Source organism: Acomys minous (assembly GCF_964271855.1).
Source record: "Acomys minous genome assembly, chromosome: 12".
NCBI lineage: Eukaryota > Metazoa > Chordata > Mammalia > Rodentia > Muridae > Acomys > Acomys minous.
In genome coordinates this window covers 33632595-33776773 of record NC_140493.1, presented here as the reverse complement: position 1 = coordinate 33776773, position 144179 = coordinate 33632595, and the positions used below count along the sequence as shown (strand labels likewise).

The following is a 144179-nucleotide window of genomic DNA, read 5'->3' as shown; positions in this document are numbered from 1 at the left end:
AGACAAATATGAAAATATAGATGTCAAGCCTCTTGCTTAATTTTAGTTATCCATCAATTATCATTGGGTCCAGAATGAGGCAGTGTTGTTAGGAAAAGTGGCCTTCAAGTTGCTGCAAAGTGAGGTAACTGACTGCTGTAGTGACAATGTTGGAGTTTTGGGTTCTCTGAAAAACACAGAAATAGTATAACAATATGTTTTGTTTTGTTTTGTTTTTTAATCCCAGGTGTAGGCATGTGGGGGTGCTTTGGACCAACCACAGCAGCTGACTATGATTTGCCTCCTGCTCTGGCAGAGTCATGATTTTGCCATCTGCACATAGTTTCTGCAATTATGTGACGTTTGGAATTCTGGGAACATTCCAGAGGGTGCTAGGGCCCTGAGAGATAGATTGTTGTTGTTGTTGTTGTTGGGTTGTTGGTTGCAAAAAAGAAACAAGAAGAAGAAGAAGAAGAAGAAGAAGAAGAAGAAGAAGAAGAAGAAGAAGAAGAAGAAGAAGAAGAAGAAGAAGAAGAAGAAGAAGAAATTCGGTATCTTAGGTATCTTGATGGTGAAGATTGAACTTGCCCCCAAGGAACTCAACACCCCTAATCAGCAGGAAGTAGTCTAAACAATAAAGCCTCCTTTCAGACCCCGACTTCATTCAGGATCTTCTGCTTTTTCTCTCTATCCTTTTTTCTCTCTTATCCAGTGTTACGGGGTTAGAAAGGTGGAAGGAAAGGGGTGGAGAAAGGTGAAAGAAAGGAGAACCCACAAAGTAGCAGAAGACTGGCCACAGACGTAACTGTAACCCACATGTCGGACTTGGGGGTGGGAAGGTAACATACTGCACAGCTGTGCGACCTCCCAAAATAGGGATTAAAAAAAAAATCAAATAAGAACATGCAGCTGGGGGTGGCACGCTTGTGATCCCAGCATTCTGGGAGGCAGAGGCAGGCAGATCTCTGTGAGTTCGAGGCCAGCCTGGTCTACAAAGTGAGTCCAGGACAGCCAAGGCTACATGGAGAAACCCTGTCTCAAACTCTGTCTGCCCCACCCCCAGAAAACACGCAAGACTAGTGGGCTTACATTACATATGTTTTTGTCTAGTAACAATTCACTATTGACTTTGTCATTTGTGTGGCCTTTTCAGCACCTGCTCATATCAGCTTGGTTTGGTCATAAGAAGCCTCTAGTCTGTACACACCCTGGCCTCCTGGTTTTATGCAGCATTTTATAATGAAACTGTTGAAGAGAATACAAGGACACACATACTACGCTTTGACTTGGGTTCTTTTGACTATACCAGGCAGTCCCATTGCTTCCCTCCCTCTTCTGTTCCAGAAGGAACCATCACATGACCTCCAGTTAGAAGCCAGATTGCCCATATGCCACAATGCAAAACCTAGTCAGAGACGTTCAGCAAACACAGCCAGCAATCCTAAAGGATTATTGTTCAAGTCAATAAGCTCTGGGATGTTCTGTCATTTAGGAATAATGTAATTGACTTGTTTGAGCCATTGTCTTTATGGCTCTCTATTGTTGGGAACTGAAAGAAATTCTAAGTAATGCAGATACAAAGGCATAATAACGCAAGCTTTAAGCTCTGTGGGAGAGGGCTATCAAAATAGAAAAATAGAAGACAAGGTAATTTCATTAGAAACGCCTTTTTAAAGGTCCTGTAAAAACTGGATATCTCTAAGAAGAAAGCAATCAAACTTTACCCCTAATTTGCTCACTACACAAACACTAACTTTATATACATCATAGACATAAATTGTAAAACCCAAAACATCAAGGTTCTATTTCCTAGCTCAATTATGCTGAGCATCCACAATGCATTGCTTTAATAAAAATAATTCATGTAGGTGACTAAGCATTTATGTGCCAGACACTGAAATGACATATTTACATGAGTTGTTTTATTCATCCTCAGAGTAGCTCAATAACACGGGTGTGTGTGGAGAATAGCTGTGTGTTTGCTTAATGGAGTATTGCCAAAATTGTCTCTACATTTCCTCAGGAGGTCTTCCAATCCTCGCGCTTGATGGTTCTGGGTTGTCTGAGACAGGCCTCATACTCTGGATGTGGAGCTGACACTTAACCTGAACCTCAAAAGGAGTGTGACAGATACCCAGATTGATCTAATTCCCCAACTCAGGTTCTTTGGTGCTACACTAAATTTTCCAGCCAGGCTATCCACTGAAAATACCTGGAGAATATTAATTTAAGCAAGTGCTTAGACCTCGCTCTCAGTTAAAGGCAGGTAACTTTCACTTGGGCATGCGTTTGGTTTCCCATGAGTTTATTTGCACAGTCCGGGCTGGATGTATTTTGCTCACTGTTCTCCTTCCGTGGCCAATTATAAGGGTGGTTCAAACATTTACCAGTCTCACCATCAATACGTTTTAACAAGAAAGAGGCTTTTACTCATATGCTGGGGCCAGGTCTTTACCAGGGTCTTGGGATTTCCAAATTAGTCAGGAGTTTGTAATGACAAAGAATTCAAAGTCACACTCTGTTCTGGTGCAAGCAGAAGGTTCTCTCTGCAGAACTAGCTTTTGTTTACAGAAGCAGAAACAGTGGTTGGTCTTATGACCTACTTATTACCTTGCACAAACAACAGTTCTGTTAAAATTGTATTAAACCATGCAGGTACAAAAATCAATCCTTAACAGGCCTTACCATTTGTTTGTTTGCTTTGAAATAGGGTTTCTCTGTGTAGCCCTGGCTGTCCTGAACTCCCTTTGTGGAGGCTGGCCTCCAAGTCAAAGATCTGCCTGCCTCTGCCTCCCGAGTTCTGGGATTGAAGGCGTGCACCATCTTGCCCAGTTAGCCCTTAACATTTGGAAGTCCAGTTTTGCCTTATGGCTTTCATAAACAGAAATTTTAAACTTTTAAACATAAAATTAGCCATCAACACGACATCACCCAACTCAGTATGGTTTCTGACTTTCTTTTTCCTTGTCCAAGTTTACTTATTTCCTCATCTTCCCTTTTTCTACTTCACATCCTCCCTAAAAAAAAAAAAAATCCTCAGAAGGTTCTGAACATAATAGGGATAAAAGTGACAGTACTTTCTGTTTGGACTGCTGTCATCTCAACAGGACAGAGGAGGTACATGACAGAGAAAAAGATAATGATGCATCAAGAAAGATAACAATCAGATGCTGGCAGCAAGAAGGTGGAGGAGGAGGAGAAAGAGGAGGAGAAGAAGAAGAAAAGAAGGAGGAGGAGAGGAGGAAGAGAGGAGGAGGAGGAGGAGGAGGAGGAGGAGGAGGAGGAGGAGATCCTGACACCAGCCAAATTGCCTGGAAGAAACAGAAGCAAGCAGGGCTACCTGCAAGAGGTTTAGACAAAATGAAGCAACTGGAAAGGAGCCTCTTCACCCTGTTGAACTTTCTGTAGGCTGTGCAGTATGTTCTAGGCTTCCAGCTTTTGTGAGCTGTCACCCTTGCTGGGGTGGACTTTGGTGACGCTGCTGACTGAGTCATTTCTGCTCCTGTAAGTAACCCCTTACCCATATTCCTGTAACTGTAGTGAAACTCATTGGTTCATCATATTGGACTATGTGGTGTCTGTTGTGCGCTTCCTATTTGGGGTGGATAGATGTGTATTTTATGTGTCCCGAAGAAAAGTCTTGTCACACAACAGATGAAGTACACACACACACACACACACACACACACACACACACACACACCTCTCACTCAGTCATGTATAAGGCAAAGTAGTGAGAAAGAGTAACTTTTAGAGTTACACACAGGAATATTTCAGTTAGCAGGGAGAAGGGGAAGGGAACAAGGGAAAGGGAGGCAGGATATATGTCTCGGAGATTGGGGGGACAAAGGACAGCCTCTAGATAGAAAGGAGACAGATGGTGGCCCATAGGAAGACGGTGGTTTATAAAGGTAAAAGGAGAAACCTCATGTTAGGATGAGGTGTTTAATTTTAATTGAGCATGTTAATTAGGTGATCCAAAGGGGGCTTTTGATTGCTGGACTTCAATACTTTGTTGGCTGGATCTTCCTAATCAGCCTCTAGAGGAAGAAGTGGCCCAATAAGGGAATGGACCTTGATGACCAGCTTTAGGAATGTGATCTAATGGTTTTTAGCAAGACAGAGGGATTGGAGGAGAAGGGCAAGGCTGTCAGAGCCATGACTGCCTAGAGCCCCTTCACTGAGTACAACTTCCTTCACACCAAGATGTAAATTTATTTTTCTTTTCTTTTTTTTTTTTTTTTTTTTTTTTTTGGTTTTGACTTTTGGTTTTTTGAGACAGGGTTTCTCTGTATAACAGCTCTGGCTGTCCTGGAACTTCCTCTGTACTCTGGCCTCGAACTCACAGAGATCCACCTGCCTCTGCCGCCTGAGTGCTGGGATTAAAGGCGTGAGCTGCCACCACTCGGTCTTCCTTCCTTCCTTCCTTCCTTCCTTCCTTCCTTCCTTCCTTCCTTCCTTTTCTCTGAGACAGGGTTTCTCTGAGTAGCCTTGGCTGTCCTGAAACTCGCTCTGTAGACCAGGCTGTCCTCAAACTCAGAGAGATTCACCGGCATCTGCCTCCTGAGTGCAGGAATTAAAGGCGTGTGCCACCAACCAATGTAAATTTTTTGGTTTTTGTTTTTTGAGACAGGGTTTCTCTTTTAGTCCTGGCTGTCCTGGACTCACTTTGTAGACCTGGCTGGCCTTGAACTCACAGATGTAAATTTTTATAACTTCCTTTTGTGTTGCTTGAGAATTTCATAAACCTATGTCTTGATCAAGTCCCTCCCCCTTTCCATCCCTCTGATTCCTTTACTACCCTCCTCGAATGTGCTCTACTTTTAGACCCACTGAATCCATTTAGTGTACTCTTTTTTAAATTGTTGGCTATTTCCAAATGTCAATGAGTCTTGGGGAAGGCACATGCTCTCTTTCTCATTCTCCTGCTTGCCTTTTCACCTTCGCAAATAGGAGGGCTTTTAAAGGGAAGAAAAAGCTGAGAGAGTAGTTACAACTTGTAAGGATAGCAGTGTCAGATGGGCTTTCACCTGACCACCTTTAAATGTCTCTGCATTGGTAACTCCCTTTTCATTTGTTTAGTCAACTGTCCCCTATCCAGTCTGACTTTATATAATTTAGGGGAAATGATCACTTTACCCAAGCTCCAGAAAGCAGCAGGATTGGCCAGTTAGAACTTCTGCATTAGCTCAAGAGGAAATAAAATAATAAAAATCAAAGCACTTATGTAGATAGAGAAAATTAAAGAGATGCTAATTACATATAGTCAATGACTGTTAATTAGAATTTTCCTCACTGTGGCAAATACATGAGAGAAATAATTTTAGAAAGGAAAAGTTTGCATATCCCTGCTGTTTTTTTTTTTTAATCTTTCATTGGATTGCTCTTTTGCAACTATTTGTATTAAGAGCTTGCTGCTTTACCATGATGAACATGGTAGATTCTATTATTATTATTTTATCACTTTACAACTTGATCCTAGCCCCCAACCTCCCAGTCCTGCCTTCATGTCCTGCTCCCCCCACCTCCCCTCTCCTAAGGGTACCAACCCCCCCCACACCTCAAGTTACAGCAGATTGTATGAATGTGCGCGCGCGCATGTGTGTGTGTGTGTGTGTGTGTGTGTGTTGCAAGAGATGAATTCTTTTCTCACGATGCTGAGTAAGAATTGTACCACCAAGTATCTTCCTAGTTCTGGCCTTGTTCATATATTCTAGTAAACCACAGAACCTTTTAAAGAGTAAAGTTAGGCCAGGTGGTTGTGGTGGCGGTGCATGCCTTTAAACCCAGCACTTGGGAGGCAGAGGCAGGCGGATCTCCGTGAGTTCAAGGCCAACCTGGACTAAAGGGAGTTCCAGGACAGCCAGAGCTGTTACAGAGAGAAACCCTGTCTCAAAAAACAAAACAAACAAACAAAAGAGTAAATTTGGTACCTAAATTCTATGGTTTGCACACAGTACTTACTCAAGAAATAATTAGAGTACAGCAATGTATAGATCTAACCTAAGCTGATATATAATACTGATGTAAGACATCCTGGCCACAGGCATCTTTTCCAAATGGCAGGTTGACCAGTTGTATAGAAAAAAACAGTAAGATCTTTACATAGGGAAGTACAAATGTCTCATGAATAACTTGGCACAGACTCTTCAACCATTAGCTTCGCATTTTTGGTGGGTACTGGTAGTCAGTAATTTCTAACCCTCATACCAAAAACTTCCCATTCCTATAATGAAGTAGTACTTGGGCGGCAGTATTTTAAAGTGATCTAAGTTAACTTTACATGCTGGGCACTCTGCAACCACACCGAGATGTATTGCAATTAGCACCATGCTCAGGAGAAAACACAGGCACACTGGAGGACATCAGTAGAACCCAGCCAAATATTTCATGAGGAAAATGACTTGGCACTATAGGATAAGTGGAACTATATGGAACGTCGGGCTGTGGGGGCCTTTGCCTTGTCACTGGGCAATGCAGAAGACAAGTCCAGTGCCATTAGTTTCAGGAACAGCAACTAATACAACAATGTAGGCACACCACATGTCACTTCGTTCAACAATGCTGGAAATGACTGTGTGACAGAAATACTACATTTATATATTAGAAAAATGGAAGGTGTATAATCATACTTTCTAGTCGATTGAGAGCAGAAGGTAGAATTATATTGTATAATTTGGAGATAGAAGTAAAAACAGTTGAACATGGAAGGTTTCTCAAAGTGCCCAAGAAACTTTTACCTTAAGCCTTTTAAAACTTTTATTGTTGGGGCTGGGCATTGTGGCGCAAAGCTTTAATCCCAGCACAAGGGAGGCAGAGGCAGGCAGATCGCTGTGAGTTCAAGGCCAGCCTGGTCTATAAAGTGAGTTCAGGATAGCAAAGGCTGCACAGAAAAACCCTGTCTCGAAAAACCAAAAACCAAAACACTTTTATTGTTATATATTACCTGTACAAAACAATGGGATGATTTAGGCCCCTTTCCCCTTATAACTCACTTTTGCAAATTTGGTATTTTTGCATGTACAGGTGTGGAGGTTAGAACTTTGGGAAGTCAGTTCCCTCCTTCTACCATGTGGTCTCAGGGATCAGCTTCAATCATCAAAGTAGGCAGCAAGCATCTTTACCCACTGAACCTTCTCACTGCTGATTTTTAAAATGTATACATATGGTTCTGGGGACATGGTTGAGTTTGTAACAAACCTGCTGCAGCAGTATGAGGAGCTGAGTTAAGATCCTGTGACCCATACAAAAAGCCACGTTTATCCATGCATGCTGCCACTCCCTGCATAAGAGGAGACAGGAGGGTCTCTGCGGCCTAATGGCCAGCCGGTTGTCATTTAACTGGGAAGTTAGTGGCTCACTAAGAGACCCTGTCTCAACAATAAAGGTAAAGAGTGATAGAGTGATTGACCTCTGGCCTCTTTATGCATGCACGCACGCACACAAGCACGCATGCACGCACGCACGCACGCTCACACACAATCACAAGCACATACTCCAATGCATACACCACATATATACCACTTGGGAGGTAAGAGTAGGGAGAAAGCGGATACAATAATTTTATAATAAAAAAAGCATTGCCCAAAGTAAGCAACAGAGGATGGACTCTGACATGACAAAGAAACCCAACCACTCTTTAATTTTAGGCAAAAGTGTATGTGCCAGTACTGATTTATAAAAATAAGCTTAGTCCTTTGCTATAAATACTTTCACAGCGTCTTCCAGTGTCACAGCACTTGTCACCCTTCCGCACCCTGCTGCTCAGAACGTACTTTCTGCATGGATCTGTTCCGAACTCTTTTCCTTTTCCTTTTCTTTTCTGAAGCAGGTGACTTTGTGTCCTGTGCTTTCTTCTTTTTCTTCAGGCAGCTGAGAGGATTGGGGCCGCCCACCTTCTTCTTCCTCCTCCTCCTCCTCCGCTCAGGGGTCCTTACTAAGCCTTGTTCCTCCTTGAGTTGCTTGATACTTTGTTTCTCGTGCACTGAGACCAGCTGGCCCGACTCCACAGCCTTCACGAAGGCCACTGTCCTGGGAGAAGGCTTGTCCAAGACTATAGTGTTCTGAATAATGAACATGAGAGGAATTCCAGGATTTTTCTTGACTTTCACAGATAAATTCTGATCCTATTAAAAAGAAAAGGAATTTAGTTTCTCAATCAAAATGTCAGTACCTAAAATTCAGTTTCTAAGAGTTTAAATAAGGCTATATGTGGGGGGATGGGGGAAGAGACTACAGATTTTACTTCTCTGATAAATATGTTCCATTAATCAAGCCATATCTTATGAAAGAGGACAGAAAACATAAAAACTAAGCTGAAGCAAGATGGACAACAGCAGTTTGGGTTGGACCAGTCAATACTCGGGGGCCATGAATTATCAACTAATGCAAAAGTAAATACATTAGGAAGTTTTTCTTTTTTCTTTTCTAAGATATGATTTCTGAACATCAGCATGGGAAGAGGTTGAAACGGAGTAATAAGCTGACTCCAAAATCATTCTGAAAGTGTAGTTGAGCATGTGAGTGTTTTAACAGCAATCTGAACAGTCTCTCCATTTGTCTCCCAGTCTTTAAACGCCCTCAACATTCTATGTTGTTGCTAGTGTCTCTCTTTTAAGGATTATTTATTTCTACGTGTATAGACGTTTTCCTGTGTATATATCAGTGTGCCACATGTGTGCCTGGTGGCCTTGAAGCCAACAGAGGGTGTTGGATTCCTTGAGACTATAGTTACAGATGGTTGTGAGCAGCTGTGTGGGTGTTGGGAATCGAATGCCAGTCCTCTAAAAGAGCAGCCAGCGCTCTTAACCATTGAGCCAGCTCTCCAACCACCTGGTGCTAGTCTTAAGGGAGATGCACCATGACACTTTGAGAAAGAGTGTGACTTCAGGAACATGAAAAGCAGCTATGAATACAGATGCAGAGACTTTGCCCTACTCTTCCCCCCTTGAAGAACACTGAAGCATCAACACACTACTGCAACAACTCCTTATCCTCTAAAATGAAACTTCTGGAAGAAAAAAATGTCCATGTACTTAAGATTTCTCATATGCTCCAGTAACTGCCTAGTCATTGACTCCATTTTTTAAAATCTGCATTTGTAAAAGTCCAAACAATGAAACACGGATTACAGATCAGCAACAGAATCCTTGTCTAACATACCACGATAAGTAAATAAATAAAACTCTGAACACTACATAATCTCTCCCACTTCCTTTTTCCTAATTACAAACAGCTCTCCGTGAATATATATAGAAGTGGTTCAATTGCCTTACAGTGTTAGAAGTAACATTACCTGTGTTGCCACAAAATAATGGTGCGGATTCCCTTCATCCACCATGGACAGAAGACATTCTGATCCACTCACTGCACTCTTGAAGTGAGGACAGTTTCGAACCTGGCATTTCTGTGCAATCAGTTTTGCTCCATATAATTCCTTTCCCAGGGTTTCTAACTCCTTTAACACACATCTGGGGGGAGGGGGGGAAGGGGAAAGTCATTAGAGGCCCAGAATCACAACTGATACATTCTTTTGTTTATACAAAGGAAGCATAAACATCATATGCAAGCTTTGAAAATGAAAAACTATGCCATAAGAATTTGAATTTATAGTATGGTTGTCCTTTTCTTAAGTGAAATTCGAGTTCAAGCAGAAATAATGCCAATGCCGGGATAAACTGAGCACCTCTGTAGGGAAGCATGCAAGTTGCTCTTCCCATGTATTATTGCTTAACCTCAAATGACTCCTGAAGCTGGGTGATAAATTAATTTCTAGCTTATCCTCAAATCTGTACCTCTTATAGAGGTCAGATACAGTGAGCCTTCCAGATGATTGAAGGGAACCCGAGGTCACTATCAACTTCAAGAAAATACTAACACAGAATAAAAAACAACTTGTGTTATCTTGTTTGAATCCTGACTTTAAAAAAAAAAGTTCTTTATAATTATAGGAGCCAGAGGATCCGAGGACACCAGGAGACCATGGCCCACAGAATCAACTGAGCAGGGCTCATATGAGCTCACAGAGACGGAAGCAGATATCAGAGAGCTTGCGTGGGTCTGTGTCTCTGACTCTTCTGCCTGCTCATGGGACCCTTTTCCTCCTTCTGGATTGATTTACCCAGCCCTGATATGCATGTTTGAGTGTAGTCTTATTGTAACCTCATATGCTGTGTTTGGTTCAGATCTCCTGGGAGGCCTGTTTTTTTCTGAAGGGAAATAGAGAAGCAGTAGATCTGGGGGAGAGGCAAGGTGGGGGAAGGGGCTGGTAAGGGAGGAGGGAGGGGAAACTACAGTTGGTATGTAACATATGAGAGAAGAAACAACATGGTTCTTCATGAACAGCAAAGAATTAAGAAGAGATGGTCTAACTCTAGAGTAAGGAGGTAGGGAAGAGATGCGGTCAACAAGAATGAGCATTCTCCTACCAGCAAACGCTTGGTACCAATGCTTCCTGCATCACTCTAATTTTGTGGCGTTTGAAAAATCCCCAAAGTAACCAGGTGCACAAGCTTTTAGTCCCAGCACTTAGGAGGCAGAGGCAGGCAGATCTCTAAATCCAAGGCCAACCTGGTTTAGAGTGAGTTCTCTCTTCCTTCCTTTTTTTGGAGACAGTCCCTTGCTATGCATATGGCTTCAACCTTGAGGATGGCTTCCACCTCATAGTAATTCTCCTGACTCAGCCTCCCAGGGTATTTATATTACAAGTGTAACCTACCTCAACTGGCTCAAAAGTTAAATTCTTTAGAGAAAATGCTAGAGGGTATGTATCCATGTAGTACTTCTCAACCACTTTGCATCCTCGCACTGTACTACGGATGGTTGTATGGCTCACAGAAGTAAACAAACTACTGATGTTCAGAAGCGACCAATTCAGAAAAGGTAGAAGCAATTGTCAAGGCTACAGGGATCAACACTTTTTTGACTATGGGACCCATAAAATATTTAAAAATTTGTATGTGTTGGGCTGGGCGGTCGGGGGTTAAAGGTGGTGGTGGTGCATGTCTTTAACCCCACCACTTGGGAGGCAGAGGCAGGTGGATCGCTGAGTTTAAGGCTACAGCCTAGTCTACAGAGCAAGTGTCAGGACAGCCAGGGCTACCCAGATAAACTCTGTCTTGAAAAAAATGAAAAAAAAAAACCAAAATAAAACAAAACAAAAAACCAAGCCAACAATTGTATGTATATGTGAGTGGGTGCAGAGGCCAGAGGCCAAAAGAGGATGTTGGATTTCCTGGAGCTGGAGCTATAAGCAGTGTGAGACCCCTGACATGGATGATGGGAACCCATCTTAGGTCTTCTGGAAGAGCAGGAAGCATATTTAACACTGAGCCATCTTTCCAGCCTAGGATTAAAAATGTGAGGGTACCTGTAATCTAGAAAGAGCATTATTTGAGAAATTCTGAATAAGCAAGGGTGTTCACTACAAGGGAAAATATTTGAACATTTATTGAGCACACAGCACAGCTTGGTTTGGATGAATATATAAAGAGCACTCTAACTGGCTATTTCTGAGCTGCAGTAGTGTAACTCCTTTTAATGTATTTGCTTAAGTAAATATTTTTTCTTAATTTTTTTTCTTTCTTTCTTTCTTTCTTTCTCTTTTTTTTTTTTGGTTTTTCAAGACAGGGTTTCTCTGTGTAGCCTTGACTGTCCTGGGCTCATTTTGTAGACCAGGCTGGCTTTGAACTCACTGAGATCCACCTGCCTCTGCCTCCCAAGTGCTGGGATTAAAGGCGTGGACCACACCACGCCCAGATAAAGTAAATATTCTACAATGCAAAGACCACTAAAATTTTTACGATTTGTTCGTAGTCTAGCTTTGATTTGCCTTTTCCTTACTTTCATGTTCCACATTAGACACAACCTCTTTTTCAGGCATCAGCCAACTCTATTTGTGCAAAAGTTCTCTCAAACAATATCGTCTGTTGTTTATGTCATTCAAAACAGACTTTCTCCCTTCAGGCCTGAAAAAAACCTTGGGACTCAAACATCGACTCTATGAAACATTTTAAAATGACGCCAACCCTCCTGTTCCCACAGTGTTGTAGCCTAGGTGTGCTCACTTACACGGAGCGAGAAGGCACAAATGTGAACCAAAAACAGCCATGGGGAGTTGGCTTTACAACCCATTGAAGGCAGGGCCTTTGTTCTGCCCACTAGGGTGGGTATTCTAGGTGTCTGGACCAGCACTTGCCATTTGGTTGGTACTTTTCTGTTTGTCTGAGACAAGGTTTCTCTGTGTCGCCTTGGTTGTCCTGGACTCACTTTGTAGACCAGGCTGGTCTTAAACTCAGAGATCCGCCTACCTCTGCCTCCCAGAGCCCTGATTCAATCTCCAGTCTTGACTTCTTTTCCTAGAAATTGATGATTTCTCATTGGCAGTAAGAAGGCTTGAAAAGTTTTGAGTTAAACTTAAAAAGTAACAACCACCATAGAAAGGGGGTTAGCTTCTGGATACTGAAAAATGTCCTTATGTACACTACACCCCATCTGACATTATTACCAAGGCTGAAGAAGTTATGCTGTCTACGTTACATCTAAATGTTGTTTTTTTTTTTTTTAATCCTAGCACTTGGAAGACAGAGGCAAGAGGATCTCTGAGTTCGAGGCCAGCCTGGTTCACAAACACAGCTGGATTTGACTGGGACCAGGAGTCAAAAACCAAGCCTACCTTCTACAGAATCCCTGCTCCGATTATAACAGGGAATATTCACAGGGCACAGTACCATCCGCCTAACTTATCTGTTGTCTGTTTGCACCTCCTGACTTCTGGACCACACCCGCGACCCCGCCCCGCAGGCCCACCTCGTGGTGCACAACTGGGTCTCCCCCATAAGGTAGCGGGGCAGCTGGTCCCGCAGCTGGATGCGACCCCGCAGCGCCGCTTGGCAGAAAGTGCCATCCAGAAGGATCTGGTAGGGCTCCCGGACTCCAAAATTGTTGCGGAAGAAGCCAAGATGCTTCTTGGCGTGCTTCTGCCTGGTGATCTTCATGCTCGCATTGGAACCAGCGGCGCAAGCCTCACTTCCGCACTCCTAGACGCTCGTAGCCCCCGGAAGCGAAACACTCTCGAGCCGGAAGTATATGCCTGTACGTCAGCGGCCCGCCTCCCTATTTATGTCATTCTCAAAGGAGCGCTCACTCCCACCTCCGGGCGCAAGCTTTAGGGGCGGAGCTTCCGCCTGTGCAGAGAAGCTGCTGAGTACTCAAATTCGCTCAGGTTCGCACATGCGCAGTCGTTAGCTGGCCTAAAATTGTTCTTGCCTTCTGAAGCTTTCTTGCCTGGCACGTAGCAAGTCTCTAAAAGGATAATAATATGAAAATAACCAATGATGATAACATTGATCCGGGCACTCAGTAATTTGCCATTTACCATGTATCATTCCCATGAATGTTTTTAATTTCCAAGTGAGGAAAATGAGCCAATGTTGGACAGCCATAACTTGGGAGGTTTTTCTGGCTGCTAGTGTTTAAGGAAGCAAAGCAGTTTTTCTAAGGAAAGTCTGTTACCAAACACAGGGACACAATCTCTTACTCCATAAACCCATCCTGGAGAACCTAGTTGAAGTAGCCAAATTTGTTTTTATGCTGGCCCACACGCCTCCAGGAGGCAGAGGCAGACAGATCTCTGTCAGTTTGAGGCCACCTGGCCTACTTAATGAGTTCCAGAACAGCCAGAGCTGCATAGTGAGACCCTGTCTCAGAAAAAAAAAAACAAAGCTGTAGAAGCTGTTAGGATTATGCTTCAGTCTGCCTACCTGTGATGTCATTGCCTACTTGCTCGGGGTTGTGCCCATGCCCAGGGATATATAAAAAGACAATCCTACCTCGCCCCTCCCTTCTCTTCTTACCTCCTTACTCCTTTTCTTCTTCTGTCTCTATCTCTCTTTCTGGGGTACCCCTCCTCTTCCCCCCCCCCCCATGCTCATGTAATAAGCTTCATATACTATCTGCTGCCCGGCACTTTATTATCTTATTGCCTTATATCTTATATTAAACCATAAAAGAAGAATTTTAATTCAGAACGTGGCTGCTCTGGCAAGATCACATCCAAAGACCTTCTACGTCTGTGTGATACAGCTGGGATGCCGACATGCTGGTGGTGAAGGCCCACCCCTTTAAATACCAGGAGACAGGCAAGCAGATCTCTGAGTTCAAGGCCAGCCTATTATAGAGCAAATTTCAGGCAACAGCGTGCTTAGGTCCAAATCTCTGAGGTCCTAAAGTGAAGTTAATGTATACATAGGTAGCCAGGGATATGAATGTCTAATCCAGTGGTTCTCAACCTTCCTAATACTATGACCCTTTAATATACTTCCTTAGGTTGTAGTCAGCCAAAACCATAAGATAATTTACATTGCTACTCCATAAAAATAAGTTTGCTACTGTTGTGAATTGTAAATAGATGTTTTCCAGCCAGGTGTTGGTGGTGCACACCTTTAATCCCAGCAGTTGGGAAACAGAGGCAGGTGAATCTTTTTGAGTTTGAGGCCAGCCTGGTCTACAGAGTGAGCTCCAGGACAGCCCAGGCTGCGTAGAGAAATCCTGTCTCGAAAACTAACCAACCAACCAACCAACTAAACAAACAAACAAGAAACGGTTTCCCAATGATCTTAAGGGATCCATGTGAAAGGGTTGGTTGATTCCACAGGGGTCCTGACCCTCAGGTTGAGAAACACTGAATTCTGACCCATCCTGATTAATTTGTGGTACTGCCCACCACTGACAAATCCTTTTCTGGGCTTCAAGGTCTTCTGTCCTGCAAGGTGTTCTAGCAAGGTGTTAGTACTAAAATCTCTTTCCAAGCAGACAAAGTAAGTTCACACTTGGTGCCAGCCTCTGAGCCTTTTCCTTCTCCCAGCATGAAGTTCCCATTTCTTGGGGTCAGTTGTTTTAATTGAGAGGCACAAAAGAATATTTTCATCTCTGCCAGCGCCATTATTTGTATCTCCTCATCCTAAAGCCAATGCCCCAGAGTCTCACTTTCCGAGTGTCTGTGAGTTGGAGGCTTGAACCTACCACTGACCTGAGTCGTTTGAGCTCGGCGATGCTCCAAGGCAGCTGTGGCCAGCTTCCTTTTCCAACCAATGTAAAGGTTGATTCAATTTTATAACCATTTTCTGTCTGTAGTTTCTAACATCAGAAAAATACATACTGGTTTAAAAATAGAAAGACACACACCTAATTTAAATAATTTAGAAGTTACTTAGTCAATTTGGTTAAGCGAAGAGAGTGAACCAGAAGTTTGAGAACTTGATTAACGGCAAAGGTTATCCATTTTAAGGTAAAATTATCAAAGAATGGAGAGTATGGATCTTGCATTTTTTTGTCTCTGCCTGGAATCTGTCCCAGATCCAGCTGTGGACAAAGATCGGGAGAACCATTTCCCCCCAAATGACTTGTAATGTGATTGAAATGCATTGCTTGCATTTGGCACTTTATTTCAATTTATAAATTTATGGAACTGAACTAAGGTATTCTGTAAGGTTAGCCCAGGCCCGAATCCCAGCACTACCCTGAGATGGCTGCTTTCCTTTAGCTGAAAATCAAGTTAGGAATTTGAAGTCATGAGGATCTGTGTAGGCATGGCTGGAGTCCTGCTCTTTTGTTTTGTTTTATTCAAGACAGGGTTTCTCTGTGTAACCTTAGCTATCCTGGACTCGATTTGTAGACCCAGATGGCCTCGAATTTACAATGATCTGCCTGTCTCTGCCTCCCTAGTGCTGGGATTAAAGGTGTACACCACCACGCCGGGCTGGAGTCCTCGTCTTTAAGGGTAATTGCTCTGTTTTCTACTTTAATCCTCCCTTTACTCCTGTATGCACCGCTCTGTGTCCTAAAGGTAGTCTTATCACAAAGAAGTAGTATCCCAACCTTGTAAAAGAATTAAAAGCTTAAGGAAAAAAAAGAGAAGTTCACATCTTTCCACCTAGATCTGACTTCTAGCCACTTTTTAGTCCTAAAAACAAATAGGCATAGTGGTGCACGCCTTAACCCCAGCAGAGGCAGAGGCAGGCAGATCGTTGTGAGTTTGAGGCCAGCTGGGTCTACAAAGCAACTCCAGGACAACCAAGGCTACACAGAAAAAAACCTGTTCAGAAAAACCAAAAAGAAAAAGAAAGAAAGAAAGAAAGAAAGAAAGAAAGAAAGAAAGAAATGTGACACCACTAAGACTTTAAATCAATCATATTCTAGGGTTTTTTTTTTAGGGGGGCGGAGCTTGTTTTTTGTTTTGTTTTGTTTTTTTAATTTACTGAACTACAGCACAATCGTTTTCAAGTTCTATGTTTGCCTGCCAGTTTGCATACCGATTCTTCTTACAAAAGTACAAGAGAACCTTATAATAGTGATTATCAGGTCTGGAATAATTTTCTATTGCTTTTGTTTTTGTTTTTAAACACGCTCCCCGGATATTCAGAAAAAGCCGTAATGTGCTTAAGAGAGCCGTTTCTCGTTCAGAACATGTTTTGCTAGAGAGATTCTCCAGCAGCTTAAGTTCTTAGAAGTGCCTCCACTTCCCCCCCCCCCCACCAGCCCCCTCCCCTCCCCTTTCCCCGCCCAGGTGGCACCTGCGGTGTGGATAGCAGTGAAGTCTACATAGACTGTGTCTCTTCTAATAGAGACTGGCCTATGATAAATTTTAACTCATAACCTCATCACAGTAGGAAACTGGCAACAACAATAAAATTAGAGCGGTAAATACTGCAGTAAAACATATGTGGAGTTCTCCTGTGTGTGTCTCTGTGTAAGATCTGATTTTTGGTTTCAACTTCTACCCACCTACCAAGTAACTAAGAGGCTGGTAGTATATCTAGCATTCAGACAGAAGAGGCACATTTCTTATGAAAATGTCTTCAAGTCATCGCTACGCTCATTAGTGTTCCTGACTGACCCTTCACAGTAAAGCACTACTGTTTATCCACTATGATATTTTCATTAAGCGGTCTACCAAAAAGCATCTCTGCCCACATGCCAAATGGCCCAGGATTAATGGCAAGTCAATATTTGGTTGTAGCCAGGGCAGACGCTCGACATCGCCATTACTCAATAAACTACTGGTGTATAAGTTTCAATTTAAGAAAACTGATTAGTTATTTTGAAAAGATATTGTAATATCATTTTGAAAACTACAGTAGTCTTTGGGGGAAAAAATGATCTTACGGTGGCAAAAGCAGTGCTACCAAAAAAAAAAAAAAAAAGTAGTGCTTCCTTACCACTGCTGTCCATTAGCTTTGCCTCGGGTTGCCACACTGGGTACTTTTTATGCCAGACATTTATATTCAGCTGAGGTGGGTGGAAAATTAGTTTATTTTTCTTTACTTTTAAAATACTCTTAATATTCATTATTGTGTCTGGAGCAAATATAATTTATAATGTGAGGTTATTGTGCATGGTCTTGGAGGTTTTTTTTCCTTCGTGAAAGTTTGATGAAACCAAGGTGACATGAGAATGATTTATTCTTGGAAGGTGTGACTAATACCCAAATCGGACTATTTCATGAAAGATTCATGATCTAAGTGGAATTAAATAGGTAAACATTAAGCTCAGTTCATAAAGGTTATTTTGTTTCACTCATGAATGTTGGTATAATTTTTATTTAATTTCATGGACATCAAGGGATGCATGTAATGTATCTACTGTGATATTATCTCCCTGGTATTCATATTTAAATATTTATAAACATTTGTTAACATGGCACTAACTCAAAAAGAGTATTGCTTTCCTCCTAAATTATACCTAACATGCTCTCTACATAAACAATTTAGCTAAATAAATTGCACTTTAGAACAAGTTACATAAACTACTCTATAGTAAGGTCCTGGTAAGCTCTTTGCTATATAGGGAGATAGATAAATGTAAGTATATTTCATTCTGTGGGATAGAGTCTACGTTGGCTACCTAACTGTAGAATTTCCTACTTGTCTTAAGGTGTTATTAAGATTAATTATAGAGGAGCTGGATGCAGTGGCCCACACCAGTAATCCCAGCACTTGGGGAGGCAGGGGCAGGGGCAGGGGCAGGGGCAGGGGCAGGGGCAGGGGCAGGGGCAGGGGCAGGGGCAGGGACAGGGGCAGGGGCAGGGGCAAGGGCAGGGACAGGGGCAAGCAGATCTCTGTGAATTTGAGGTCAGCCTGGTCTATAAAATCAGATAGTATAGTAGATGTAGCATAGGCTGACTTTCCACCTAGTACCTCTTCTCTTTTTACAGACTTTTAAAACTTATATTTATTTTATGTGCAGTGGTGGTTTGCCTGTATGCATGTCTGTGTGAGGGTGTCCTGGAATTACACACAGTTGTAAACTGCCATGTGAGTGTTGGGAACGGCACCCTGGGTCCTCTGGAAAAGCAGTCAGTGCTCTCAACTACTGAGCCCTTCTCCAGACCCTCTTCTTCATAGTTATAGAATTCTAATTTTACTTTAGACAGTAACATGGCAGAAAAGAGAATTTATTACCAGCCTGTTGTACAGCTAGGGATGGATTTAACTAAAGATACACAAGAGTCCAGTGTTGAAAGGATGGGTGAGAAGACCGATAAAAAGAAATTGATATGGCTTGGTAATAAACTCCTAAGTTTCCCCCTCCTTTCTACGGATGTTAGATGTGATGGATGCCACTCCAGCAGCCTAAGTGAAGCCATGAGGTCACCACCAAGATAGAAGGCAGAAACAATGCCGGCAAAGCAAAGAGAGGAGGCTCACGTAGCTCGTAGTAATGGAACCAATGTCTGCACTTGGACTTCCTAGGATTAGTTATCAAATGACTCTTGTCTGATGACTATAAAATTAGATGAGGAAGTTTATTTGAACAAAATCATACAAGATTACTGCGCACTTGACTAAACGGAAGGAAATGCAGTATTCCACTATGGTTTGGATAGTGCTCACCGTTGGAATTTCACCACAGAACCTTTATTTTTACTCTATAAAGAGGTGTGTTGGGTAAGGGGAACTAGAGGAGAAGATGAGAAGTTCAGAAGCAGCATCCATTTTTAATTTTTGCCGTTTAAAAACGAAACAGCTGCAATAAGGAAAATGTCTCGCCTTGGTGAAACCACATTGGCCTTTGAAATTTAATTACATCAAAATAAAAAGGGTCAAGAAGTTCAGACTGTATGTGAGCTACTATTTTAAACCATCAAAGCACATTATAGATTAATGGATCCTTAATAAATTACTCTAGGTAAGCAAATATTAGTGCTATTACTTAAATGAGCTTAAAGATTGAAAATTATCTCGGATTACAACTTTCTAAGGATTTTCCAGCACCCCTATTTATTTATATAGAGCAAAATGTTGGAGACAGCCTTTTCACTCATGGTTCATGTGTATATTTTTAAGCAGCAGGAAGACTTTGGAGTAGAACCTGAACTCCTGGAGGCAAGAAAAATAAATGTGCTTTATTAATCCAGTAGAATATTATTACAAAGTCTAGTAATTATAATTGGATTACACCAATATGAGGTATTAATTACATATTATACAAAATAAGCTCACTCTTAGAATCTTTGATATTTTCTCAATTCAAGCTCAATTTGTTTTAATACTAGTCAGTAAGTCATAAATCAACATACTGGGGAAAAGGGTCGAAAGTCATTTTAAGAGTTATTAGTTTAACAAACTTATAGAAAATGGCCACATGCTGAGTCTCATGAAAGTGTGTATTATTTTATTTTTAATGATTCTTACTTTACCGTACCTATTGCCCCTTCTATAACATTGAAAAGAATCACTTACCTCTTCAAAACATAGTCTCCCATGGTGTTGCACATAGGACAAAAAAGGAGGTACATGGGTTAAATTGATGCCAAGCAGAGAGAAGCAAAAGATTTTTCCTGTGGTTATTGTTGTCCTTTGAATATGAAATGTTCCCATAGGCTCAAGAGCTTGAACACTTAGTCTCCAGCTGGTGATGCTTTCTGGAATGTTCTGGAACCTTTAGATGGTGGACCTGAAGGAAACAGGTCACCGCTGAGACCTTTGAGGGTTTTTGAGTCTGGCCTCACTGCTTGTCAACTTTCTCTTTCACGGATATGTAAGAGACTGAGGAATCCAGATTGTGCTCCTACCACCATGGAAGTGCCAGCCAGCACGCCTTCTATTGCAGATGGGCCATGTTCCATCTCTGTGAGCCAAAGTCAAGTCTTTCACCCTTGGAGAGACACTTTATCATTTTATGCTCTTATATTGTTAAAGATATTTTTAGGGCTGGGATTGTGTGTGTGTGTGTGTTTGTGTGTGTGTGTTGTTTCTTTTTGTTTTGTTTTTGAGACAGGGTCTCACTGTGTAGCCCTGGCTAACCTGTAACTCACTTTGTAGATCAAGCTAGCCTTCAACTCACCAAGACCTGCCTGCCTCTGCCTTTTGGGTGGCAGAATTAAAGGCCTGAGCCATCATACCCAGCCTCTTTCTTTCTCTTATACTGACTGAAGTATTTTGTAAAAGTGACTGAAGTCTGGCCAACATAGTATCTTTTGACTTTGTTTTTCTGTTTTTCATATCTTACACTTAGCTCATCAGTTGTGATGAGCCTGCACTAACTATCTCTTGGGGAGGAGGGGTTAGAAGTTACCAGGCTTTCGTCCCATTTACGAGAAGAGAGGCTTACTGAATCTTCTCCCACACAGTGTTGGACGGTGAGCTGGCTGCATCCTCCTCTACTTTGTTCCTGTGACTCCCTGAAGGAGTGGGTTCAGCTGAAGCTTCGGTAGATGAGTACACATGGCACAAAAATAGACCATATGCAAAGGGAAATTATAAACTATTGCTTTTTGTTCATCTCGAAAATAAAAGAGAGGGTCGGGCGTGGTGGCAATCCCAGCACTCAGGAGGCAGAGGCAGGTGGATCACTGTGACTTCAAGGCCAGCCAGGTCTGCAGAGAGAGAGTTCTAGGACAGCCAGGCCTATTACACAGAGAAACCCAGTCTTGAAAAAACAAAAATAAAATAAAATATAAGCAAATAAATAATTTTAAAGCCAGAGAAGAGATGTTTGTGCCACCCCCCCGCAGCATGATCGACACAGACAAGAAACTAATATGAAACCCTAAGATAATATCTTGTTAAACGTTTCATTGTTAGAAACAGTGCTTCTTCACGCTAAATTGTAATTGGCAGTATAGAAACACTCCACCTCAGGACTATGACAGGAAAGCAGCCACAACCATAAAGGAAGAAAAACTCATGTTAAATAAAAGTCCCCAGGGATTAAATAACATGAGTGATGCTTAAAAAGCATGATTTGGCCCATCTTCTGTGTTTCTAGTCTTTGATTTTATTGGTTTGAAAGGGGTTTCAGTTAAGTCTTAGCCAAAGAAGAGAAAGCAAGTTGGACCAAAAGGCTGCCTGGCGCTCAGGGGGTTGTGCTTTCCCACTGGCTAGAGTTGTTCCGCAAAACCAGTCAGCCTAGCTGGTTTTGTTGTTGTTGTTTGCTTGTTTGTTTGTTTTTTGAGACGGGGTTTCTCTGTGTAGCCTTGATTGTCCTGGACTAACTTTGTAGACTAAGCTGCCCCTGAACTCACAGCGATCCACTAGCCTCTGCCTCCCATGCACCATGATGCTCAGCTTACATCTGATTTTCTAACCTGGGCATTAAACTACAACTTTCCTCTCAGCACTAATATATTCCACAAATATTAATATTTTATATATCCTATATTTATCTAAGTGTGTGTGTGTCTTTATGCCGGAGGGAAACCTCAGGTATTATTCCTCAGGTATCACCTGCCTCTTTAAGAGAAATTTAAAATGATACTCATTTATTTATTGCGGGAGAGTATATGTCTGTGAGCATGTGAGTGTCATGGTGCATGTTTGGAGGTCAAAGGACAACTTGCAGTAAATTCTCTGCTTGCACCATGTGGATTTGGGGGATTGAACTCAGGATGTTTGCATTGGCAACAGGTGCCTTTACCTACTGATCCATCTCACAGGCCCCACTTTTCTCTGACACTGGGCGAATAGGTCAGGCTAGTCTGGCTTGTCCAGCAGGCCTCAGGAATACATCTGCCTGTGTTTCCCTAATGTTAGGATTACAAATAAGTCCACTGCACCCCACCTTTTTATGTGGGATTTGGGGATCAAACTCATGCCTTCACGCTTGCATCATAAGCACTTTATGGGTTGTCTCTCCAAGGCCCCTTTTAACTTCCAGCTTCTTTATATCTCTGTGTCTGATGTGAGTTTCTTCTGGTCACTTATGCTTCTGCTCTGTTTATATCTGTCTCTTTGTCTTATAATTGATGTATCAAGAACATTTATATTATTGTGGCTACAGAAACATTTGGTCTTACATCTGCCATTTATTTATTTCTAATTTATTGTCTCCATTTTATTTATTTCTTATTCTTGTGGGTTTTTTTCTTCCCTTTTGCATTCTTGGGGGTTATTTAAATTTTTTTGTCTTGTTTTGTTTTGTTTTGTTTTTTTTGAGACAGGGTCTCTCTGTGTAGCCTTGGCTGTCCTGGACTTGCTTTGTAGACCAGGCTGGCCTCGAACTCACAGCGATCCACCAGCCTTTGCCTCCTGAGTGCTGGGATTATAGGCATGTGCCACCACACCTGGCCCTATTTAAATATTTTTGAGGCATTTTTTGAGATATTGTCTCACTGTGTAAGACATCCTGATGTGCCCAGAACTCCTCATCTTGCCTTAGTTTCCCTAGTTCTAGACTTCAGGTTTGCACAAGCATATCTGATTCTGTTAGTATTCATATTAATTATCTATTGAATTTTGGCATTTTTCTTTGTAAAGCTTTTTTAGTCCCTCCTCTAGGTGTTATAACTTATTACAGCTTAATAAAGGTAACTGGCTTAAATATTTGTAATATACATTTTAACTGTTATCAGCAATTTAAAAAATTTTGTTTTAACCTTTAAAATATTTTAGAAATTTCAAAAAAAAAAAAAAGTCAGGCGGTGGTGGTGCATCCCTTTAATCCCAGCACTTGGGAATCAAGGCTACACAGAGAAACCCTGTCTCAAAAAACAAAAAAAAAAAAAAAAAAAAAAGAAAGAAAGAAAAGTCTAGTTTTATTTTTCCATGTTTTCAATTATCATGCTTTTCCCCCCTTCATCAAAGTCCAAAATTATTTTTTTCTCCTTTTTAAAGAGGTAACTTCTTTGATCATTCTTTTAAAATTGGTGATGAGCAGGGGAGATGGGTGTTGAGGGACAGCCAGAAAGACAGCTAAATTGAGGCATATTTGAGGGGTGCTGTGGAAACCCAAAGCAGTGAAAATGCCCTAAAATGTATGAAGGAAGGACTAATGAAATCTCCAAATAATAAGGGAAACGCAGTCCCAACTGGTCATCTCTTGTCAACAGATGAATTTTCTAGTTCAAGGACTGGGTTACATCCAATTGAGTTGCTGCTCAAAGGGGTCCCATGGCAATCCCCTAATCCATCCAGGCTGTTGACAAGACAGTAGTAGGTTGCTCTCCACAACTGACAGCAGAACCCCATCACAGAAGACAATACCCACACTGTTGTTATGTGTCCAGGTGCTGTTTGTGTCCAGATGGGAACAGAGAGACCTCAACATCAAAGGTTCTATTTCCCTCTTAGGAGTGGAGTAGAGCCCTCAGCTCTAGGAGAGGCCGGTGTGCTAGGTGAGAGGGGTGAGGTGTGGTGTGGTGTGATGGGGTGTTGGGAGGGATTGGGGCGAGCAGGGATGGAAATGAGTTTTTCACTGGGTGTTACAGTTAGTTCTCTTAAAATGACGTAGATCCCTCCTCTCTCTCCCTTGTTCCCTTCCCCTTCTTCCTCATCCTCTAACTCCTGTCTCATTTATTCCCTGCCCTCTGTCTGTCTGGCTCCTATGTGCTGTGAACTTGATCTTTGGGGTCCTGAGCTGATACCGATCACTTCAGTCTCTACTAGTCTTCTGAGGGGGTACAGTCACGACATGTGTTAATGCTGGGACTCTTGTGGCTTTCAGGAGGATGGGCAGTTCCTTGTTAGGCTATAGAGATAGGCCTTTCAGTACTCCCTAAGCATTCAGTGGTGTAGCCTCTGCCAGGAAGAAGAGTCTCAAGCCTGCTCTACATCCCAACTTTATTGCTATCGAATCCTGTGTGTTATGTTATCTCCTTTTGGCTGTGTGAAAAAAATCTTCATTGTCCTCTAGGCCACCTCTGATGTCATCCTATCTGAGGGTGGCACTCTCATGAGACTGGAGGTCCTTTTTTCTCATAAGGTCTCCACCAGCACCGTGCAGGGAACAGGTTTCTGTTGGCAATGTGTTTTTTGGTTGCTATTTGCTTGTTTTCTCCTTTTTTTTTTTTTTTAAATCTGTGCCTGTAGCTATTTTCAGTTCACTGAACTTTAGCTCATGTTTGAGGTTCGCAAGAAATTGACAACCTGAGAAATAAAAACCATGCTGTTCTTTGGCTGTCAAAGTCAAAGCCAGGGCACTGGTCTCATTCTCATCTGTATCGCCTCATTTTATCTTTAGTGTACAATGTTCTTAGGTTAATTGAACTTAACGGGATGAATTGGGGAAACACATCTCTAGCTTCCTAGAAGTAGAAATCTAAGGTCGGAATGCATGTTTTTGATGGAGCTTATAACACTTTATGATAGAAAGGGACAAGGCATAAGATAAAGAGTTGAGGTGTTACCAAGGGTTTTGCTTCTGTTAACAAAGCATGGAGCTGTCATCAAATTTCTTGGAGAACAGTAGGAAGACTGTTTTGTATGGGGTGGTATTTATGAATCTGCTTTGAACGGCTGAGTGGCAGGGGATAGGCAAATGGACAGTGTGATGTGGATAGTGCAGAATTACCTAAGGAATATAAAGTTGGGAACATCAGCGTATATTCCACATTTAAGATCATTGAGAATGGACGATAACACCATGACAAGGAATAAATATAAAGAAAAGTAAACATTGAATGCCTGGACTGAGTCCTTTTCAGTAATTACAGATTGAAGAAAGGTAGAGAAACTAACATGGAGTGTGAGAAGCTGGGCCACGGAATGAAAAGTAGGAACGCACATGAAGAAATGGACCTTGCAGCTGGGCGTGGTGGTGCACGCCTTTAATCCCAGCGCTTGGGAGGCAGAGGCAGGAGGATCATTGTGAGTTCGAGGCCAGTCTGGTCGACAAAGCGAGTCCAGGACAGCCAAGGCTACACAGAGAAACTCTGTCTCAAAAAATCATAGAATTAAAAAAAAAAAAAAAGCGTCATTGGGTTTTTAACAGTGACTGTTTCCCCCCTCTCCCCGAACACAAGACGCGCGTGCGCACATGATGCCAGCGACGCAGCAAAAGGGGAAACACTGTGGAGGCGTGGCCCTACCCTGGGGGCACTTCCAGACTCCGCCCCTCACTACTACAACGTCACGAAATTCGTAATTCCGCTTCCGGTGTCTCACGCTTCTCTTTCTTCCTGTCTGGCTGGAAACATGGCGTCGCGCAAGGAAGGCACCGGCTCCACCGCCACCTCCTCCAGCTCCGCTGGCGGCACGGTCGGGAAGAGCAAAGGCAAAGGCGGCTCTGGAGACTCGGCCGTGAAGCAGGTGCAGATCGACGGCCTGGTGAGTACGGGTCACGGTCGCAGGACCACGCGGGGCGCTGATCTCTGCCGGGCGCGCTTCCTGCCGCTTTCCCCATGAGCACTCTGATCGCGCTGTCTCCCCTTACGGTCATAATTCATCTCAACTTTTGATCGAAAGATACCACAACCTTCCTTGTTCTCCGATGAGAGAGCCGGGGGCTGAGGAAAGGAACGGGAATAGGAGTATGTGACAGATTCTCGCGGTCTTGGTTTTAGATGCCCAGGAAAGAGAGAAAAAGGAATGGTTACAACTAAGTGACAGTTGTGATAAGAAGGATTTAGGGCCCTCTTTAGGGCTGTAGGAAGGGAATAGAGAGGAAAGGAAACGCCTTGGTTTCCTGGATAGGCTTTTGACAAGTGTCAAGGCTTTTTTTTGCTGTCGTTCACCACTTTACCTGGAATTGCAGAACTGAGGTAAACTCTTAGACAGTGTTCAGGCTGAACCACAAAAGGCCACAGAAATAACAAGTGTATTTCTGGTTACGATTCATGATCTAGGGCATCTGTGGAAGCTCGGGGTAAGGAAATGGATGGAACAGAAAAGATGCGAATCTGAAATGATGTGTGCTTCTAAGCATTAGCAGCATCTCTCCTTCAGGGTGTGATTGATGGTAGGTCTTCACGTAGCACTGGAGAGGCACGGGCAGACAGAGCTCCAGGCGTTTGGGGCTATTTGATGCTGAGATCCTGTCTCAAAACGAAAAGCACCAAGAAAAGAATTTGTAGGGGAATTTTAATTCAGACCTTGGCTGTTCTGTCAAGAGAGCACATCCAAAAACCTAGGTCTGTGTGATGCACTGGAATACAGATGCTCCTTTAATCCCAGGAGACAGAGGCAAGCAGATCCCTGAGTTCAAGGCCAGCCAGGTACAGGTAAAGAAAAACTTAGGTCCGGTCCAGACCTCCTGCCCCCCCAGACCGGGTTTCTCTGTGTAGCCTTGGCTAACCCTGGACTTGCTTTGTAGACCAGGCTGGCCTTGAACTCACAGCGATCTGCCTGCCTCTGCCTCCAGAGTGTTAGGATTAAAGGTGTGCACCACGAAGTCCGGCCTAGGTCCTGACCTTTAATCCCGCACAGGAGACAGAGGCATACAGATCTCTGACTTCTAGTCATTTCTGTTCAGTCAGTTTGCTTGAGTCAGTGAATTGAGAGGCAGTGCAGGAGAGTTGAGTTCGTGGAATTCAGAGGCAGGTTTACCGGGAGAGGTTTACAGAGACAGGTTGAAGAGAGAATAAGCTAGTCACAGGCAAAGACAGATTGAGCCAGAGAATAGGAGACAGAAGATTAGAACATACTGCCCAAGTTATATGAGGCCAAGGAGAACAATTCAGTCAGAGGCTGAGAAAGAATTCAGATTGAGAGCGGAGTGGTGGTGGCACACTCCTTTAATCCCAGCATTTTGGAGGCAGAGGCAGGCAGATCTCTGAGTTCGAGGCCAGTCTGGTCTACAGGGCGAGTTCCAGGACAGCTAGAGCTGTTACCTAGAGAAACCGTGCCTTGAAAAACAAAACAAACAACAAAACAAAAACAAAAAAATTCAGATTGAATCAGTCAGCTAAGAGCGGAGTTCGAGCCAGAACAGCTGAGTTGAACCAGTTAGCTAGAATTCAGAAAGAGCTAGAAAGGGTAAGCTTATTCAGCTGTAAGTCTCAGATTTGAAAACATTTCTAGATCTAGGTTAGATTGTGGGGAGGCTAGAAGCTACCAGGACTAGGCCTAGGTTAGCAGATGGAGACAGTAAGCCTCTGAGATGACAGTTATATTAGGCGAATAATAGTTATATTTACAGGCATTCTTCCTGATTTTTTTCCCCAAAAGCACACTTTTCTCTCAAGCCAGTTCTCTAGGTATTTTCCATTAGCTAAGATACTTGTAGTAGGGGTTTTTTTTAATTAGGTTTTTTTTTTTTTTTTTAAAAGACAGGGTCTATCTGTGTAGCCTTGGCTGTCCTGGACTCATTTTGTAGGACAGGCTGGCCCCGAACTCACATCAATCCGTCAGCCTCTGCCTCCCAAGTGCTGGGATTAAAGGCGTGCGCCACCACACCCGGCCTGTAGTAGGGGTTTATAACTCGGTGTAAAAATTGTGACTTCAACAGGCAGTACTTGAGTGAACATTACTAGTAATTTCACATGAGAATGTAGTTGAATTTGTTAGGTTGTCATGAGTTTTTTTGTTTTTTCTTTGTTTTTTAAATATAACCTGATGTTAAAGGCCTTTTTAGTCTTTCTCAGTTCAGTTCTGCCATCTGCCAAGCCTGTGGCCTTGAGAAAGTTAGCCTTTATCAGTCTCAGTTATTTCGTGTTCAGATGGGAATGAGGTGTAGCTATGTCTTGCTATATGCTTGGATTATGGGAAAAACCTTTCTGTGGTGATCTAGAGTGAGTATGTGAGACTGTAAGCGGTGCATGCCTGTTGTTGGCTGAAATAACTGTGGATGTTAAGAGTTTGAAAGATGTAGGAAAAAGCGTAACTTTGTAAAGCTGTATCGCAACGTTTAAATGTCATTTTCATAATACTTTGAAAAAGCAATGCTATCTCTTTTATTTAGCTGACAGTTTAGCTTTCATTGGCTTTTTGAGGCAGGTGCCTTCAGGAATAAATAATACACTTTTAAAGATTGCAGATTAGTTCTTAGGTGGACTTATAGAAGTACCATTTCAATACTCAAAAAATATTTAAAATTTTTATTTTTTATTTTTTGGTTTTTCGAGACAGGGTTTCTTTATGCAGCCTTGTCTGTCCTGGACTCACTTTGTAGACCACACTAGCCTCGACTCACAGCGATCCGCCTGCCTCTGCCTCCCTGAGCACTGGGATTTGAAAGGTGTGTGTTACCACACTGGGCTGCGTTTTAAGTCTTAAGAACATACGTCTCATTGCATCTTCATGTTTTGAAACCACTCTCTGAGTTACTTAGTTTCTAGAGTTGTAAAAGGCAACAGGTAGGTGTTATAAATCTGTTTGGTGGATGTAATTATAAATAATGATTTTTGTCGGACTGGGGTTGGGCATGGTGGTGCATACCTGTAATCCCAGCACTCAGGAAGTGCAGCAGGATGCCAGGGAATTTTCTTATCAGCCTGAATACATAGTGAGACTGTCAAAAAAGACAAAATAAAACATACTTTTAGGGCAGTCTTGTAACTACCTGCTTAGCTGTATAACATAGGGCAGTGATACAACCTCAGCAGCAACAGTGTCAGGGTGCCTTAAGAAATTTGAAGCTGCTGGACGAGGTGGTGCATGCCTGTAATCTCAGCAATTGGGGAGGCAGGTGGATGTGGATCTCTGTGAGTTCCAGGACAGCCTGGTCTACATAAAGAAACCCTTTCTCTAACAGCCCCCCCCCCCCAAAAGGGGAAAATTGAAGCAGGAAGATTGTTGTTGTTGGGAACAGACAGGGTTATTTGAGTCCAGCAGGCAGTGGACCCAGTTCTCAATTTCTGGATTCATGTACCACTGGTGGGCTGATTACTACTCTTGACAAGAAATTGTGTTAAAAGTTGAGATGTTGGTAATTTACTATGAAGTTATTCTCTTTGGTGACAAAGCACTCATGTCTTCAATCAAGAGGGCCTTTTAAAATTATCAGGTATCCTGGCAAATCATATTGAGAAGTTGAAACTTAAGATTTCACAATGAGTCATAAAAAGGGGCACTCAAGCTGTTCAGCACCTTTACATGCTGAGCCATCATGCTGGCCCTTAGTTCAAATCTTGATACCACCCTTAAAAAATTTCTTATTTTTTTTCTCATTCACTTAAATGTTCAGATCCCTACTCCTCCCTTCAGTAGATGTTTCATGGGCTTTTTCAGTGAATTCTGGGCCCACCAAGGTGTAGGTTTTGCTTCTTGTGTTCTTGGTTTGTGTTCAGGCCCCCTCCTCCCCTTTTTAGAAGGTGTCTTTCAGTTACCTGTGACCAGTTAGCCATTCCCCCCTGACTGCTTCCTGCACTTGGTCTTCCTTTTGTCTATGGTGTTCCTCTTTCCCTCCTTGTCACTACAGTTTTAACAAATGTGGCGTAATAGAGCTCTGGTTTTAATCACTAGCTTAATTTGAATCTGTATGCTTTACACATGTTCTGCTCTTGATTCATTTCGTAAATTTATGGATTACCAATCTTTTTTTGTTTGCTTTTGTGTTTTTGAGACAGGATCTTTCTGTAGTTTTGGCTGTCCTGGAACTATGTAGACCAGGCTGGCCTTGAATGCAGAAAGATCCACCTGTCTCTGTCTCCCCTACCACATCCAGCCCAGCTATGGATTACCTGTCTTTAATAACAGCTGGTTCTCTTGGTGAGCTATGTAGAATGCTCCATTCCTACCACCATGACTATACTTAGCCATGCATAGGCATGGATGAGCTTAGATATTAGTTTCATACTGATTATGCTTGCTTCTGGCATATTGACAGTGGCTACAACCAGTTTGTATTATCCTTAGGAATATAAGTTCTTGATTCATGTTGGAGGAGAGTTCTCACTCACAGAGATCCTCCTTGCTTCTGCCTCTCAAGGGCTGGGATTAAAGCTTGTGCCACCACATCCGGATCAACGCAGCTTTTTTTTTTTAAATAATAAATGTTCTCTTTAATTTAGATGCCTTGAGTATTTATCTTTCTGTTTTGTTGTCTTTTTCTGTTGAGTTTACTTGCTTCTTAGCTTTTGCATTTCTAACTTCATTTTTTTGTGAATTAAAGACCATGTAAAGGGTCTTAATAAAACTGTTTCTAACCTTTTAGAGTAAGTATATCTGATCAAAGGTTAAGAATGCAATCTGATAGACTGCTTAGATGACTTTCTTCACCAAGACAAGATGTTATTGCTTGTAAGTATTAAAATTTTATAGTAGGAAAAAAGTGATTAGCATACAACATTATGCCTTGCTTACTCCAAGAGCTGATGGGTTTAATATTATCTAGGAGATTATCTATCTGTCTGTCTGTCTGTCTGTCTGTCTGTCTATGCGTTTCCCATTATATGCATATGAAGCTGGTAGCATTTCAAAGATATAAAGTAAATTATTTGAGTGTGAACTCAAGTCACATCTTGCCACCGTTCATTCTGTCTATTGTTACTACAGCTTCTACTTATGTGTTAAAGACTTCATTGGTGTGTCCCTTTTTATGTGGCAGGTGCTGGTGTAAGGGCTGTGTTTGTGTTTAGGGGGTGTGGGTAGACTAGAGCTCACCGTTGAACATCTTTCCTCAAGCATTCTTCACCTTAATATTTTTCTTTTTGAAAATTTCATATATGCATACAATAAGTATGATCCTATCTACCCTCCTTTTTTCTCTTCAACCTCAATCCACACCCCCCCACCAATGTACTCCCAACATCCCCAACTTTCAACTTAGTTTTTTTCCCCCTTTTCATTCTTTTGGAGGGTAATCCACTAAGTCCAGTTAGTACTGTGTATATGGGCATGGATGTGAGGTCATCTACTGGAGTCTTTTTGGAGTGGAAAGGAATGGTTCTCCTTTCCACAGAGACTACCACCGCCATTAGCTCCTTAGTAAGGTTGGGGATACCTATCCCATCTATGCCAGAATTTTGGCCAGCTTGATCTTATACAGGTTTTGTGTAAATAACTACAGCTTCTGTGTGTTCATTGTTGTCATAGCCATGACATGTCTAGAAGACACTGTTTTGCAACCCTCCATCCCATCATTTGTCTTTTACATTGTTTCTACCTTCCTCCTGTGTGGGGTTAGTTTGGCTGTCCCATTTAGAGCTGAACATTCAGTTTTGGAGTCTCACACTTAGAACAGTTATGCATCTCTTTATTGACTGCTGCCTACTACCCCCACCCTCTTCCCCTCGCCACAAAAAAAAGTAGCCTCAGCTACAAAGGTTGAGAGCATCTTGAGTCTGTGGGTATAAGCATAATATTAATTTTTCTTTTACCTTTTGTTTTTGAGACAGGGTCTTACCTTACTATAGAGCCCGTGGTTAGCCTGGAGCTCACTGTGTAGATCAGGCAGGCCTCCCGCTTATAGTGATGGGCCTATCTCTGTCTCCCAAGTGTTGGGATTAAAGGTGTGTACCATCATTCCTGGCTAAACACACATTTTTTAGAGGGCAAGTTGACCATGTGCATTCTGCTTTAGGCTTTTGATCAGGATTACAGGATTAGTCATTAAGTTTGTGCCTGTGGAGCTGGGGGTGGTGGCGCACGCCTTTAATCCCAGCACTTGGGAGGCAGAGGCAAGTGGATGTCTGTGAGTTCGAGGCCAGCCTGGTCTACAGAGTGAGTCCAGGACAGCCAAGGGTATACGGAGAAACCCTGTCTCAAAAAACAAAACAAAACAAGTTTGTGCCTGTGGAACAGGCCTGTAGTCAAGTCAGAAAACATTCAACCCATAGAAGTTATGCTGCTGTCTTACCAGTAGGCATGTCTTGTCTGTCAGGCTGATAGTGCAGCATGTGGGGGGCAGTGTAGGGTAAGCCTAGGTACTTGGACCTGGACTTAGTGATTAAGTTGGGCTGACTTTGACAGACCAGAGTTACAAGAGTCCAGCATTCTTTTCCTCTCTAGAACTAGAAAGTCTGACAGAGCACCAAGGCTGCCCTGTAGGTGAGTGCTGAAGCTTGAGTTCAGGTCCTCTTCAGCTGTGCGGCAAAACGCTTCAGCAAATGCACTAACTTCCCCAGCTTCTATTCTAAGTGGGCGATCCACATGCTCCTTAACAGTGCCGTTACTTCCCCATAAACCCATGGTAAATTGAGCCTATTGTAAATAGAATTGTATTTGGGCTGAGGAAGGTGACACCCATCTGTAATCCCAGCATTCGGCGTGCAGGTCGAAGGATCACGAGTTCAAAGTCATTTTTAGTTACATAGCAATTTGAAATCAGCTGGGTTACATGATTCCACCTTGCTTGCCTGTATGTAGGAATCGGGGCACATGCTGCTTGACTACTATTAGGAAGTATCTTACTGCAAGCCATTAACCCATGAGAAAACAAAGTTATTACAGGTTTGTTTTCAGACTGGTTTTCACACCATGGCAAGGAGAGAAGAATGGTAAGAATATGGTAAGGCCACCTCTATGATTAATGTCTTGAGTTGATTTGCTCTTAGGTGGGAGACGGAACTAAGGTGGAAACTATAGAAACAGTGGGCTTGGTGGTACAAGTTTGTCATCCCATTACTCGGGAAGCTGAGGCAGGGAAAAACCCGGTAGAGTCACTGAAGCTAAGTAGAAATCAAATAAATTCATCTCAGTCTCATGAAAGTAGTAGTCAGTGGCTTGTTAATATTAGTACTGACCTTTAGGGCAAGGCGAACACTTTGTTGGATTGAACAAAAAAAAAAAAAAAAAAAAAAAAAAAAAAAAAAAGCTCTGGGTGGCTCAGGCACTCCTTTGGTAACTATAGCAGTAAATGTTTCAACGTTGCACACACCTCTTAACAAGAACACTTCCTCAGCCTTCCCAGTAACCAATGATGTCTCAGGGTTTCCTATTTGATACCATTCACTGGACCTGCTTTGGGGGTCTGTAAATGCAGCATCAAGTAAATATTAGTGGAAGAAAAAGCTTCTAGGAGAACAGCATCCATACCACAGTTCACTAGTTCCCCACAATGGTGACCATGTGTGTTTACCGGCTCGAGGCAAGACCTGATACAAAGCTCACCTGATATTTCAACTGGATAGGCAAACCAACTAAAGCATTTAAGTTAGGCCAGTGAGTTACAGGCTCTGTGAATTCTTTCTCCCAAACAATACAGAGGCCCAGTGTGCTCTGGCAGCCCCAAAGGATGTCCATAAATATCTCCGATGTGAGGAAGGTCACATTTTTGATGCCTCCAACCCTACCTTGAGAGTGACAGTCATTGATCGTACAATTTGCTAAAGTTACAAGTTCCTTATTGAGTCTGTTTGTAATGACCCTGACATTATTGCAGAAAGCATAAAGATGGAGCAGCAGGAGATAGGTCAGTACTGGAGATTCACTGGTGCCGTGGGCCCAGGCAGTCAGCAAGCCTGAGACGGCCCCTGGTCTGGTACCACAGAGCTGGACAGGCAGAGCACCCCTGAGATCACCCCCATCTGGTGCCACATGGTACAGGCAGGCATAGCAATCCTGAGGTGATTCCAGCCACCAAGAGACCCTAGGAGCCATTAAGATGAACAGGTAAGTGGTACAGAGACGGAAGAGAGGAAGTGTGTACACAACGAAAAAAGGTCGAATTGGAGACTTGAGGGTAGTGAGGGATAGCCTGAAGCGAGTAGCCAGGGATGCCATGGTGAGTGGCATGTCTGGGTCTGTGGTCCTGTAGCAGTTGAGGGGGAGGGGGTGTCTTACCAAAGGACAGGCAGATTTTCCTGGTCTGCTGCCTGGGGCCATGCTGATGTCTAAGGGCAATGCAGAGATGGCCTCAACCCTCGCTGGTCATTGTGGGAGAGCTGGCCCTGAAGGCAGGACAGCAGGAGAGCTAGCCTGGCCTTTTGTCAGTTGGAGCATTCTGGACAACAGGCCCTGCACCTTGCCCAAGAAGCACAGTAGAGCTGGCCCTGGTTGCTGGGGTTGCTGGTGAGCTGGCCCTGAAGGGTGTGAGTGCAGGAGAACTGGCACTGCCACCTGTCTGCCGTGTGATGGTGTTATTCTCCCACCCTCCATGGCAGGCAGGAGAGCTGGCCCTGAGGGCAAGAGAGCAGGGAGCTGTCCCAACCCCTCGCTTACTGCAGTACTTGGGAGAGTGGGCCCTGCATCTTGCCTGGGCAGCACAGTAGAGCTGGCCCTGCTGGCATGGGTGCAGCTGAGCTGGAACTGAGGGCATGAGAGCAGGAGACTGAGCCTGCTCTTTGTCAGCTGTGTCGTTGGTTGAGCTACCCCCAGGGTAGTGCTGGAGAGCTTGCTGTGGTGTTGTGGGGGTACAGGAGAGCTGGCAGGCTGACCAGCTTAGCTACCACTGAGGCCCAGATCCAGTATCTACCCCATCTGTGAACTGCTGGGGTGTGTGAAGGGACTGGTCCTACAGATCTAAAGCTGCAGGATCTCCATGTCACAGGGCAACAACAGGACAGTATCCAAGAGGGGTCTGTGTGAGGATCGAGTATTGATACGGTAGCAAAAGCCTGAGGCCCCGAACCAAATCAGTCACTCATTGCAATGAACATTTTCAAGTAGAGAAGTGTGGACAGAGGGTTATACTGTGGGACTCACCATGACACACTTAACTTCACCTCTACATGTTTGTTTTAAATTAGCGAGGAGCTTGCAAGGGCTGAGAGAGGGTATAGAGGGACAGGGAGGAGATTCCTTAGCTCTCAGATAGAAATGAGAGTTGTCCTCATATAACTGAGGAGACTAAAACACGGGTAGATTATAGGTCTTGATGTATGCTGTGGTGGGGAACTAATTTCTGTTTAGAAAAGCGGTTATGAACAGATGGGGTAGAACCACATATACTAGAGTTGTATTAGTACTAAGCCCTGTGGTCCGTGGCCCCTTTGGGAGTTGAACAGCCCTTTCACAGGGTTCACCTAAAACCATCAGAAAACTTACGATTCATAACAGTAGCAAAATTACAGTTATGAAGTAGCAACAAAATAGTTTGATGGTTGGGGGTCACCAAAACATGAGGAACTGTATTAAAGGGTTCCAACATGAGGAAGGTTGAGAAGCACTCATTTAGAAATTATGTTCAGAATAATGTATTCCTTGTTCAGTTGTTAGGAAAGTTTCTAAAAATGTGGTCTCTTATATTTGTCTGACTTTTCAGACAAAACCCTGATTTTAGTAGTTATGTGAAATCTGATTGTGTTTGCTTTGTTCTCAAAATTAGTCCATAATTATTTTTGTACGCTGTTTAATCCATGGTGCTTGGATAAATCTCATTTGCCAAGGTATGTGGTAGCATATTTATTTAAAGACTTATTTCTGTGACCTGTAAAGTGGCCACATCCAGTGAAGGTGAAAGACCAGAGCGCAGTGTAGCTTACATGCCTATTTAACTGATGACATGTTTTATTTCTTTCAGTAAAACTAAAAAGTTGGAAAGGGATACTTACATATGCCAGAGTAGTATTAGTACCAAGGCCAAGCATAGAACAATTTATACTCAGAAAAATAGTGGTAATTCAGCTTAACATAGTCAAAATATAAAGCTTTTACCACTTGAGTTTGAATATCAGCTGCATAGTTATTTAAAAATTTTATGTTCTCCCCAGGAAAAGTATCCCTAGCACTCACTGGATCCTGACGATGTGTAAGGGTTTGTTCTGAGTCTCCTAGCCTTCTCTTATCCTAGTCTACAACTAGTCCATTATGTAAGTGACACATGCTTCCCTGTGACCCAGTCCATAAAATACGATTTTAAAGAAAACTTCCAACTGGGTGTGGTGGTGAGGTAGGTAGATCACTGAGGTCAAGGCCAGCTTGGCCTACAAAGAGAATCCAAGACAACCAAGGCCTGTCTTGAGAAAAGCTCATTCATTGTAAAGGAGGTTTGGAGAAATCACCAAGAAGAAAATTAATTTGGGTTGGCACACTCTTTAAAAATTGGGGACTATTTTTCTAGCGTGTTTTCTAGTGTTCTAAACAAATATATAGAATTGAAGTTAAGTGAGTTAAAGGAGATTTCCTGATTGTAAGGCTGAGCATCCTGCCACGCTGCTTTCCTCACTGCTGCTGTATATTCTCCCACATGCAGAGTATTCCAGTCTATTTATTGGCTCCATTGCCAACCAAATGTTACTATTCTTAAAAAATCTTTCTCGACTTTAAAAAAAATTAAGTGTTCCCATTAGCATGCTTGTTGCCTTCTGTTCCTGTTGGTTCCCTCTCTGCCTAAGTCACCCAAGCTTCTGGAACAGCTCTGATGATTCCTAGTGGGTTTCCTTGAAATTTCTGAACATCACTTCTTAGCTCTCTGCATTTCTAGCTCTCCTTTCCCATCTATTAGAAGAACCTCATGTAAATTGTCTTACAGGCTGTTTTGTGTTTGGCTATCCTAAGCAGTGCTGTTGAGTAAACTTCTTATGGGACGGTTGTAGCCCCAGAACTCAAAAGCTCTGTGGAAAATCACCATATATCCAAAGCAAACTCACTTCACTGTGTGATATTTAAATTCCTCTTTTCTTTTTGGAGAGAAGAAAGCCCTTACTTCACATTGTAGGTAGGCATATATAATCACCTCATTTAGAGGTACCCTGAGCAGGAAGATGTACAGCCAGCCACCTTATGAGCTTATTTACTATAGTATATTTTTCCTCCCTTGCGGAGACAGGGTCTGTTTGTGTAGCCTTGGCTGTCCTGGGACTCTCTTTGTGTACCAGGTTAGTCCCAAATGCAGATCTGCCTCCTGCCGCCTCCTGAGTGCTGGAATTAAAGGTGTGTGCCACCATGCCTGGTTTATAGTATATGTTTTAATGTTGTAGACAGAAGATTTGTATTTGTTTATCTGCACACCCATTGCATGGGGTAATTAATATATGCATATAGAATACAAATCTTGAGAAAAATGAGCAGGCAAAGAAACAGAACCGCCCTTGTTTCATCCATCTTTCCTAGGCAGCCATAATTAATTACTCTCTTTAATGGTCAGCTTACCCGCCCTGCTTCATGTGCCTACTTTAGCAAGTGCTGAAACCGTTGATAATCTGAGTGTCCACAAACTCCAGAATGGCTTTTTAAGTAGTCTCCAGTACATTGAATGTACTGCAGTACTTTAAGGAGTAGACATTTTGTTGTAGTTCTGGAATTTTATTTAACTTAACTGCTTTGTATGAGAGAAGAAATAAATACTGTTCTAGGTAAGCCTTTCTGTCACGGATTTTATTTTAGAATAATTACCTTCCAGTTACACCTGGGAAAAAATTACAGGCTAATAGTACATATGATATTGTAAAAACTTGAGTTAAGCATCCTCACAGTTAACGTTTTAATTTTGCTTGTACACTTGGACATTTGGTTGTACCATTGTGTTCCCTGTGACTAATTGTGGCAGGAAAGCTGTTACCCTTCAGAATGTCATAAAGTGCACTTCCGTTCTCTTTCACGGCAATTAGTTGATTTAACTTTAAAAATGTGAACCATCAGTGAGCATTAGATCCAAGAGAATAATCATGAAACATGGTCTTTTAAAATGAAATATTATAGAGGTGATGTTGATGAGCTATAGGGGAGCATTGTAACCAATCTCTTATGTGTCAGGGGCAAAATGACTACCCTCACGTTGAAGTTGCTTAGGTTTCATTCACATCAAAACTTAACAGCAATGATTTAAATCCCATTTATTCTTTGACTCAGCCAGTTGTGAAATGGAACTCCTATCCCACTTGAGCCATAAAATGTGTTAAATTTAAGACTAATGCAGCTTTCTGCTTTTTGAATTTACATTTTGGCAATAACTACTTCTTTGTTCAGTGTTAGAAAAAACGACTTAGGCTTAACCAAATAAGAAAACTGCCAAGTTCACAGATCTGGCAGTGAAAGAAGCCAGAATCAAACGAAAGTCTAGATATTGACTTTACAGAATATGCTAACGGGAGATTTTGTGACATTACACTTTCTTTGAGAATGAACTCCTCCTACAGTAATGGCCGGTCTTTGACAGAGATTGATGTGAGCCGTCCAGGCTGTGGGCCTGACCTCCCAGGAGGTTCAGAACCCAGTAAAGCCAGCGAGGAACTGTGGATCTTGCCTGCGCTCTTCAACTTGCTAGTGCCTCCTGCAGCTTGGGCCCTGCTGCCCTGCTTTGAACTTTTAAGGGGCTCTCAGAGTGGACATCACCATGGTTTGTAGCTAGGAAAAGTGAATGAGAATACATATAGCAAATACAGAATATTTTGAGTAAAGTAGCTTAACACTTTTCTCCCCTGAGACAGGATGTAATGGAGACGCTGGCTATCCTGTGATCCTTTTGCCTCCACTTCCCAAGATCTGCAATTGATGACCCACGCCCTCATTTCTGGCTTGGTAGTACTCTAAATTTTGAAATAAAGAGCCTTGCCCTGGACTTTGATGGTAATGGATATTATAAGCGTTCTCACAGACCACCCCTTCTCCTCAGTAGCGCTGCTTAAATTTGGCGTCAGGTACATGAAATGCGTTGTTGTTGCAGCAGACTGTAGCTCAGGTCCCAGCACACACTGGCTAGCTCACAGCTGGATGTAGCGCCAGCTCCAGAGGAGCCAACACTTCTGGCCTTAGGACAGCTGCACTCATTTGCGGGCTCTCTCTTTCTCTCTTAAAAAAATAAAAACAAAAAATTAGGACTGGTGCATGACCTTGTAATTGCAGCACTTGGGACGCAGAGGCAGGGTGAGGGTAGCTGGAATTATTTATATGGAGAAGACTGTCTCAAAAGCTCCATCCATAGTCAAATGGGAAGTGGATAAAATCTTACAGCCGCCGCCACTGTTCAGCTGTTGGGTGCTGCCTGTGTGCTGCCGTGCTTCCTGCAATGACAGTCATGGACCAAACCTCTGCAACTGTGAGCCAGCCCCAACTAAATAGTTTTTGTTTGTTTTTGAGACAGGGTTTCACTGTGCAATAGCCCTGGTTGTCTTGGGCTCACTTTATAGACCAGCCTGGCCTTGAACTTAGAGATCTACCTGCTTCTGCCTCCCAAGTGCTGGGATTTAAGGCATGAGCAACCACACCTGGACAATTAAACATTTTAAGAGTTGCTGTGGTCATGCTTACTCTTCACAACTATAGAAACCCAAATACAGAAATTTTTTTCTTTTTGGAGACAAGGTTTCTCTGTACAACAACAGGTTTGGGTGTCCTGGAACTGGCTCTGTAGACCAGGCTGACCTAGAACTCAGAGATCCACCTGCCTCTGCCTTCCAAGTGCTGGGATTAAAGAGGTGCAGCATCTAGCTACTAACAAACTCTTATTTACCTAATATTTTACTATCAGTAACTGGCTAATTTGATGTCAGCTTGACACAAGCTAGAAGGAACCTCAGTTGAGAAAATTTCCTACCATATTGGCCTGTAGACAAATCTATAGGGCATTTTCTTGATTGATGATTGATGTGGGAGAATCCTGCTCATGTGGATGGTGTATCACCTGGGCAGGTGGTCCTGGAAGGTGTAAGAAAACAGGCTGAGCAAGCCAGTAAGCAGCACTCCTTCATGGCTTCTGCGTCAGACCCTGCCTCCAGGTTCCTGCCTTGAGCCCACGCTGTGACTTTCCTGGATGACAGACTGTAAACTATGAGGCAGAATAAACCCCATCTTCCCCAAGTTGCTTTTGGTCATGGTCGTCATCACAGCAGTAGAGAGCTGTTGACACTTCAAAAATACTAGAGTGAAGATGTGCTGGGTCCATCTTAGTCTGTCGGCTCAGCACTGTCTACTAGGAAACTGAATTTGTTCTGTGAAGCTCCAAGCAACAGACTGCAGTGATTGTTGGATTTTAAAATCTTCTTCACTTTTCATATTTGGTATCATTTGAGTAGAAAACAAACTCATACTTATTATAATACAACTATCCTAAGAGGGTTTCGTATTTGTCAAAACACATAACTGCATTCACATTATAGGTTTTTTGTTTTGTTTGGTTTGGTTTTTAAATTTTTTCTGTTTTAGATGTTATCAGCGTTTTCTTTTGGGCGTTCAAGGGATCTCTAAGACCTTTTGGTGGTACGTTTTTGTTTATTTTTTTGTTTTGTGATACAGAGATTGAACATAGTTTCTTACATGCTAAGCAAGCCCCCTTGCCCTGGGCTAATAGCCCTATTGCTCTTTGCTTATTTATTTACGTATTTATTTGTGCTAGGGATTGAATCTTGGTACCCATTACTCACTCCCTCCCTCCCTCCCTCCCTCCCTCTCTCCCTCCCTCCCTCCCTCCCTCATTTATGCTAGGAATTGAACTTGGCCTAGGCAAGTGCTCTACCACTGAGGTGTATTTCCATTCATTTGCTTAATTTGATAGTCTCACTAAGTAGCTTAGGCTGGCCTCTATTCTGTGATCCTTGTGTTTCAGGTTCCAGAATATCTGGGATGTAGGCATTAAACTCCATTATCTCTAAGTGTTTTTAATGACCTTAAAATACTACTGGGGCTGGAGAGATGAGTATTGGTTGCTCTTACAGAGGACCCAGATTTGGTGTCTAGCACCCAAATGGCAGTTCACGGCCACCTGTAGCTCCAATCCAGGGGATTCAACACCTTCTTCTGATCTCCGTAAACCCCAAGCACATCTGTTGTGTACAGACATAGATGCAGGCAATTACTTGATACACATTTTTAAGAAATAAAAAAAAGACAACTTACATATTTTGTGAAAAGCAGATGTTGGCATTTTATTTAGAGTGTCCCAAGGATGCAGTTTTCATTGTCCTTTAAAAAAAACAAAAACGAAAAAACTTAGGTCCTTACTAGGTGATTGCTTTTTCAACTCTTATTTGCACCCCTCTAGTGAAGCCTACTGTCTTGTTCCTCATTATACCCCACCTCTTTTCTTTTCTTTTTCTCCCTTTCTTTCTCCCTCTCTTTTTCTTTGTGTTTCTTTGTACACATGGTTTCTCTGTGTAGCCTTGACTGTCCTGGACTCAATTTGTAGACCAGACTGGCCTCGAACTCACAGTGATCTGCCTGGCTCTGCCTCTTTTCCTTATAATCATTTTTCACAAACTGTAATCACGATCAGTTTTCATTATTGTCATTAGCATAGAAGATATTCTTTTGAAAGTCTCTAGGGTCAGTTTTTGTACTATATAAACTTTCTTTGCAAGCTTTTTTGTATTCTTTCAAGAGTGTTCAGTAGAGGTTCAGGTGCTCAGTGATAGGTGCTGCAATAAAAGATTGAATATAGAGGCAGACGTACTCCACTTGCTTTCTAGAGAAGTCTTTAAAGATGCATGAAAACGTCAAACAATCGGATTCTTCTGGTCGGAATAATTGTTTTTGTTTTTTTTGAGACAGGATTTTTCTGTGTAGTCCTGGCTGTCCTGAACTCACACTGTAGACTAGGCTGGCCTTGAACTCAAAGATCTGATTTCCTCTGCCTCCTGGATGCTGGAATTAAAAGCATATGCCATCATGCCCAGCCATGAATAAAATTTTTTTTTCTCCTGAGACAGGGTTTCTCTTTGTAGCCTTGGCTTTGTGGACCAGGCTGGCCTTGAACTCAAAGAGATCCGATTGTCTCTGCCTCCAAGAGCTGGGATTACAGCTGTGCCCCACTGGGCCCAGCTTGAATAAACTATTTTTTAAAATGAACATTCCCCCCCCCCCCAAATCTGAAAGTGCCATTTTTTTTGAATCCCAAATAAGTACTTTTGCTTTGGAAAAGTTATTTTTTGTAAGAATGCAGCTTAAGTTCATACACAGTACATTCATCATTGTTAAGAGAAATGTTAGAATTTCTCAATTTCAGGTTTTGAAATGAAATTATCAATACTGTAACTCTGGGGTCTCTTGATTTTAAGAGCAGAGTATTAAGTGTTTTGGGTCCTGAGTGTTTGGTTCTTGTTTCCAGTTTCTGTCCCAGAGCTTCTACAATTTGCAGGACTTTGAGAGACAGGATTGGCTTTTGTTCATGCACAACCCCTCTGATCACGTAGGAGTTTATGTTAATGAGATGATTTAGGGTGTGGCTGGAGATTGGAGTCTAGTCTACTAAAGATCAGTAAAAACAAGACAAACAAGCAAGTATACTGAAGATGTAAGGCTTGCTGAGTGTAGGAATCTCAGGAGCTGGAGCCCTGGGAGGTGGCAGGCTCAGAGCCAGAGCTCCTGCTTTCCTTCCCCTGCTCTGGTCAGTAACGTGTTCCCTGAGTTCTGTAAGCCCTTTAAACCAGGCTGCTAAACCAACAAAGATATGGTGGGAACCCCTGATTTATAGTCCATTGGTCAGAAGTACCTGAGGCCTGATGTGGTGGTGTGGGCTGGACCTTTTAATTGTTGGGATGTGATACTACAGGTAGAGTTGCCTTGAAATCAGACACACTTGGGGGGTGGTGGGAGAACTGGAGGACATGCTTGATATGGAAACCTCTCACACATTTGGGTGAGAACAAAGGGAAACTTTATTTGAGACTTGCCGTTCTAAAACTTGGAACCTCATGAAACTATAGGCCTTATTTATTTAACTTTATCCCAGGGTATGGGAGAGGAGACCTGTCTGTAGAAATAAAGCAGTAAATATCTGAGCAAATGAACTAGTGAGGGAATGAGACAAGAAGAAACTGGCAGAAGCCTGGTAAATCTGTGCAGATGATGCAAAAACCTTTTCTAGGTAATGTTCTTCAAAGCCCTGTATTTGAAAGAACACAGTTATTGTTGTAAAGCATTATCTGTATTTTGGTAAGATTTAAAGTGTTTCCTGTTAGGGCATTTAAAGGCCCCTTTATAGGCCCCCTCTCCCCTGACCTTTTTGTGTAGATGACCTGGAGTTTCCAGTATTCCACACCCTCTGGGAAAGCGTCTAATATATTTATAGGGAGGTCTTGGGGGAATCATGGAAAATTTTATTCATCCTTGTTAACTTTTAAAATTTAAGCATTACTGATTGCTAGTGTAATAACTTATTTGGCTGTTTTGGATTATATTTCTATTTCTCCCTATAGGTTTTAAACTTTTGTCTGCTTGTTTTTGTTTTTTGTTTCTACAAGGTTTTTTTTGTTGTTGTTCTGGCTGGTATGTAGACTAGCCTGGCATCAAACTTAGGAAGATCTGTCTGCTTCTGCTTCTCAAGTGCTGGGATTAAAGGCATGCACTACTAATGCCTGGCTTGTTTTAAACTTTTCTATTGAAAAATATTTTTTTGTACAATTTATTTTGATCATGTTTTCCCATTCCCCGACCTCCAGATCTTTCCTATCTCCCTACCCATCAAAAACTTTTTCTTTCTTTAAAAGAAAACAAAAACAAACACAAATAAAAAAGCAAACTTCAAAATACAGCACATGGAAATCAGAATAAATAAGCAAAAACCCAATAAGATAGAAAAGGCACAAACAAAGTAAAATGAAACCAAAAGTCCGTCAGAATACCATTGAGTTCACTTTTGCCACTCATGAAAACAGGGCTTGCACTAAATGTGGTTAATATAGGGGTACAGGGAGGCCCTGTGAGTTCAAATGTGCATCAGTCCTGTTGTGCCTGGAAGACGTCGTTTCCTTGGAGTCATCCGTTGCTTCTGGCTCTTACACTCTTTCCACTTCCTTGTAGATCCCTGAGCTTTGAGGGTCACTCCTATACTTTTGAGAATACTGCTATCTTATGTTACGTCATGTGTTGCTTTTAAACGTTGAATCAAAGATAGGTTGTATTTATTTGTTTTGCTTTCCTTTCTAAAGCCAGGCAACATGTTAAACAATCGATCGTCTTGTGTTCTGGAGATTAAGTAGTAGCCTGTTTTGTTTCTTCACAGTGTATATTAATGATCCAGAAAAAAAACGTTCCCTTTAGTGTGTCTGAGCAGACCTGGAGTCTGTTAGTATCTTGCTGGTGGGATTCCGTGCCTCGCTTTATGTCATGCAAACCTCAGAAATCTCCAAGATGGCTCAAGAGACAACTCACTATTTGGAGAGAGAACACTTGGACACTTGGAAGGCAGGGCACACTGAGTAGGTTAAACACCAGACCCAGAGCGTGGTGATATTTTAAAGTGTGGAAGGTTGTTTTGCAGTGTTCCCTCCAGTTTACTCCTATCCTGGGGCAGGGGTTGGAGCAGAACGTCCAGGACACTCTTATAGCATTCTAGTCAGCACTAGGTCTTGAGTCTTGTTCAGGTCATCGCCCTGAGCTTTACTGGATGAGAGAAAACTTGTGTGCTCCCTGGGGTCTCTGCTGTTCTCTTCCCTCTTCTGTACTGTAATGGTCTTCCGAGTAGAGCTAAGCTTCTTTATTAGGGATGAAATTTCTGCTTTTATAGATAGAATATTCATATTTGATCTGTTTTTCTCACTTTCTGCACCTTTTAGAAGCAATGAAATCTTTGAAGAAAGAAGAGGGCTCATGGCATTACAGTCTTTTGAGGAGTTAAACCAACAAAGACAAAGGAAAGCTGGATCATGTCCATTAAGAATTAGAATAGAAAGCCAGGCTCGGTGGCTCACTCCTGTAACCGCAGCACTCAGAGGCAGAGGCAGGCAGTCCTCTGAGTTCTTGGCCAGCCTGGTCTACAAAGCAAGTCCAGGACAGCCAAGGCTACACAGAGAAACTCTCTCAAAAAACAAAACAAACAAAAAACAAACCCCCAAAACAAAGTTAGGATGTGAGAGATTGTGTACTCACTAAGAGCACTTACTGCTATGCAGAGGGCCCAAGTTCAGTTCTCAGCACCAGGTGGCTCACAACCCCTGTAACGTCAGCCCTAGCAGATCCAGTGACTCCTTCTGGCTTTCACAGGCTCTTCTCATGGCCTAACACCCACAGAGGATACATATACCCACACATACATTAAATAATAATTAAAATAAATTAAAATTTAAGATATTAGAGTAAAGTAGAATGGTATAGTCACCTGGAAAATCTGAATGGAAAACTCCCCCAAAAGTATGCATCTAGCTGACGTCCGTTAACTGAATTCAGAGAATTAAGATTGGGCACAGGTATATTTTAGGGCTCCCTAGATGGCTTTTACTAGGTACCTAGTATGGGGCTGTATTTATTCTGATAACGTTTCTCCGATCATTTTGTTAAGCTGAGAAAAGTGATGTAGGGCTTGGGAGTGTGTGGGGTCATTTGTGACACATTAAAAACAAATTATATTGCGGAAGCCTTCTGGGCATCCTCTTTTGAAAGTAAGAACAGGGAGCCTGACATCAATAAGCAGAACGAATCTGTCAGCACTGTTTTATGGAAAGAAACACAGGTGGTTGGAGGGAAAGAAAGTGAGCAGGTGAGCATGGCTGGAAATAGGATTATTGTTCGTGGACATTCCCAGCTTGCAACTTGTAGTCATGAGACTGATGCGTGAAGATTAAAAGCTGCTTTGTATTTTGGAACAGCTGGATACTTTGGCTTTCAGTGACCAGGGCACAATCTGATCACCATCACCATTTTTCACGGCCTTCTCTTGCCTGACCTTGTAAGCTTGTCCTTCCTGCTTGAACCCCTTAGCGCATACCCACAGTCCCAGGGACACCTCTTACAGATGCTGACACTGCGTCAGTGTCTAGCCTTTGTTGTAAACATGGTTAGCACACCTATTCTTTCTCAGTTATTGTGAAGTGCCAAGGCTCTACCCGACTATAGTCATTTCATGTCAGCTTCCTTGTTTCTTAGAGAAGATAGGAAAACAGTATAGTTGACTAATAAAAAGGTATCTGTAAGGATTAAATCCTTCATTGCATGTAAGACATAGAGCAGTCATGAATTATTGATAATGATGGTGACGTTGAGAAGTGGAAACTTCTGTGGTAGGACTTACCTGGAGGAAATAATACCCGAGGGCTGCTCTGAGGGTACTTGTCACTGCTCTTTCATTGTCTCTATATTTCCTGCCACGGAGACATTAGCTCAGGCAACTCCACTATGCTGTCTGCATGATGCTTTGCCTCACCCTCTGCAGAACATAAGCTGGAACCCTGAAACTGAGCTAAAGTCACCTATCCTTCAAAGCTGTTTGTCTGGCAGCCTGGCACGGCAACACAAAACTAACATTGTGTGCAGGTGTGTTACTCTGCATTGCTCTGGCAAACATCAGAGAAAAACAACTGAAGAGGAAGCTTTAGTTTGGTTGATGGCTTCAGATGGCTCAGTTCATGGCTGCATGGCCCCATGTATCTAAGTAGAGCACCATCAGGGTGGCAGGAGTGCACGACAGAGGAGATTGCTCACCTCATGTGGACAGAGAAACACTGCAAGGAAGGGGTTGGGGACCAGGCATGAATTTTGAAACCATGTCCCCAGGGACCTCCATTTAGATGTAACCTCTTAGAGTTTCCAGAACCTCCAGAAACACTGTCACCAGCTGGGGCACAGCGCTAAACACCAGAGTCTAGGGTCCGTCCATTCATATTCATAGCACATCACAGCTGGATGAAAGCAGAAAGACAGCACAATTTCAAATCGTGAATGAAACTGCTCAGGTTTGAGAAGGATGTGGGTTTGTTTTGTTTTTGAATGCTTTATTTCATGACATTGAAATGGCAAGATCATTTATTATTTTGTTGATCTAGTTTTTCTTGATGGCTTTTTATTTTGGCCAGTTTTTTTTTTTTTTTTTTTCTTTTCTGTTTTTGGTTTTTCGAGACAGGGTTTCTCTGTGTCGCTTTGGGCTTCCTGGACTCGTTTTATAGACCAGGCTGGCTTCAAACTCACAGTGATCCACTTGCCTCTGCCTCTGTAATGCTGGGATTAAAGGCGTGTATTACCACACCTGGCTCTTTGGCCAGTTTTTGAATGCTGTAACTAATTTCTCCTTAAATTTGAAATGTTATTGGAGTGAGCACTAGTGACTCCCAGGTTTATCTTTCCACGTAGCACTAATGCTCTACTACCTGGCAATCCTTTGCTCTTTGACAGGCACTCTTGCGAGTGCTTTTCCAGACACACGAATTTATTGAACTCAGTCCTCATGGCAATGTTTTACGCTCGCTTTCCTATATTTACCTTTTCTTACTCATGTTTTTATCTGCTGTATTTATTTAGCAGATAATGAGATCAGTATGCATTTCCCATCTCATTTGGGTATGTTTAATGGACTGTTGTCCTTGGTCTTTATACGGAAATAAGTGGGCAGTGAGGAACGTTGGAGAGAGTGTAAGGTGGTCTTTCTCTGCACCGCTTGGACCTGCTTGTTTAAATACTCAAATAGCCCTCTTCAGCATTAATTTCTTTATGAAAGGGAATAAGGTTATTCTGACCTGGCTTCTTGGTGAAAATCTACTGGATTCTAGGCATTAACATCCCCATTTTCATATGTAGATACCTGCTTTTAAGGAATCCATTATAACTTTCTTCTGAAAAATCTACATTAACCTCACATGCCTTCTGATAATCTGCTTACTTTGTTTTAGCAAAGGTTTAGTGATCTCATTAATAGGGTTAAGTGTTCAAGAACCTCCTGTCAACCTTATTATTTATGTGAGGCTAAAGGGAATGGTTTGCAAGACAAAATGTCTTCAGTCCTAATACTTAACATTTGTGGTTTTACAAACTTACTGGTCCTTTTGTTTTTTTCTGTAGAAATAAGTAAAACATAAACTAGTATGTTTTTTAAGTTCTCTTATTGATTTTCTTTTAGGTAGTATTAAAGATAATCAAACATTACCAAGAAGAAGGCCAAGGCACTGAGGTTGTTCAAGGAGTGCTCCTGGGTCTGGTTGTAGAAGATCGGCTAGAAATAACCAACTGTTTCCCATTCCCCCAGCACACAGAGGATGACGCTGACTTTGATGAAGGTAAGGCTATGGACTATGGTCAAGTCTGTCTGCAAATAATGTGAGCTCAACTTCCAACCTAACCTTTTATCTGTTACTGGGAGTCTTATTGGTTTAACCTAAATCACTTGTTTTTTGGAAAAATTACACGGCAATGCAATGAGAATTTGTATGATAAAAAGTTCATTCCTTTGTCTTTTGGCCTCCATTGCCTTCTGTTGTGAAGGTATAAGAAGAGATAAGCATTGCTGGCTGCTTTAGGAAGATCTTCCTTGTAGTTAGAAGATTATACAAGACACAAGCTCCATCAAGATTAGTGTTTTAACTGGGGAGGCAGAGGCAGGTGGATCTCTGAGTTTGAGGACAGCCTGATCTAAAGAGTGAGTTCCAGGACAGCCAGGGCTACACAGAGCAACTTTGTCTTGAAAAACCAAAGAGAGAGGGAGAGAGGGAGAGAGAGAAAAGATTACTTTTTCAAAATCTAGTTAAATAACTTCACTTTTTTTAAACTTTAGGGCACTATCTATATGTATTTTTTAATTAAAAATTGTTGCTTAAAGCATATGGCAAAAATAACCTTAAAAAAAAAAACCAGGCATATGAAATATATGCTTGTCAGTAGACCTCTAGGAAGTTTTTTGTAGGAGTGAAACTATTGACACGTTTGTCTGTCACCTTTCAGTCACTGCTTTGTATTGCTTTCTGTTTGATGCCTTTTAGGTAACTGCTAAGTTTAATCATGCTGACTTTGAGGCAGTGCCTTCAAGTTTCATCCAGTTTTGTTTTTTTGTTTTTTGAGGGGGTTTCTCTTGTAGTCCTGGCTGTCCTGGACTTGCTTTGTAGACCAAGCTGTCCTCGAACTCACTGTGATCCGCCTGCCTCTGCCTCCTAGTGCTGAGATGAAAGGCGCGGGCCACCATGCCTGGCTGAGGTAAGACTGTTTTTATTTGAAAGATGTTTTTATGTGTATATATACGAGTTTGTATATCTATGTGGATGTGTTGGATCCCCTGGAGCTGGAGTAATAGTAGACGGTTGAGCCACCTGATGTAGGTTTGGAAACCAAACTCCAGTCCTGAGCCATCTCTCCAACCAAGAATATCTTTTATTTATCCCTTGACAATCTTGTACATGTATATAATGCATCTTGATCATACCTGCTCCCCATTCCCACTCTCCTACTCCTCACAACGCCTCCTAACACATCACCATCCCACCTTCACCTTCATGGCTATTGCATTATTTTATTTGTTTACCCTTTTCTTGGTGACCCCCTGGGTCCAGTTAATACTAACTACATCCTGGAAAGCTGACTGATATCATGCCAAGAAGACAGCATCTTCACAACACTCATCCTCCATCTCTAAGATTCGTTCTGCCTCCTCTTATATGTTCTCTCAACCTTGTGTGTGGGGGATGGGGTGGGATGGGGGTGATTTAGATGTCTTATTTAGGGCTGAGCACTGCCTTAACTTTTTCTTAGCACCTCACCAGTTAGGAGCCTCTGCATTGCTGCTTGCTTCAGAAAGAGGCTTTTCTGGCTAAAGCTGAGAGCAATGTTAATCTATGGGTATAGACATAAATATGTAGAACGTAGTTTGACAACATGTTCGGGTTTATTTTTGGTTTTGGTTTTTGAGACAGGGTTTCTTTGTGTAGCCTTGGCTGTCCTGGACTTTCTTTGTAGATCAGTCTGGCCTTGAACTCTTAGTGATCCACCTGCCTCTGTCTCCCAAGTGCTAGGATTGCAGGCATGCACCACCACACCCAGTGACAATATTTTCATTTAACAACAGTAGTAGGCTCCCACCTAGGTCTATGACCTTCAGAGCAGAGCCATGGTCTTTTGACGAGGTTTCTAGTCATGAATTCCCTTCTTTGGAGCAGGCCTCAGATCCAGTTTAAAGTTGTTGTTTCTCCCATAGCCTTTATTGCCACTGTTGCACCACTGTTGGTATCACAGAATTTGGGGTCTGGCCTTGGGTAGGATGCTTTCTCTCAGTGGCCTGCATAGCATCTCTTGATGAGCACTGATGTCATTTGAACCACTATTTGTATCTTACCATTCCTTGATTCCTATTAGGGATTGGTTTTAGGATGCCTTCCTAAATAAAAAATTTTTTGGATGCTCAATTCCTTTTATGTCAAACGGTATAGTATTTACATGTAACCTATGAACATCCTTCTATATACTTGAAATCATCACTTTATCCATTTGCCTAATACGTGAGTGATTGATAATAGTATATTACTGATAGAATAACAACAAGTCTATAAATGTTCAATACAGACACATGTTCTTTCTTGGAATGGTGGGAGGAAGAACAGGGTTTCTCTGTGTAGCCTTGGCTGTCCTGGACTTGCTTTGTAGACCAGGCTGGCCTCGAACTCCCAGAGCTCCATCTGCCTCTGCCTTCCAAGTGCTGGGATTATAGGTGTGTGCCACCATGCAGTCTCAGATGCAAATTCTTTCCCACATAGTTTTGCTCTGAGATTGATTAGGTTCCTGGTTGTGGGCCCTGTGGATATGGAGGGCCTAGTCTTGCTTGATGGTTTGAATAGCTTTTGGAGAAAGAATTATTTAAGCCCCCTTCCCATTTTATTGTTTTATTTTTTATTTTTGTTGTTGTTGTTTTGTTTTGTTTTTTCAAGACAGGGTTTCTCTGTGTTAGCCTTGGCTGTCCTAGACTTACTTTGTAGACCAGGCTGGCCTTGAACTCACAGAGATCTGCCTGCCTCTGCCTCCCTAGTGCTAGGATTAAAGGTGTGCGCCACCACACTGGGCTCCCCTTCCCATTTTAAAATTGAAAAATTTTCATCAGTTTGCACTTCTTTGTAGTTATTAATCTCCTACTGGATAATTGTTTGCAAAATATATTCTGCTCAGTGGAATGCCCTTTCATTCTGGTTTTTTTTTTTTTTTTACCCCCTTTACTCTACACTTGTAAAGTTTGATGGGATTTTGTTTTACTTTTGTTGTCTGTATATTTAGTTAAATTGAAGAGACAATTGACAATTTTAAAAAGAAGCTTTTTTTCCTGCTTTCTTCTAGGAGTATTTACAGCTTTAAATACTAAACTAAGGTACTTACATGATTTAGAGTTAGCTTTTGTATGTATAGTGACAGGGTCCAGATTCTCTAGCTTTGGAGAAGAGACTCACCCTTTTCTATGGAGTGGTCCTGATAGATAGCTCTGTTGATCCTTGACCATATATATGCTAGGGGTTGATTTCTAGACATTGTTCTGGTTCAGATGTCTGTTAATCCCACCGAATACCAATAAAAATTATTACCCAATTGTTTGGTCAAATTATGCGAGCTTTATTTTCTGTCAGACACTGCATCCTCCCTAAGTAGGTTTTTGAGAAAATAGCATTGAACACAGGAGTCATTGGGGTTTATATAGCTCCAAAACCTGTAAATTCCAGAAAATAGGTCAAGACCTGGTCAAATTCCAAGTTTTACAGAAAGCAGAAGTACACTTATTTTGACCTTTTATTTTGAATTTTTAATATTTATTTATTATTATGTATACAGCATTCTGCCTGCACATACACCTGCAGTCCAGAAGAGGGCATCAGATCACATTATAGATGTGAGTCACCATGTGGTTGCTGAGAATTGAACTCAGGACCTCTGGAAGAGCAGACAGTGCTCTTAACTGCTGAGCCATGTCTCAAGCCTCTATTTTGACCTTTTAACAAAATGGCTTTTAATCTTAAGATGGAGTCAAGCAGGACCATTAATACAAGAACACACCTTAGGTTACTTAGCTTTGTGATGTCTTTTGTTTTGTTTTGTTTTATTTGAGACAAGGTTTCTCTGTGTTGCCTTGGCTGTCCTTGAGCTCTGTCGACCAGCTGACCTTACCTCACAGCAATCTGCCTGCCTCTGCCTTCTGGGTGCTGGCTTAACAGGCCTGCGGCACTGTGCCTAAAACAGTAGAGTTTTGATAGGAGCTGCATTGAATATGTATGTAGGTCACTGAGTATTGATAAAACATCTTTTGTCTTCTTGGTTAAGTTTATTTCTAAATACTGTATCTATGATGATGTGAATTGGGTAGCTTTTTAGTTTCCTCCTCTGGATACTTTCAAATGAAACTTTAAAAAATTATTATTGTCAAGAAGCACGTATGTCACAGAATGTGTGTAGGGTAGAGGTCAGTTTTGCCTTCCCACCTCTGTGTGGCTTCTGGAGATGGAGCTCAGATCGTCAGTCTTGCATGATGAGTGTTTTCCCTACGGAGCAACCTTGTTGGTCCCTGGTGCTTTTTTATATAACTCTTAAATAATAATAATAATTTTGTTTTTTTTGTTTTGTTTTGTTTTCAAGACAGTTTCTCTGCATAGTCTTGGCTGTCCTTAAACGATTACTTCTAACCTAATAAAGTGCCACTATTTAGCCTCTTAGAAGCAACTTGAACATATACCTGTAAAGTATATTCCTGCAGAGGTTGAGTTCGTTGTACCATCATTCATCTGGAAATCAGTTTCCATTAACTTAATGTCTCTGGAAAATCACATACCTGCTTTTGTTTCAGACACTGAACTGCTTGTGTGTCATTTTTAAATTTCTGTGCAGAATGCATTTCCCCCCCTGTTTTAAACAGGCCGGTTTTCATCTGGATTAATGTAAACTTAAACACCTTTGATAGCATTCATGTTGGGATTTGTGTATAGTCTGTTAATAGCACTATCGGAGAGATGAATTTTTCTATTCAGCATTTCTGGAGACGCTTAATTGTAATTTAATGTTCACGTTTCCGGAATAGGGACGAGTGGTTGTTGATACAGTTGGTTTCTCTTACAAATGAAGAGCTTTAGAGGTTTATTGAAGCAGCATGGTTAGTGAGAGTAGAAACGCTCTCAGAATATATAATGCTGATACCTAATTTTGTTGGGTGGTTGTTGCTTTTTAAATAAGATTCCTTATGATTCCAATGAAATGGTCTTTAGTACAGTTGTGCTGTATAGCGTTATTAATTTTACAATTTGATCACTGGAAGTTAACCTCTTATGAGTTGACATGAATAGCTAGTGACCATATACTCTAAGGAGTTTAAGGTTTTAACAGCCTCAGGATAGGGAGAAACTTTATTTTGCATTTAGTAATACTGATTCTTAAATCCTGGGCGTATTCTGCTCAGTTTAAGATTTTTTTTTTTTATTAGCCATGTTTTCTGCATTAGGAAACAGAAGTGTGCATCACAGATTAAAATACATTGAATGCAAAACAGTGTAATTCCATAGCTGAAGTCTATTAAGCAAGCTTAAATCTCTTGGTTAACCTTTAAGAACTAATGAGGGACAGGAATGTGGCTCAGTCTGTTAAGAGCCTGCCACAGGAGCATTGAGAACCCGTTTAGATCCCCAGCACTCAGAACCCCCAAAACCCTAGGCCCTGTGGTTCATGTCTGTAACCCCACAGAGCGGGACAAGGTCGTGGGGCGGAAGAGGATCCCTGTAATTGATTGGCCAGCCAGTGAAGCAGAATTGAGCTTCAGGTTCAATGAGAGACTCCTCAAAATACAAGTGATTGGTGAAGACACCAGCCATTGTCTTTTGCTGTCTGTGTGTATGCAGCACACACGGATACACATGCAAATGTGTGCACACAGCAAAACACAAAACACTAATGAGATTCCTCACCTTATGAAAGTATAACATAACACTTTATTTCTTCATTGCCTTGAGTAGTTTCAGGTTCAGTTACCTAAGCCCATGTATTTTCGTAACAACCATCAGAATGTAGTGCCCTTTAGATTTTTTTTTTTCCATTATTCAGTGCCCTTGCAAATTTATTAAGAGGAAAGTCTTTTCTTTGGCCACCTACCTTATGAAACTAAGATACCAAGTATTTCATAGTTACGGTAATTATATGACTTGGGTTTCTTAAAGAGTTCTTGTTGGGACATGTTTTGTTTGTTTGTTTGTTTTTTGGGTTTTGGTTTTTTGTTTTGTTTTGTTTTGATGCCTTATGTAAAGTAAGGGATTTTAATCTGTGGTACAAATGAAATATCAGTGAACCTTAAAACTGGGTTTAGAAACTGATCCCTGTACCTGCTGTTGTAAATAAAGTTTTACTGGAAGGCTGTCCTTTTTATGTATTAGTAGCTGTATTCCTGCTATAGTGGTAACAATAATCAAATTGGTCTCTAGCCTAAAATGCTTATATTTTGGCTCTTTGCAAAGTTTTGACTGATAATACAACTTTCTTACTCGCCATCTTGTTTGGATAAAGAATAAGATGACAGTTTCTCTTTTAATTTTAAATATCTGTTTGGTGGTTGTTGCTCAATGCTTATTTCTTCTGTAGGTTGTACTTAGTATTACAGAAGTTCAAAATGTAGTGTGAGCACTAAAATAAAAGTTTAATACTATTGCATTTATTTCCCTGGCAACCCTGGGAAATATCACAGTCGGGAGCTGTGCCTTTCCTTTTAAAGAAAATAACACATACTGAGTTGCTGATGCTTAGGGGAGCTAACTGTAGGTAATAGGGTAGAGCTAGGTGTGACTGTAGGTGTCAGCTTGTGGCTGCATTGGGAACGGGTTCATCCTGGAGCTCCTGTGACATAAACAACCCACAAGCCAGTTTTTGTCAGCTTCTATAATGTCTTTGCAGCAGACACTGATTGCTCATTTAGGGAGTATGAGAAATGTGGTGACGACAGTCTCCTTGGGATAAAACTGCTCGCCTAGTTGTCTTCTTGGATAATGTGGTATAGGATACGGTAAAACCTAGAAACGTGTCTTTTATGTTTCTGGTATTCTCAGTGTTTTTTTGTTTGTTTTTTAAAATTTAACACAGGTTAACTCTTTGGCCCACTTTTGCTAAACCTATATTAGAGAATTTGCTTTTTGGTGAAAGTGAGGTAACCTACTTATTAGAGAATATTTTTAAAAATGTGAGTTAAAAAACCTTAAGTTAAAATTCCCATTAGGGGGCACTATTATCAAGCTTAGGAGAGCTGGAGCCTAATTTGTTTTCTCAGACATACATCCTGAGGCTTGGTAACAGAGAAAATATTTTCATCTGATAAGATTCAGATCCTGTTTTATACAACTGAATTCCTTAAATATGTTATAAAGTGCACTGAATTAAACACAGATTCAATAACTCACTGTCTTGTTTTTCAGCAGACTAAATCAATTTAATATTGCAGGTGTTATAAAGAGCTTACTCTTTCTGCATGAGAGCCAAATTCATAATTTTTGTATTTAAAACACACAACTTGTTAATTTTGCTTACCTCAGGTTAGTCATAGAGTGGTCATTGGCCTCCAGAATCTGTCTCCTTGAAAAGGAAGCAGGGAAATGTGGTAGGGAAATGATTTAGACGCTCCTACTTTGTGTACTCTGCAAATACAGCAAAGATAGCAAGTCTGCATGATGCAGGAGACTCTGAGCTTTTTTGGTTAATTTTTCATTGTGGTAAAATTGTTTCTTTTGTTACAAGTATAATGTTAATTTAAGAAATACTCGTACAAACTTCTCTACAGAATCATCTCAAAATGAAAGTCCAGACAGAAAGTGTTGCCAGGACTTAAAGAAATAAGACGCTTTCAGAGTACCTTTCATGGCTCAGGTGCTGTGTGTATCACTGGGCTAGTTAGGGAGAGTGAAATCTGTGATTGTGTGATTTTCAGTGTAAGACGGAAGAATCCACGCTAGATGGTGGAGACTGTCTTGGCTAATTAGTTGTTGCCTGCTCACCTTCCTTCCCTTAAGTGGACTGAAGCCCAAACACTGACCAGAATTGCTAGAAACCTACCCGAGGCTCCTCCTTTAAAGCTTGCTGTTCTCAGAACTCAAACCATGGTCAGGACAGGGAACAGGGCTCGTTAATTTTCAGCCACATGGAGACATTTTGCTGAAAGATGTGATGTTTGCTTACTATTTTGTTTCTTAGCCTATCTGTAGTTAGTAACCGCTATATCTGTTCAATATATTCATTCTAAAAAAAAAATCTGCTTATTTTTTTTTTTAACAAAACTTTTTTCTTTTTTCTTTTTGGTAGAAATACTAGAAAATTCGTTGTAGAACATTAGCACTGAAGTATTTGCTTGAAGCTTGTTGGGAAGTTAGGGGCAGTTTTAACTTAGTGACCTTGAATCTTAAAGTGCAAGGATGATAAAATGCTTCATGTATTGCAGGGGGAAAAGATTATCCACGGTAATTTATTTCAGCATTTATGCGGAAACGACATTGTACAGATAGTGAAAAAAGATAGGTAACAAATCCTAGTTATAGCCGTGAAAAGTTTTAAGTAGAAGAGACAAGTGTGCAAATAAAGTTTGAAGTGTGCTTGATACCTCTGGAATGACGTGCAGAGAGTGGTAGGAGGGGTCAGATGTCAGTGTGGTTTCTTGTTTGGTGTGACCTCACAAAAGTTTGATTTTTGTAGGGAGATGTCACTTGCATTATCCACATTTGTGGGACACAGTAAGTAGTGTAGGCATTTCATGAAATAAAGAGCAAACTGATGGGATTATTTGACGTGGAATTTATTCAGAATGAGTTACATTCCTTGACAGCGCTTGAGATGCAGTTGCTCCTGTAGTGTGTAGGACCCAAGGCTTCTGAGAACTGTGCTTGCTATAAGCAGCTCTGAGCATGCTAGTGTCAAGCATGTGGAGATTTCAGTCTGTACTACAGGTAGCTGTAGTTAATAAAATGCTTAATATATTCTACATATTAATAACTAGTTCACTTTACACATTGTCTAGGCAGCAAACCGTGAGACTATATATTAACATAATTCTCTTGAGTTCTGTTTTTTGTTTTTGTTGTCGTATTCATGGTAGTGTTTGAAATGCTAAAACTTAATGAAACATTTGATGATTTTCTGGTGACTGTTCATTATACCGTACCAAATTATTTTGATCACTCAGGGAGACTGTGAGTTAGACTTTAAAATGATATGTTTTGTTTTTGGTTTGTTAAGGTGATTAGGAACCGAGAAATACAATCTAAATGTGAAACTGAAATCTCAGTATATTCAGGTCTTTTATTGTTCTTGAGTTTTTCGGGAATAACTCTAAAAGTGTGGGCAAAATCTGGCTTCATTTTAAAACTTTCAAAAGTGTCATTATGTTTATTTCATGTTTTAAATTTCACTTTTAAAAAATTAGTTCAGAAACACCATTGCAGGGAAAATGCGCCGTTGAAGATTTGGTCCATGTGAAAGGTTTTTCTGCTTGAAGAAATGAAAGCGCTTTACCCCGTCCTCTCCCGAGGTCCCCAAAGTGTAAGTGCTATGGTTTGGGAAGAAGCCAAGGAAAACCTGTTTGAATTTTGTGCAGACTTAAAGTAATACTGTAAGATTTGAAAATTACAGGTGGATCTAGTACTTAAATAGTATTTAAAATTCCGAAGTTTCCCAAGTCTAAAAACATAATCCTTAAATTACCATTCCCAGTGGTTTAGATTTTAATTAAATAAAAGCTGTCTTACTTTTGGCCCACAACAACTCTAGGTAAGATATTTGAATTATTACTAAACTTCAAGCTGATAACCATTAAGAATGAACTATTTAACACTAATAAAAATGTCAAAAAGCCACAATTAGAGTATATAAGCAAAGGCCCTTTTTTCTGTTTTTCTATAAACCGTTTCCTAAGAAGCAAGTTTAAACTCGCTTTCTATTTTGCCCAGAAGTGTTGACTAATTTCAGTCTTCCAATTAAGTATATTATTAAATCTGTTAATGTGTACACACACACAGTGTGTGTGTATGAATTATAATTAGATTTGGTGTTTTTGATACTGATGTTGCATTTTCCAAAAACATGAAATCTGTGTGTTTTAAATTAATCTTTCTCTGCTGAAATTGTTATCATTCTGCATTCCCCTAACTGTTTGAGATCACTCTGAGTGAGCTTTTCATACCTTTTCCACTTCCTAACATGAGTATTCTTTATTACCTCTGTAAAAGCCAGTAACTTTCATTTGGTACATTTTATTTGTTTTCTGATGTAGTGAACACAAAGACAATGCATGTTTTGACCTAACATCATAGTATAGATTTAACACACCCTGAGCCACGTCCTGGCCATACCCTTCTGAGCATCCATTCACCCTTGTTTTCTTTACCATCTAACATCCAGACATCATTTAATATTCAGACAGCCTCAGCTTGAGTAGGGAGAGGGCTGCATGTTCATTTCAACAGTCTTCGCAGAAACACATCCACGTTCTTTCTGTTTGACAGAACTAGATAGGTGGTGATGCTGTGCAGGCTTGTTTGGTAGCAAGTCACTAAGCTTAGGGTTAGCAACCATGGCAGTAGGAGGACTCTCGCTGCAGAGCCTAGTGATTTGTGACCTGCCGTTAGCCTGAGCAGGCTGCAAGGATGACAGCACTAGCACCAGCTGGACCTCTGCCAGTTGTCCTTAGGCTTGATAGCTTCCAAACTCCATTTATATTCTTCACCCACCCCCCCATCTCATTAAATTGATTGATGTTTGAATGAAAAGTATATACCTGGCGCTTTTGATAGCCATGGCTTACCACATCTCTACTGTGGGGTTTCTCGGGAAGGGGAAGACTGGAGAGGCCTGTTATTTAAGGAACTTACCTATTCTAAGTAGCATTTTGCCTTGAAGCATGGGGAAGCCTAATAGATGATGGGAGTAAATCAGAGAAGTGCTGAGGGAAGACTGATCAAGTGACCATTCTAGATTCATTTTGTCTGTCTGTCTGTCTCTGTCTCTGTCTCTCCTTATCCTCTCTCTCTCAATCTATGAGAATGGCAAATACCTGCAACACGCTACATCAATTCTGTCATTTCAGATGATTCTATTTATAACAATTTATTCCTGAAAATTTGGAAATTGGATCATCCTTGCATTGTATTTTTAGACATATTGTATTTCTTCTTTTCACCTCATTTGGTAACAACTCCCAAAACTTTAAATGTACTTAGTGGGTTGTTGTTTTTTTCTGAGGCTGGCCTGGAAGTCTTAATGTGACCAAGGACCTCCTCAGACTCATCCTCCTCCTGTCTTTGCCTCCTGGGCGCTAGGATGCAAACTGGAAACGGAACCCCAGTTGTTCTCACTTAGTTTCAAAGAGTATGACTAAAGTTGCTGGCGGTGTGAATTCTTTCTCCTTAACATTTTATATTTTGATTTATCTTATTCTATCACCAGCTTATCTTTACCCCCAGACATTGCTAAAACAAAACATTAGCAAGGTTAGACTAGAACAGGGTAAAGGATTAGATGAAGACTACTGAAGTAGTGGCTTGACAGGCACTAACTAGTCTTTGTCCTGTGGTGATGAAATACGGGAAGGGCTAGTACAGACAGGGCGTGGCGCATGCAGATCTTAATGCGCACCCATGTGCCTCTCACTGCCTTAGCAGATACTGGCTGTGAGCGGCAGTGAGACTGCTGCTGTTTTCTCAGAGTCCAGCTTTGTGTTTATTTTCAGACTGTCTCCTACAGGACACTGATTAGAAGAAAGGTACTAGTAGCTGATTATAGGAGCTAGCACACACATGCTATTCCAGTTCTCACTTGGGAAGACTCTGAAGTTATGCATCTCGATTGTCGAGAGACAGGAAAGGAAGTCCAGACCGAACTTCCCAGTAGCTCTGGTCACAGTTCTAGGTTTGCCATCAACTGTCATTTTTTCCACAGCAAGTTTTCACATCGGCAATATAGAATCTTTAGCAAGTAGGGAACTGAGGAAACAGAAGCACATGGTTAAATTAGTGGTAAATGGAAGGATAGAAGCTCCAGCTAACATGCTTGTGCACTGAGATCTAGGTTGGGAGAGCTGGAGTGATCCTGCTGCTTTGTCTGTCGGTGAGTGGCGCCGGCCCTGAAAGCGGCTTAGAGGCAAGATGCGTTCACTTCAGGCACCGAGTGGTGTTATCAGTTACTGTTGGCACAGCTGAAGGCCAATGACTGTTAAATTTAACCTAGGTTTCAGAAAATTGAGTAAGTTTGTAGTGTGAACCATAGACATTTATCCAGGGCAGCTCTAAGCTTTACATGAACCATAAATTAGTGGTGGTTGAATCGTCAGCCCAGGCGTTCTGACTATAGCTCAGGCGTTCTGAATGGTCAGCTGTGGTTGAATGAAGTCAGCTCAGGCATTCTAAACACAGTTGCTGAAAGTCAGCACAGCCTTTAGTATTTGCTTCACGGAATGGAGAAACCGATTGAGCCGAGTAGGGCAAGTTCTTATTAAATGCCACAGACTGCATTTGCAAATAGCAAATAGCTCGAATAGATGGTTTTATTTAACTTAAGAAGTCAGTGCCTGCCTGATGGCACAGGCTTTCTAGAATACATTGCTTTGCAGATGACTTAAACAGACAGTACTGATAAAGCCTGTCATGTGAATTTCCTTCTTTACTGAGTACACAGTATGGTTAAGTGATATGTTGTGTAATGCTTCCAATCTGCTGCTTCTGCCATCTGGGCAAACAGAATGAAAGAAAAGAAAGCAGGGGAAGGAAACAGATCCCTCAGCTGTAGGGAATCTGTGTGAACACTGGGTGCCACTCACGGCACACTGAGCTGTGGCAACTGCCTTTGTAACCGGTATAAGTAGCTGTGGGTAAAATGGAGGCCTGTAACATGACCAGCCATCACAGCCCCTATTGGACGCTCTGGAACCTGTGGTTGAGACAGACCAGTCCAACAACAAAAGCATTCACATCCAGAGGAAAAGCTACCCATCACCTCATTCCTTCATGATTTCAGCCAGTCCTTCACCCGGGTCTAGCACTGCGTCCTCCTAATGATTTGCTTTTTACCAGTTCTTTCGGGGTGGAGTTGAGCTGGTGAAAGAAGGCCGATAAATTAAGCCCATTTCTTCCTTTTTAAAGTACAGCGCTGCTGCAGTCAGCAGCACAAATGTTGAGGTAGATGTGATAAGCACTTCCGCTTTAACTTCACCTTAGTGAAATCTTTTTGTAACCGAATTATGTTCTAAAGTAATTTCCCCAAGATATTGAATTTCCTTTTCAAAAGGCAGCAGTACCTACGGATGGGAAATTGCTTCACATCTCACAGGTTGTACCGACGGGGACCCTCTGCGCGATGTCGTTGGATGTAGAGTAAGGGTGCACCTTTGTCAGTGGAGCCATCTCTGACTTGAATCTTAAGGATTGTGAAGCAGGTTTTTGTGCTAATGCCTGCTTCTTATGGTGCTGCTTGCTATTATAATCATAGACTAAACTGGTCATCCGGTGCCTCCTTAGGAAGCGACACAGCCTTGAATACGTGGCTAACAGTACAAAGCCACTGTGGTTTCTGAGGCTTACCAACCACGGCTCCAGTTTTGAAACACTCAAAATGAGACCTGCTCTTTCTTCTTTCTTTCTTTCTTTCTTTCTTTCTTTCTTTCTTTCTTTCTTTCTTTCTTTCTTTCTTTCTTTCTTTTTTGAAAAAGAGTTGTCTTATCAGAAAACATGGTAGCTTAAGCAGATCCGCAACTGGGAGCACTTAATAACAGAAAGCGGTGGTTGACACCAGGAAGTAGGTAAATAAGGGCCATATATGATAAGGCCCAGCCACCTGGGTTTTATTAGAGTGCTTGATTCTTTGATCACAATATTATTTCAAGGCTTGTCTATTTAAATTGCTAAGGTTTCTTGTCACCATCATGATTTAGACCACAGTTTCTTTCATTGCAAAGAGACTTTTTTTTTTTTTAAAGAAAGATTCTGGCCAAGTCAAAATTTGGAGGAGGTGCAAGTTCAACAACCAGAGAACCTTAGAACAAGAAAACTATTACAGAGAGACTTGAAAGCCACTGGATCCCAGGTCCATCTGACCTCTCTGTAGTTTTTGCTTAGATCATAATTACACTTCATGTGGCAAGGAAAGCTATAAGGATGACTGGTATAATTCAATTAATTATTGTTTGATATAAATATACACATTTGAAACACGCATTTCATGTTTTGAGACGGTACTGCTCTCAGCTTTCCCTCCCAGCTGGTAAGTGGTTTTGATGAACATCTTCAAGAACTTATGGAATGATTTTCAACTGCTTCAGCCATAATGACTGAATTATACTAATCACAGAACTTAATTTGCTTGATAAATTGTCTTGCTTTGCCTTTGAACCTGAAATCTTTAAACTTCAGTTAGCTTAATGTCAGTAAATGAAATTTTTACTCATCAAAACCATCAGAATTTCCTCCCGCTAATTTTTTTTTTATCATAGAAATAGTCTTTCACTAATATTTAATGGCTTCTTTGTTATGTGTTAGAGCAAATGCTTTAGCTTGAAGAAACATTTTGAGTAGTGAGCGGAAGACAGGGAAGACTTTCTAATTTAAGATGCTGGTATTGGCTTAGAAATGGTAGTCACTGAGCAGTGTTCAGCATTTATACGTAATATGCTTTGTACATCCATCCTACTAATTATCATTGTTTTGATACTTGAGTACCCTGTTCCAGCTGCTATAATTTGACCTCAGTGTTTCCATTTTCCCATGTAACTTAAGTCTGGTTAAAAGCACTTAAAAATTTAAGTCTTCTTTGATTTGTCCTTGGTTGTAAAAGGAATATGTAAAATTGACATCCAGTATCATTTTTATTTTCCCTGATCAGATAAAAGGAGGAAAAAATAAAAATAGGTAAAAAGAGTGTTTACCAAGAGCTATGATAGTCTTGTTTTGAAAGGGCTGTATTTTAACTTGTGCACAACGTCATTGAACAGGAGAGATGAACTTGACTAGATGAGGGGCATACATGTGCTACAAGCACAGAATGGAAGATCTGCCTGTTGAAGCAGGGGATTACCTTAGTAATGGGCTGAATAAAATCATAGAGTCCGGTTCTGGAAGACTTAAAAATGAAGTGTAGTCTTGAAGTAGTCAGTTTGTGTCCTCTATCATAGGGGAGACATTGTGAAAACAGCATTTTGTGGCTTTGGGAAGGACATCAGAAGGAAAAGGAGAGCCTGGATGAAATAGCTAAAAGCAATAGGTGAAAACTAGAGAGGTGGAGAAAAAGGTAAAACTTGAGGCTTGTTACCAAGTAGCTCCAGTGCCCAGCATGTTCTAGGAGAATTGAAGTTTTGTTCATCATTCTCTCCTTTAAAAATAATTTCATAAAAAATACCGGGTCAGTGATAATGGTATGTGCAGATGGATGCAGTAACTGAAAGCTATTGGTGACAGGCCAGGATGTTTAAACATTTAGTCCTAGCTATCACCTTTACTGAAAGGAAGTTTCTAAAGTTGGTAACTGTAGAGCATTATTTTGGCCATTGAAAATATATAGAGAGTGTGGAATAGCCAGTGTGGTGCACATGTGAGCTGACTATTTTTAAGGTTGTCTTCTAGGAACATAATTATTAAACTTCAAACAGAGCTCAGATCTACTGAAAATAGAGAGGTTGTATTCCTAGGTTATGCCATCACAGATGCAGTTTTAGCAACTTGTTGACCTGATCCATTTGTTTAATCAATTTGTATTTACTAGTGCTATCTACCTCTGGACCTTTTTTTTTTTTTTTTTTTTTTTTTGGTGATGCTGAGGTGCTGAGGGATTCCACAGTCAAGTGGAAGGGAAGTGTTAGACTGTAAAATAACCACATTGTCCTAAGTGGAAGAAATAAACAAATGACTTGTGGACAGTGACACTGTGTGAAAGGTACAGTCAGTTGACACATGAGAAATAAAAAACAACTCAGCCAGCAGTGGTGGTTGCTGCCTGGGATTCCAACACTTAGGTAGCTGAGGCAGGGGGATCACTGTAAATTCAAGGCTGTGAGTACCAGGGGAGCCTGGACTACAGGACACGGGTCCTGTGTGAACAGATAGACAGGCAGAACCAAGTGTGTGCAGAGCCAAGAGGAGAGGAAGACCAGGTGCATTGGCCTCATGTTGCTGCGTAATAAAGCCCTTTTTGTCAGGAAGCCCTGGGGATTTCCACTCTCTGTAGTTCCGTGATGTACCTAAGACCTGCCTTTCTGGTCTTGTTATTTGATATTTGAAATGTTTATGGATACCCAGGAGATTGGTAATTGCATTTATTGGTGATAGTATTTATTGTAAAAAAAAAATTAATGCCTACTAAATAACCTTCACAAATTAGAATATTTGGAGTCTTTCCTAAAAAAAAAATTAAAATTTACTTTAATAATCTTACATTAAACTCTAGGTACACATGCAAATTTCACATTTTTTGCAACTATCTGTTGCTTTCCAGGGTCCAAGTGTGGGGTACACATTATAGTTAATTGCTATGTTTTGGGTTTTGTTGTAGTTTTTATAGTTCTCCTTGGTTTCTTATTCTGTCTCTATTTTCTCTTTAACGATTTGGGCAGCTTTGAGGAATATGATTAAGTATTTTATTTTTACTGTCTCTTATTTGATATGCCTCTCATTTAAAATTTTTGAATAATCATTAGAATTATAGATGTTTTGCTTTGAGATAGAGTCTCACTATGTTGCCTTGGTTGGTCTGGAACTTTGTATGTAGACCAAGCTGGGCTCAAATTTGTAGAGGCCAGCCTGGCTCTACTTCTCCAGTGCTGGGATGAAAAAAGCCTTTGCCATCACACCCATGGGACAATCTGCTTCTGTTGATTCTGAGGAGGATCATCGTACCTACATAGTCACTGCGGATGCTAGCCTTGTTCCTTGTGGTTTAAGGTCTCATCTGATGTCTGGGTCACACATTATCTCAGAAATCTTTATAACCCCGGGCAACATTAGGTTGTGAATGCTTCAATCAACAAGTTCACTTCTTTTGCATGAAATATCTCAATAACTCTTTCTTGTCCTGCTTATTGCTAATATCTAATATTGTGTCACAGACTGGCTCGGTTGGGGATAGGTCTTTGGAAATGGGGGTTTTTGAAGCGCAGGTGAACAGAAATAAGGCGATTGACAGAGACAAAACTCAAGATGGAGTTTGTATCTGAGTGTCATTACCTAGAGTCTTTTGAAATACTCTGTTTTTTTGTAGACCATAGCATAACATTAGCTAATGATTAATTTCTAGTCATGTTTCTTTTTAAAATTTTATTTAATTAATTTCTTTAGATTACATCTCAATTGTTATCCCATACTTTGTATCCTCCCTCCCTCCCGTTTTTATTCTATTCCCTTCCCCTATGTCTGTGACTGAGGGGGACCTCCTCCTCTCTATATGGTCATGGGCTATCAAGTCTCATCTTGGTAGCCTGCTTATTCTTTCTCAGGGTGCCACCAAACCTCCCCACCACAAGGAAGTGGTCAAATATGGAGTGGAAGTGAAGCAGAACTACTCTAGACCTGGACAGTCGTTGGCTGCAGTTTTGAGTCAGAGTCGTCTCCTAGCGGCCGTGGTTACACCTGAGAAGTCCTGATTTGGGAGTGAGGTAGACTTAGAAAGAACAGATTCCAGCATGATGAGAGAAAAGAACTGCGATTCAATTTCTCCTGGCAGAAGCATCAGCCCCAGTCCAGGAGACTCTCCCCTTTTTGGTGGTCATAGCCTCAGGCCTGTGTAGTATTTGTCACACAGACTCCACTGGAGGGGTCGTGACAATATTGGTAAATGTATATCTTTGCTATTATATCTTCATACAGATAGAAGCTTTGTTTATACACTGCCACATCCATCGTCATAATAGTATATACATTTCCATAGGTAGCATAGGGTGTGTCTTTGACAGCGTTTGAATTAGATGTTAGATAATATTCATTGTAGTCAACAGCACACCAGCATGGTCACTACTTGGTAACATTTCCAGACTGTTATTGGTGTAGTTGGTTCTGCTGCAAAGTGTCATTTATAGCAGGAGCCTCTATAGATTTACATTTGAGATAAACACATTTGGGCCACTGACATAAATTATCAATGTGAGAGCTGTATAAGAACATAAAATTTACAAGATTATCTAAATAATACTTAAAATGTTTTCCTTATAAAAGCCTTTTCTGTGTTTGTTTTTGCATGGGTAACTGAAACCTTCAGCCTGTTATCTCTCAGTTTAAAAATAGGGATGGAAATACTAAAGGTTTAGGATCACTCAGTTACCCCTTCCTGCAGCTGTTCTTCAATATTTGTTTTGATATTGGTTCCAGGGATCTTCTTATATTTGTTGATTAATCCTACTCTTCTGTGTGTGGAACAAACTAGCAACTACTAGTAGCCATGTTCACTGACAGCGATACCAAGGCTTTACCACCAGGATATTTTACCACTATTACCTACCTGTCAGTAAGAAGTCTTTTCCTCTTTCTCTTAAACTGGGATAGATCATTGAAAAGTAAAAGACCTGGCCCTAGAGGTTAGCTGTCGGACGGTAGTAATCTTTTTTGTTGTTCATTCTGATTAATGTATTGATAATGCTGATGTTCTAAGCAAAGTGGTAATTATTACCACTTTCTGAGTGTTTGGGATGCACCAGACATTCAGTTCAGAGCTTAACAAGTATCTGTTATGTGAAGCTTGGTTTCTGCTATTTTAGTCCATTTGTAGCAGTTAAGATTTAAATAGAAAAAAATAAAATAGACATGGCAGAAGACAGTACAGGCTGACCCTTATTTAAAAATGTGTAGGGCCAAAAGTACTCTGGATCTTGGAGGTATGTGTTTTGTTTTGTGTACAGACTGACTATCCCTACTGCCAAAATTCAGAATCTGAAATGTTCCAAAAGCATTTGATCACCCTTACGACACTCTTATCTTAGTACAGGTAGTGTTTGACCTATATGCATTTCAGTTCTGGGCTTGACCGCTAGCACAGCTACCACCTTTCGAGAGGTGGGGGCAGTATTCAAATGTTGTAGTAGTCCTGATGCTGGACTGTCAGAGTTGTGATGCTCTCAGAACATGGTTGTGACGAAATGACAGGTGAGACAACACTTGAGTAAAGGAGGTCCTTTCAGCAGGAGGTTGATGTGGTTGGTCTCCCTGGGGTTTGATTAAGTTGGGCCTCGCTTCCCTCCTTATTCTGCCAGCTGTACCGAAGCATGTGTTAAACATACAAGTCCAAAGTCTTACCTTGTTCCTAGAGAGTGATTTCCCTGTCCTCTCCTCACCCTAGCTAATTAACTCCTGCTTCTATTCCAGGACTCAGCTTAGGTATTATCCCTAGACCCCACACACATAGCCCTCAGGCAAGCCCTGGCTGCATGCTCTCACAGATTGTCCGCTTACCCACAGTGGTGCTTACCCGATTCTGTACATTGTATGTGTATAAAAGTCTTTATTCTGAAACTGTATTTACTGAGGCTGCAAAGATAGTATGTGCACTCCTGGCATACCCTTTATTTAGTCAGCATTTCTTAAATGTTCATATCTTTTTTCTCACGTGGAGATGTCCTTTATTTCTGACTCCCCTGGTTTAGAGATGGGGGGATTGGAGACAGTGTCTCATTGTCAAGTGAGGCTGGCCTCACTTGATATTTCTACCTGAATCTCCAAGAGTGCTAGATTGCAGGTAGAAATGGCTACCTCTAAAGGCCCATAGAGGGTCAGCTCCTATAATGACCCACTTATCATTGGGCCCCTTTGATATGGTCAGCAAATTAGCAGGTCATGTGCCTCCTTAACTAAGAAATTGTTGGTGCGTTACCAGAAACTAAACTATAGGTTATACTTAGATTTCTTCAGCTTTGTTTTTTTGGTCAGGTTTTCTCTGTCCTCCATCTGTTACGTAGTTCAGTCTAGGATCGGGAAGGCGTTGAGTTTTATCTCTCCCGTGTCCTTCAGTCTGTATTTTCTTCTTTTTCCTGAACTTGACACGTTTGAGGGAGTACTTGTCAGCAGTTTTGTATGTTCACCAGTTTGGGTTTGTCTGTTCCTCATGGTTATGATGAGATTTGGATTTGGTGGAGAAAGTGATGAAGTGCTCTTCCTCATTCTCTGCACACATCGGTGGGTATAGCCACCTGGTCTCATGGTTTTGGCTGTGACTGTTAGCTTTCTCCACCGGACAGTTAGTGTGTTTCTTTTCCCATACTTATCTAAATGCAGCCTGCATGCAAGACGCCGTTCAAATTCCATGTCTTTGTGGGAGGAATATCAAAGACCTGCAGATACATGAAAAGCGCTCCATAATTAATAAATATTATGAGGGCTGCCAGATGCTATCTTTGCAGTTATTACTCACTTCTGCTAGACCAGGTTCTCATGAACTCTTGGGCTGACACTTATTTATTGTTTCCCCTCTGTGTAGAACAGTAGAATGAACTAAATGCTGAGTAAAATATGTGCTGAGTGGAAAGGGCTGGCTTGTGAATCACACACATGCAAAGGTAGTGGATGTGCATACAAGCAGGGAGGTGGCAGGCTGGCTTGTGAATTACACACATGCAAAGGTAGCGGACGTGAATACAGGTAGGGAGGTGACAGGCTGGCTTGTGCATCTGCCCTCTGATGTGAATGTATTCCACCAATTTCCTTTATTTTACATTAATTTGAAATTAAGCAGTTTTTAAAAATTCTCTAATGAAGACATTTTTGTTTTGTTTTGTTTTCTCAAGATAAGGTTTCTCTGTGTAGCCCTGGTTGTTCTGGAACTTGCTCTGTAGACCATGTGAGCCCTGAACTCAGAGATTCATCCACTTCTTCCTCCCTAGTACTGGGATTAAAGGTATGCTCCACTGCCAGCCTAGTGTCTAATTTTAACGTAGTATGTTTTTTATTCTCACTTTTAAAGCTTTTTGACAATATAGGCTGAAAGTCTTAGGATTAAACATAGTTGGTTGAGTATTCTGAGTATACACCACATTTTAGAAGGGTAGATTTTACCTAGGAAAGTTTATAATTTCTAAGTAATTAGCAATGATAGAAAAGTTTCTCCCCTCTGCTAAAAACAAGGTGTTTAAGAGTACCACTGCTGCCTTTAACCCAGCTTTTGCAATATAAATGGATGCCCTGAGCCTCAGGCACACTAAACTTAGCCTCTGTAGTAGATGCCAGCTTTTCTTGTGGATGCTGTCTGGCTTCTTTTCAAGCTGCACATATCTTTTTAGTTTTCTTTCTTCCTCTTTTGGAGAAGCCTGGTGGTTGTCCCTCTAGGAACAGAAATAATAAGCCATACTTGCATGTAACTTAAAAAAAAAAAGTAAGTAGCAAGTAAAATGTAAAGAGAATTTTCCTTAAGACTTTGATGTGGGCTGGGTATGGTGAGGCACATGCTTAATTCCAGCACATGGGGGTAAGAGCCAGGTGACTATGAGTTTGAGGCCAGCTTGGTCTACACAGCTAGTTCCAGCACTACATAGTTTTTAAGACAAAACATATGAAAACTGCAGTGGCTGCAGTCCTGCTTCAGTGGCCATTGCTGTCGTTGTTGTGACAGACATCTTTTCCTATCTGCTGTTAAACTCTAGAGGGAGAGTCATCATCAGTGACCACTGAAGACCGGTCAGATACATTATCTTCTGTTTCATGTTTCATTGAAAAATTACCTGTTGTCATTTGACTTTAAACACCTTATCCTTAGAAGAGAATGTCCAGAGATCTGTATGTTTATTTAAAGTAGCTGCTATAATGTTGGGCATGGTCGTGCACACACCTGATGCCAGCACCCAGAGGCAGGCAGTGAATTGAAAGCCAGCCTGGTCTACACTGTAATTTCAGAACAGCCAAAGCTATGTAATGTCCTCACCCTCGACAAAACCAAACCAAACAAACACGTCAACAGCTGCTGTACAGAGATTTAAGGAAAAGGGTCAGTGTAGAGAGTTTAGTGTTTTACTGATGAGTTACTGAAAAATTGGCCATGCAATTAATGAACATGTAAATGAATTTCATCAAATAAATAACCCTGTAATTCATAAAATGACAGAGTGGCATGAATTTATAGAATGGTGAGTTGGGTCAGTGAGGAAGAACACAAACTGCAGGCTGCTCACAACTACCTACACCTCCAGCTCCAGGGGAAACTGGTGACCCTGGCCTCACAGCCACCTGCATGCTTATACACACAAATGGACACGCTCACACATACACATGATTTTAAAAAGATAGAACTATTTTAATAAAAGTCACTGGCTGGTTTTAAGTGTGTGTGTGTGTGTGTGTGTGTGTGTGTGTGTGAGAGAGAGAGAGAGAGAGAGAGAGAGAGAGAGAGAGAGAGAGAGAGAGAGAGAACAGACAGACTTCATTCTTAACTGTTTTGCCTCCCATCTCCTGCTGGGAATACACTGCTGCTTCTTTTGCATCCTAGGAGATAAAAACAAACAGTGAGACGGTAAGACCCAATGTAATACTAGGATTTCTTGGGGGAGAGGTATTGAAGTAGTGGCTGTTGCATGAGCAAAAGTTGCTTAGTGATTCAAGATATATTATTTAAAAACATTCAGCATTAAGTTTTCTCATTGGTAACACATAGTGTAGTATTTACAACACAGTGTGTGAAAGTTAGGATCATTTGTACCTCTGACAGTGGGTGGCTATGAAGGCCTTTGGTGTAATGGAAACGTTCAGATTTATATTAAGTACCACTGGATTTAGGCAGGTCAGTTAGATCATGAGTGGTGGCAGTGAAGATGGGGTGGATGTAAGAATGTGGTAGCTGTTGAGTAAGGGGCTAATTTGCATTGGTGATGCTGCAGATCACAGCTAAATTGACTTGTGAGCTAGGCTTTGAAGACTGGAAATTTTTAGGTGAAATGTATATGGTTTTCCTCCTTGAGTAATCAGAGTCAAATTTATATCAGTTTGATTAAAGACAGTGCAAAAATTGCTATTATAGTTACTTTAGCACCTGAAATCATAGCTCCCTAGTTCACTCAGATGCATTTAACTGTGATCTGAGTTTGATTGTAATATAATATGTGCTTTGGGTTGTGCTGGGCGTTAAGAAAGAATACAAGTAAACCACCGAGTCAGTGAGCGGTAGCTGCTGTTTTTTACACAGGAACTGGGCACATGTGCCTGGAGCCATTTGATTTGTATAGGCTATATCTTCCACTGGAGCATAATTTAACTGAATCAGTGGATATTGTACTTAACAGATCTCAGGCCCAAGACTTGCTGAGTAGATTAAGTTGCGTTACATTCTAAACTAATCAGAGCAAGCGGAGATTTAGGTTTTAAACAAGATAATAGTTTTTAGGAACAAATAAAGATTTTGGCCGCAAGAGAAGAAAAACAAGCCATTAACTAATACAGTGTGATGAAGCCAGGCAGGTCTAGAGGGTTCTTAGTGAAGGTTATGTAACGTCATCAGGGATTTTACATCCTTACAGTGGTTTGCCATATAGGGTAGACTAGGCCGCGAGCATCTACAATTACAATGTATTTTTGTAAATATGACTATACACACACACACACACACAGTGTGTACATGCGTGCATATGTGTGTGTGCACTCGTGTGTGTGTGTGTGTGTGTACATGTAAGCAGGTGCATGAATGTGTGTGATGGTACATGTGTTGAAGGTCAGAGAGAACATGCTGGAATTGCTTCTCTTCCACTGTGTGTTCTGGGGATTGAATTTGTGTCATCAGACTTGCTTGGGAAGTGTTACCTGCAGAGCCGTCTCACTGGCCCTTTATTTTATTTTAGGAATTTCAATTTAACTCGGAATTTGGCTGGTAAAAACAGTGGGTTCCTTTGCTCCTCTTGTCTTAGGGTGGTGTAGGTAGTACACTAGAGGAGAGCCCATGCTGACTGACCATATCTAGAAGCCAGGAGGGTCAAGGCAGCAGTGCTGTTGCATATTTTACTGGTACTTCATGATTAAACTCTTCTGTAATTAAGTGCGTTTTGAAATATCATTGTACCACCTAGGGGAAATGTTGTGGAATTAGTATCTGAGCGCATTGGCCTCTCATTTCCAAGTGCATGTCATGACGTGTGTTTTTGTGTGTCTCACGCACACATGCAGGCATACAGCCACTTAGGCACCCTTGGGGAGATGAGGAGTGCATTTAGCATTTGAAAGAAACCTATCAGAAACAGGCCACTAAGGAGCTTAGTGACATCTTAGTGCCACAGGACACTGAAGACAGCCATTAAGGGGAGGGATGTGTAGGCAGGCCTGTTGCCTCTGCTTGCTCACTAATCACCTCCCATCTTCCAGCTCTCTTCCCAGCATCTCGGTTGTCCTTCAGGGAGAGACATCTTGCATACATGCATGCACACAGTGAAAAGATTACAATTTAACATGTAATATAGTTTAACCATATTTTACTTTGACCTGTATCGTCAACATTATCATGGTATTTTTTTGGCAAGTAACTGCTTAGCATCTGTCTTCAACACTGACTTCCTCACTGTTGGTTGAACAGTGCCTTAGTCTTGGGAGGAGGATTTTAGAAGATGAAGCATTTTGTGTTAAACACACATCTACAAATTTCTGTTGACACGACAGCTAAGTCATGGCAGGGAAGATTTATCATTCTTGTGTTCAGATTGACTGTACTTTTCAGCATTTAGCATCGTGTGTGGTGCCATTGGGAAGTGTTTAAAACTTCATTTCTGGGGGAAGAACAGCTCCCAAGAAGTAACACTCTTGTCTGAGGGAGGGTTGTGCTAACCGTTTACTTACAGTCATGCCGAGGCAAGTTTTAAACTTTTACAGCATAAGAATGATTAAGGATTAAAAATACAGTTTTCTTCAAAGTAAGCATTATGGTTTTGGCTTTACCTTATCTGTATTTGATTATATAGCATAACCAAACTTAGTATTTTGATTTCCTTATTTATTACTCCATCACGGTCACAGAGGGTCCAGATACCTTAGTGTTCATGAGACAACATTTCTGTGTAATTGTGTGCTTTCTGGACACAAACCCTCGGGATTTAAAGATTTAAATCTTGAGAAATCTTCTCTACAAAGTTATTTGGACACATGGATCATCTCCATTTTATTCCCAAGCAGAAAAAAGGTACATAGGAAGTATTTTATCACCACACAGTTAAGTTTTATGTGAGATTGAAGAATTTCGATTTTATGAAGATAAATTCCCCATAGGTTATAAAGACCAGTTGAAGGCCTGATGTTCTCTTAGTCTCTTACAACTGATATTAAACTCTGCTGCCGGCCAAGAATTAAAACCCACCTGCTCCAGAGCACAGGCAGTTGTATTTATTTGGGCTGATGAGGATTGCATTCTGGGGCACCTCAGATTGCCACAGTGTGCTCCATGGATTTTTACATCCTGTGGTGATGCAAGTGTAAAGCTCCCCAGGTATGTGGTGGTCCGTGCACATTTACTCTGGGAGCTGGCAGAATCACGCTGTCTTAGAGGAAAAGGACTGCCTGGGTCTGGACTGCTTCAGTCTCTAGGTACCTAGAGAAGTGTGGGCTGTGATTGGGTCAGGAGAGCAGCCCTCAGCGCCTGAACCACTGACACCCCAATCTGATTTTCTTCCTCACACTGGTATTTTAGTTTAGAGAATGAATTCACTTAGTATAATTACATGAACACAGGCTTTTAAATACATATTTTAGTGCTAAGGTATGAGACGTAAATCTAATGAAGGGATGAGGAAGAAGTTTCCTTTTTCAAAGGACAGGTTGTATTTTTCCTGACTACTCCTTCATTGTTCTATGGAATCCGGCTTTCATTAAATCTTAGTGACTAATTCTGCCGAAACACTCTATGTGTGCCAAATTCTAGTTAGGTTAAACTATAGAACAATGTTTACTCTTTTTTTACTTAATAGGATAGGTGGTCTTTTCTTTGTATCAAAATTAATTGGTCTTTGCTATATTGTTTTCCACCCCTTTGGAATGATAAAGTTGTGAAACTATGCAGTTAGTAATCTTTTTATTCAAAGGACTCTTGGGGGAATTGTTAAGTAAGTGAATGGTTCTTTCCTCCTGATTTCATTTATTTCATGTTACTGGAACTGTGCTAAATTTTTACTGACTATAGAGGAGTTTGTATATAATATACACGATAATCTTGGAATCAGTAGGGTCGCCACAGACCCTACTGAATATCTGAAACCATGCATAGTATTGAATGTACACTTTTCTTAATGTCTGTGCCTGCGATGAACTATGACCAACAGTAAGCAGAGCAACCATCGCTCTACACTGTTAACAGTGATAGTCATTTGGTAACCTTGAAGGCTGACGTTCCCAGAAGAAAAGCAAGAAACATCTGTTTGAAGATTCTGCAAGGCTGATTGACCCACTGGGACATGACTGTAGAGTTGCAGTGTTACAGAGTCAGAGCCAAAGTGATCTTGGGCTGCCTTTGTTTCCCTTCAGAGCATTTGGTGCTTATACTAGGTACTTAATCTAATGCCACTGATGTCCACAGCCCCCAAGAATGCTGTCACATGGTCTCTGAAACCCATCATAGTCCTGTCTACTTAGCTGTAGCTCATCTGTCTGTCCCCTCGACTGTATCTGGAAAGGACAACCTTGTTCTGGAACTGTCAAATGTTTGTGTAAGGACTGCACAGTGACCAGTACTGAACTTGTTGTCTGTACCACGGTGAACCAGTATTTCTGGACCATAGTCACTCGTATTTGGCGCAGAATTTTCTTACCCCTTAGGTGAGAGCTATGTTTGGAGCTGATAGTGGTGGTTCTACATACCACCTGTGTCGGGATGATTCCTACACAGAAAGGCATGCAAATGAAAATGTGAATGATTTCTGGGCTTTTCTATTTAATATGTTGTACAGATAGGGAATTATTATAAGTCTTTGCTTGTACCATTGTCTGCTCTGTCCTGTACGCCAGCAGGTAAAGGGAGGTAGTACTAGGATGGAGTCTGAGGTTGTAGAAAGTAGGCTCTTATTTGCCAGATGACTATATGAAATCATGAGTCAAAAGAAGAGATTTTATAATAGTGTTTACCAGCTCTTAAAAGTGGGATTCCTCCAAGAGGGAATAATGTGCAAGGTCATTGTGGCTAATGTGTCAAGCCTTCAAATCAAAATAGAAACTGAAGCTGTTTTCTCTCTTCTCTTTTCTAAGAAGGCTATTGCTTTTGGAAGACTTTCCCTCTTTTTTTTTTTTAAATGACAGTTCTATTTATTGAAAATACAGCACGTGAGACAAAAAGATTAGCCTCTGTTAAAAGACCAAAAGAACAGACACTTAATCCTTACATTGGGGGTTTCTTGAAGTGTCTTTGGAGCTTTTCAAGAAGCCTCCATCCTCACAAATTCACATTCAGGGCTCAGGGGAGTGAATATAAACTAACAGGTGGCGCTTTGCGTGAGAGACGCTGAGATGCCACCACTGCTATCAGTATGAAGGTTGAGATCTCTGTTAACGGATGGACAGTATACAAATGGTTGTGTATGGGGAGACAAGGAAAAGTGATTCCTTTATCTGAGTGTAGCTGCTGGCTCTCCTTAGGAATCCCCTGCCCTTAAGATTGCAGCAGGGTGGAGATGCTGCTTAGATCATAAACAGCAGGACACAGTTAACCTGGGTGATCAGCATGAGGCAGACACACTGCCATCAACCATTTGCATGGGACTTTGTCTGAACTCAGGCATTGGCTATGGGATGCATTCACCTTGCTAATCAGACTCTTCCTCGTGTGGAGAGAAGTGGGCTTCTTACTCATTTACTTAATGTAACATTGTTAAATCATTTCCTACCTGTCTCTACTGCCTCTGTTTTATTTAAACTGATTACAGAGAACGGAACTAATCTTTGAATATTTGCTGTGTCTAATTATATTAGATGTTTTCCTATATACTGAGCCTATAAGAAAAATAGCTTATTAGCCTAGAAATGATAGTTAGGGTTCGAAGTAATGTTACAGCAACCTGGAAGGATGGATAAAACCACCTCCCCCTTTCTTAGGCTTTATTCCAGCAGAGCAGCCTTTTTAGAGCGCACCTCAGCCCAGAACTTTACATCTTCAAAAAGTTGCCCTAGTTTAATTCTGGGTGTTTGGGGTGGTAGTGGATAAAGGAATTAAGAGGGATGAAGGAAGGGATAAAGGTTTGAAGGGATAAAGGAAGAGTAGTTTTCCCTTTTAACTGCATAAACTCTTTATTTTCACTCTTGCATGTTGCATATTTTCAGTAACAGACCCTGTGATTTCTACAACAGCTGTTGGTGGTTCATCAGAGGTTTGTTCTACTTCAGCCCTTTCTCTTCATGCCAGGAAACAAAAGACTGAACAGGGGTCCATCGTGGGCTGGAGAGCTTCAAAGTCTAACGTTTCTTGCTGTGAATTTGCCTTTCTGTTGTGTCTGGGTAATCATATAGCATTGGTTCTAGTGTGTCTTGATTCTTTGATTTCATATAACATTTCCAAGGCTTGTCCAGTGGCCGCTTCTCAAAAGACCTCAGGTGCCTTATTATGACCAAGCAAGATTTCTTTTTTCTTTCTTTCTTTCTTGTTTTTGAGACAGGGTCTCTCTGTGTTAGCCTTGGCTGTCCTGGACTTGCTTTGTAGACCAGGCTGGCCTCAAACTCACATTGATCCGCCTGCCTCTGCCTCCCCAGTGCTGGGATTAAAGGCATGTGCCACCACGCTCGGCCTCAAGCAAGATTTCTTTATGTCTATGCTTTCTCTTGTTCACTCATTGTGTGGGACACTTGGCTGTTGTGAACAGTGCAGCCATAAACATTTGTTAGTATAAGGTTGTGTGGATATTTGCTTTCATTTCTCTTTAGTGTGTTCCTAGGATAAGATGGCTGGCTACACGGTGATAAGTACATGTAACTAAGGAGTTGCCAGGTTGTCTCCAAAAGCAACTACACCATTTACACACTGCTTTTTGAAACTGGAGATATACTTTTGTTCATTAGTTTTGAGATCTTTGTATCATTTAAAAATATCCCATTTAATAGCTGGGTGCAGTGGCGCACACCTCCCAGTACTTCGGGAGGCACAGGCAGGTGTAACTCTTTGAGTTCCAGGCTAGCCTGGTTTACAAAGTGAGTCCAGGACCGCCAGGGCTACACAGAGAAATCTGGTCTTGAAAACCAAAATAAAACAAAAATTCCATTTAAAAGCATTTTTATTGCAGAAGATATTTACAGGAGAAGCACACAAAACAAACGTAGAGCTTGGTGAATAACTAGAGAGCACACATCTATCTCCATAGCAATTACTTTGGTCAGGAAATAGAGCAGGCTGGTGCCATAGACTCTCCCTGGAGTGATCCTGCCTGTGATCTCAGTCTACCTTTCCCCACTAGAACTAACCAGCATTTTGACATCTGTGCTGTCTCATCTTTTTGGTTCTGCCAGCTGTGTTTATGTGCGTTGTGATTCTGAGTTTGTCTGGTTTGATTTTATACGTGGATATCTTTTCTATCTTGCTTCTTTTTCCTTGGCTTTAATGTTTGTTAGGACCATGGTTTCTGGTTAATTCATTTTCATTGCTATATCTGTTGATCTGTTTTGTATTTTCATTAGCTCCTCCGAGTACAGCAGGGTTGTTCCCACTTTTTATGTGGAATTTCAAAATTTTAAAAACGTACTGTGTGTTAAGGCACTTGTATGTCTCAAATGGCTTGTAATTTTACAGCCTTTGCCTTAGTTATGTGTGTCAGGGATTGTTAGGGGGATGATCTGATATATTTTGATGCCTTACTGCTTCTGTGACCAACCTTTTGCTTAATAAAAAGTCATCCCACCTGGGCAGGGCAAAGGAGATAGGTGGGGCTGAGAGAGACAGAGAGAGAGAGACAGAGAGAGAGGAGGGGGGGAGAGGGAGGGAGGGGGAGAGAGAGGGAGAGGAATTCTGGGAAGAAGAAGGACTGCCACCAGGAGAAGGAGATCTGAAGTGAAGAGAGGAAGGCCGCCATGGGTTAGCTGGAGGAGAAGGACGAGGCCTGCGGCGTGGATGGAGAATCTGGCACAAATGAAAAACATGAACAAGTATTTGGGATTATGGATGGGAGGTAGCTTGATAGAAGTTATTAGAAGCAGATGGCATGGGATTGAGGCAGGGATCCCATGCCTGCCTCACTATGGGAGGCAATTTAGAGTATTGAGATCTGCCCTGCCCCAGGTTATCTAAGGCTATCTTAAAATATAACAAATGTCTGTGTCTTGATTGATTGCTGACTGGGCCTACAGATAATACTTGTAATTTTAAAAACAATAAGAGGTGATTAGCATGTCTATTGCTCTGTGAGTTTGTTCTGTGGGAGATTCTTTACTCCAGCGTGTGCTCACTTTGTTAAGTAGATGCTTGTTGCAGACCTACTTGAATTTTCCCATCCAAAGCCTATAGGAATAGTATATAGATTAAAATGAGAGAATTATGAGATAAATTGCCCTATTAATGATGTTTGTGTGTTATATTTACACACACATGTATATATTTGCATTTTTTTCTTTTTGTTGTTGCTGTTTGTTTTGAGGACGAGGGTCTCTACACAGCCCTGGCTGTCCTTGGAGCTTAGTGTGTAGACCAAGGTGGCTTTGAACTCACAGAGATCCACCTGCTTTCCCCCTTTGAGTGCTGGGATTAGAGGTACATGCCACCACTCCCAGCTCTATTGTCTTGTACCTAAGCATGTACCAAAGGACATGTCCATTGACTTTCTAAAACTGTTAATTATCTTCAGCAAGCTTGTGTCATGAGCATATGCAAGCAATAACCAGAAGTTGGATCAGTTTAGAATGGTGTCTGGACCATTTTAAGTTCTTTGGGCTTGTTTTTCTTTCTTTGCGCATTTGTTTGTTTTTAGAGGCAGGATCTCACTTATGTTAGTCTGGTAGCCAAGGCTAACCTGGTACTGGGCATCTTACCCAGGCTGGCCTTGGCCTTCTGCCCCTTGTCCTGCCTCAGTGTATGGAATGGTAATATTACAGGTATAGTCCACCTTGGCTGCACATACTAGTCTCTTTTATGTGAATGAACAATCACCTTTGTGATTTTCTAAGTATCTTAAAAAGGAATCAGGTTGTACATAAATAACTTGACAAACCTCATTTTTATTATTTTTAACAGATTTGACATTATTCCAGAAATGAATGCACAAATGAGAAATACATTTTTGGAAACTATAGCTTTAAACCCTGTAAGAATGTCTTTCTAGCTTTCAAAAAGGATCAGGTGGAAAACAAAATATATAAAGCCGTTGGGTAATTTACTGTAATCATATGCTATCTTACATAACACACTGTAATTATAAATTATGAAGTTGCTTATGAGAATATTCGGGCTGTACTTGTGGCTTTTATGATGTCAACATGAGGTTGCAGTTCTGCTGGTGCCCCAGAGTTGAGGCAGGTAGGATGCAGACTTGCAGTCTCCTTGTGAATGAAGCTGTTCTGCAGCACATAATCCATTACTCTGCACTGTGCCTCAAGTGCCTTCTAGAATTCCCTGTATTTGTGATATCACTCATACATTTCTTTGACAAGCCCACATTATAAGTACATGTAAAGTTGTAGAGCCTCTTCAGTTGTCATGTTCATTCTTTTTAGTCTTTCTAAATTGCCTCAACAGTCATTGCTGTCTTTTTCCACACAATTTTCTCGTGCAAACCTCTTCTTTTTTGTCTCACCCTCCATTCCACTGCTGTGTCTAAAGTAAGTATCTGAGAATCTGCATAAAAAAGAAAAACACCAAAAACCAATGTTGTCAGTAGAGTCCTGGATTCCCTGGTCTTCAGTCTTTGAGATTGGTATAGAACCTCTGCTCTGCTTTATTTTTTGTTCTTTTGCAATGGACATAATGGAATATGAGAATATTGGTGGTCCCTAAAATCTTTATTCATGCCCTGTGCCTTTGCAGAAAGCTCAGTGGTGTCCTCTAGGAGAGGCTGGGATGCAGCTATGACTTTTTCTGCCTGGCTAACTTATTATCCACCCTTCCACTCCAGCACAGGTGACATTTTTTTCTGAAAAGCCTTCATCAATGCCTCCATTTCTGTAGTCCCTTTTGAATTGTTTTACATTGTGTATCAGTGTGTTGCTTTTTCTCCTGCCTTTTTTTTATGCATGTGCCTACTTGAAGGTAAAGATTGTCTCTTTATTGAAGTGTCTACAGGAATAGCTATTGAGGAAAAACTGGCTGGAATAATCTAGAAATTAATTATAAAGTAACTTTTTTGTTTTTGGAGACAGGGTCAGTCTGTGAAGTCTTATCTGTCCTGAAGCTAACTATGTAGACCAGGCTGTCTTGAACTTACGTCCTTCAAGGCCCGTGTTGCTACACCCAGGCTTAAAGTGACTTTGGATTTTATTTCACATCATCTTATTGTTCTTGTAAAGGATGATACAGTCTTAGTTGGTCACCCATCTTTTCCTTTTCATGATACATAGAGTGTATTGTTCTTGCTGATAACCAGATTATTTCTAAAACCACCAAGATAAGTCAGGTTCACTCTTTGTTTGCAGCCGAGAATAGCCTTGAACTCCCCATCCTCTTGACACTGTTCTGTAAGTGTTGGCTTTTAGTACACATAGTTCCTGTGGTGCTAGAGTCAAACCCAGAACCACATGCTTGCTAGGCAGGCAGCACTGCCAGCTGAGCTACATCCTGGCCCCAGCTTCCATGTTTTAGGTCACAATGTTTGGTTTCAGAAGCTGGATTCTAAAATACAATTCTTAAGTTCATATAGACTAAGCCCCACCCCACCCCCTAGCTCCAGTTGGTCCTTCTAGTGGAAGGGTAGCAGTGCTGTGCTAACGAATCACTGTCTTGGGCGATGGCTTCTCTTTTCTACTGCCAGTGAAGCTTGCTGTACTGAAATACAATCCCTGTCCTTCTCCTGAGCACTGATGGAAGTGGCTGATGCCTTGAGGTGATGGAAACCGTATTCTGAGTAGTTTCTAACCGTCACTCGTGGTCTTTGTTACTCTAGTAGACTGCTCCTTCACAGCTGTCTGGAAATCTTAAGTGGGTTCCTCTCCCGCTGTGCAGATCACTCCTTGTTGGGGAACCTTTCATGGCACAGTTGGGGCTCTTAAAAGTGTCAGAAATGTAAGGCAATTTAGACTGCAGCAAGCATAGATTTTTGTTGTTGCTGTTTATGGCACAAAATTGAAAGCTGGAGGTAAACGGAGAAGGGCTGCTGAGCGTGCTTGGCCTTCTGTGAGTTAGTAATGCCATCTCTTCTGGTCATCTGGACTTTCTCAGCTTTCCTTTACTGTTTTCCCCCTTCCCTCATCCCCGTCATCCCAAATTCAACCCTCCCCTGACAAATTCTTTTATTGCTAAGTTTCAGAACAAAACTGGCAAGATAGATTGAACCACAGACAAGAAATAGTGTACCTCCTGTCTTGATTGGTGCCTCGGTTCATATACATGGAGGAGGGATGTAATCAGCAGCCATGGAGTAGCAGCAGCGAGCACCTACACGGTTGGGAGGACTTCGCAGGAGCATTGCTCCAAGTTCTCTGTGACTCTCAGCTGTTAGCACATTGCCAAGAGAAAAGGAAAGTATGGCTGAAGAAATGCTTCCTCATACGCACTGTGTGCATTTAACTGTTTTGCATGGAGGTTGCAACTGTTTTGTTGGATCTCAGCTGCAGCAGATATAATCATGAGACATGTAAGGTGCCTCACCAGGTCCTCTGCTTGCCTTAATGTTACCTCCTGGCCAGTTGCTTATATCACACTGTTGAAAACACAGAATTTAAAATTTTTCAAACAGGTAAGAGGAATGGTATGATTTGACTGTGCTGCAGCCATGTCATGTAAATACCTTCCTGACATGCCTGTAATTTGCATGAAAGAGCTTGGGAAAATGTATTTCAGGAAGTGTCCCCAATAACTGTGTGACAAAATATGATTCGCATACCCTTCTCAAAAAGCAGATATTTCTTGTTCACTTAAATTGAGCAAAAAAAAATTTTTTTTTGCTTTTTCAATTTTTTTCAAATTGAACAGATTTTGGATTTGCTCAGTCACAGCATTTGCAGGTGTAGGTTTATAAACACTGTAAAGTGTGGTGTTGCTTTCATGCCCTGCATATTCCCCAATGTTTTGCTTACAGTTCAGAGGAGTTATTTTCTTATCGGTGTCCTCCAATCTTTGAATTTTAGCACTGATAATTCCGAGTCTGCAAAAGATTGAATGTATTACAAATTTCTGTTTTTCCTTCTATCAGGAATAGTGTAACCCTTTCTATTAAGGACTGTTGCTTTATGAAAAACAACCATGTAGCTAAGAAATGCAGAAGTACATCACTTTATTAGATATAATAGGAAAAGGTTAGCTAAAAGGTAATCTTAAAGTTCCTCCTGGAAACATTGCTTTAAAATTGTGTTTCTTCTAAGTCTCTCTTTCAGAGGGGTCCAGTAGGAACAGCCTGCTTGTGGATGCATTATAGATAATGACTCTGTTTCTTCTATTTCCAATCAAAGACTTTTTGGAAAAGGCCTATGTCTGTGCAACTTTCCATCTGGTGAGACCTTGATCCCATGCCTCCCTTGTTTCATCTTCGCCCCCTCAAGTGGTTGTACTGGAGCAGGTTCTCTTTGGAATTAAAATACAAGACGTAAATGACAAGATGGTTGAGCTAGTAAAAGATGGTTGCCGTCTAAACCTGGAGACCTTGTAAAGGTGGATGAGGAGAACCAAGCACATGGAGTTGTCTTCTCACTTTCACATGGGAAAGTGATGTGTGGACCGTGTCCCCCCACACTCACACGCTTGTGCACCCACAAAAATAATTTAAAAATAAACCTCACAGTACAAAGGACGGCCCCTCCCTTTGGTGGTAGTCAAGTGAAGGGCATTCTAGAAAGCCGAATTTGTTCACTTACACGAGTAGTTCTTCATCTTTTCTTCTGAAAAGTGTTGTCAGTAATTATTTCCCAGTCCTGGATCTGTTTGCAGGATCAGCATAAATACATGAGAAGTGCCTGATACTTTTACTGTCTTCTGACTAAACTAAGAGTAAATGTAGGGGATTGTTGACCATTCTGCATCTTTAAAAAGCACACAGTAAAGAAGGAATTGAACATCTCCAACTTGCCTTGGTTTTAGAAATCACTATGTGGAGATGTGACATTTAAAATTTATTGGGTGACCTCTTCATGATGAACAGAGATGGAGTTTTCACTTTGCCAGCTTATAATATTTCTAATATAGCCCTTTCTATGAATATTGATAATGCTATTTTATAGAAATTGGGGTGTAAATAAAATTCGATGATGTCAGTCACTCCATATACACATACATACCTTAGAAAAAAATGAAATTCAAGCTGTTGTAGGCTAAATGCTTGTGTTCTTAGCACTTACCCCCACAGTGTTGAACCCTAATATGCAATGTGATGGTCTGTGGAGATGGACTTTTGGAAAGTCATTAAAGTTACATGAGATTGTGATGGGCAACTATGGTCAGAAAGCATATTTGTAAGAAGAGACATCAGTAAGTTTTCTGACTTGTAGAACGTGGTGAGATGGCCTCCTTCTGTAAGCCAGAAAAGTCCTGCTCTAGACCTTTGTGCTTTCATCTTGAACTTTCTAGGATCCAGAACTGTGAGAACATAAACACTTGTTATTTAAGCCCCTCACCCCCCATCTATGGTAGTTTGACTTTAATAGCGCAAGAAGATTAATATGCCAGTAAAATTCAGAATTGGAGTAGATAGGTATACACTCAGCTATACTATATGATGAAATTAAATTTGTCCTATGAGACATTGCAATAACGAAAAGTCATTCTGCTCAGTGTGTGAGATATGGCTTTATTTACCACCATTCTTGATAGCACAGATGCTTGTTGAAGGTTTTGTTTTATGAAACCATCTGTAAAATGTTACTGTAGGTGGTAGATGCCCTAGATGTTTTGATCTTTAACTTTTGTATAACTTTAATTGATTTTCTCTGGATATGTACTGACTGTCCTAGTCATAACTTAGTGTCAGATGAGTATCTTCTAAGCAGAGTTATCTAGGAACAACATTATGGGCCACAGTCATAGCAAACCATGTATTACAACACTGCAGTATGTATGGTCTCTTGATTAGGACACTGGATAGGCATAAAATGTCGCTTGCTGTACCTAGAACTCACTGATGTGGCTAAGCTAGCTGGTGAATCTGGGTTACACGCATGTACCACCCAGCCTGGTTTTTCATGCTACCATATTTGTACAGCAGGCAATTTATGATCAAGGACATGCCCGCAGCCTCTGGGTTTTTGTTTGTTTGTCTTTGTTGTAAGTATTGTTGTTTTTACCTGGGGTTAAGATCAAGGCCTTGCTCTAGTAGTGGTGTCCTCTTCTGTTTATACAGGCAAAGCTTTTCATATCTGGATACAATGTAAAGGTCAACAAATTGTTGGGAGACCGGCCCCCATGGATATGTCTTCACCACTGCTCTTCCACCTGTGGCTCAGGGGACATTGTGGAAGAGGGGACAGAACAGTCCCAAGAGTTTGAGCACCAGGAAGTCCGCTGTGAAGCAGATTCTCCTAGAGATGGCTGCATAGACAAGATTGGGATGGCAGCACCAGTAGGCCTGTTAACATGGAAAGGGGTAAAGCTTACGGTCTCCCCCGACCCCTGGACAAAGAACTGTAGGCAGGTAGTGAGTGCTGTAAGGAGAATTGACCTCATCCAGAGATGGCCCCTTTATTGGTTGTTGAATAAAGTGGTCAGTATTGAAACCTCATGAGCACAGACAACAAAATGAGATATATCAGATTGTGTGTATGTATGTTGTTTATAATTTGTGCATACACATACATATGTGTGTATACATATATACATATAGGCACATGTATAATAAGTACAGCCAAAAAGAAACAACTTGTGAGTAGAGGAGCATAGAAGGGGTTCAAGGGAGGGTAGCTTGGAGGGAGGAAAGGGATGAGAGACAGAAAAAGAAGGAAGTATTTGTTAGTAAGGTCTCACTCTGTGGCTGGTTTGGCTGTGAGCTTGCAGTAAGTAATCTTGCCCATCTTCCTGAGGGCTGGCCTTGTACTTGTGTGACAACATGCCCAAATCAGAGTTAATTTTTTGATGACCATGGACATAGTTTTCTTTCCCTCAGATTTTGAGTCATAGCTTTAGTCTGTATCCCTATCAAAGGAATCATCACTGGATGTAAACATTATTATAGTGTAGTCTTGGCAGTTTGGAAACTCCAGCTTGAGTCGTAGTTGTTGGGTACTTACTGAATGGGGTAATTATTCTTGAGTCAATTGGAAAAAACAAATATCTACCTGTCTTACATAGGAAATTTGAAAAATATGTAACCGAATGAGATACAGGCACATAGTAAAGGGAACCTTTATTAGTGCCAACATTTTTCCTTTGAGCTTGTTGCTCTCAGTGTGTGGGAGTTCTACTTAACTGCACACATTTAGTTTTCCTTTAGTCAGATAAGTGCTAAACCCTGGGGTTAGGACCATGTGCTCCCTCCCGCCTTCCACACTGCACACCTTGGGGATGAGAATTATACTATGTTAGTTTAACTCCTTTTGAGGATAATGTTGGTGGTAGGTGATGCTGATGTGAGTAAGTCCAATGGGTCTGAATTCTGGATTTACACATACCTGAAACCTTAATTTTTCCAGTGTACTTTTCTGAAAAATATAGGTAAAAATGCCTTTATAATGCCTATTTCATCTGTTCTAAATCTAGAAACTTTCCTATATAGTGCTTATTGATCTGATATTTGTGAAAGTTTGAAGTCTTCCTAGCATTTTAGATTGTGCTCAGGAATTTGCCCTCTTTCCTTGGTAGTCTTACTCTTTCTGAGCAGGTAAAGACAGCTGCCCCAGCATTCACCTTCATCCTCTAGCACGCTCTTGATAAAGATCCACTGTTTGTGCTGACCGGCTACCTAGTGTTGAGGACACAGTAGTTTATTTGGAAAAATAGAGACGAAGCAGCAGTGAGACCGCTCCCCAAACAGAGCACGTGGAGCATGGGCTGTAGCAGTGGTACTTTTCCCCCAGAAAAGGAACTTCTCAAACAAAGACATAACTTCTCAAACAAAGACATAAAAGACAGAGGCTCATGCTAGCCTCTCAGCTGCCTGTGCACATGTCAGCACTGTCACATTTGTTCAGACTTGTGGTCTTCTGACCCCCATGCATTATTTGGAGATGCGATTAAAAAACAAAACCAAAACTGCTTCTACTTATGTACTTAATTGTCTTACCTTTTTATTCTGTTGTTGTGTTCATAGTTCCTTCACAAAAATGTATCACTGTGGATTGTTTAGGCATCAAAATAGTGACATGTTGTCTCAAAATAATGTGACACTTGAATGAAACTCCAATGCTTAAATTATTGCTCTCTGCACAACCTAGGAGTTCTTTCCCTGAGAAATTGGGCAGTTAGGAGACACTTTGATGGTTACAACTGGAGAAGTGTGTTCAGCTAATACCCCATCTGCCCTAAAAAGAATCACCCAAACAAAATGCCTATGTTATAAGACCTTGTCCAAAAAAAGTATGTGGATCTGCAGCTGCTGAGAATGAGGATATAGGTGTGTGACTGCAATTGAAAAAGTATGAACAGAAATTACAATGACACATGTCTGAAAACAGGTTTTATTGGCTCATTTAGCCATTTCCTCTTTCCCAGAGTTTTGGTCTAGTTGTAAAATGTCATTAAGGTGAGACATCATGCCATTAGAATGCTTATATGATTTAAAAGTAAGTTCTAATGACATTTGATACTTATAAATCAAGCAAGATTTTCTTAGATTTTTCTGAAGAATTATTCCCCAAATAATGAGTCTTCTCTTAATCTCGTCTGCCAAAACAGCATCAGAACAGGACTTCAGAACACACATGCCAAGTTATGGCAGACAGCAGTTTAAATTGGTCACAAAGTTATTGAAAATTATGTTTTGGGAGAAAGCATAGTAACCATGTCACTTCCTTTATAAACTAGTGATTGAATAATGTCTAATATGCAGAAAGCATTTGCTCATAACTACACACACACATGTACACACAGCCCACAGTCAAGCTGAGCACGTGCTGTTTCCACACAGAGCAGTGTTGGTTTCTTATGTTCATCACAGGAAACCTGTGATTTCAGAGAGTTCTTTCTATGTAATTATTAATGTGAGCTGTGAAGCATGGCTGGAGAAAAGTATGTTGGAGCCAGCATCCTACTTCCTGTCTGTGGAGCAGCTTCTGGGGTGCATTCTGATAGTCTCATGGTTCTGTGACAAAAATACCTGGCATAGCCTAAAACTGGTTCTCAACCTTCCTAATGCAATTTCTCATGTTGTGACCTCCAACAATAAAATGATTTTCTTGCTACTTTATTACTGCAATTTTACTGCTGTGATGAATTGTAATGCGCATATCTGATATGTGACTCCTGTAAAAGGGCCCCTTGGCCCCCAAAGTTATTGAGAACTGCTGGCTTAGAAGGAGGGAAGGTTTTGGATTCAGAATTGTTAGTCACAATAACTCCATTGTTTGTATATGGGGCGGCAGAGCGTTTTGAAGGAGGGTTATGGCAGAGTAGGGTGGTTTGTTGCCTGGGGTTGGGAAGCATAAACAGGAAGGGCCGGGACCTAGTTTGATTTCTAGTGCCTGCACCTACTTTCTTCACTGCCCGCCAGTGATAACCATATTATGAATCTCGCTAAGGAGCAAGGCTCCTGTTGTCACTGTCACAATGTAAAAGCATCAAACCAAATTATTCTTATCACATAAATTGAATATAGACGAGTTTTAAAACGATCTTAGGGAAAGCCTGGGCATTTGGACATTTTCTCCTACTGTGTTTACTGGCAGTGTTTACTTAGATTGCAGCTGCTTCCTTATGTTGTACTATAGGTCTGAGGCTGAGCGCTGACTTCTAAGCTTTACTCCCTGGTTGTTCCTGACAGTAACTTGTTCACTTTCATGGCCTGAAGAACTGTACACATTGTCCACTAGGCGTCTGAAGAGCCCTTCACTGCTGGCTGCCATCCTCTGTGCATGCTGGTCCCTTTCACTGACTGTGCCTGTGCCTTGGCTACTCTCTCTCCTCAGCACCTCCCGAGTCTCCACATCCAAGCTCAGGGTGAATACAGAAAGGAATGAATATATGGGTCGGGTTTTCTTTTTTTCTCCTCCCCTTACCCCTTTAATTCTGATCCCCACATATAAGGAGGCAGCCTAAGAGCCTCTTGATGGCTGAGCTGAGTCATCCTCAGGTGGGAAGACACCTGTCCTTTTAAGAAGAGGCTGCTTTGAGAAGAAGGCTTTGGTACACTGTGTCCTGTAGCCTGAGTCCTGTTCCTTCCTGCACTGCTTGTCCTGTATCTGGCATGTTTCCTCAGTGTGACTGGGATGAACTGCCCACTCTAACTGCGGGGAGAAAGAGCTCCACTGAATGGTTATTTGTGCTCTTTTGTGTGTATTTGTGGTTTTCAGCTTATTCCCGTCTTTGTAACTTAGAGGAGTAAATTCCGTTTTGAACATGAAGCAGGAGCACAGAACAGAGAGCTCTGTGGTCTGTTTTGTAGCTTCCAATGCATTCTTCTAGTCAACCTCTTTCTTTTCAGTAGCATTTGCTTCCCAACACGACTTTCCATAGAAAAGCATCCTTATATAAGCAGAACAGGAAGTAAACATTGGGGCTAGCCCAGTGGAGGCTTCACTCAACGATCCCATGATCCAGATGAGTAGTTCCCATGGTAGACAGGACAGAAGCAGCCACACCTCCTGCCAAGTGCTAAGAGCAGCGCTGGTACACAGCACTGCTGTAAAAGTCCACAGTGCTTCAGATTATATGAGGAGAGCTCATCAGAAAAGTCTCACTATTGACTTTCAGAAGTCTGTAAAAACGCTGCAGGGTTAATTAAGATCAGTGAGTTCTTGGAGAATGGTGTTTGGTTGTGAGACTGTAATGTTGCACTCTAAACACATTTGTGACAGTAGAGTAAGAAACACTGGCATTTCTGCTAGAGGTGGTGCTCTCCAAAATCGTGCCTGTGCAGCTTTCCCGCACATGCGGGCCCAGTCACAGCAGTGCTGTGTACCAGCGCTGGTCTTAACACTTGGCAGGAGGTGTGGGTGGGTGTTCCTTTCCTGTCTACCATGGGAACTACTCATGCGGATCAAGGGATAGTTGAGTGAAACCTCCATTGGGCTAGCCCCAGTGTTTACTTCTGTTCTTAGCCGGAGGAAGGTAAGAGCGTTGTTCTGGCGAGTCTCCTGCTGACCGCTGGTATTGTCTCAGAACTCCTAGCCTGTCTTTCTTGTCCTCCATAAAGGCATCTCTTTGGTGGGTGCTGATCTGTGCTACTCCACAGCTGTCCTCTCACTGAACTGACTCACACCTAGTGAGTGAACCTCACACCTAGGCTCCATCCTGCTTCCTGCCCCCACATAGGACTTCCTGAGAGCCTGGATTCTGTCAGCCTTGTTCTTAGTATCTGTTAACATCTCTTGGATCTTAAGCCTCTTTGCAAATTTGGTGAGAGCTTTAGTCAGTCTCAGTCTCTCTCTCTCAGAAGTCATGTGCATGTGATTTGGGGGAACTTGACCCTGAAATCCTGGACCAAGGCCCCCTAGGTTGGACACTGTCTACTAAAACAGTATCTGAACAGGAAATGAAATACGGCATTAAAAGTAAGCCATGCATTGCTGCCTTTGGGTTTGCCCTGAATGATCTCGTGTGGCCATTTTTCTCAGCATGAAACTATTCCACAAAAATGTTTGGAGGAAGCAGAGTGTGCGGGGAAGGCGGTGACAGATGAATAGTGGGGCATGTGATTGTGAAAACGGAAACATTTTTCCTTATTTAATGAACCCATGAGAAATTCATTTCTGTTTTCATAGTTTAACAATAATATAGTCTTTAGGTTGCAGTTGAGGATACCCATCAATACTTGTAGCCCGTAGACTTTTCTTCATACCTAGTCGGGCTTATTTGTTTGTTGGGTTGGGGTTTTTTGAGACAGGATTTCTCTGTGTAGCTGTCCTGGAACTCAGAGATCTGCCTGCCTCTGCTTCCTGAGTGCTAGAATTAAAGACATATATATATATATGCACCACGCCCGATGATAACTAGTATTTTTAATACTGGCTTTAAAATACAAAGCTTAATATTTGAGGGAACACTGAACTTACCTTTGGGCAGTTAAGGGTGTAGTAATGGACCATCTTCTTCAGCAAAACATGATTCGTTTTAAAGTTGATTGTGTTCTCTAGTTGAGTTAGTCATTAGAACATCAGTGTTCCCAAGTAGCTCCTGGCCAAGCCTCTGACAGGTTGCCTATGCCTGAGTGTGCTGGCACCACTTGTTTCTCCTCGTCAGTGGCTTTGTTTTAGTCACTTCTTGGGGAAAGGGTTTGTGTCCTCATTCTTAAAGACTTAAAATGGAACCAGGAGATAGAAACTGTATAGTACAATATAATTAGATTGTTACATGCACAGTAATAATAGAACACTCAAGATTACCTATTCCTGAAATCTAATTTCTGTAGCTTGTCTCTTTCGTTATTGAATCTGTTCTTTATTGTACGGAATATAATTAGCTTATAGTTTTAGTACCTAGAAGTAGTTTTCCTTTGCAGTCCTTCTCATGGTAGATTGTTTTTTGGCCACATTCATATTTATATGTGTACTTTTAGTTTCATGAGATGAATGTTAATGAAGTCATACTTCGTCTCTTGTGGTCTCCTTTGCCTTTCCATTTTCTGTATTCCCAGTGTAGAGGTGATAAATCAGGGCATTATCGAACACCTGGTCATCAAAGTAACTGGACCCAATTTTCCAAAACAATTGATTTTGAACCCAGGTAAGTGCCGTTTCCTTGAGATTCTTGATATTCCCAAGCACCACCAGGTGATAGTGACAAGCTCTTTATTTCTTCATGAAGTGATTTGTCATAGCAGGCTTAGTATTCATTATCCTATTTTACCCTCTTTTATTACTTTCAGAAGTAGAATATCCTAGTGCTGTTAATAGTACAACCAAAATAATCAAAGAAAAAATAGTAAAAATTATGGAAACAAAGCTTCTTTGATTTTTTCCCCCCCTCTTTTTGGGAGAGTTAGTAGCATTGCTGTTTTAGCCAATACTTTGTGGTGTTGCTTTTTAGGCAACAGACATAACGCCAAGTTGTTTCCATATTGATGTTTGTATCCTAACAGAGTCATATTCTGTGATGTTTCTCTTAGTGCTTCATGAATGAGTGTTTTCGATGCTGTTATTTCCCCCCCCAAGTGTTTAAATGATTTTAAGTGTGGAAAAAAATGAATTTTCACCCAAATGCGTTTGGCTGTGTAAGCTGAGTAAATGAGCAGTAGACTGACGGCATATAGTGTCCATGCCCTGGAGGAGGAGGAGCAGGAGGAATGGGAAGGAAGGAAGGAAGGAAGGAAGGAAGGAAGGAAGGAAGGAAGGAGCGAGCTGGAAGCAGCAGATTCCAGGGTGTGGGAGTGATGTTCACTGTGGACTACCTATGGTCTCCTCTGACGGTACTGCTTCAACAAAGGGCTGTTTGCACAGGAAGTTAGCCTCTGAAGTTGCTGTCCATGTTTTTGGAAGTTGAAATAATTTTCTAGTTGAAATTAAGATCCTGAAAGACGAGCATGCTATATGCTATCATCAGTTCGCTCACTGTTCGTCCGATTGAGGAGGACACTTTCCAACAGAGACTGTTAAAGCTCCCAGTTTGCACAGTGCTTGGTTAAGGGCTTGCAGTAATTAAAGTGGTTCTCTGTGTTACCTGCCACCAACCTTTGTAAACTGCAAGCAGTCCCAGGTCACCATTAGCCTTCTGTTTAAAAATTTAGTATGCTCAGCACTGTGTGTCCCACCCTGGCCTTTGCTTTGGTTTTAGAATTGGAGTTTGAAGTTGATGCACAAAGGATGAAACCTTTTTGATTCATTCTGACAGCCTCTCCCCCCTCAGGTTTGTCTCTTACCCTCAGTGTACTATCTTTGTTGTTGCTTTGAAAAGTACTCATGACCCCACTCTTTCCTTGTACATTAGAAAAAAAATTCCAAAGTTAAAGGAATGGCAAATCAGATGTTTTTTATTGCAGAAGTAAATGCCCGTTTCTTAAAACCCTGTTTTTTTGTTTTTTTGTTTTTAATTGAAGCTTTATGTGGAAACTGTTTAGAGCTAAGGACTAAGGGAAGTCTTGCCTACTTTGAGGTATATGGTATTTTTCTCTCCTCTTGGACAGTGTAAGTGATGGTATTTCCCTTCTTGGTTTGATAGCTGGCATGCCAAGAACCAAAAGTACCTGTGGTCTGGGTCACTCTGTTCCCGCCTAGGTCCTGCATCCTCTTCTAGTACATGCCTTTCCTGTCCTGATGCTATTGGTTAGTTTATATAATTTAGCACAAGCTCCTTGAGTACCTTCGTAGATGGGGGCAGAACATGAACACACACAGGCATTTTTCTGATAACTGTTACCTTTTTTAGTGTATTGTCAGCAGTTTTCGGCTTTCTATTCCCTCAGAATACTGTAGCATTAGTCTTATAATCACACTAAAGAAACCCCTCATAGACCTCTATAAATATGAAAGAGGAGTTTCTGCCTCCTGAAAGGGCTTTATGAAATATTTTTGTCCACACCTGATGGTCTCATTTACTGTGCTATATACTGTGCTGGTGTGGTCAAAAAGTCATTTTGTGACAGTTTTTCATTAGGGAAGAGTCTATTTCCCTGGTCCTGTGCAGGTAAATTAACTTTTTGTACGTAAATGTCAAATGGCACACTATTAACTTCCCAGTCATTTTCTTTCTGTCTTGTCTTGTCTTGTCTTGTCTTTTGATTTTGGAGACAGGGTTTTCTTGTGTAACAGCTCTGCCTGTCCTGGACTCACTTTGCAGACCAGGCTGGCCTTGAACTCACAATGGTCCTCCTGCCTCTGCCTCCCAAGTGCTGAGATTAAAGGCATTCACCACTGCGCCTGCCTGCCCCCGCCGCCCCGCGCCCCCCCCCTCCGCCCCAAGTCAGTTTCGTTTCTTTCTTTCTTTCTTTCCTTCCTTCCTTCCTTCCTTCCTTCCTTCCTTCCTTCCTTCAAGATTTATTTATTTTGTATACATTGCTCTACCTGTTTGTACCCCTGAAGGCCAGAGGAGGGCATCAGATCACATTATAAATGGTCATGAGCCACTATGTGGTCACTGGGAATTGAACTTAGGACTTATGGAAGAGCAGTCAGTGCTCTTAACCGCTGAGCCATCTCTCCAGCTCCCCAGCCAGTTTCTTGATTGTATTTTATGACGTGATTAAGAGGACATTGTGTATTACAGGGCAGAAATGTGGTTTTCTCTTACTTCTGTTTCATGAACAACTCCTTAAACTTACGAACACTCCCCCCCTCAGAAAGATGTTCCATTAATGGTCAAAGGCATAGTTTTAGAAGACAAAACAGAGTGACTTCTTCCCTACCTTACTTCTACTTCCTTGTCCCCAGCCTGACATTAAAAAGAAATGATTTTGCCAGAATTCATAATCAGTTTAAGGAGTCCATCTCTAGTCAGTCTGGGCAAAGGCAATGTTTTGTCATTTCTTTAAAATAGGACAGAGTAGTTTCTAGGTAAAAGAGACATATATTGGACACGTTATTATGAAAACTGGAACCATTACCAAAATTTGTAAGCCACCACAGGAGTGGCATTAATAACAGATGTGTTAATTGAAACAAGGGATGAGTACATGGTGCAGACGGGGTGAGGAGAATATTGAACTTTTGAGAAATCTGTGTATTCCGTAATTCTCTCCACCCAAAGGAGACTGTATTTAATTCTTTTTTTCAAATGCACATTCTGTTTGCTTAAATCTACATCTGCTACTAGCTTTGAACATTGCCTGGAACGTATGTGCGGCTTGGCAGAAAGTCACAATATGAGAAGGAAAGCACAGAATCAAGTTTGTCTTGCTAAATAGTCACAGCCCAAGTGCTCCTTGGCATCCCACGGTACTGCAGGGAAGGAGGCTTGTAATTGTTTTCTTCAAAGTCCTCTAGGCTGCAGTGCCTGAGCAGATAGGAGGTTTTTATGCGTTGCATGCACTTTTTCAATATGACGACTTTGTTGAAATCATTGGTGTGTTTCAGGACCGTTGTCTGGTTTCGCTTGGTTTTAAAGCCATTTGCATCGTCTGATTTAGTTTTTTCTTTGCTCCCTTGCTATGTCTACCTGCTTGATCTGAGCCGGTGTTTAATGACAGCTCAATCTTGACCCAAGTTTCAAATAGTAACAAAGTGTAATGTCTTGCGAGTCTTGATTTCACATTTACTTTGCCACCTAAAGGCCTTTGGTAGTAGTCTCAGCACTTAGCTGCTTACAGCTACCTCAAGCACGCAAAGCCACGGTGACTTCTCATAGTGGCTTCTGGTGCACGTCTGTTGTGCCTCATGAGCCAGGTGTTGTTACTCCACATTCCCCAGCAAGGTTCTGAGTGAGTGGCTGCCCAGGCTTTAGAGTCTAAAGGCGGATTGAAGTCAGAGCTGTGGTAGACAGTTTTCCTAAAAGCATCCCCCAAGTGTGACGAGCTCCTTAGAGTTAATGTGAGTTACATAGTGTGCAGGCCATTTGGGATGCTGGCCTAGTAAATGATCAGTAGGGCTGGTGCCTTTTTTCGTTCCTAAACTTGGGTTTATTTTGTATACAATTGTCATTAAGACAGCAGGTCTTTAAATAGTTTTTTAGTTTTTAAAATTCAGGTTAGTTTGGCCTTCAAGACTTCCCTAATAACACCCGTATAGAACCTCTTTCTCTCGGTTTACTGGACACACTTGAGTTGTGCTACAGCTTTATTTATGGTATCTAGCTCATCCCAGCATATTCAGCTGTTCCTGTTCAGGCGTGAGGAACTGTTTCAGTGTGAGGAACTGTTTCATGGTTCATATAAAGTAGCAAAAGAGAAGCTAACAAAGTGTTTCAGTGGGTAGAGAGGTGCTTCCTACCAAGCTTGATGACCTGAGGTTAGGGTCCAGGACCCCTGAGTGGTAGAGAGAGCCACCTCCTTGGCTTCCACATGCACACAGTAAACAGTTTTGAAAAATGGTATAAAACAGGTGGTATTGAAAATGAGAGTGAGGAATTGGAGGCGAAAGGAGGTGGTAATACTAGAGCTACAATGCTCCCTATGGTAGGCTGCCAGTGTAAGTCCAGACACAGTAGGTCAGAATAAGGTAACATCTTATCTTATTTTCAGGGATCTCTAGTGTAAGAAAGCCTTGGGAATATGGGGTGTTTATTTGTTTTTTAATCTTTTTATTTTTTGAGACAGGGTTTCTCTGTGTAGCCTTGGCTGTCCTGGGCTCACTTTGTAGACCAGGTTGGCCTCGAACTCACAGCGATCCACCTGCCTCTGCCTCCATTGAGTGCTGGGGTTAAATAAAAGTGTGTACCACCATGCCCAGGAATGTGGGTTTTTAAGGAGTAGTTACTGATGGACAGTCTGCCTCAGGGCAGTTGTAGCTCTGGGCTTGAGTTCTATTCTTGGAGAAAAGGTACCTAGAAAAGTGGAGATGAGTATACTGGGTGCCTGCTAGTGTTGCTGACAGACGCTCTGCTGCTTGGGAGGGCCGAGCTAGTTAAGATGATGGTAGAGGTTGCAGCTTCAATTCATACAATAACAAGTCTCCTCGATTCACGGCAACACCTCTCGTGTCTGAGTACACCTTTTGTATTAGTAATCTGAGCTGGCTTAGTGGTAACTACCAGTTTGTCTGCATCTTTTACTTGCTGCTTCTCAGTTGGTTAGGTGCTTGTCTTGCTTTGTAAAGGTTAATTACATTTTATTTATTGTGTGGAGGAGCTAGGTGTGTGTGAGTAGTGTGCATCTGTGGCCATCAGAGGACAGCTTGGGTGAGGCTGCTGGCTTTCCCTTTCCACCCTATGGGTCCTAGGGATAGAACTCAGGTGCCATCAAGCTTGGCAGATGGTGTCCTTACTGCTGAGCCAACCTCAGGTCTAAGCGTTTGTTTTCTAAGCTAAGAATACTTTAAAGGCCCTTTCCCAAACTTCTTGAAATGCAATTGTAAGCCCCTCGGTTGAACATTACTGCTGGTTTAGAAGTAGTTCTTCTTCAGAAAGACTTTCTCGTTGCCAATTTTCCTTGGGAAAGTCCCAGGAACCCTGAACACTAATTCAGAAGTGAATGGGCTAACTGCTTCCGTTTAGTAGGGAAAGTTTGCTCCCAAGATGGAAGTGTCTGACTCTGGACCCCTTTGAGAAGTTGCCAGCCTGTTGCTTCCCTGGCCTGTATTAGTGCAGCAATGGGGACTGGTAGTTCTCTATTTGGGGCCCCTTGTCTTTTCCTTTTGTTTCTTTGGACTTGGCTTTGTTCCTTCGGTTGTAAGCCACTCCCTACACAGAAATGGCCAGGTAGGAGGTGAATCTCAGTCGTGTTGCCTAGAGCTGTGGGCTCTAACTTGGCCTCATCTGTATGCCCAGAGGCTTCTCTGTTATTTGTGGCTTATAGCTGAATAGATTCTTTGCTTACCTTAACTGTCCACTGTTGATGGACTAGCAAGCACAGCCACAAAAACAGGGGTGTTAACCTAGCAATCAAAATCCAAAAATGGGCATTCTTGTTAACTATAAAACTTACTGTAATGGTCATATCGGCAGTTAGTGAGTTGCCTGATGGTGGTAGCTGCAAGGAGTGTTCCTCTGGTCCTCGGTTTAATGGCACCATCTGTCTGCTATTCGAGTTTTAGCGACAAGCTTTCTGAAAGTTTGGGCAGTCGGACCATACGTCTCTATCAACATTAGAACAAGGACAGTCCTTACACATCTGCAGAGATACCCAGTTCGTGGGGCTGTTGTGAGCTCTGTCTGCTTCCTTAGCTTGCACACAGTAGAAACATGACTTTCTAAGGTGGCTCCAAGGGCCCTCTCAGACAGCATATACTTTAGCATGGGCCTCTCTCGTCTTCACAGTAGAGCTGCAGCCTCACATTTAAAAACTAATCTTTATTCTTTCTGTGTTATACCTCCACAGCTTGTGACTTGTTTTTGAGCAGGGGCTCCCTTTGTAGCCCAGGTTGGCTACAATGAATTCTCAATTCTGAAAATTGGATGTTGAACTTATCAGGACAGATAATGGACTAACATTTTATACAAATGGGCTGGGCAGTTTTGTTGTATAGTAGTGAAATTCCAGTGTACTGGAATGTTTTATTTGTTCTCATAGTTTTTGGTTTTCTGTGTGAGTCTCCTGCTGGCCGGGAACTCACTCTGCAGTGGTCAGGGTGGTCTTCAACTCATGGCGATTGCTCCTCTTGTTTCTGCTTCCCAAATGCTGGGATCACAGGCACGCACCACCATATCTGGTCTACTTTGGGAGTTCTGAAAGCAGTTTTGTTGAGTCCCTTGTTTCTGGTCTTAGCCCTGTGATTTTTATATTCATTTAGGTAGGTGATTTGTGAAGGAGTATCTTTGTCATTCTCTGTGGCGGAGAAGAGGGGCTGCTGTCCCCTTTGTTCCTCCCCACGATAATCAGGTCTCTTACTCTTAGTTCCCAGATTTATTTATATATCCAGCAGGCTTGGGACTCGAGTCTCCGACTCTTCTTTGACAGAAGAGCATCATCTTCATTGGAGGCCTCATGGAGCGGGGAGCGGGGAGCTGGACATTGGAGTTTGCTACTCATCTTGGAATCTTTTTAACACACTCTGAGCTTTTCTGAAAATGCTTTTGTAAAATCCATTTTATTCAAGCTATTTGAGGAAAGTCTTAGCAAGCTTACAGACTCCCCCCTCCCCAATGTATTTTGATTTAAGTCCTACTGCATGCCTGCTTTAGCTAATAGACAAGTCATTGTCTGTAATTAGCATGTCCAGTGAACTATGTGAAGTCCTAGCATTTTGACTGGGATGAATTCTCAGATGTCTCTAAAAATGGAGAGAGAGAGACAGAGACAGAGACAGAGAGAGGAGAGCGAGCACGGCACCATCCCCACAGGGAAAATGTCAGCACTGGCAGGAGCATTCCCTCTCTTTTTCCTACTGTTCCCAGTTGGCAGATGGCACTGAAGCTTAGCTGCTCACTAGCAGATGTGTGGTAGGTGCTGGCTCTCTTACACCAAGCTCAGTCAGTCCCCAACACACGGTTTTCAAGTATTGTTTGTTTTTGATGGCATTCTGTCGATTGTTTGACAGTTTTTCCATCTCCTCTTCACTTTCATCTTAAAACAACCCAGCGAACTTAGTTTTAGCTTCCATTTTACCAATAATATTAGGGCTTTTATTTGTAAGTTAAATTTGGTTAAAAGTAATCAAATCAGTTTACATTAGCTAAAAGAGCATCGTAGCTAGAGACCAAAGGAATGATTTGGCTCTTAAGGGGAGAATTTGTTAAGTTTGCTGAAAGGAGTGAGTCAGTGGGACAGACAGAAAGAGATGGTGCTAAGAGAGAAATACTTAACATAAGATTATTGATTTTTTTTTTATGCTGACTTCTTCCTCCAGGGCATTGTTATATGTAAACTCGTTATCAGGTTGGTGGCGGCTTGCTTATTTACCTTTGTTAGGCTAAATAGGTGGGATTGAATTGAGGACCTTCCGTGTCCTAGGAAGGTGCTCTACCACTGCCTCCAGTGTGGTTGTGGTGTTTTTAACTCTGGTTTAGAATGTAAGATGGGTTATAAGGCTTTGTTTTCAGATGTTATTTATAAAGTTGGAAAAATAACAGGATTTATAAAACTGAACCGTGTTTGTATCACTCCTTTATAGTTTTTTCATTTTACATGTGTGTTTTTGAGTACATGCATGTATACGCCCCACTTGTGTGCCTGGTCCTCACAGAGGTCAGAAGAGGCCACCAGATGTCGTGGAAACGGAGTTATGAATGGTTGTAAACCACCTCATGGGTGCTGAACCCACATCCCCTGCAGGAGTAGCAACTACTCTGAACTGCTGAGTCAGCTCTCCAGCCTCTCCACCTGACCCTTAAAAAAGCAAACAAACAAAAGAAAGTAATGTAGCCACAGGGTAAGGAATGAGCGAGTCCACACTGGAAGGGTTATTTGCATTTGTGTGTACCTTGACAGCAGCACAGCACCCACTTCTTGCACAGTACTGTGGAATTGAAATGCGCTCTTCCAGACAGTGAGAGGAGTACTTTGGGTCTTTAGACATTTTTTTTAAGTAGGGGAAGAGTTTGCAATGATCTTCTAGTCCTTGAAATAAAATCTATAATTTCTTTGCCTAATAACAGATGTGATCTGAGTTTTGTTTGCTTTTTGAAGCCATAGTGCTGTGACCAAAGGAACAGCAGTAATAAAATTTTTGGTAAAACTTGATCAAGTTTTGAAAAACAAAGTTGTCGGATCCAGTTAAGCAGCTGGGGCTGCTCCATGCAGCCGTGTGTTTATTCTTCATTATAGAAATAGCTTGAGTAGTGAATTGACTATAAAACTCTCCTCTAATTTTATATTTGTTGTGCATTGTTAGGCTATGATGCTTCTTTTAATTTTTATTTTTATGTGTGTGTGTATGTTTGTCTGTATATATGTGTATGTTCCCTCAGAACCAATATGAGGGTAGCTCGTCTAGACATTTGATAGCTATCTGACGTGGATGCTGGGACCTGGACTCAGTTCTCTTATCTTTTGAGGCATTTCTTCAGCCCTATGTTGTTTCTTAATGTCATTTATCACTTTGAATTTGTAATCCTTTTTCTAATAACTGCTTTAAATGAATATGTATTATAGTCATTAATTCAACAAGAGAAATCATTAAACCTTACATTGTATGCATGGCGATTAAAATACAACCAGTCTAATAAAAAATCATCAATTAACACGAATGTGGAGAGAAGAGAATGCTTTAAAAAAACAGTCTATGCAGTAGGGGGCACTAGATGAAGGCAAAAATGAATTCTTAAGTTGAATCAGCTATAGCCTGGTTCATTTGTAAGTGATGTGATAATTGTTTCCCCTTAGTTTTCTTGGTGGATTTAGTTCTTAGTTCCAAAAGCTATGTGTAAAGGAGACAATGATAACTAATCTCTCCATTAACTCAGACAAAACTTACAAACAGTCTAATAATTGCACACCTTTTCCTTATACAGTTCCTATTTTTTGAGTTTTAGGAAAGAACACTATGAAGTACCATTAATGATTCCTTGTTTAGAACAAGTCGTTAACATTGTGCTTCTAATACCTTTTAATAACAAAATGGTTTTGTTTGGAGTGATTTGAAAACTGTTCTCTTTTTGCATAAAATGTATAATTTTAAATTTGGAAACCTATTACTCACAACTAATCAATAGCTAATGTTAGTGTCATCATTAAATGTGTGTTTTTGTTTTTGTTTTTTTAATTCCCCTCTGCTACATCATCTAGTCCAGTATCAGATGGAGATGATGCGCAGCCTTCGCCATGTAAACATTGATCACCTCCATGTGGGCTGGTATCAATCCACATACTATGGCTCATTCGTTACCCGGGCGCTTCTGGATTCTCAGTTCAGTTACCAGCACGCCATTGAAGAGTCCGTCGTTCTCATTTACGGTGAGTAGGAGGCTCCCTTGTTGCTCTTTGCCTCCCTGAATATTATTACTACTATTTTTGCTTTCTGTCTTTGTGCCTCTTGGAACAGCCTGGCAGGCCTCCTCAAGTAAACATCAGTGCCGTTCTGCAGCAGCCTCAGCAGCAGCTACGTCTAGACAGGGTTTCCTTCTTTCTGTTTATTTTTCTTGCTATCAGAGCCCTGATGTGTGCGTTTTGGAATGCTGGAGTAGCTGCTTCGTTTTTCCCCCCATCTCCCGCCCTCCTTGCAGGGGCTGGTGGAATGAGACCAGATGTTTAACAAACTCCGATGGCTGGAGTGTCTGGTTCTGTACGTGACTGACCAATCATAATGCAGCGTGCCAAGTTTTCCCTTTCTTTCTCTCTCTCTCTCTCTTTCCTTCCTTCTTTCTTTCTTTCTTTCTTTTTTTTTTTTTTAACCTCTGACAGCAGCGTACAGAACCTGGACTGTTTCTTAGCACAAAGATTTTTTTCTTTTCAGCCTATTTAATGGTGTTTCCTCAAGCTCTCCAGACCAGATGTTCTGTGCTGTATCAGGACCGTAGGCAATTTAACAGCTTTATAGCCTCCCCCTCCCCAAACACTCACAGTTTGCCATATCTGGCAGACTCACATATAGTTTCCAGCTGAGAAGTAAATGTAACGTCCTGAATATCTGTCAGAAAAAATACTAATGAATACGATCAATCTTACGAGCTGCCCTGAAATTGTTTCAGTGTGTTAGCAATTGGATTACAGAGAGAACAAGTTGTTAAAGTGCACTTATATTGGCTGGAAACATTGCGTCATCAGACCTTGATGAATTTTCCACTTGCTTCAATCTATTTTGGTTTTCATTTTATCACCTATTGCTAAAAGTTTCACTGTGTTGAGTTTCAGACAACATGAATGTTAACACAGGTTTTAGGCGAACGCTGGCACACCCGAGCCGTTATCATGCAGCAAGTGCTAAGCTCCGTTCCTTACGGAGTGTTTAAGCAGTCAGTTTTGACAAAACTTGTTTCTCTGAAACTGAAATGACACTTTGTGATAGCACTTTGACTTAGTGGTTTTCTTTTTACAATCTGGTTTAATGAAGAACTATGAACAGTATTCATTGGGATGGATATGTTTTTCCCAGGGCTATTTATTTTAAATTTATTGGCTAAGGGCAATAGAAGTACACATAGAGTTTGTTTTTTAATGTTTAATATGCATGAGTATTCTTTAATAATATTTATAGAAGATCTATAGAACTTCTCACATATATAATTTTTAGCAACTTTACTGTTCTGGTTGAGGGATGATTTGAGGGCATCCTAGCTAGATTTTTTTTACTTTTTTAGTCTTTGTTTTAAGGAGGAAGCTGTTCTGGTTTTAATCAGCTTCAAGTTATGTCTTGATTATTTATTTTGGTCTTCATATTTCAAAGCTCTTGTGATTAGTTGCAGTGTGCCCAGAACTAGTACTGTTTGAACATGAGTGGTGACAAAATTTTCAGTAACATTTTCTTTTTTCCTTTTTTGAGATCCCATAAAAACTGCCCAGGGGTCTCTCTCACTGAAGGCATACAGACTCACTCCTAAGCTGATGGAAGTGTGTAAAGAGAAGGACTTTTCCCCTGAAGCGTAAGTGTTCCAGGCCCATGAGGCATGTGGTAAAGGACTTGGTGTTTGCTTTTAGGATTTCGGTTTGCCACATGCGTTGAGTCCTTGGTTGGGCTAGAGTAATGCTATTCCGTGTGGGTGGTGGAAGTTTTCTGCATCGTGCAAGTGCCACTTAATTTCTCCCTCTCCGCGTTTAAGCTCTTCCGTATGGAAAGTCTCACCTGCTGTTTTCATTCTGGTGAATTCAGTCAGTGGGCGTTCACTAGCCACCGTATATGAAGCATTTCATAGGTGGTAGGATGAAGGAGCCTGAGAAGAGTGCTTAGCCAGGACCAGATGGAAGGTGGTAGCCTATCCTGCACCGCATGCCCTGTTTTGTGAGGAAGGGGAATACATACAAACATTTCTGGGATTCAGAGAAAAAGGTGGCTTATTGGAAATTTGGGGGGGGGGCGGGTAATTAACTGCCCTGTGATCCTGCTTCACAGCATGGAAATATATGTCTAGCATGAAGTTTCGTATAAAGTAAAAATCTTAACAGTAACAGTTCATCACTGGTTTCCCAGTTGGCTCCTAAAATGTGTAGGTCTGTAGAAAAGCTGAGTCATGAGGAGTTCTGAGTGTGGACCTGCAGCTAGCCCAGGAGAGGCTGTGTCCCGCCCAGGACGGAGTCCTGTGACTGCTGTGATCTTCTGAGGTGTAGAGAGCACTGCCCTTTTCTAGCTGTCTTAGGTGTACATTAGTTTGGGACTTACAGTAACATTTCACTTTCACTGAAAATGTAAGAATTCCTGATTACAAAGGATAACTAGGAGGATTCTGTTTTTGTTTTGTTTTGTTTTGTTTTTTTGCCAAGGACCTAATTTTCTGGGCTTACTGTTGGGATTATTTTCAAAGTTACTCAAGTCACTGGCCTTAGGTTTGGCAATCCCTCCCCACCCCCAAACCCTTGAAAGAACTAAGGAGACCAGGACTGGAGAGTGCCTGTACGCAGGTCAAAGGTCTGAGAGACTCAGGTCTGAGCACCGGCCTGAGGTATTTCTAACCTGCTTCCCAGACTGAAGAAGGCGAGCGTGACCTTTGAGCACATGTTTGAGGAGGTGCCCATCGTGATTAAGAACTCCCATCTGATCAATGTCCTCATGTGGGAGCTTGAGAAGAAGTCCGCTGTAGCAGACAAGCATGAGCTTCTCAGCCTCGCCAGCAGGTAAGGGACCTGCTTAACGAACGTTCTCCACCCTCTCTTCTGAAAAACCACTTTGCAAACAGTTCTCTAGCCTAGACTTTCCCTGTGAAGTAAGAGAAAACTACTGAAGAACACTTCGAGGTTCCTGAGGTCGGTGTAACAGCGTGCACTGTTTGTCAACCCCCGCCAAGCCCCTGTGAAAGCCATCAGGCCCATCCCTGCTGTAGGGTCCTCAGTTGCCTCCTTCACTAGGTGGACTTTGATGGGCCAGTGCCAGGGAGGAGTTGCTGAAATGTTGTTTGACCTTGTTTACTTACGCTTCTCTCTGCGTGCTTAGTGATGATCAGGAGCAGACAACGAGCTTTGTTTTCTGTGCTTACCCTTGTTCAAATAGAGATGGCCCAAGTCCTAAACTTTCAGTTATTAGAGTATTCGTCCAGAATTAGCATTTTGATCCTGACACTGGCTTTTCCTATCTTAGAAATTGCAGCAAAGCTGCATCTTCCTCTAGTGTGACTGTTTTAGCTGTCTAATTGGTGAGATAATATTTTTATTTTGCTATAATACTGATTGAGATGTCCCAGAACAAATTGTTGCCTTTCTCAAATTAACTATTTATCTCCCTGACTTCCCCCTCTTTTTGCCCTTTTATTTTTTGCAGTTGCAGGGATTGAGCCCAGGACCTCACACACGCTGCACATGTGACTGAGTGACTGCTTCAGTCCCGTCTTCCTCTCACTGGAAGTGTCAGTCACAAGCAGCTTCTCTTACGTGGCCTTTAGGCTTGGCCTGTGCTTTTCCTGTGTGGTGGAAGGAAGTGTCAGTGACGTGTACTATACAATGAACACAGTAGATGGTCAGCTGGCTGACACAGTTCCCCCTTGACGCTTATGTGTCCCGCTGTGTGGCTTAGGTGCTCGGATCCCTCTGCTCAGGACTTGTAGCTGCCGGGCTTGTGGATACACACCACCATTCCTAGCTAAGGTTTAGAGCCTGTCAGGTTACAATCTGATGTATTGGTATATAGTTGTGTAATAATTTTAAATCTGCTGCACAAAAACATTTCCTTATATAATTCATGTCTGTGCCTCTTTTTATATTGAACAGGCAAAACAACAGTGTTTGTGCAGCTTTCAGATCACCAGTGAGCCTGCCTGTAATTTCTGTTTGTCTTAGAGCAACAATTATAGTAGCCAGGAATATTATCCTAGTTTGCCCTATCACCAAAAAACTCCAAATACTATTTCATTATGATTTATTCTGTGTATTGTTGTGACTCTGAAAGAAAGGCCTGTACTCTGTTTTCCCTGTGAATTTGTTTAAATGGTAACTTAGTGTTAGGGGTGAGGGTAGTACCTGCCCTAACTATATCTGTGGACTGTTGTGTGGAGCCAACGTAACACTGCCTTAAAAAAGCAGGACGCACCTTTTGTACATCCTTCCTCACATTAATAGTATACCATCATGATACTTGGACTATGTGCCTTTTAAAAAGAGACCTCCTAATTAGATCCTTAGCTACTAGGTTTATTTTCACTGCTATGACCCATATGTGGGCATCAGCTCTTTTATTTACAATGAACTTGTTTTACACAGCCTAAAATACACAGTTCCTTTTGTTTAGAGTCTTAACTTTTTAAAAATATATTTTACTAAGTAGACATTCTAGGTCAGTCTTAGTTTTAGCATTTGTTGAGCACAGGTCTTAGCTTTTCACGTATGAAGAGCAACTCTATTTTCTTCGGGGTGAGCATCCTATACTAAGGATAATAAGCCTGAGCTGAAATACTGTGGCGAGAGCCGACTTCTCACTGTCTTGGTTCACATCTGTTTAAGTTATCTATTTTCAGTTCTTTGTTTCCCTGCCAATAAAAGGCGGCAGGGCTGTATTATAGGAACTCCTCACAGGAACCCTGTTTCCGTGTGCTAGCTGAATGAATTCTGAAAAGGTTTCCCTAGAAAGGTAATTTTTCTGTGAATGGTGTCTGGAATTGCTACGCACTGTTAATTCCTGATGCCCATACACTGTGTGTCTTCTGGAGTATTCCTGACTCCAGAATGGTTTCTAAAGACCGTTACTGTAGTATGCACATTGCAATATCTTTGTAGTCTGCATATCTGTGGTTACGGCAGTCTTCTTTTTCGATAATTGCATATGCTTTTTAGGGCATGATTTAACAGTCGAGAGGCATTAGTGGAAAGGAAGATTTAGGAATTTGGGAGGGTGATTTTTCTTTTCTTCCCTTCTTGTGTGTATGTGCATGTGTGTACACATGGGTGTATGTTCAGGATAAGGGTGTCAGTTCCCCCCGAACAGGAAACAGGTGGTAATGAACCACCCTAGATGTTTGCTGGGAACTGTTCTGTGCAAGTACAAGGTTACCCAGTAAGCTACCTCTCCAGCCCCAGAAAGGCCTATTTTAACTTTCTTGTTGCTAAAATGAGTAGCCCGTCTCCAAGACTGAAAATCCAACTACACATGACAGCTTCTGTGCACTTCGCAGTTCCTCTGCTGCTCGCTGTCGCCTCCCAGCTGGGACTGATGAGCTTTGCTTTCCCTGTCCTCTGCACTTGGGGGTGTAAGTATCCTACATAACAGCCAATCATTTGAGTGGTGTGTCTCATACTTGACAGAACTCTGTTCTTTCACTGTTAAAATGTTTGGTCCCCCATGTTATTCTACCCTGCCCCAACTTCTAAGACCTCACTGAGTGTCCATCTTTGTGGCGCCTGCGCCACCGTAGTACCGAGTTGAGGGCGAGGGACTGCGGATTTAACTCATGCACACACATGCGCGCACACACACACAATAACACAGCGGGTCCTTCGTGTTAAGAGAGCAGCAGCCGCAGCAGCAATTTATTCTTCCTTCCTTCCCAGAGTTCCAAAAAGCCTTCTTATAGGCAGCCAAATAGGAATCCTCCTCCCAGGTGAAATCCCTCAAGAGGTAATCGCACACAGGAGGAAAAGTCTCGAGGAGGGGAGGGGCGCGTTCTCAGAGCAGTAAACACGACTAGCTAACCAAGATAAACACAGACGTGGAAGCTGCTAGAAACAGGACATGAAACAGCAAGACAGGTAGGCAGCCCGGTCGGGCCTGGTTCCTCCACGTCTTCTGCAGGGATTCCCATACCGTATCATTGCTAGTTTAATGTCAGGGCCAGGCCTGCCCTGTTGCAGGAAGAATAGCCATGCCTTTAGCTACTATTCTCCAACTTTTCAGTTTCTTGGCAGGGCTTTCTGTCACTGTCTGTCTCCTCATATCCCACTGCCCCCGCAGTGCCACGCTCCATTTATTGCATGTTGTTGGTGCCCTCACCAAATTCTTAAAAATTTGCCTGTCACTATGGCCTTGGACTCATCCGGCACTGAGGACTGTTGTTAATTCTTCATTAGTGTCTTCCTTTGGGATTTATTAACGTAAGAGTTGGTTTTTACTCACAGTGAACTCTCGTGCTCGTCTCTCCATTTTCGGTGTTCGTCTGGGCCAGTCCTCCCCCTATGTACATTGAGGGGTGAGCCATCTTATTTGCCACTTTAAGCCAAAACTTTATTATCTCCTTTGCATTTCTTGGGGGGAGGTGCCTTAAAACTTTCTGCTTTAAAAAAAAAAATGATTTGTTTTAATTTTTTCTTATTTTTAATATCCTACTTCTAACCGTTACCTCTTTCTAAGTCTTTCTAAATAAATATAGACAGGATGCTCATGTTTATTGCTCCTTTTAAGCCTTTGTTGGGTCCCTTTGCAAAGATCTGTGGTGTGACTGTCATAGTGCTTGCCCAGAGGCCTTGGCAGAGTGGCTGCTGCCCACCTCTGCACTGTCATAGTGCTCACATTCCGTTCCGCTGAGCTGTTCACTGCTCCTTACCTGCATCTCCTTCACACTGGGGTTCCAGCACACTGCTTTTGTCTAGTATCTGTAATATGCCTTTCCACTCTCCTTGCCTGCCTGCCTGCCTGCCATCTTTTCAAAAGCCCCAAATTTAGTTGTCAGATAATCTGGGAGGGTCTCACAGTATCCTACCAGACCATCTTTTATAAGCATCTGCTGTGCATCTGTTACAGCACTTAACCACGCTTACGTTCGGATGTCTTTACTTTTCTTCTTGGTACAAGGTGTTAAGAGCAGTAATATCTTACTAATCCTTATTGTCTAAGGGAACGACTGGCAGTGACAGGATGGCCTCAGTTGATGATGGAAGAATGAGTGTGAGGAGAAGTATTGTTAAATTAATTCTCAAGTTACTTGGGATGCAATGTGAGTAATCAGTGGTTTTGGACCTTTGGCTATTAGGGAAAAAATCACTCTCACTCCTCGTCTTGCACCATATGCCCAAACACTTGAGTCTGGGTGTATTAAATTCAAACTATTAAGAGATTAGAAAACAGCAACAAATACCCAATTCTCAGAGAAGAAATCTTTATCAAGGTAAACAGTTTTAAATTTTTCAATGGAATACTATAAATATGAATTATTAGTATTAAAGCAGCACTTGAAGCCAGGTGTGCTGGCACATGCCCCAAATGCCAGCACTAGAGACAGAGGGGCAGAAAGAGGGGGGAGTTTGGTCAACATCAGCCTCAAGGACAGCAAGTTTGAGGGCAGCTTGGGCTCCATGACACCCTGTGGGAAAGAAGAAGAGGAGGAGGGGCGAGGGGGAGTAGAGATTAGGCAGGGGGACTTACTGAGTCTAAGAACTGCTGACTGGGCTTAAATTTATTCACACACATACCATTCACCCCAAATGTCTAATTTTTGATTACAGATGGAATCTATAATTTAGTTAGACTTACTTTGACTTGGTCCCAAGCCTCCCAGCTTATGCCTTCTTCATCTGGTTGGCTGCTCAAACCAGTAAACAGCCACCAGCTGCCTGCTCCTCTGAGGAGTCCCGTATGTGGAAAGGCAGCAGTTCTGCCCCCTGCTGCTGTTTTGGTCAGGTTAGCTGTCTTTCTCTTGGGAATAGCACACCACTGTTTGTGTATATAGATACACATTCAGTAATTTTATTTTGTGCTTGGTTTTCAAGATGGGGTTTCTCTGTGTAGTTCTGGCTGTCCTGGAACTTACTCTGTAGACCAGGCTGGCCTGAAACTTAGAGCTTTGTCTGCCTCTGCCTCCCGAGTGCTGGGGTTAAAGGTGTGCGCCAGCACATCCACTCACATTCAGTGTTTCAAAAATAGACATAATTTCATCATGCTGGTCATTTTAAAGGAAGCAGGCTAGTCCTTACCCAACCAGGACACTTTCAGATTGCAGCTGAGAAGAGTCATTCGCATAAGCCACATGGCTGGGACTGGCGGGCAAGTGTGATGCCTGGGCTCCTTGGGTGGTTTTTATTTTCAAATCAAACGGATTTTTACATGCCTATTTGTGCCTGTCTCGGGCCTTCATCACTTGTACTTATCTTTTCTCTAGAACAGTTTTTGGCGTAGCTGCCTCCTAATCCTCTGTTTTCAGCCTGTCATCTCCTCAGACATATTCTGACATACTATCTAAAGCGTGTCCTCAGCTCTCCACAGTTACAGGTCCAGTGAAGATAGAGATCGTGTGTGTCTCATTCATTGCTGTCTCCCTGTTTCCTGTGGCTGACCGTGGCATGTAATAACTTTAGCAAATATCTGTCTGTCTGAAATTAGTGATTGGGAGTACTGCTAGCCAGCTGCTGCTGGAGAATGTGTGCTTCCTGAAGCAGCAGATGCTTGCAGGCAGCAGTGGTGTATGCCGGGTCATTCTGTCAATCACTATCATCCCTTTATAAGAAGATGTCAGGGACGGAACTGCAATAGAAGTTTCTGGAAACAGAAGGGAATATAAAAGACTACCTACCAGAAGTCTCGCAAAAGACAAAGAGATCACCTGCTCTGCTAGGCCAATGCTGCTGTTGTGTTCAGAGCCTGCTAGCTAAGAAATACAGTGTGAGGAGCTTCGATTGTTTGCATGATTTTTTTCTGTTGACTGTTAATTTAAAGTCCCTGGGGCACGCAGGAAAGGTTTTAGGGAAAAAAGGTTCAAAAGTACAGAATTTAAATTAAACTTTTTAAAAAAATGCCTATTATAGACTTTCAGTCTGCTTGAGGCTGGCTGGAAAGCTTACTAACATGTTTTTCTTGTTGGCGGCTACCCTTGCTTCTACATACATGTGAGCCCATTCTGAGAAGAAAAGGCCAGTTCCGCTAACATCTCAGAACCGTTGAGAGCACCTGCCCCAGCAGTAGCCTGAAGAATGATGTGTCAGTATACTTACTTTTCAGCAATCATTTGGGCAAGAATCTCCAGTTGCTGATGGACCGGGTGGATGAAATGAGCCAGGACATAATCAAATACAACACGTACATGAGGAACACCAGTAAACAGCAGCAGCAGAAACACCAGGTTGGTATGCAAAGCTCAGCATCATCCGAATGCTTCAGGGATCTCCTGCAGAATTGCTAGGAACGCACTGACTGCTAACCTAATGACTCTATCCCAGTTTCAAAGAAGGTTCTTTATGTAGTGTTATTTATTTACACCTTGTGCTTCAAAATACTTGACTTACACAGAGCTGGTCTATTTTTTTTTAAGCTCAGAGTGTAATGCCAAGGTTATGCAAATAGGTGATACATTATTGAGAAAATCAGAGGCAGAAGAGATCCACAGTGTCACAGCTCATTTCTTCACTAACTGTAATTGGTTTGGTAGTGGCTCATTGCGGCATACTTAGCAATCTTCAGTTCATTTAAAAACTGAGCAATTGTGATTAAGAGCAAGCAATTTTGATAGGAAATAATAGACCAACTGCTGTGAAATAGATAGTATAGTACAGATAAAAGCCCTAAGATTATCTGAATATTCTCATATTCACGTGCATAGTCTTAGGTACATTTAACCTTTTCTTTATTTGTGTTACCTGACAGCCACATGGCTTTCATGGTGTCTTGTAATACTGTTTTATACTCTAAATGTTCTTAGTCTTTGATTCAAAGATGACTTAACTTCAAAGTGTTTATCTGTGAAAACGGTGTTTACATATGACCACTGTGCTAAGCACAGTTAGGTACATCAGTTCACATATATAGTGAACTTTAGGTGCATGGTTTTGCCACATTGAATGGAGAATGTGTATAAATTTGTAAAGTATTCTTTTAAACTGAACACATGGCAGATAGTGTGATAAACTGGAGCAAAGGATGGGACCTCACTTGGTTTCATTCTCTTGCTTGATTTAAGTAAAGAAAGGACTTGTGGGCTCTCATATTAGTGACAGTCTTATGTCTTACGTATACTTTCCAAGAGTTTCAGCGTATTGATGTTTGCATTGATGTTTGTGCTTAGTGATATGGTTCACAGTCCTCCTTAGGTTTGAGTCAGTCTCCCTTGTCCTGTATGATGAGATCTTTATAAAGCAAGTTATGCTTCTTTAGAATAGTTACTACCACTGGTTTTCATAAGGATCCAAGTACTTTAAACATATTAGCTCATGGTGTTTTCTCATTACCTGGCCTTATAATTTGCTGCTATGACAAGCGCTCTACAAGCACTCTCTTTTCATTGTAATTGCCATATGGATTTATTGTTAATCAATGCCTTTGAGTGTATCACTGCCACTTTTTCAGACAGAGGCATCAGGAAGTTTGTACAGTTTGGAAGTGTTGTGGGAGCTAATGTGAGCTAAGGCGCAGGTGAGCACTGAGAACAACAGAGTAACAAGAACGGTAGTGGTAGCAGCGTTAACGGAGTTACCATATTGGTATTCTTATTGTTGGTAGTATTTGAGGGCAGTAGTTTGTTACTTAGTTACTAACGTTGGGGTGTGTAATCTACCACTTTGTCCAAAGTGTTAACCTGTCACTAGCAAATCATGACCCTCTGAGACCCCTCGCTGCCAAGCCTTTTGACTGAAGCTGTAGTAGTAGATTCTTCGAGCACATAGTGAACCTGAAGCTGATGAAAAGTGAGATCTCTTCTTGCTGCCATATTGAGTTCACAGAAGCCGCTACCAAACATTGCCATTTAAGGGAACTCTGGAATTGAGAGCTGCCTGGTTTGCTGTGTGTGTGTGTGTGTGTGTGTGTGTGTGTGTGTGTGTGTGTGTGTGTGTGTCTTTGTTGATTAAGAGAAATACATCACTTTCCCTTTGATTTAGTATCAGCAGCGTCGCCAGCAGGAGAACATGCAGCGGCAGAGCCGAGGGGAGCCCCCGCTCCCTGAGGAGGACCTCTCCAAGCTTTTCAAGCCCCACCAGGCCCCTGCCAGGATGGACTCGCTGCTCATTGCAGGTACGGCCACCCATGGGGACACGGGTGGCTTCTTGTCTTCTTCAGGGAACAGAATGAAAGTTCTCCAAACACCATCATGGCTCATAAAAACTAGTGCTTTAGAAATGTTAAGAACCAGATCTGTGTCCAGCACCTGTAACCCTTCATGTCTCAGATCCTTCCAGGGCTTTACTTGGTATGTGCATGTGTATCTAAGCACGCGTGGGCTGGTATTATGCTTTCTAAAATTGGCTTTATGTGAGACTTTTTTCCCCCCTGGAAACCAAGAGTTGACACCCTTTTCATCTCTTCTCATGGGTGAACTGCAAAGGGGTTTCTAATGTGAGGAAAACACTGCCTTTCCTTTGACTCTGGCACTGTAGAGAGGAACAGGAACCTTCTTTGTGGATACTTTGTATTGGCATCTCCTTTCAGTGGATGCATTTGTTTTGTTGAGGTTGGGTCTTGACCTGTAGCCTGGCTGACCTCTGAGAAGCTGCGATAAAGGGTGTGTGCCACACTGCTCAGCATAGCAGTTGTTTAATTATGTATTTTTATATTGTATATATATACTTAATATATAGTCCCCATGCTCCTACTTGGCTATATTTCTATAGAAATCTCATTAAATGTGATTCTTCAGTCAGCTAGTGTCTTTGGGAAATGTTTTAGAATGAAAACATTAAAAGCTCATCTTTCACAATTTACTAATTGAGAGGGTGAAAATTCAGATTCCTAAAAACTCTAATACCCACTGAGACGCCATGGTTTCTGTGAGCACTATGATGAAGTGCCCGAGTGTTAGGAGGGCTCCTCATATATCTATAACTTCTACTGCAGCCGGGCTCCAGATCAAAGTGAGGCGATGACCCATCATGATAACCTGCAAGTCTCACCTGAATGAGGCCCCATCTCGTTCACGAACAGGACTTTGGGGTCTTTTCTCCTACCTCCTTGTGGCATGCAGGCTTGTGATTACATGTTCTCTCCGGAAGTTCCATCACTTAGGATCAGTGCAGTTGTATTGCAGTGGCCACATTCAGAGCAGCTTTGTAGCTTTTGATGAAATGAGATAGAGCATCTGCAAGACTGTAAGAGACCAGTGGACAGAAGTCACTGGCCATTGAATAGGAAGAGGGAAACCAGCCAGTACTGTCACCAAGGGACATTTTACCCTGGCTGTGCCATGAAGTCTTCTTTCTGCCTGGTCATTGTTGTATTTAAACTATAAGTTCTGTATGGCATTGGCTGTATGGGGATGTCACTCTCTCAGAAGTGAAGTAATTTCATCATCTCTTTTTAAGATTCATTGTATTTAGTTTGTTTGTGAAGGGTGGTTGTATGCATGTCACAGCACCCTTGAGGGAGTCGAGATCAACTTAAGGAAGTCAATGAAAACTCTTCTTGCTCCAATAGACCTAATCCTCAGCTTCTTGGGGTGCACTTTCCCCCCATGGACCAGTCTCACCGGCCCCTTACCATTGTTGGTACACTGTTTTTAAATTAAAAATGTGTCATGCTGCCCATATTTACTGTGCTTTGGGTGGAATCAAGGGCTTCCCTAAATTTTCAATTTGTCATGAAGAGTTTCTTTTAAATAAAGGTTTTGCAATTTTTAAATTACTGGAATTGAGATACAGGTCCTTCCTTCAGGTCGAGTTCAGGTAGTCTGTGGAACTGTACTTGAGTCTTGCAGAGTTATGCTAGCTTTCTGACATCCATGGCTCCCATGAAGACCTTCAAGATGGCTGGACTCTTGCTCAGCTGGGGCCCGAGGGAAGGGCCCTTTACACCCCCAAAGATTATCCTCTACACTAAGGCGGCCATTCACATGTGGCCCTGGTGGGCCGTGGGGAGCTGTAGGTTTCATTTTGTTGGCTTCCCTGCCTGCTGAGGATTGAACGTGCTGTCTGCTCAATAGCATGCTGTGGTCTGATCTGAATAGTCAGGTGTTGGGGGACAGCTAAGAGACAGGAGCTTGTGGCTGACAATTATCAGGAAGGTGGTTTTTTTCTTCTTTAGGTAGGTTCCCAAGAATGAAAGGTAGATGGATCATTTGCAAAAGACATTTTCTTTTTCTCTTTTGGAGGGAAAACTGGGTTGTTTTTTCTTTAGTAAATTCTTGGTTCAAGGCAAATTACAGGTGACTTTGGTTTTAACATACCGGGTCAATTTGTAATTTGTTCACCATTAATTATGATTTCTCTTTCTCAAATACACAGGCCAGATTAACACTTACTGCCAGAACATCAAGGAGTTCACTGCCCAAAACTTAGGCAAACTCTTCATGGCCCAGGCTCTTCAAGAATACAATAACTAAGAAAAGGAAGCTTCCAGAACAGGAATCGAGACAGACTGTTGAGACTCCACCAGAATGACTCTTGGAAAAAATGTATTTCTATACTGCAAATTGGAGAAGGTTGTTACTGCTAAGATGTTTTTCTAGCCAATAATAAAACCTTGATTGATTATTCACTTGCTTTTGTGTGTACTTACTTGTTTTGATTTCTTCATTTCCAAAAAGATGAAAGAAGTCTTGACCAGAGGATTCAGAAGCTCAGGCTTCCAGCACTTAGAGCACATTCAGTGGATGTTCCTGTGGCATTCAGTGCTGTCCTGTGTACGCACACACCACACACACACGCACATGCACGCATACATGGTCCTTTTTTTTTAATCCTCTCTGCTCTGGAGGTCTGTGGGCCCTTTGTACACTTCCCGAAGTGTCCTTCACATTCAGGCTTGGAATAATCTCCTACTCTTCTCTTTCTTCAAGTAGTAGAGACCTGTTTCCATACTTGCAGGCTACTGAGCACAGGAATTTTAAGTCATTTTGTCAGATGATCGTATTTTATATGAGAATGAAATTCATTTTTATATATTTACTAAGGGCTTTGTACTTATCTTACTATATCATAAAGTATTGTATTACTGCTCAGTGTTCTACAAGGAGGAGGAAAACTTAGAATAGTAATACATTGGGGAAAATATGCTTGAATAATTTTATATACAAAGGATGGTGGCTCCCACCTATCAATTATCTCAGTGCTCAGGAGGCTCATGAGTATGAGGGCTACATACGTGAAAGATTATTGGAGATCCCATGTTGTATAACACCAGAACTAGCCAGATAGGAAGAGGTCAGTCATCCATGACACTTAATGTTCTAGGCAGTCTATCCAGTTGTGTGAGGTTGTTAGTAAGTAGAGTTTTACCTTTAACAGCTTAGGACTTGGACATTCTAGAGACCAAGAATCTAATTTTGTAAGTCATTACTTATCTAGGATAAATTCCTAAAAATGGGCCTTCTAGCCAAGAGGTTTGGAAGTTTTAAGGCGTTTAAGCCAGCTATCCAAATTACCATCAAGAAGGGAAGGAGCTAACAGAACTTGGCTAGCATGTGGGAGGCCCTGGGCAGAGAAGGATGAAAAAGGAAATAATCTGCAGATTGGACTTCCCGTCCCTGAGGATTCCTTATTTAGGACATTGGACATTAGACAGCTGCTCCTGAAGTGTCAAAGAGAAAAGTGGAGGACAGCTAGTTGAAGCATCCCCTTAATTCTCCTCATGTGACATGAGATGAACTTATTAATATATTTACCTATGTTTTCTAGATGTGGTTCTTATATCCTGTGTTTGGACACTAACTCAATAAAACATGAATACATGCTTAATAGGTGATTTCAGTAGTTTCTTAGGGATTATTGTGGGGAAAGGTTTAGGAAAATGAGTAAATGAAAAGTAGGTTGTCTGAACATGTATTGTTGAGGAAACCTTCAGGCTACATTGTACTGCATCGAAACATTCGCAGAGACCAACAATGTCATTCATGAACTTAGAACAACGTCTAACAATCATTGATTTACCTAAAAGCAGAAAGAGAGAAAAACTTAGTACCATGATTTTATGGAAATTTGAATGTTAAGCACTAATGAATTAAAGTATATTTTCCCATTGACCCCTAATTATTGGTAATGCTTAAATACCAGAGAGGACTATAACATCTTTGAATAACTTGGAATACCTTTTTCATAAAATACATAGGGGTTGGAGAGGTGCTCAGTGCACAGAAGTGGTCATGGTGCATGCATGGTTTGTAATGCCAGTGTTATCGGTGTGGAGGCAGGTGCATAACCCAGCTCATTGACTGACAGCCTAACTTCAGAGGAACGTGAGACATGATCTCAAAGGAGTAGGGGTGAGAGTCAAAGGTCAGAACACGACTGGCCTGCACATACGTGCATAGGTACTGGTCTCCCAATCACAAGGTTCAAATGTATGTGTACATCATAAAGTGGGATGAACTTTGAATGTAATACAATGACCACATCAAGCTAACCAAATTACCTTTACCACCTCAAATATTGGACAATAGTAGGGACCTATCTAGTCTGCAACTTTGAAATTTATCATGTTTCAGTGCTTAGCAAAATTAATGAAGTTTCATAACATCTTAAACACTGCTATCCAGCATTTGGCCGTCATCTCCCTATGCTCTGCCATCTCCATGCTGGACTTTGCTTCCAAGAGCTCAGTTGTTTCAGATACAGATACTGAGAGCACAGCCTTTGGTCTGTATTTGGCTTACATGGCTTACTGCAACTTGTCCTCTGGCATTCTATCCGTGTTACAAATGCCAGAGATTTCTTCCTCTTTAGGGCCACATAGTATTCACTGTGCATACTTTGCAGTGTGTCTATCCACTTATCTATTGGTGTTCACTTAGATGAAATCCATAAACTGGCTATTGTGGTGAACATGGGTTAATTTCAAATGTTTTGGGTTAGCATTCAGAAGTAAGACTCTTTTCCATCTTGTATTTTAACATTAATGTAAATGTTTAAAAGTTATCCCATTTTCTGAAGCTTAGAAGTTAAGATATGATTATAATAATAGATTTTAGTATGATTTCTTATGTACAATATTGAAATATTTTGTTTTTCAAGTTCTAAAATGTTAGTACATTGTTCTTATAGTGACTTTGTGATCTTAGAAAACTTGTATCAGCTTCATTTGCTGTTATTGAACTCTGACATACAGATAATAAAATGTTACAAATTCTGTATTTTAATTATAAGGCTGGTTTTTATAGTAAACAATTCTCAAACCACTTAATGCAAGCTGTAGCCCATTTCCTTTCTCTTCTCACTGTATATTTTTCCCTATGAAAAGTCTAGCTTCTTTTGATCATTTTTATTTGGTTTTCATATAACATTTATATATAAACTACCATGTGTCAAGTATTTATTATATTAGAAAGAAAAAGGAGAACACAGATTATGTCTCTAAGCTAGGTCCAGGAGCTTGTAAACATCCCAAAAGATGAAGACGGGTGGCCTTGATAACTCAGAGAGTGCTTCAGGGCATCTTCTCATCGGAGCTGTAGGAAAGGGATGGCGTGCTCAGGCATGGAGTGGGGCCAGATGTGTATCTGACACTCATGTTGGTAACAGTGTAGGAAAAGCAATGAAGGGTGGCAGTGTAGGCAGGCATTAGAGTCTGCTTACTGGACAGGGACTCATATGTCAGGCGTCTGAACTTTTCTGATGGATTGGTTGTGAGATTGACTCAAACTACTGGAAATACTGAGTGGGGAGGATGGCGAGCTTGGGAATACATTTCTTGGAATAAACTAATATGACTCTACCTGTTGAGGTTTTTTACACAAACGGACACTCCCTATAATGCGTCTTAATCCTCTTGGCTCCATAGCTACTGGTAGAACCCAGACTGACTGACTACACTGAAGCCTCGAGTGACTTCATGGATGCAGCGATAATGTTCAGGAGCCTACATGCCCAGTTTGGAAACTGTCTTAATTAGTGTTGTGTTGTGAAGAGACATCATGACCAAGGCAACGTACAAAAGAAAGCACTTAATTTGGGCACTTGCTTACAGTTAGTCCATGGTGATCATGGTGGGGAGTGAGGCATGGTCCTGGAGCAGTAGCTGAGAGCTTACAGCTTACCTGCAAGAAGGAGGAAGATAGGTAGATAGATAGATAGATAGATAGACAGACAGATAGATTTGGCCTGGTGTGGGATTTTGAAACCTCAAAGACCAACCCCATAAAAGCCCACTTCCAAACAAGCCATGCCTCCTGATCCTTCTAAAAAGTCCACCACTGGGAACCAAACATTCAAATATATGAACCAAAGGGGCCATTCTTACTGAAATCACAGACTTGGGCCATTCTGAAGAGTGAGGTATCCCAGAGATTTATTACTAAGTACCTTCATCAGTTGTGGTTCTTGGATGCTTTGTCAAGCCTTCGCTTCAGTTGTCATACGACCAGCTTGTTAAAATCACGATTGATTGTGTGAGTCTACATGTTGAAGCCAATTGCACACTCACAAGTTTGCCATTCTCCTTTCTATCTTTTCATTGAATTAACGGCAGTGAAAGACTAAATACAGATGTAGTCTTATTAAAGCAGCCCTCACTGCCTGGAGCCACCACGCAGTTAAGTGACAAAAGGACAAAGTGCTGAATGTCTCTTATTCTAAAAGTCCTTTTCCTGGTTTTCAGATACATGAATTTCTTCATGTACATTTCCCAACTGTATAAGGATTCCAAGTCTCCAAGGAGGTTGTGTGGAGCAAAGATGAGTTCCTCTTTCAATTAACAGGTTACTGTTTTTACGCTGAGCCCAAGAAAAAGCCAGCCATTCCAGTAGTGCAGAATCATCCATGTCTAAATGTCCTAAATTAAAGGTGATTGCAGGGGGAAAACACCACTTCCAGCATTTGTGTCAACCTCAACCACAAACTCAGGAGTCGCTGTATTTCTTTCAGAAGTATTTGCTTCAAAGACTTCATAGCACAACCATTTTTCCACCTTCCCTTGTGGGCACCCAGGCAAGGATTTGTTTAACTTTCAGTGGTGTTTACTGTCTCTGGCGCTCAGTGGCCCTTGTCTTCTTGGACTTTAGTCTCTTGGCAGTATCTTACTTTGTGTGAAGTGGAAAGGATTCTTATTTTGTCAAACACCATGGCTAGTCTTTCCCTGTCTTTGTTTATCTTGTCATTTGGCTTTCACTGGCCCTAATTTCAATCTGCCTGTGATTCTTCCATTTTGATTCTTGCCCATCTTCATGTAGAGATTTTAAAATTGTGTGCATGTGCGCAGGTGCGCGCGCGCGCGCACACACACACACACACACACACACACACACCTTTTAAAAACAGTCACAAAGATTTTAATTTGTCCCTTGATCTAACCATGCATCTCAAGAGTGTCATAATTCTCCCATCAGGCAGGCAAGTGTCCACAAAAACCTCATCTAGATCACAATGGTGAGAGGCTATCTTTCTCTGTGAGGCGTGCAGCTCCCATTATTGCTAATGAAAGGTCTTCGTGTGCACTAAGGGGAAACTAGGCCTCTAATGAGATACAGAGGAGAATCACAGCTGATGACTTCCACTTCTAGCCCACTGCACTATAACAGAAGTGCACTCTCAGGAGGCAATGGGCCAAAAAAAAAAAAAAAAAAAAAAGATGCCGTGCATGTGCTGCTACATAAAGTATCTCTTCTAATGGGAGGGCTGCTTTGACTTGTAGTCTGTGATGCTTCATACATCCTGAGCGGAGCCTTCTGGAGGCAGAAGAGCCAAATATGGAGAAGAAAGTACATGGGCAGATTACAGCATATTTGAGATAGCTTAAGGTGCTGTTCCCTTTGTTAGTACATTGCTATACTTGTGCAGAGCACTTGCTCATATATTTTCTCCAGTTCAGATATGGTAGGAAGCAAATGTCCTTTGGTACAGAGACTACTGAGGGACTGAGGTGCCAGCCCTGCTCAGGGGTGATGGAACCAAACTTGCAGCAGATTGTGATGCGCCCACCCCAGATTGCTGCACGCAGACTGGGAGCTGGAAGTGACAGGTGCTTTCTGCGTCACCCTAACACTTGGCTCTCTGTCTCCCTTTTGAAGCCATTCTTCAATGTGTGTCACAAAAATGCTCTTGAGTCTCCTTAGTAATTTCCCCCCCACCCCCCTTCAGCAACTGAGTTGCTCTCTTTACTTTCAGCCTCAAAAACAACATCCTCTTGCTGTTCCAAGGTTTATTTGCCATCAAGTAGGCTCTAAAGGATCTGGGAAGACAAGAGACTTAAGAACGAATGTGCTGATAGAATGAGATGCTGGGAGACCTGGTCCAGTCATTGCCAGCACTAACACCCATTCAGAGGCAAAAATGGGTCCCTAGTAGTCTGATGCGGGTCCTGAAACATTCTAGGCCCATCATCCTTTCAGATGAGCCTGTGGCTCCCTGCGTGTCTAAGCCCAAATGTTGCCCCTTTTGTGATTGCGCTTTTCTATTTGCAAGCTGCCCTCTGATGCGCCCTGGAGTTGGACCACAAATACTGCACACTCCAAGGGGAAGGAGGATTTAGATGGGATTTAAAGCTCAGTCTCCCCATCACCTTGGCTGTTCCAGCTGGGAAGTGGCTGAGAGGAGAGGTGAGCCTTGGCTGCTTTTGCTGGAGATTGGTGGGAGAAACAGGTGGCAGGGGATTCTAAATTTGGTCTGAGATGAAAACATTTCAAGCAAACAAAATTCAGCTACACTCTCTTGACAGACAAGTATTTCTTCCGAGATGCAGATGTCAGTTTTAGTGAAGTACAAAGCAGCTTTGGGAAGAAAACACTTGTGGGGGTTCATGTGCGTTTAGGAGCAGCTGCTGCTTCTCACAGAGCTCTGGGTGGCTGGGCGTCCCTTTGCCCTAGCTTCTTAGGGGGAAGGTGATTTTTGCATACCTTTCCCTCCCTACTGCAGAGGAGAGAGGCTGGCATGATTTGCTAGCAACAAAGGCATTTGCATTAGTGATGCTCCTGTCATTCTGCTCATGCCTCTGCGAAGGCACAAATGTACAGAAACTCAGGCAGGACTCATGGGGGGAGAAGAGGGAGAAAGGGAAGGTGTTGATTTTGCATGTTAACGAAGCCCTGATGTGGCAAATCTTGGATGACAGTCTCCTGTCTTGTATTGATGGACTGAAGCAGTTTGGGGGGTGGGGGGTGGGGGCTCTGCCATGGAGTGCTTAGAGGCTGACAAGGCAACTGCCTGAGCCCTGAATATAATCACTGTTAACAGTAAGTCATTACTCTCGAGCGAAACACACTTGGACAAAAGAGTGTCATCTCTCTTCTGGTTTTTTCCATGTGCTACAGACCCGCTCTGAGGAAGAAAATCCAACTGGCCAACAAGGCAAAAAGAAACCCAAGGGCTGTTCACCTGTCAGTTCAGGACCTCTGTCTCTTGTCACTAATCTGGCTTGACTTCCACAAGCAGAGCCTCAGCGTGGGCAGAAAGTGGAACTACATATACACTTGCACTTTTTTTGAGAAGGGTGTCAACTTTGGATCTTTGCCGCACTTAGAACATGCTCAATGCTGGGCGTGCCAGGGATGTTGGTTTCTTAAGCCAGGGATGGCAGCTCTCAAAGTACTGTCCCTGTGGGCATCACCAGCAAGCCTGTTAGGGCAGTGAGTTCTGGTGCTTCAGCCCAGACTCATTGGATTGGGAGGGTCCCATCCAATGGGCAGCCCAGCCAACGTCCTCACAACTGGATGCAGTTTGCCCTGGATGTTGCCTTCTGGGAAGGTTTTTGTTTGTTGTTATTGTTGTTTGAAATAAGCCCTAAGGTTTAGAAACCCTCCCCACCCCCATCTGTAAGCTGCGCCAGATGATATCAGGAAGATTTTACAGAATAACTCACTGTATCCTGTAGAGGTTGAGAGGGGTAATTCCTTAAGGTCTTGGAGGATTAGGGACAGAGATGGGATGCTGGAAGGATCTCAGGGTGTCACTGGCTCGTCTGTATTTGGAGTATGGTGCCCACCCAGTCAAGAAAGCACAGCATGGGTGACATTTTACAACTGTGCTCTGAGAAAATCCTGAGGTTTTAATTGTGCTCTAGGATCTGTAGTGAACAACAACAGCAGGCAATGGGAAAGAAGATGGTACTATCTATTACCTCACCTGCAGCTCCCCCGAATTAAGGTCAAGAAGTCAGATAAAGGTGAAAACAAAGGCTAGAAAATGTGGAGGAAGTCAGACAGTGGTGGTACACGCTTTTAATCCCAGCACTCAGGAGATGAGACAGAGACAGGTGGATTTCTATGAGTTTGAGGCCAACCTAGTCTACAGAATATTATGGGATGTGTGTGTGTGTGTGTGTGTGTGTGTGTGTGTGTGTGTGTGTGTGTGAAGTGCTTTTGAATCTTGTGAGGGAATTCTTGTGTAGTTAGGTACTATCAATAGAGTGTGGCACCAAGAACATGCAAAACAGACATGTGGTGAAGGAATTTCTTGATCGCCTTTACAAAATTGCAGGGAGATGTGATTTTTAGTTAATTGAACAATTCTTAGTAATAGCTTATTTAGGACGGATCACAGTGGGGCAGCAAACATGCATAGCTTATGGCCACGAAACAAACCAACCACTCAGATGCAGAGAAAGGACTTAGGGTCTTTTTCTCTGCAAGTATCCCTTTCCACTTTTCCATTCCATCTTTTTTTTTTTCAGTGCTTTCTGATAATTATCTTAAAAAACAAAAAAAAAGAGTGTATAGGAGTTTTAGATTTAATTTGTTACAGCTTGCGTTTAAGACTCTGGAAAAAATGAGAAGTAATTGGAAGATAACAGTGGCAGCTGCTTAGCCAGTTGTTTGAAAATATGGCAATAAAAATCTTCAACTCGAGCCTCGCTATTTTTGCATGTGGATGTCTGTCATTGGCTCTGATAGATTTTAAACCCCCTTACCAAGTAAATGCATTAGAAGGGGCAGTGGAGAATGCTTAGGACAGGTAAAGACAGGTTAAGTCCTTATTCCCGAAGAAAATATGTTATAAACGTTACACATATAAAAAATTGTTCTTCTCTTAGAAAAGGAGAGGGGTGGGGGCTAATTATATGCCAGGTTGCTTAAATTGACTTAGACTAGAAGGAGCCTCTGTTTTCCCTTCCACTGTTGGGGGAAAGAATGCCTGCTACTGATTCAGCAAGTAGATACTTAGAAGAAGAGGGGCAGTTTTGATGGGAAGATGCAGTTTATTTGCATCACAAATTTGAGGTTTGGGATGGGCAAAGTGTAAAGAAACGCCCCTCACCACTCTAGGCTACAGCTTTAAATGGAATTAGCCCACAGTAACAGCATGGACGGTACAGGTTGTTACACTAAGAATGGGGTTTCATTTGCCTGTGGAGTGAGGTACAGAGTGTCTTAAAGTGGGCGTGCACCAGAGCGCTTGTGTGAGTCTTCAGAGAGGCAGGGGATGGCTGGCTGTGACCCTGGAGCTGGGTAGCAACAGCTCAGTGCTGTGGGTTATTTGATGGGGAGGAGCGGAGAGCCTTTAAACAAGTCAAAGGAACACAGGCTTTTGTTCTCTATGCCTGAGCACTACTTTGGGGAGATGGGTGAAAACTTTCCTAGTCAGAAACATCTTGGTAAAGACTTGTTTAAGTAGTATTAGACAGCGATCTCTACTTTGAAGTTAGCATTTTTTTCCCGTAAAGTGAAGTGTGACCTGTTAACAGCAGTGCCATGGTAAGAGGCAAGCAGCCTTAGACCAGGGCTTTTCAACCTGTGGGCCATGACCCTTTGGGCAAACCTCTATCTCCAGAAATATTTTACATCATGATTCTCAACAGTAGCAGAATTACAGTTGTGAGGTTGCAACCAAAATAACTGCATGGTTGGGGATCACCACAGCATGAGGAGCTGTATTAGTGGGTTGCAGCATTAGGAAGGTTGAGAACAGTTCTCCCACTGAGGAATGGTTCCAACTGTTTGGTTTTCATGAAATTATTGGATCTATAAAAAGATGACACGTTCACTTGGTTGGAGCCGGTCCCCTTGTCACCTCATATAACAATAAGAACGTGCGAAACACAGGCCTTATGGGGTTAAATTCAATTAAAGCACCCATTAAAAGGTGGACTGTGTGGCCCAGTGAACGGAGAACCCTGCTGCAAGCAGTAGCTCTTAGGGCTAAAGAGTCCTGGGAAAGGGGGCTGCCTGCCAAGCAGGGATCAGAAAAGATAAGAAGCCATATGGTATTTTAGGCCTTGTGGACCATATGCCCAGCTCCGGGGTACACAGAAGGCCACCGTAGACCATATAGAAATGACCAGTGTCCCTGAGCTCTAGAGATTCAGGAGCTGGTCTTTTGTGAGCCTGCTGTAGTTTTGTTTGTTTTTTTTTTTTTTTGGCCCTAGCTGAAGGTAAGGAAACGCAGTGAGTGGGAACATAAGTTACCTGAAAGTTTGGAGACCCTCTCGTTCTGGTTCCAAATCCCGCACTGACCACATCACGAGAATTTCTTTGAAGCCTACTTAACTGGTTTACCAGGTGGCTTAGCACAAGCTCAGGAAAGAGGATAGAGAAAGATACATTTACAAAGCCTATGTAAATATATAGTTTTATTTACCGAGGATTATTACCTTTTATAGCAGGAGTTACTACCGTGATGGTCCTTGGGAATACGGCAATAAATAAAGCCAGGTTTCCCTTGTCTGTACAGAGCCTACACTGTTGGGGGCTATTTACTTTTGGAGAATTGTATGATTTAAGGGGAAAGTGGTGCTGCGGCTCCGCATACACAGCTCCCTCCCCTCCCCTTCCCCAGCAGAATGGTCAGAGCAATCTAGACTTGACTTGGTGTTCCTGACAGCCAAGGGCTGCAGCTTTCTGTGGAAGAACCCTCTGCTGTTGAGGCAGCAGGCTGCTTCCAGCAGCAGCTGTTTCCGGCACCTGGTTAATTATTCCGGGAAAGGCCAGTGCTCATTAAGGTTCCCTAGTCCGGAGCTGTGTTTTATGGGTGGGGAAACTGAGGTACTGTAAGGGTTAGGGCATTGGCTTGGCTCACAGCCTGCTGGAAGCTAAAGGCAGGATTCAGGCCAGCACAGCAGGTGGGCCTTAGGAACTGTACTCTCTCTCTCTCTCTCTCTCTCTCTCTCTCTCTCTCTCTCTCTCTCTCTCTCTCTCTCTCAAGGGCAGCTGAGACTTCTCAGATCCACAACTCCAATTAAGCTTAAGAAAGATTCAACGACTGGAGGCCCTGCTTCGGGAAAGTGTGTGTGTGTGTGTGTGTGTGTGTGTGTGTGTGTGTGTTGCTTTGACAAAGGAGGGGCTCCAATCGGGAAACCAGATGCTGCTTCCGGACCAAAAAACACTTAAGAACTTTTGCAGCCTCAGAGCTGAGGGCTGGAGACCGCATGTGGCCACTGTGTCACACTCCCCTGCAGGAGCTGCTGCTTTGTGGCCCATAGTACTATAGTCTCCGTAGAGAACTGTCCTGGACCAAACGGATTCCTGCCTTGATGGCTCTGGTCTCCTGTTCCAGGTTCCAGGGTTGGAACAACTCTCAGTCCTTCTTCCCTGCCTCAGGCAGGGCTTGCCACCTGCAGTAGGAGGTGTGTTGCCTCCTCTAAAACTGGCAGGGAGGCCGGGCGTGGTGGCGCACGCCTTTAATAAAGCATTCAGGAGGCAGAGGCAGGTGGATTGCTGTGAGTTCGAGGCCAGCCTGGTTTACAAAGCAAGTCCAGGGCAGCCAAGGCTACACAGAGAGACTCTGTCTCAGGGAAAAAAAAAAAAAAGGCAGGGAGCTGGGAGTAGGAGTGGTAGGGAGAGTATTAATTAGCTGTCTTCCTGTGCTTTTGTGTTCTGCAAATTAAATCCCCTTTTTGTTTTGTGATTTGCTCCCAGAGTCAGGGCCTCCTTACTGATGTTTCTTCGTTATCTGTGACAAATCAGTGAGTTTTAAAAATTGTTGGGAAACAGGATCCTTTTAGTGTTTATTGAAAGGCAATAGATGGTGGCACACACTTGTAATCCCAGCACTTGGGAGGCAGAGGCAGGCGGATCTCTATGAGTTCAAGGCCAGCCTGGTCTACAAAGTGAGTCTAGGACAGCCAAGGCTACACAGAAAAACTCTGTCTCGAAAAACCAAGAGAAGAAAGAAAAAGGGGGCAGAACAAGGAGTAGTTCCAACTGAGAGTAGACAATTGTGGGCACAATGGCAGTGATGCGATTAATCCAGTGGTCCATCTTTGGGAAGGATGAAGGCCAGCTCTCCTCAGAGATACCGGGGCAGCAAGGGAGTTCTGTACAGCTCCAGAAACCAGCCAATCAGAGGTTGTCAGACTGGCAAGGAAAGGGTAAATCTGGTTCTTCTGTCCAGAAGAAAATGTTATAGGTGTTCTGGGCTGAGAGGCCATGGGAAGCCTGGCTAGCTGCAGCCTCCCCTAACCCAGATCTGACTCTTTCCACGGTGTGTGCTAACCCGTAGGCTTCCTTCCGTTGAGGCAGGATGGCTGTGATAGAGTTGGTGTTTGTACACAGTAAGTGTTTTTTTGTTGTGAGACAAGGTCTCTCCACATAACCCTATCTGTTTTTGAACTCACTATATAAACCAGGCTAGCCCTCGGAGGGCGGGGGTGGGGTGGGGGGGTGGGGGTGGGGGAGAAGGGATGTGGGTGGAGGGTAGCGGGCAAAGCTTGTAGATGATCACATGATTCTGCCCCTGTAAAGGAGATTAGGTCGGAAGGAGAGGTGGGGGGGCGGGGCGATTTCCGGTCTGCAGCCCAGATCTGAGGAAGTTGTGACAGGTGAGGAGAGAGCTCCTAAGGCAAGTACCATGTCAGTTTCCACAGGGCCTGTACTTGCTGCTGTACTGAGAGGCTGGGAAGCTCCTGAGGGTCACTGCGGCGTATAGAAATAGACTCAGATCCCCACTTTTTAGGGGGGTGGGTTTGGTTTTTTAAAGACAGGGTTTCTCTGTGTAACAGCCCTGGCTGTCTTGGACTCACTTTGTTGCCCAGGCTGGCCTCGAACTCTCCCTCTGGAGTACTGGGATTAAAAGCATGCACCACCACACCAGGCTCAGCACAACAACTATTTTGAAGGCTGCCACGCTGCTTACCTACAGCTCCTGGTCTAGAGGAGAGACAGGTATTTCAGTCATGACACTGGTGTTCACTGTCAGTTGTCACATCGAGAAGCAGAGGAGGTCACATCATGGAACAGCACCACGGAGGGCCTATTGCTGGCCTAGTTCAGAGGAGCATCACTGAAGGGGTCTGACAGGCATCATGGGCTCAAGAAAGACAGGGGGAGGAGTATTTGACAGGGAGAAGGAGAGAGGAAGAGAGAGCCAGAGGCAGAGGGGAGGGGAGGAAGAGGGGGAGAGAAGGAGGGAGGGGCAGAGGGAAGGAGAGAGAGCTGCTGCTTGATTCACTTTCTTTTTTATTCAGTCTCAGACACCAAAACATAGAGTGGTTCTGCTCATACCTCAGTCAGTCTAATCTAGAAAACCCAAAAGCACGCCCGGAGGTTTGTTTCCATGGTGATTCTAAATCCCTTCAAGTTGTCAATCAAGATCAGCCTTCTGACAATGTCAAACTCTGGGAGCTCCTATAACTTGTTTTCCCTGGTGCTGTTCCTTCTGGGGGGTTGGGTATAAGACTCACCATAGAACAGCAGGGCCTGGGCTCAGTCCTCAACACCGCAGACAAAAACAAAAAGGGTTAGAGACAAAGCTTGGAGGTAAAGCAGCACTTGCCTAGCATGGGCAAGCCTCAGGTTCAATTCCCAGCATTGTAAAAGCAAGCAGACAAGCCAAAAGGCTACAGCAAAAAGAAAAACAAAAGGAATCTTTCCTTGTCCTCCCAAGCATTCATTTTAAGGAAATCCCACTGAGACCTTGTGTGGAAAAATTAGAGCCACCAAGACTTGCTCCTAGGACAGCTGGGATGTGCTGATCAGATTAATTAACCCTTTCTTCCCTGTATCATTGACCCCCAAGGGCCTCTCAGTGTTGAGGAAGGCTACACTCCTTCCCATTATGTTAGAAAATGATGACATGTCAAAACTAGGTAACCAAGCTAGTTTGGTGAGTGTGTCTCACTACGTCACTCTAAGTTTTGGAGAATAACCACAGGACTTGCTCATGGTACTTTTCTCCTGGGGCCCAGTGCAGCCCTGAGTGTGTAGGTGGTTCTGCCAGGTTTCCGTAGAAAGGTCCCTAGTGCATTGACAATGAAGAGCGAGGGACAATGGAGAAACAGCATCTGATCACCTTCCTGGGCTTTGTTCTGAAACCACAGCCCCCCCTCCACACCCAGTGAGAACATTAATTACTTTGACAACTAGGCCAGGGTCCTTAATACCTGCTGCCTCTCTCCTAACTTCCCAGCTACACCCTGTGGTCAGGATCTTCAAGGGCAGGACCACAAAGGTTCTCAGGTGATGAGTCTATACCTTAAGCTCTGAAATTCGTTTCCTTTGAGTTTCAGGCCCCTGTGTGGATAGGAGTCATAGTCCTTTCTTCTTCAGCCTTAAGTATATGAATAATGTATGCAAATATCAATCGTGGGCTCTTGGAGGAGAATTGGTCCTGCTGTTATCTAAAGAGATCATTTGTGTGATGAAACATCCAGTTGCTTCTGTCCATCTCTGCACCGGAAGTGTGCGATTCTTACCTAGATGATACTGTATATTGTCTGTATGAACATCTAGACATAGGCATGTTCCTTCTTGGAGTGTCCTGTCTCCCACACATGCTCCCAGTGCAAGGGGTACGTATGAAGATCTCAGAGTATGTCTGAGGCTGCTCTGTCAAGTCCTGGGTCACTGCAGAGTGTGATAAGCAGAAAAGTGCTTCCCAGAAGCTTAAAAGAAAAAAAAAATTGAATTGGAATTTGAATCAGAAGGAGGCAGACAAAGAATAGACAGAACAAGAGGTGAGAGTGGTCTGTCCTGGGGAGGTAGCTTAGCGGTGCTGTACTTGCCTACCGTTCATGACGCTTTGGGTTCAAGTCCCCAACACGGAATAAAATTGGGCATAGTGGCACATGCCTATAATCCCAGCAGCACTCAGAAGCCTCTTTTCTAAATAGTCCATTAAAGGCTACCTCAAGAGATAGAAAGATGGGTAGATAGATAAATGACAGACAGATAGATGATAGCTAGGGAGAAAGATAGATGAAGGAGGAGGACAAGAGAAGAGAAAGAGGGAGAAAAGAAAAAGAAAAGGAGAGACAGAAACTCAGACCAAATAGGCTCTGCCTGCCTTATATGATTAGCCACATGGCTGATGGGCTCGCCCTTCGAATGACAACATCAGCTGGCCTCTGCTGTAGCATCCCATGATGACCTTATTTGGACTTAACGGTGCCGTATTAAAATGCTGACTGCGATGTTCCTGGCTTGCGTTTTCTTATTCCATACTCCTCATAGACTTTTAGCAAGGACTCAGGATTTGCAAAGGATACAATGGTGTAGAGGAGGCACAGCTTTCAGAGTGTGCACCACTACAAATATTGTGGCCTAAATATGATTTAGGAGCCGCAATCAAAAGACTACATCTCATAGGGGAAACTTGAGTGCAGGTGCAGGGGATTGGCCATAAAGAGGAGGGCCACTTTTCCTAGTCCATTCTCCATGGCCTTTTCCTTTGATACTAATATTCCTTTTGAGGAAAAAAAAAACCCTGCAATTCTGTCTCCCAAGCATTAAAGAAGCCTTGTAGAAATTGGAAGCCAGGTGCTAGTAATAGACAATTTTTCATGACTTGATCTTTGTAAACTGAAACCTGGCTCCCCACTGCCCTCTATAGAATACGAACCTCACGGTTTGGTGGGTGATGATCTTGGTGACATGGCCCACTTCCTTCACACACCTTATGTTCTAGGTGAGGGGGCAGGCAGCACAGGGCCATGGGTGTGTACAGAGCCCAGGCAAGTGCTGATACAGAGATGAGTGCAGGTGCAGGCCAGAGACTCTAGAGAGCTGGGAAACCAGCAGGGAATGTGGTGGCCATTGATAGGCTAGCAACATCTCAAGTCAAAGGCTAAAGATGTAGCCATGGTTGCCTGGCAGAAGGAGGAACCATGTGGGCCTGTCCAGTAAGAACAGGCACCACTGGATGGACAGTTGTTGGGAAAGAAAGAGACAGACAGAGAGATGGAGAAGATATGAGCCCTTCCATTCACCCTGTACCGCTCTCCTGATTGGTTAAGCTCACAGAGTTGGTCTCTGGCCACAAGACCTGGTCTGTTCATTCCATTTATTGATAATTTTCAGAATTCACAAGCTACTATTTTTTTCATCCCTTCCTGAAGTGTAAGCTCCCTTCATCAGTAACAGTGCTTGCTTATTTGAGTCTCGGCTCCTCTAATTATAAACTCCTTGACTGCAAGGGTGGAGATTGCTGACACTGCCTACTTCCTGGTCCTGCTTGGAAGTCAGGACTTCAAAGAAACACTGTCTCCTAAAAATAAGGCAAGATTTTCAAGATACTTCCCTCTGCAGATAAACCACCCCGGGACCACATGGAAAGTGGCTACTTCGGATATTTAATATGTTTTTGGATTGTGGACCGGGCAAAGTGCATGTTGGAAAAGGAGCATGGATTGACTACTCTCTGATTTTCAGAGCTTTGAGCTGGAGCTAGGGTTATGCCAAGCCTGGTTAAGTGTCCTGCCCCGTGCGTTGGTGATGTCTGAATGTGGAGATGATTAAGAGAGCATTGTTCTGCCATGGAAGTCAAAGAGCTACCACTTCCTTAAAGGCTATCATTGTGAGCCCAGGTGTCATAGTAACTGGGGAAGTGACCAGAACCCCTTTACAAGTCTACAGATGTGCTCTCCTCCATTCTTCCTCCTTTGTCCTCCTATCGTCCTTTGTCACATGTCTTTGTGCTTCTGTCATCAAGGACTAGCCTGTATGTTCTTTCCTGGGATGGCCTCTGGGCTTGCTTTCCATCACTGCAGTGCGTCGGGAGTTGTTTTGCACTAATCTAGTGCCTGTCTCAGTAGTTCTTGTATGTGACAGCCCAAGGCCAGCCAGGACCAGCTGCCACTGACATGCCACCACTGAAGCTGTCCTAGACCGGCCAGATCCCTGCCCACCTGGCAGGTAGCCACAGGCTTGACAGCTAGCTGGGTAGGGAACAGAAGAGCTAACCATCTGAGCCTCGCCCAAATCACAGAAGCACAGAATCCTGCACTAAGTAAATGGTTGGTTGTTACTTTAAAAAGTGCACCGTGGAGGTTATTTATTATGTATTGTAAGCTAGCTGATAGTCAAGAAGAAAAAGGATTTTTATGGAAATATAACTATGAAAAATGCAAGATTACACAAGGAAACTTTCTTTGTGGTAACACGATAAAGTCTTTTGATTCTAGCCTGCACTGAGGCGTTCCAGGAGGGGCTCCCCAGGTCATCCTATGCTCACCAATGTGTGTTCCCTGGGAACATTGCCTCCACCACGTCTCCATGGATCTAGGTGTAAAGAAAAAAAAAAGCTATGTTTTAGACTGCATAAGGAGTTTTGAAGCATTTTGACTTACTCACCAGTATTAAAAAAAAAAAATCAAAACATAGGGCTAGGTTGGGCATAGCACAGTATACCATTAATCCCTAAGCAGTTTTTTGAGTTGAAGGCCAGCCTGATCTATAGACACTGTCTCAAAAGCAAACAAACACCTTCAAAACTAACCAACCAAACAAAAAAGAAAATCAAGATTTAAAAATGAAAGCCAAAGAGTTCTTAAAATTGAGTTTTGCTTAGTGTACAAAAAAATAGTCTTCACTGTGTATTTTCATAAAACTGGATCAATACAGTTTGTTCTTATTTGATGCCATTTTGCCTTGCCTTTCCCTTCTCCCCACAAATAACCCCTTTTTAGGCTTTCATTTTACAGAGATTTTATTACCTTCATATTCTTTCTCCTTCCTCCTTTCAGTACCTTTTCTCCTCTTTTAGTCTCCTCTCTACTTTATACACACACACACACACACACACACACACACACACACACACACACGTACTTACATACGTATAAATCCAGATTTCCCATGGTGACATGCAATCTTTGCCTTTTTTGAGTCTAGTTTATTTTGTTTAACACATTGATCTCCATTTTCATCAGCTTTCTGGCAAATGCCGTAATTTCATTCTTCTTTACAGATGAATAACATTTCCTGTGTATACATCCGCCACATTTTTAAAAGCCATTAGTCTGTTGATGGGCATCTAGGCTAGTTCCAGTTCCTTGCTGTTGTGAATACTGTGGCTGCAATACACATGGATATGCAAGTAGCTTGAGAGTCCGTTGTGCATATACCCAGGAGTGGTAAACCCGGGTTATATGGTGGTTCTACCATTAGTCTTTAAGCAACCTCCACACTGTTTCCTATACCGGCTGTATCACATTTACTTTCTTACCAGTAGTGCTAGAGGAATTCTTTGTCCATATCTTTGCCAGAACTGGTTGCCGTTTGTTGTTGTTATTGTTATTCTTTTTTTTTCACTCCAACTTTTTTTTTATTAATTTATTCAGATTAAAACTCAATTGTTATCCCATCACTTGTATCCTCCCGTTCCTCCCTCCCTCCCATCTCTACCCTATTCTCCTCCCCTAGGTCCGTGACCTAGGTTCACTTCAACTTTTTGTTGTTGTTGTTGTTATTTTTCTTTTTTTTTCTTTATTAATTTATTGTTGTTACATCTCAACGGTTATCCCATCCCTTGTATCTTCCCATTCTTCCCTCCCTCCCATTTTCCCCTTATTCCCCTCCCCTATGACTGTTCCTGAGGGGGATTACCTCCCCCTGTATACGCTCATAGGGTATCAGGTCTCTTCTTGGTAACCTGCTGTCCTTCCTCTGAGTGCCACCAGGTTAAAAGCAGCAAGATTCCTTTACTCAGGGCAAAGCTATAGTGCAGGTTAGGGAGGAGTGCACCGGGAGGGCTGAGATTGACTGTAGGCTATGAGAGAGAGAGTGCACGATGGCTTCCTTTGTTTCCTTGTGCACTGCCATGCTGACTGGGGTGAGGTGAGATCTCAGTATTATTTTACTTTGCATATCTCTGATATAGAAGCCTGGCACTAGGTCTGCATTCCTCAGAGGCAGGGGGCATTTCTGTTGGCACTAGTAGTCTATACTGGGTGCATAAGAAGTTGTTTCTGTGAAAAACAAGGCTGTGAACAAGGATGAGCTTGCTGTCTGGGATGGGACTGTTTGCCACAGGACAGCCTGGGAGATACTTATATAGGCCGAAGGAAGTGGAGTCCCAGGTGGCCGAGTGCTTCCTATTCCTGCCTCCTCACAGGTGTGGTAGGGCACTTGTTTCATGGATGAGGCCTGCTTTCTATACCCAGCAGCAGCACACACACACACACACATACACACACACACACACACACACACACACACACACACACATACACACACACACACACATACACACACGAGAGAGACAGAGAGAGAGAGAGAGAGAGAGAGAGAGAGAGAGAGAGAGAGAGAGAAAGAGGGAGGGAGGGAGGGAGAAAGAAAAGGTATGGGAGTTTTCAAGGCCTTGACTGAAGTCTAACTGTCAAGCTAAACACCAAAATAACATACTTGGGAGCTGTATGCAAATAACCTCACTGATTTCCATGGCTTTTCCTAACTGCAGGGACTGACCTTAGTATCTCTGTATGGTAACACACTTGTTTCTTACAACAGTCTGAAAGCGAGCTGCTGGATGTTACTTTATTTGGTGCAGAACATTTTTTTTACATGCTTTGACTTGGTAATAAATATGTAACACGGAGGAATTTGAAAGACGAAGCTGAGGTAAGGAGTGGGCTGGAAAGGTAAAGCTGCAAGCCTGATGCCCTCAGTTCAATCCACGGGATCCACGTGGTGCAAGGAGAGGACTCAACCCCCTTAGGTTGGTCTCTGATCCCTACTTGTGCAACCCTGGCAATTATCTCCCCATCACTATGCATAATTTTTAAAGAAGTCGTCGTCAACGAGGCAACGAGAAGCCAGCTAACTTTCTGATGGCCACCGAGCTGGTAAGTCACCCCATTGGGTTCAGGCCAGGCCTTCTGAGCAGCAGGAGTCCTTGCCCACACCAGCCCTCCCCCCCTGGGTCAGCTTCAGGGTCACAGGAGAAGGTTCTGGACTCCACTTGGAGAGAAGGAATATGACAGGTGCACAGGAAAAGCCTTTAGAAGAGAAGGAATAAGAAACAAAGGACCAAGGAACCTAAGGCTGGGGGTGGTGGTGGTGGTGGTGGTGGTGGTGGTGGTGGTGGTGGTGGTGATGACCTGGCAGCACATAGCGAAGATAACTGATGAGTTTGCAGAGCTGGTTGGCTGTGGCTTCCTCTCAAAGTCTTATTAGAACTGAATTACAGAACAGTGGCCTGTGTCTCGATGTAAACCTCATGAAAGGTAAGTTGGTACCTGGGTGATCAGGCAGTGCAAAGTGGGGGCTTCAGGGGAACAGTCACGTCTGTGAGGACGCCTTAAAACAAGAAGCCAAGGCCTATGTTCCTAGGTCGATCAGCATGTGTGCTCTTTTTCCTGCTGAGTGGAGCCCCAGAGGTCAGTTCATTTTGCCCTTTGGTAGATGAACCCCACATCACAGATGCTCATACTGGACTCACGTCTGTCAGTCTGATGATGGTTCCAAAACCACAGATTCTCAGTGAACTCTGAAGCTACCTGGACAGTGGAATATTTATAGAAAGCAAGTGCAGGTTTGCTAATCTTTCGCTGTTTGTCAAACTGTTTATGTGCTTTGGCTGCCTGACAGAGGGTTCTGGTATTCATGGGCAACCGTGTAAACAGGATATGTCCTCTACCATCCCCCACCACCCTCATAAGGCTCTTGTCACAAGACATCCATTTCCAGCTGAATGGATGCTCTCTCACTGGAGGCTGCAGGGCAACTTTTCTGAGCGTAACCTTGAAGAAGGTTCTTTGTCTAGCTCCTCATTACAATGTGGACATCTGGGTGGTGGTTGTGGTGCATACCATTAATCCCAGGACTCTGGGGCAGAGGCAGGCAGATCTCTGTGAGTTCGAGACCCTGGTCCACAGGGCTAGTTCCAAGTACACACAAAGAAATTCTGTCTTGAAAAAAAAACAAAACCAACTGGACGTAATGTAATGACTAGCATGTAAGGTCGTTGAGAGGATGGGGTGACATCAGTTTAAATTCCAGCATGAAGCCAGGCACCTACTTAACCCTTGATAACCCCTTGCTTTTTCTCTTTCCACCTCTTACTTATGTACTCCTATCCATCTTTTCCTTTTTCCTTTTCTTCTTTCCCCATATTCTTCCTATCTATGCCTTTTATGTTTCTTTTTTCCTTTCCTTTACCCTATTCTCCTGAGTATGAATACCATTTATTAAAGATTGCACATTGTTACAGAGGATTGGCTCAACATTGGTCTACAACAAATCTTTGTATCTATACTAATTTTCTCAAAATAGGCATAACATTTTCAGGCCTTCAGTAAAGAGGGATGACATTATCCATTTAGATAAAGAGAAGCGTCCATAGAAAAGGGAAAATTATAAATATTTGGGTATATAGCCACAAGGGATATAGCAAAACTCTGAACCTAGGGGTAGGTGTCATTATTACTTATAGGTCCAAGGAGGCAAGTAGAACATATCAGATTATTTTTCATTTGATAACTGAAAATCTCAATTGTTCAACAGCTTGTGATAACACTCAATGCTTGTACAGGGTCCATGAGAGCTATAGATTGGCTGTTGACCCATGGTCTTGGCATAGCTAGATATGTCTTCTCATATGAAAACCAAGATGATCCTGGTTTCTTTTAGGGGCATGCTTTTCACATGATGGACAACAGTAAAAAGACGGACATTGTCAAAGCATATAGAAGGCACTTAAAATTATTGCTTTAGATGGAAGTCACTGCTATGCTCACATTCCATGGGTGAAAATAAGCCAAGTGACCAAGTTAAAAGTTAGTGGAGTGGGCATTGTACTTTGTAAATAAATACTGCAATCACTTTATTCAGTATATCACAACAGGAGTGGGTACTGGCGCTCATGGGAACCCATCTCTTCCCACCACTTCTGATCTATTTGCCCTTTGCCAGAACCCCACTAGAAGCCAAATGCATTGGGAAATTGTTCTGTGATCTTTAAATGTCAGTTTCCCAGGACAAGACACAGGATAGAAAAGGGCAGTGAATTCACTATACAGGCATATAGAAGATGGCTTGCTTGTTGTCTGAGTCATAATAAAGCTATTAAAGCTTCAGAAAATGCGCCACAAAGCATTTCTTAAAAAGCAGTGACTCTTCATTCCTAAATGACCAAGGAAAAATTCCAAGCTGACTGTTCATAAAGTTAAAATGGGGGAAAAAATTAAGATGGCAATAAATCTTCCATGAGATCACACTATAAATCCAGGGAGAAACCCTTTCGGGTGACATAAGGCATAACCTTTAACAGCTAATAGTCTTGAAATTGTTTGCGTCTGACCGTGCTGAGTCCCTAAGTGGACTCCATTCCAACATTGTCATTTATCTTGTGATATTTACTTTATTGTGGTAGGTTCCAGTGGTTTCTTTTTTTTTTCTCAGTGAGTCTGTGATAAAATAAACTCACCAGAGTAAGATAAATGCTGTCTTGTTAACAAACTTTACTTAGAAGGGAATGGAGGCTGAGTATGAGAGAGGGGGGATCGCATTTTTCATTGGGTATACCAGATGGTCATCTGCTGCATGTATTCCTGTGTTGTTACAGCCAATGCAATAGAAGATTTCTGAATTCTGAAAGAATCTTGAGCCAAACTGTAGAAGAAAGACAAAGGTTTCTATGGTATTCCACATCTTGATAACTTTTTGCTTCTTAAACTCTTTCCCAGTTCTGGAAGGACATGGTACCTGCAAGTCCTGCTAGCTCTCCAAGTACTTTAGAATGTTGGGTCTGAAGTTTCTATCAAGCCTGCATCTGTTGGGGAGGAAAACATGCATTATCTTCTCTGTTTTTGTTTCCCAACAGTGGGTACAGAGTCCTTCCTGTGTCTACCCTACCTGTACAATAGAGGAGCTGCTAGTTGGAATGCTGGAGGCATCGATGAAGCTGCTTTCATTCTTTCTCTGCTTCTTCCCACATGAATTGGAAGTTTTCTGAAGGTCCTATTTTATGTAGTCTTTGTACTAGAGAGGTTTAAGGATGACAGGCCTATTGTCAGCTATTTGGCTTGGGATTTGCCATGCAATGTTATCATTTCTGTTACAGTGGAAAGAATCATGGGATGTTGGGAATCTTGGGATGCACAGCAGCATCCCTCAGAAGCCCGGCTTCATGGGACTAGTAGGGGTTTGATTTACACTTGAAAGAATATGCCTGTCTTTCTGTTTATCTATCTATCTATCTATCTATCTATCTATCTATCTATCTATCCATCCATCTATTTATCTATTGTCTATCTGCTATCTATCTATCTATCCATCTATTTATCTATCATCTATATGCTGTCTATCTATCTATCTATCTATCTATCTATCTATCTATCATCTATCTATCCTCTACATATTATCCACCATCTACATTGTATGTAATACTTGTTCATTTGATAGTTTTTGAGATAAGAATCTTAAAGGAGAGGGAGTAACTGGGGAGTTAGACTGGGCCCCAAGCTTTATTCTAAGCCGAAGCCATTTCTTTAGGCTTGGCATCATTCGCTGTGCCCACAGATGCCATTCCTAAAGTCATGGAGAAGGTACCACTTTCATTCTCGCCATCCATTCAAATCTGAGATGAAATTTGGGCAAGTCATTGAATGCCCTTGAGTAGCTGTTTTTCATTATCAACAAGATTTAGTTTCAGCTAGCCTATATTATTTTCACTATTTTTGATTAAAAAAGGACTGCGGGATTCATACCAACCTTGTATGCTGGGGGAATGGGCTGAGCCTTCCAGAAGAACTCTACAGAACAACACCACAGAATCATCCCGCTGAGTCTGCTATTCCTACTGCTGTCATGGAGCCAGGAAAGGGACACAGGAGCTGATAGTTCAGGGATGAGGAACAGGCCATGGTATCCAATGCCTCAGAACTGTGCTACAGTTTCCAGGTCCACACTGCAGAAATAGACAGACAATAAAGTGAATGTCCCATGACCTAGTGGCAGCATCAGAGCAACATGCCATGCATTTTGTATCTTTATAATGCTTTCCAAATCTCACATCTTTGCTTAGTCAACCTAAATCATATTTAAATCTTAACTCAAAAAGGTTATGGAAACCACCATTCTTATTTTTTCTGATCTTTGCAATTTGGAAGGATTTTCTAGGAGAGACAGCATACTAGGATAGTGGAACCCACCCAAAAATAAATTTAACCCCACACTCAGGCTGTAGGCAAATGTGAGTGTCCCGGGCTCGGAGAACGTCAGGCACATTGATCATACTTGAGAAGAGGCCAGCTGTACATTCTCATGAAAGACCCTCACTTTCTTGCTTCCAGGTTGGTGGTTGGGCTGGGCTCTTAATTGGAACTCTTGACACCTGTAGCTGGAAGATGTTTAAATTGTGAGGGTTTTTTTTTTGGTATGAATTGCAAATTTTTATTGAGAATTTCATAATGCATATAATGTGTTTTGACTAGAGCTACCACATTCCTTTGACTCCAATTCTTTCTTATCCTCCCCCAACTTTCTCTCTCAACTTCATCTGCTATCTCTGTCTCTCTCCCTCCCTTCCCCCCCTCCCCACAGTCTACAGAGTCCACTTGGTGCTGTATGGAAGCATCTGGAGCATGGGTAGCCTTTCAGAAGTTGTATCCTCTGTCCCTCAGCAGTCGTCATTGCCGATAGCTTCTCAGCTATAGACGGGAGTTGATGAGTATGGGGATTGGACATTATGGGGGACCCATGACTCTGTCACGTAGCCTAATGTCCATGGGCCATGGTGGAAGTCACATACCCAACCCCTGCACCAGCCAATCCCAGCTGGAGTCACGTAGTTTTCACCCCTCCCCAGCTCCCCACCCTCCCCCACTCCCCACAAGCCAATCCCAGCTAGAGTCAAACAATCTCACCCCTCCTGCCCCAAACCAGCCAATCCTAGTTAGAGTCATGTAGCCAAAGATAAGGTTACCCTAGAAGCCTTTAAAAGAGCTGGCAAGCTTTAACCCATGGTCACGGCTGTCATTCTGTATGGATGATGTTGACCCCTGCATGCAGGCTATTTCTGCAGAATAAATTCTCTTTGCTTTTATATACTATTTGAATCTGGGGTCTTCCTTTGGTGATTTTTTGGACCGTTACAGTGAGTTCCTCCCTTACCTGTGCTGGGATTCTGGCTGGCTTGATCTTGTGCATGCAGTCACAGCCACTGTGACCCTTACAATCTTTCTGCCTCCCTATTTATTTATTTATTTTATTTAATTAATTTATTCAGATCACAACTTAATTGTTATCCCATGACTTGTATCCTCCCATTCCTCCCTCCCTCCCCCTTTCACCTTATTCCCCTCCCCTACATCTAAGACTGAGGGGGACCTCCCCCCCCCCAAATGGTCATAGGCTATCATGTCTCATCTTGGTAGCCTGCTTACTCTTTCTCTGAGTGCCACCAGGCCTCCCCATCCAGGGGAAGTGGTTAAATATGGGGCACCAGAGTTTATGTTCGAGTCGGTCCCCACTTTCCACTCAACTGCGGAGAATGTCTTTCTCAATTATCCTCAATCCTTGAGGGGAGGGGTGCAATAGAGATGTCCTACTACAAGTCTTCCTCACAGGGGCTTTCTCACTCCACCAGGACATGCTAAGTTGCGCATATCCCAACTCAGTCCCTACGGTATGGCTAACGATAGTGGAGACCAGAAATAAGGACAAGGTTTACTGAACACTTGTCACAAATAGGACTTAGCAGTACGTGTTTGGCAAACTTCCTTGTTAATTGTCACCGTAGCCTATCCTGTAGGAGTTATCATCTGCATTTTGCAGGTGAGGAACAGGAGGACCAGAGAACCGAAATGACTCAGGATTTTGCACACTGGCGGCAGGGCATAGGAGGAGTGGGAAAGCAGTGTACACTTCTAATGTTCCTTACATCATGCATCCCAGAGAAAACATTTAAAACTGCCTGGATCATAGCATCATATAAAAAGAGACTGGCGTTAACCACATATACTATACAACATACCTGATTTTAGAGAGAGAGAGAAAAATTGATAATTCCTTTTTTTTTTCATAGTGATAAAACTAGGATCCTATGGTGGGGGGGGGGATGAGCGATTTCTTCCATGTGTGCTCCACTGCCTTCTCTGTGAAGACTCTTTTTTCCACACTCCTTCAGGTATGTTTTCCCTCTAGGTACCTGGGGTGGACTTACCTCCAAATAGCTAGCTCTTCTTCTCTCATGGCAGTAAGGACCCTGATTATTTCGAGGTGAGCACATTGCTATCAGTTCAGATTCCGTTCTCCAGCCTTCTTGTAGAGAGATAATCCTGATGTTCTGTAGTCTGGGTAAGGGGATAGAGGACAGTAGAAGTATTAGTGGGAAACGAAGGCAACGTGCTCTAGGGGAGGGAGTGGCCCCTTCTGTTCACTTATAACCTAGGGCAGGAGCTCTAGGTCTCATCTTGGGCCAGAAAGTGGAGGGGAAAGGCAAACGGAGCCTGGGTCATGTATGGCCTTGTGATAATCTCTAGCTAACCTGTCCACACACTCGTTCACTATGAGAAAATAATATCTAGAGTTTTAAAGCTACTGTTAATGTGGATTTTTTCTCTGTCACAGTATCTTGCTATACTCAAATAATGTGGCCTTTCATTGGTTCAGTGGTGATTTTTACTTGACTTGACAGGTATCGGACACTGAGGTCTTTGCGAAGTCAGTGTTCTGTGTACTGAGTGCCTAGGGGGACGTCTGAGGCAGAGATGTAGAGGCTTAAGAGGTGACACATTCCACATGTCTTCCTGGAGCTGGTAGAATATCTTCATTCTGGCTAGGAAGGTTTGTCCCCCATCCTTGAGACTGTACTATAGCAACTTAGGTAAGTCCTCCTCTCTGTTTCTCTAGCAGCCACAGGTCATGGGTAACTGCCTGCTGAGATCTTGGCCACTTCTTAGCTTTCTCTCAATGAAAAAGAATATCTGGAAATGTGACTCCTCACCTGAGAGATCCCAGGCATGGATGAATGGTTTCCTAGGTTGTTGGTTTTCTTGCACTTTGGGAGCTATACAATCTGAGATGTAGAATTGGCTAGAGAATCTAGAGATGCCCAATTAGACCATTCATTCACCAACCGAAGAAAAGCAAGTTTTAGGAGTTAGTTGAAAAACTAGAATGGGACATATTTTGCATAATAATCTGGGTTCCTACTCATCAGTGATGCTATTTTGTGACCAAGGCATCCAGGGGTGTCTGTGTTTTTTCCACAGTTGCTAACGCAGAGCAGAGCAGAGCAGAGCAGAAGGTGTCAGGATATCCTTAGGGGAAATACCTGTGCCAGGGAAAACCAAGAAGGAACGGAACTATTTTGAGGCAGCAGGCAGATCATGGACTTGATCCCAGTTTTAGGAGAGAGTGGAGAAGGATTGGATGGAGTGGCTGATGTGGGGACATAATGATGTGCAGAATGTGGCTCTTGTTGCAAGGGAACTCACAGTGAAGGGAGTTTTTTTGGATTCCTCCGCAGAAAACCAAATCCAGTGAAACAAGGCAGTGGAGCCGAGTGGAGTGAACAACAGCATGCCTGCTCAGAGGCCCCAGAGAGAGCATCTCCCTCAGCTGTGGGGCTCAGCAAGTGCTTGCTGGAGAAAGCGGTAATAGAGTTCTAAAGGGAAAAACAGAAGTTCGCCAGCTAAGGGTGGGAGAGCTTGAAGGAAAACAGCACTGTGTGTGAGGTTGAATTGCAGACAGTTTGTGGCACCCCCGAGACCTTGTCAGAGATTCATAAGGTCTCACTGTCCCATGGGTTTAAAATGGGTTTTTCTGGATGTTATATGAAGTGTGATACCACAGCAGATTAAATGCAGGGCCTGATGAAAATCTAGCTGTCTGCTGTCTAGCCAGACTTTTCAGAGACTGGCAAAGATGTAAAACAATGCTACTCTTTTATACCGTTCATTTATTTTAGTGTGGAAACTACAGCTACCTTTCACAATCTATAGGCTATTGATTTAACATGTGTTAGGTTTATTATTGTTAGTTTAAAATTTAAAAACTTAAATTTCTAATATGGTAAAAATGAGTTATAATTCAAATAAACAATAACTTCTTAGATTTCCTCAGTAATCTTTCTCTTTCTTTTCTTTCTTTTTTCTTTTTCTCTTCTTCTTTTTCTTCTTCGCATTGGCATACATAGTAAGAGGGATTTCAATGTGTGATTAAGGACCGTGAGATTGGAAGATGGTCCTTAGTCCTATGAATGGACCCATAGTAATTCCAAGGGTTTTTATAAGCGGGCAATCAGGTCATAGTCAGAGAAGACGCGGTACGACGATAGATGAGAGCTGAACAAAGTTCTTGGAGATGCAAGGATGGTCTAGCAAGTGATGCAGTGATGCACAGGTGGCATTGAGAAGCTGGGGGGAAAAAGCCAAGAAGACAAAGGGTCCTGCAGCTCCACCAAAGACCATAGGTAGGCTTGTAGGCACCTTGCATTTAGTGCATAAGACCAGTGTCCAGACTTTGGGTCTGCAGAATGCCCAAATAATGAATTCATGTCTTTCTTTTTTTTTTAACCTACAACTGGTAGTAATTGTTTATAGAGGGAACTAATATACTTATCTCCCAATTCAGACTGATGCTGAATTCCTCTCAGTACTTGCCTGCCCTTTCATGAAATCCTGCTAGATGAGAGCTTTTACATGGCATGAATTTATCAAATGTGATAACCAAAGACATCCATCCAGAGCCTATGCGCTCCAAAAGTTTCTGTACTGTTTTCAGCGTTGCTTGGATGTCTCCTTTACACTTATTTCCTGGGGTCATTAGTAGACTGGTTTATGCATCTATTTAACAGTTATGTGTTGAGCACCTAGCATAGCACAAGCCCAGTCCTGTTGTAGACGCTGAAGATAGTATCATGTCAGACTGCAATAAAGTTCTGTGAAGGAACCAAGTATAATGATTCAGGATGATTTAGTATTTCATTGTCATTAAGGTGGCCAGGGGACACATTTCTGAGCAGCTAACATTTATATCAAGACCTTTAAAGCTGACAAAGAATTGGTTAATTGAAGAGAGTGGACATCAGTATTCTTAGAAGAGGGAACAGCAATTAAAAAAATATGATAGAAAGATCCGGAAAGGAGACTAACATGCCTGGAGCGAGATGTTGGAGCTTAGATGATACAAAGACAGAACCAGAAGGATGGATTTTGAGTGTTATAAAAAGCCTTTAGGTTTTTCATACATAAATACATACATACTACACAGATGGGGGTTGGGGGGGGCAGAGCGGGAGCAGGGGAGTTTTGTTTTAAAATATCAGCCTGGCTGCTTGGTGGAAAATGGATCACAGGAAGGCAGGAATGGGAGCAGAGAGACACATTCAACTTGTTTATTATAGTCTAGGGAGATATAATGATGGCCAGGATTAGGAGAGTAACCAGAGAGATGGACATAAATTACCCAACTCACAATGTACGTTGGAGAAAGTGCTGATGGGTCTAAAAGACAAATTGGATGTGTGCATGAAAAGACCAGGGGATAGTGAGAGATATGGGATGTGCCTTTGGGGCTTCCTTTTATTGGGATTGAAGAGAGGCAGATTTTTGGAAGCAGAACAGGAAATCCTGATATCCCACTTGGAAATGTTGAGTTTGGAACTATCTCCTTGTCTCCAAAGAGATACTGGCTTTGAATAAATGACTCTCCAATTCAGAGGACATCAGGGCTAGAGAATAAACTCAGGAGTTACAGACACTGGAGCCATTAGAGTGGGGATAAAAAGCTGGTACCCTTCTACCCATATGAGGTCACTAGTCAGTGATGGTATGAACAAAGAGCTGAGGCTGCAATGGGGCTGGGTGAACCCACACTTAACAATTCACAGGCAGCCATATTGAAAAATGCTTGGCAATGTGCTGGTGTTTGTCATAAACTGCTTTTTCCACCGTTTACTCTCATTTTTCCCTACCATTGTTGGCTCTATCTCTGCTTTGCTTCTCACACTTGACCGCAGTTGGGAAATCTGGCCAACAGGTCTCCAAAACTCCCACCTGGGGACTCACACAAAGAATGTGTCTCCTATAAATGGGTTTTGACACTTGACAACTGCATCCCAGGACTTACCGTGAGAAAAAGGAAGGAATCCAGTTATGGGAAGAGTCGGGTATTTGGCCAGGAGGAGCCTGTTCATCCTACCTGATTGGATAATTAGCAACGACCTTGCCTCCATGCAGATGAATACCGAGAAGGCTGTTGCCACCAGAAGTCCTTTTTTGGCGGGTGGTGGTGGTGGTGCTGCTGTTTCCTGAATGTGTGGTTAGCTTGGACACTAAGCCAGTGGTTCTCAAACTTCCTAATGCTGTGACCCCTTAATAAAGTTCCTCATATTATGGTGACCCCCCCCCACAGCCATAAAACCATTTCATTGCCACTTCATAACTGTAATTTTGCAACTGTTATGAATTGCAATATAAATATCTGATATGCAGGCTCTTTGTTATGTGACCCCCAAACAAGTTGAACTTTTTAGTGACTAAGCTTCTACTTATAAAGAGAAAAAGAATCACCCTTTAGCTTGATGTTGCAGGTCAAATAGAAGGTACATTTTGTCTTTCCTTATTTTGCTTCATGTTTCCACCTGCCAATCAAGATGAGATGCAGGTCTGCAAATAAGTACCTCAGATCTCCATGTAATTCCATAGATGAGGTATTATGGCACCAGTGCCTTTGGAATCCAGTTTGAGAGGGACTCTGCCGACGAGCTCAGCAATGTACATTTCTTGAAGACAGCATATAAAGAATGATGACAGATGCATGGTGGGGCAGAAGTGCCACGTGCTTATGTCAGAGAAGAGCAGGTGACACTTCACCACACACTCAAAGGTAGCAAATTGATGGTAATAAATGCTGGGCTTTTCTTTAGTGTCCTTTCTTTTCCTATGTAAAATGTTTATCTTTGTATGTATTCAACTTTAATGGGAGACATGTGTTCTATAATTTAGATCAAGCACTTCTGAATTCTGAATACTTTCCTTCCTGTGAATCCGGGACTCCTACGTAGAAGAGTTGTGTCCTAGCCTTTTTTTTTTTCCCCTTGCAAACGGATGACCTTGA

At 42.2% G+C, this 144179-nt stretch overlaps 2 protein-coding genes and 2 long non-coding RNA genes across 4 annotated transcripts; 2 read left to right on the top strand and 2 right to left on the bottom strand.

Moving 5' to 3' along the window:
* Nucleotides 1–6882: 6882 nt before the first annotated feature.
* Nucleotides 6883–13066, bottom strand: UTP23 (UTP23 small subunit processome component). The gene is made up of 3 exons (XM_084747899.1): nucleotides 12787–13066; nucleotides 9275–9449; nucleotides 6883–8105 (listed from the first exon to the last, which is right to left on the bottom strand). Exons 1-3 carry the CDS (start codon nucleotides 12972–12974, stop codon nucleotides 7722–7724), a joined length of 747 nt encoding a protein of 248 aa, XP_084604025.1. The 5' UTR covers nucleotides 12975–13066; the 3' UTR covers nucleotides 6883–7721.
* Nucleotides 13067–25343: 12277 nt separating this feature from the next.
* EIF3H (eukaryotic translation initiation factor 3 subunit H) lies at nucleotides 25344–113578 on the top strand. The gene is made up of 8 exons (XM_084747898.1): nucleotides 25344–25520; nucleotides 47710–47866; nucleotides 99907–100074; nucleotides 101600–101699; nucleotides 102736–102885; nucleotides 109121–109241; nucleotides 110992–111124; nucleotides 113326–113578. Exons 1-8 carry the CDS (start codon nucleotides 25389–25391, stop codon nucleotides 113421–113423), a joined length of 1059 nt encoding a protein of 352 aa, XP_084604024.1. The 5' UTR covers nucleotides 25344–25388; the 3' UTR covers nucleotides 113424–113578.
* Nucleotides 55810–92960, bottom strand: LOC311578154. The gene is made up of 2 exons (XR_014772777.1): nucleotides 92910–92960; nucleotides 55810–64895 (listed from the first exon to the last, which is right to left on the bottom strand). It is a non-coding gene; the product is annotated as an uncharacterized lncRNA (long non-coding RNA).
* On the top strand, nucleotides 64885–77381 carry LOC311578152. Its single transcript, XR_014772775.1, has 2 exons — nucleotides 64885–69357; nucleotides 76160–77381. It is a non-coding gene; the product is annotated as an uncharacterized lncRNA (long non-coding RNA).
* Nucleotides 113579–144179: the final 30601 nt, after the last annotated feature.

Bases quoted from the DNA above. Each gene is read 5' to 3' on its own strand.
- UTP23 (XM_084747899.1), bottom strand. From the start codon at position 12,974: ATGAAGATCACCAGGCAGAAGCACGCCAAGAAGCATCTTGGCTTCTTC. The intron at 9,450-12,786 runs GTGGGCCTGCGG...CCCTCCCCCCAG, and splicing joins ACCCAGTTGTGCACCACGAG to ATGTGTGTTAAAGGAGTTAG. The intron at 8,106-9,274 runs GTAATGTTACTT...TCTTTTTAATAG, and splicing joins ATTATTTTGTGGCAACACAG to GATCAGAATTTATCTGTGAA.
- EIF3H (XM_084747898.1), top strand. From the start codon at position 25,389: ATGGCGTCGCGCAAGGAAGGCACCGGCTCCACCGCCACCTCCTCCAGC. The intron at 47,867-99,906 runs GTAAGGCTATGG...TACATCATCTAG, and splicing joins TGACGCTGACTTTGATGAAG to TCCAGTATCAGATGGAGATG. The intron at 102,886-109,120 runs GTAAGGGACCTG...CTTACTTTTCAG, and splicing joins CTTCTCAGCCTCGCCAGCAG to CAATCATTTGGGCAAGAATC.